The sequence below is a fragment of the Garra rufa genome, chromosome 12, assembly GCF_049309525.1.
Source record: "Garra rufa chromosome 12, GarRuf1.0, whole genome shotgun sequence".
Classification (NCBI taxonomy): Eukaryota; Metazoa; Chordata; class Actinopteri; order Cypriniformes; family Cyprinidae; genus Garra; species Garra rufa.
In genome coordinates this window covers 19,697,502-19,806,812 of record NC_133372.1, presented here as the reverse complement: position 1 = coordinate 19,806,812, position 109,311 = coordinate 19,697,502, and the positions used below count along the sequence as shown (strand labels likewise).

The window sequence follows — 109,311 nt, the reverse complement described above, 5'->3', positions numbered from 1 at the left end:
AATCCATAACTTTTTGTCAGCATGGTCTGAAGATGATCTGAGTCAAATTTGGTGAAAATGGTCTAGGAGGAGTTCGAAAAAGTCATCAAGTCATCAAAATGGTGAACAGGAAGTTTGGCCAATTTTGGCATAATTGGTATCAATGTTCTCGGCCTGACCCAAGGAATATTTTGAGATCACTTTCATTACAATAAGCCATTTTTCACATAAGTTATTAGCATTTTTTTAAATGTCCTTATAACTTTTGACCACAAGTTAACGCTGCCACCAAACTTTTTGAGTACTGTCAGGGCATGGTGCCGAAGATACATACTGAGTTTCGTAATGATATGTCAATGCGTTCGTAAAATATAGCATTTTATAACAAAATTCAAAATGGCCGACGCCCAAAAAGGCTGACATGGGAAAATTGGATATGGTTTGATTCGACATGCTCCTCCGAATCTAACGGGATGAGTTTCGAGATTTTTGGCCAAAGCACTGAGAAGTTAAAAGCAAAAATAGCTAATTTCCATATCTCCTGACCACTAGGTGGCACTGTGATGAAACAGTGCAGGTAGCCTCAGGTCATGCTTGTTATAACACACACCAAGTTTGGTCTCAATACTCCAAAGCGTTGCAGAGATATGGCCTCACATTCATTTTTGCATGCTTTTCGTAGAATTAATTACCACGTTTTTTGAGAATGGTTTGTCCAATCAACTTGAATTCCATAACTTTTTGCCAGCATAGTCTGAAGATGATCTGAGCCAATTTTGGTGAAAATCAGACAAACCATCTAGGACGAGTTCGAAAAAGTAGGTTTTACAAACAATTAATTATAGAAAAAAAACTAAACCTTATGATTTTTGAAGTTTGATGTTCATTCGACTTGGCATGACCCAAGGAGTCAGAGAAAAAAGGAATTTTGATTTTGTTGCTTACGGTTCAAAAGTTATTAGCAAAAAGAAAGTGCAACTTTGGACAAGTGGTGGTGCTAGAGAGTTTGAGTTAGAGACGCCCCTCTATCAGTGTGAAAAATTATACAACTTTCCCGCAAGTGGGTCTATGGGCTGCCATAGACTTCAAGAGCGGAAGAATAATAATAAGAAGAAATCTAACGGACACAATAGGTGCCATCGCACCTTCCTAATAAAATATTTGTACTATTTTTTAAATATATATTTATATTGTTTTTTAAATATGTGACCCTGCACCACAACCAAATGAACCAAAATGTCAATTTTTCTAGTTGAGGTTTATACATCATTTGAAAGCTGGAATCTGAGGGTGCAAAAAAATATAAATATTGAGAAAATCGCCTTTAAAGTTGTCCAAATTAAGTTCTTAGCGATACATATTACTAATCAAATGTCCTAATGATTTTTGGCATAAAAGAAATATTGATCATTTTGACCCATGCGATGTATTTTTGGCTATTGCTACAAATTTACTCGTGCTACTTAAGACTGGTTTTATAGTCCAGTGTCGCGTATGTTCCTTTTTCTTTTAGATATTCTGAAAAGCGGCCTCTTTTGATACGGCAGCTGAGGTCATTATGACCCATTTCTTGTTCTCTCTTCATTCCCACCATTCACACGAGGCTTAATTAGTGGGTTGAGATTAACAAGTGCCGCTACCTCAACGAGAGCCCTGCTGTCTCTTTCCATCTAAGCCCACAGGATGTGACATTAAGACCCTAATACCCTGCTGCTTGGTCACTGACTGACATCTTTCTCTCTCTCGTTCTACAGTGCTAGTGGGGAGCGTTCAAGAAGACACCCTGCTGCTACTTTTTCTGCCACGTCTGGCTTCAGGAAAGCGTTCTCTTCCAGCCATGTGGCTAACGGCACACATACACCCCTCAGCCATCCTGTTTTTGACCCTCAGCAGCTTGGCCTCTGCAGGTAAGCGCTGTTATCCTTGTAACCCATCATCTCTCTCTTGGGATTTTGGAATAACAGGTCAAGAGTGAGTGAATGTGGTATGACGTTGCATGTTTGGTTTATGAAGATGAAGAAAAGACTGGGAATTTATGAGGGGTGTTTTAAACAGGCTTTCAAAAGTGCGGCGATGTCGGCTCACGATGAAGTGAATACCAGTGCTCAAGCACACTTGGGAAACTGTGATGTTTTAAAGTGTGTGTTTTATGTAAAGGGTACATTTCTGGTCACCAAACAGTGCCAAATAGACCCCATCTGCCTTTGTTTAAACAAACAGGTAGTCTCCAAACTCATGCCATTGGGTAAGCCAAAAGCTGACATATTTAAAACCACTTAACTGTGCATACAGTGGCATGCGAAAGTTTAGGAACCCCTTGCAGAATCTGTGAAAATGTGAATAATTTTAACAAAATAAGAGAGATTATACAAGATGCATGTTATTTTTTGTGTAAAAGTAAGATATTTTACATAAAATGTTTACATATAGTCCACAAAACAAAAACAAAATAGCTCAAATGATTAAAATAACCCCCTTCAAAAGTTTGGCAACCCTTGGTTTCCCTGAAAACAAATGAAGTACAATTGACCTTGATCTTCAAATTCAAAAAGTTTTGTCTTCTGGGAAACACGTAACTATCTTCTGTAGCTTCTGAAGGGCAGTACTAAATGGAAAAAAAAAAGATATATATATTTAGGCAAAATAAGAAAAATTTACACATCTCCATTCTGTTCAAAAGTTTTCACCCCCTGGCTCTTAATGCATCGTGTTTCCTTCTGGAGCATCAGTAAATGTTTGAAACTTTTTTAATAGTTGTTTTTGAGTGCCTCAATTATCCTCAGTGTGAAAAGATGGATCTCAAAATCATACAGTCACTGCTGGAAAGGGTTCAAATATGCAAAAGATGCTGGAAACCTGAAGAATCTACAGGACCTGGAGGATTTTTCAGAAGAACACTGCTCAGTTTAACTGTTCAGAACAAACAAGGGACTCGTGAACAAATCACAAAAGAAAAATAAAAAAATCAGATATTTTTGTAAAACATCTTTTATCTGAAATATCTTACTCAGGACAGAAAATAATGTGCATTTTGTATGATGTCTCTTATTTTGTTAAAATTATTCACATTTTCATAGATTCTGCAAGGGTTACTTAAGGGGTGATTGAAGTTACCTTTAAATATTTGTGCAAAATGTTTATATTACAAACAGTGTTCAATTTTACACAGATTTAGTCATTTAAAGAATGACTTTATGAAGAAAATGTCCTTTAGATTTTAGTCAGCTTTACTCACAATGGCATCTAAATTTTGTAAAATAAACTTTTACAAAAAAGTGCAAATAATACTCCAAATATTCAAACACTGTATATATTCAGTTTAATATATCAGTTTTTAACAAAAACGACATGTGAGAACTACTGGATTGCTTGTGAAAACCTTAGCTCCTGAAATGACATTATAATGAGTACACATTATAATACGATTTTGTGAATTCTTTATGCATTAGCTTTTCATTTTTCTCTGGTTTAGAGAGGTTTCAGTGTGTTGGCTTTCATATTGTGACTGTCTGACTACCATATAACTTAGTTGCAAGGTCACTTGGGCATTTGTTTCATTTTGTGTTAATGCATGATAGTTGAAAAATGTTGGGGTTGTCATGTTTTTAATGTTTTTGAAAAGATAATATGCTCAGCAATGCTACATTTATTTGGTTAAAATACTGTAAGAAGACAACTTGTGAAATATTTTTACAATTTAAAACAACTGTTTTCAGGTTAATTTTCAGAAGCCTTCTGTCTTCAGTGTCACATGAATAGAAAGTGCAAAAGAACAGCATTTATTTGAAATTGGATTGATTTTGTAAATATTTTGTGACTTTATTATCACTTTTGATAAGCCTCATTGCAGAATAATAGTATTTATTTCTAAAAAAAACAAAAAAAACAGACCCCAAACAGTTTGTACAGTGATGTATCTGATTAATCTTGTATAAGATGTATTTTCATTGACTGAAACCATTTCAAAGCTTCTCATCAGTGATTTTGAACGAAATTCACCCTAAACAATATTTGACAGGATTTAGTGTTTTAGTGAAAACGGGGCATGTTCTTTGCAGAGACTCTTCGTAGGGCGTGTTGCTTGGCGCTCATTGTCTTGACAGAGTGAGGCAGTGTTGCCTGTTTTGTCAGGCAATCACGATTCGCCCCCTGTGTTCGGAATTTCCCCGGTTCCTCCCAGCATGACTCTTCTAGATCTGGTTGTCAGAGAGCAAAGGCCGGGGGGATTTGCATTAAGAAAGTGCTGACAGCCTCAATCTCTCAGCCCGAAACACCAGTGCCGCACGTCAGCTATGCCTCCTCTAACCCGACTCAGGCAGCTCTATCTGTGTGATTGATCAGGACTTGTTGGCTCAGTCTCTTCAGAAGAGTGATGATTTGTTCCCCTCTGGCACAACAGCCTGACAGATAGTTGCATGCCAAGAGAAAAAGGGAAAGAAAACAATATGGCAGCAACAAAACAAACAGAAGGAACAGGCGAAATTATGACAGTCATCAAGTCGGGGTTGTCGGGATGGAGCGTTATGATTTAAGAGTGTACGTATTTCACACCGTTCTATGATTTTGCTCTCACTTGTTCTGTCGAACGTCTCTTTGTTGGTAACAGATCCCATTGGTCATTCTCAGCGGTTTTGTGATTTCTCTGTCACTCAAATCGAAAGCTTTACTTCTGAAGTTATAGACCAGATCCCATTCCTAAGGCATAGATATTGGAGTAAAATGAATAAAATATAATAAAATGAATCAGGTATTAATGATTAGGCTTGCCAATCAAAACAAGAAGTCGAGTCAAATACATTTTCTATTTTAATATAGTTTAAAATGTAATTTATTCCTGTGATGGCAAATCTGAATTATTCTGTTTATCATTATTATTAAGCTGAATTCATTGTCACGTTATCTTTCTGAAATCATTCTAAAATACTAATTCACTGCTCAAGAAACTAGGGCTGTAATGTTATTCTCAATATCGTGGTCTCAATATCATCATGGTCAAGTCACGATATGAAACGGTCTTCTTGGCAAAAATTGTCTTTTTTAAAATATATTTAAACTTCTTTATACTAACATAAAAGGTCTTTAAAGTTTTTTTCAGTATCTGTCAAACAAACTAAAAGCGAAAGTACAATATGGCGTAATCCCTTCATCAAGTCTGTATTCGATGTGCGTTTCAAAGCGATCAGCTAGTGATCCGGTGTTTTCCGTGCCTCAGAACGGCTCAGTTTACAGTGAATGCAGTGAACTTGTTTATTGCATGTGCTGTGAGTTTAGCATGTGTTTGGGAACGCAACGTCCACCAGTAATGCTTTATTTTTTAAGGCAAATGATTACAGCATTTCACTAGATTTGTAGTCATGTTTTTGTAAGCCTGCTTTCACTGAAGCTGGAGTTTTCTGTCAAAATAAAAGCCTTACTGCTGTTTCCGTCAAAATTGAAATGGGTAACGTTACTGCAGTCCAATTTTAAAATATCTCTTTTAAGTTTAGAAATTAGGAAAGAAGTATTGTAATTTCCCTACTGTAGTGTAAAGCAAAAATAATATACCTATGAAATATTCATTTTTATTTATTTTAGAGTGCAGTTGTTTTACAATATATGGCTGTTACTCATAGGTCATAGGAATAACAATCATATAAAATTGTTGTTATATCTGTTATTATATTCTGATTTGTTTGGCTTTCTAAAACACCAGTATGAATGTAAATTAGACCACAAACAAATACCACAAATAAAAAGAGGATTGAGTCTCCTTTAAAGTTTAGGTACAAGGCAACTTGTAAGAACATGGATTGGAGTTCTTAATTTTGAACTCTCAAAGTGCATTAGATAGAAGAATTTAACTTTAAAATGTACAACATTTTAATTTTTTTCCACGTCTTCATTTGTCTTCTTTCAAAATATTGCAATAAATATCACATAGTGGACTTCATATCGAGATAAGATTTTGATATCGTTACATCCCCACAAAAAACATCTCTTTTTATTATCAATGTTGAAATGGTTGTGCTGCCTAATAATTTTGTGGAAACCTCTGCATTTTTTGTGATTCTGTGATGAATAGAAAGTTCAAAGGAACATTATTTATCTGAAATAGAGATCTTTGTAACATTTTAATTTGTCTTTACTGTCACTATTTATAAATCGAATGTGAAAAGACATTCAGTTATTGTGGCAAGGGGAAGATTAAATCTTTTTTTAACAGATTTTTAATGAAATAATTACACTAAATTGATGTTTTAAATGCACAGCCCTAATAAATGTACAAAACTTGTGAGGAAGTGGATGTTAACCAGCCAGATAATTAACAATTAAAGGATTATAAAAGCTTTCAACTCTCAGCGGTGAGAATAAAGCCATGCTAAGTAGAAGACTTTTTGAAAGAGAGTTCATCCAAAAATAAAAATTCTGTCATTAATTACTCAACCTCATGTCGTTCCAAACCTGTAAGACCTCCATTTTCAGAACACAAATTAAGATATTTTTAATGAAATCCAAGAGCTTTCTGATCCTCCATAGACAGCAATATAGACCATAGACCTCCCTTGAGTTTAGTGTAGTTTGGCTTAAAAAAAACCCACCTACCTCTTCCTTTAGCACCCTTGAGCAATCATTGTTGCTTTGCATTATATATTTGCTTCCTTAAAGTCTTTCTCAGACATTTGGCACATTTACCTGGAGCGCATTTATTGAGGCTCTTCCTTTAAAGTTTATTTTATTTTGTAGTATTGTTGATGAAGCTGTCCCCAAACCCTTGTCTTGGGTGATGTTGATTTTGATAAACCGGAGTCTAAACAATTGTGATCTTGGCATGCTCAATATTTTCCTTCTACTCTTTTTGTTTTAGAGCATAGCGGTCTCTCTCAGAGACTCCCTGAAGTCTCTTGTTTTCTAAAAAAACTAGGACATTATCTAATCTGCAGCATCAAAGTGTCTGCAGCCCTGAGCCCTTTCCGCATGGACTTCAGATCACTGCCAGTCATAACCTGTGTGCAGCTCTAGTCATCTGATTATAGAGATGACAGAAGTGTGATATATGAACATCTCCATGTCTTTGGAGACCTTGTCACCAGAAAGTTTCTTCTTCAATGCTGTACGTCCTGTGTCAGTGGAGAAATGTGTAATCTGTATGACAAAACAGGTAGAAGATCTGTCTCAGTGTGTCCCAGGATGGTTCTCACTTATATGACGAGACTCATACAGCAGGCTAAGACCAGGAATAGTGTTTCACAGTTTGTTATTTTTAGGTTTATGTGTGTAATTAACAATAAGTCAGTGAGACTGATGTGTAATTGCTTTATAATAGGCCATAATTAGCTAATGAAGAACCAAGATGTGAAAAAAGGTGTAAAATGTGTTTTTTCCCCCTTCATCTCACTTTATTCTTCCTGCGCAAACAGTAACACCTGCTGTTTAAATTTTAATTAACGTTTTTTAATCGAAAGGCCTGTTTAAAACAAAGTGAATGTTAGAAAATTTGGTGTGTGAGATTGAAAAGACACATTAAAGACACAAACAATTCACAAGGGGTTCTAATCTCTTTTCTGCAAATAAACCTGGCAACCAATAGGGTTCATGCTGTTTGTCACATGTTCAAAAGTTTACACACACCTTGCAGAATCAACTACAGAAGGTACAAATGCTCACTGATGCTTCAGAAGGAAAAAATGCATTAAAAGCCAGGGGGTGAAAACTTTTGGAATTTAAAGATCAGGGTAAATTGAACTTATTTTGTCTTCTGGGAAACATGCAGGTATCTTCTGTAGCTTCTAAAGGTCAGTACTAACTGATACAAATATGAAATTTAGGCAAAATAAGAAAACTGTACACATCTTCATTCTTTTCAAAAGTTTTCATCCCTGTTCCTTAATGCATCGTGTTTTTTTTCTAGAGCGTCAGTGAGCGTTTGAACCATGCATGTTATAAAAAATAACATGCATTTTGTATGATTCCTCATTTTATTTTTGGTAAAATAGTTAACATTTTGCAGATTCTTCAGGGTGTATGTAAACTTTTGACCTCAACTGTATGAACACAAAGGTTTTATTAAAATTAGAGGATGTCCTCAAACTTTTATGCTTTTTAAACCACTTTTATAGTATGTGTGTTTTCTTTTTTTGAGCTTGACAGGCCTGGTCCCCATCTACTTTAATTGTATGCAAAGAGCAGCTTGAACATTCTGTTAAATATCTCTGTTGGTGTCCCATCAAAGAAAAACTACACTAGATTTAAAATGTTGAATATATGATGCTAGAATTTTCATTTCTGTTTTTAAATAAGCTGTCTGTTCTTAAATACATTTTCTCTATTTCTCCCTCTGTTTTTATCCCTTCATTTGTCAGACAAATTCCTTTCTAAGCACTTTTTGTACGTCTGAGTTGCCTTTTTTTGGTCTCTCATTTTGCCAAGCTGTAGATTCTTAGTATAGTCTGTTATTATGGGATGGCAGGGCTGTAACTTGGAAGCCCCTCAGGTTACATTGGTATAGTGGAGAATGGAGCAGAAATCCTGCCAGAAATTAATTTGCAGCACTTGCCAAAATCAGCTCCTGCAGGATGCTGGTTACGCCGAGGGCCGAGCGTGTGGCCTGTGGGGCGGCTGCAGGAACACGCGTCGGCTCATGTATCTGGGCGAAACGCCTCGCTTTCCCCTCATCGCTCCATCAATTTTATCCTCCCACAGCTCAGAGGGATGAGTGACAGTTTTGTCGTGCCCATAGGCCCCATGCAGATCACTCCGCTCTCTCCTTCCATCCTGTCATGTGACAAAGACATGAATAGAATTAGTGCTGAAAGGTGAGTTTACAGAAATATACCCGCAGTTATATTCAGCTCCATGTCAAGCTTTAAAGGGATCAGTCCTTCATCCTCATTTAAAAGCAATAAAGGCTTGTGGTGTTGTAGAGACCAATGACCCGAAACACTAAATAAACCATATCAAAGCAAGGCTCTACAACAGACATGGCCCCGGGCCAGTGGTATAAAAATGAGAGAAAGTTGATGCAACTGTCAATTGCCCTGTTGGGTGTGTTTCACGTCATTACTACCAGCTTTTATGTCTTAAACATCCATTTTCTAGGATATTTTGAATAATATTTACAGTTTTCGTGGTTTTAAATTTAGAATATTTTCTGTTCCTCCTCAACTGCGGAATTAATTTATAGGAGAAAAATAATTTTAAGTTAACATTTTACATAACAGTTGTATGTGTATATATGTAGAATTTAAAAATTATTATAATAATTTACAAAGAATTTTGGTGTTAAAAGAAGGGTGCTTGTGTGTGTATATACACTACCAGTCAAAAGTTTTTGAACAGTAAGATTTTTCAGCAAGTTTTTTAAATAATTCTCTTCTGGATACCAAGCCTGCTTTCATTTGATCCATAATAGAGCAAAAGCAAAAGCAGTAATACTGTGAAATACTTTTGCTATTTAAAATAACTGCTTTCTGTTTTAATATATTTTAAAATCTACGTTTTTTGTGTGTCAGAGCTACATTTTCAGCATCATTGAAGGACATGATCCTTCAGAAATCATTCTATCATTCTAATATGCTGATTTGCTGTTCAAGAAAAATTTATTACAGCTCAGCTGTTTCCAACGTAATAATAATAATAAAAAATGTTTTTTGAGCTGCAAAACAATACTAGATTGATTTCTAAAGCATCATGTGACAGGAGTAATGATACTAAAAATTCTACTTTGAAATGACAGGAATAAATTACATTTTAAAATATATTCAAATAGAAATCAGCTATTTTAAATAGTAAAGATATTTCAAAATGTTGCTGCTTTTGCTGTACTTTGAAACAAAAAAAATGCAAGCTTGGTGAGCAGAAGAGACTTCTTAAAAAAACAAAAAATCTTACTGTTCAAAAACTTTTGACTGGAAGTGTACATATATCATTACAATTTAATGTAACTGTTTTCTGTTTAAATATAACTGTTTATTCTATTCTATAATATATTTTACTTTATTTTATTGTAATTTACAAAACTAAATTTTACCAGCCAGTACTACAGTCTTTAGTGTCACACAGTCTTTTAGAAATCATTAATACGCTCAATGTTTAATGTTTAAAACATTATTGTTTACTATTGTTGTTGAATCTATGATACTTTTTTCTTCTTCAGGTTTTTTAGATTAATAGAAAAGTTTTTACTATCACTTTTGATCAATTGAATTCATCTTTGTTGAATAATTTAATTATGATTATCTATTAATAATTACTTAAAGGTTGTATCAGCGATTTCTAGCCTAAAACATAAAGTGTCAATTTCAGCTGACCTTTCTTCACGATCCGCTCGCTGCCTGCCCCATAAATTGTCTGTGAAAAAACCGCGTCTCTCTGGTCAGCCTAGGGTCCGAGATATGCCAAAAAAAACTATCGGCGCTATCAACTATTCAACAGATAAACAAACAGTGTTCCAACCAATCAGCGTCAGGGGTTTGGTGTTGTGGACTTTCCTACTGGTGCAGGGATGTGAGGGAGGCGGAGCGAAAGTCCACAACACCAAACCCCTGACGCTGATTGGTTGGAACACTGTTTGTTTATCTGTGGAAAGGTTGGTAGTGCCGATTGTTTTTTTTTGGCATATCTCGGACCCTAGGCTGACCAGAGAGACGCGTTTTTTTCACAGACAATTTATGGGGCAGGCAGCGAGCGGATCGTGAAGAAAGGTCAGCTGAAATTGACACTTTATGTTTTAGGCTAGAAATCGCTGATACAACCTTTAAAATAAAATCACTTTTTGTGGAATCAGTTAACATATTTGCAAGGCAGGTTTAAAAAGGCAGGGTCAGGGGGGATGAGTCCTATTGTCGAGCCGTGTAAAGTAAAAAAGCTTGTTTGTTTAGTCTCTTGCTCTGACAAACGTCACCAAACAACATTTTATTTTCATAATCTCATTTAAAATGACTCGTCTGCTTTCCTTCTCTCACGAACCAGGCACAGAATCAGACAGACTATAATAGTGCCTCTCCAAATGTCTGAGGACAAATGAAGTATGTGCTGTTTTATGGTTTGTGTGACTGACTACGTCTAAATGTGCGTACGTCTGTGTGTGTGTATACGAGGCCTGCCAAATTGCATTGCGCAACCGCTGCAATCTGAGCCGCGGTGCTGTGGAGGCAGAGAGATCCAAACCACCACACTCCGCACGCTGCTCCAAACTGGAAGGAGAGAGAGCGAGAGATCTCCTTCCTAAACCAGATGTTGCTGTGTGATTTAAGTGTTAGTAACCAGACTCCTTCACTGCTCTTGTGTTGGCACGAGGGAGAGGTGTAGGGATGTTTACATAGCAACAGCAACCCGCCATTGGCTTAATTACAGGTTACTGCAATCTACACCGCGGCTCGCAATCTCCCCGAGTCAGTCTGATACTCTCTCTCTATCTCTTTCCCCTCCACCACAACCGTTATGCCAGTAAGTGAGTGTGTAGACGACCTCAGCCAGGAACCTAATGGGGAACAGCTGGGGTGACCCTGCATTTTCCATTGTGTTTCATAGTGTACAGGAAAATAGAAAAGAAAACGAAAAACACAGGCCACAAGATTTGGAGAGGACGAGGGAGCGTGCCGTGAATTCATTGAAAAAGACAAGAAGAATCATAGCTACGGTTAACTCCTTTAATACCGGCTGTGCAAAGTACCAGTAGATAAAACTATTATTTTGAAAAAATTCTTGAGATATCAAGTGACTTTTCTTGTGATTTCTACATGACGAGCTGTTTCCTTGAGATCTTGACTTAAAAGTACTTTTTATTTTTTGTTCTAGTCTAAGTTACCATTTGTGACACTTGCTAAGCAGCTTTTTTTCTGTAAAGCTGCTTTGAAACAATATGTGACCCTGAACCACAAAACCAGTCATAAGTAGTACAGGTATATTTGTAGCAATAGCCAACAATACATTGTATAGCTCAAAATTATCGATTTTTCTTTTATGCCAAAAATCATTTAGATATTAAGTAAAAATCATGTTCCATGAAGATATTTTGTAAATTTCCTACCGTAAATATGTCAAAACTAAATTTTTGAATAGTAATATGTATTGCTAAGAACTTCATTTGGACAACTTCAAATGTGATTTTCTCAATATTTTGATTTTTACACCTAATTCGAGATTTTCAAATACTGACCTATCCTAGAAAAAATCTTGATTTAAAAAAAATTGACCCCTATAAATGGTTTTGTGGTCCAGGGTCACATATGTAGCAATATGTATCATGAAAAGGGCTATACAAGTAAATTTGGTCAACCTTTGACCATAACAATATTCACCCAACATGACTGTTCCATTTTTACTTAGTTTAAAAATTTGCCGTCTTCATTTTCAGGTTTTATAAAATTAATTATTTTATAGTGTAGAATTGCAAATATCTGTTTTTTATCAAACCGCTATATTGATAAACAAATAAGTTACAGTGCCTTGCGAAATTATTCATACCCCTTCATTTTTTTACATTTTGTTATGTTGCTGCCTTATGCCTTACTTTAAATGACTTTTTCTCCCACATCAGTCTACACGCCCTACTCCATAATGGCAAAGCAAAAAATAGGTTTTTAACATTTGTGCAAATTTATTAAAAATAAAAAAAACTGAAAAGATCCCGTTGCATAAGTATTCATACCCTTTTCTGGGACACTCGAAATTTAGCTCAGGAGCATTCATATTGCTTCTTGATGTTACTACACTTCGAGTGGAGTTAAACTGTGGCAAATTCATTTGAATGAGTATGATTTAGAAAGGCACACACCTCTCAGAAAAGGTCTAACAGCTGAAAATGCATATCAGAGCAAAAACCAAGTCCTGAGGTCAAGATAACTGCCTGTAGAGCTCAGTGACAGACTTGCGTTAAGGCAATGATCTAGGGAAGAGTTCAGAAAAAAATCTGCTGCATTGAAGGTTCACAGAAGCATTATCCATAATGGAAGATGATTGGAACAACTAGGACTCTAGAAAATGTCTGCCAGCCCCCATCCAAGCTGACAGAGCTTGAGAGGTGAAAAGGTGAGGCAAAGAATGGCAGATAATTGCCAAATGCAGATGTATAAAGCTTGTCACATCATACCCAAAAAGACTTGAGGCTGTAAAGGTGCTTCAACTATGTACTGAGTTAAGGGTATGAATACTTATGCAATGTACTTATTTCAGTGTTTTATTTTTAATGCATTTGTAAAATTTGCAAATCTGATTTTTGCTTTGTCATTATTATGGCGTATGGAGTGTAAACTGATGTGGGGAAAAACTAATTTAAAGCAGTTTAACATAATGCTGCAACAAAACAAAATGTGAATAAAAATGAAGGGGTATGAATACTGTATATGATCTGCCTTTATTCTGAAAGGATTATGTAAACTTATGAGTGTAACTGTATTTGTAACTATATTGTGCAGCTGTGTGTGATTAATTAACATAATGAAGTTTATTATGACTACAACTTTGCGTGCACATTTTACCACAGACAAACTCAGATTTTTCCATTCGATTCCGTCCAACACACAGTCCTGTCTACTGAGCTTGATTCTCTCTGCACATCAGCATAGGTGATGAGGAGTCTCTCTTTAGACGTTGGAGGGTCCTGAGATATTTACGGTGCTGTGGCTTGCTTTTCCTGGCTGCCTCTTTTACGTTCTCCTGACTTTCCTTCTTTTTATCTTTCTTACCTGTAAGATATGTTTCTAACCGCAAAGATTGATTTTTTGGGGGGGAAATGTCATCACATTTCCAAGAGTCATTAATCTTGGCAGTAAATTCTTAATAAGGGAAGCATTTTAGGGTTACAGATTGGAATACACCTTAATCCGTGTTAACCTTCAGTGCAGGACTTGTTTGATAATGATTTTTGCCTGGCGAACAATAAAGCAAGTGAAACAATTATGTAGACGTACGCTTAAGAGAGACTTAATGTAGTGACTCATAATAACTTTACGATCTAGGTTTATTGGAAAGACATTTTTGCAAAACGGTATTACAATTTTAAAAATATAGGTGCTTCACGATGCCTTAGAAGAACCTTTTATGTCTAAATAGTAGCATAAAGAACCTTTAACATCTGAAGTACCTTTCTGTTTCACAAAAGGTTCTTTGTGGCGAAAGAAGGTTCTTCAGATTATAAAAAGGTAAGAAAGAGATGGTTCTTTAAAGAACCTTTGACGGAATGGTTCTTTGTGGAACCAAAAATGGTTCTTCTATGGCATCGCTGTGAAGAACCTTTTAAAGTGTGTACATTGGTTCTTGTTCCTTTCACAACACTTTTAAGGTGTGTTCACACTTGTAGTTCGGTTTCGTTTGGTTCATCTGGTCTGGACTAAAAAGGAAAATGATACGTTTGATCCTGGTCTGCTTAGCATTCACACTGGCATTTTTAACTGAGAACCTAAATATACCAAACCTAAAGGCATAGTGATACGATCACAACCTGATTGGTTAAGTTGAATGACGTATATGTCGTGACAGAATTCACCGAACACTCCGAACAAAAGGAAAAGGTGTGTCTTAATGTCGAATAAACCTAATGCCATCTGCTGGACTAAGCGAGCACATTGTTGAATGGACTTTTTAAGTTTACCTTGTCAGAAAAGTGACCACTATTAAATTGGATAAGTACACAATCACCATTAACGCCCTAGTAACCACATGTAAATGATATTGCTTGTCACCTTTTTTGTTTTGCCTTCCACTAAAATGCAACAAATGTGACCCTGGAACACAAAATAAGGGTCAATTTTTTTAAAATTGAGATTTATACATCATCTGAAAGCTGATAATAATGATGATAAATATACTTTCCATTGGTGTATGGTTTGTTAGGATATGACAATAGTTGGCCGATGTACAACTATTTGAAAATCTGGAATCTAAGGGTGCAAAAAAAAAAAAATCAAAAATTAAGTTTTGATATATTTATGGTACATGATCTTTACTTAATATCCTAATGATTTTTGGCATAAAAGAAAAATCAATAATTTTGACTAATACAAGGTATTTTGGCTACTGCTACAAATAATCACGTGCTACTTAAGACTGGTTTTGTGGTCCAGGGTCACAGATGTGTCCAGTTTGCAGAATGTCTACTGTAGTCTCAGATGCAATGATTTCAAATTTCAAATTGGTCAGAAATTATCAGTCTTCAGGGGTGTCCTGACTGCCAAAGCAAGCTATGTAATTGCTAGAATTTAGCAATGAAATAAGCACAATGGGAGGCCCATGCCTTTCTTCATTTTGTTTATTGACATGTAGTCAAGAAAGATCTTTTGTTGCTATGCGTGTGGGTTTGTGCGAGAATAAGTTTCAGTATAACTACATTTGAGGAAAATGTGCGCATAAACATGACACAAAACACAAGTTTTTAAATGTGTGGAGTGTGCTTTGTTCCATGGGAAATGCATTTTTCGCTACTGTGAAGTGGCATCACTGTCAAAGTTAATCGATTATACAATTTCGTGCATCCTAATTCTATTTACCAGAACTTCACACTTTATCCAACCTTTTGTATCTCCACCTATCTGCTGAGTCCTAAAGACTTTTATGTGCTTGCAAGGAGGAGGCCTGACTTTTGACTTGTCTTTAATTGACTGCCTGCCCTTTGACTTTAAGAGGGAAGATGGTATGCCCTCTGAGTGTTTTACTGCTTGTGAAACACTGATTCTCATGCTCATGCCCTCAACGTGCCTTTCCTGTAACACTCACACTTGACCTTTATTTCCTATGTGCCCACTCTGACAGGCCTGTCATGGGTGCCATCGATCACTGAGACAGTTGGGCGAAAGAAGTGAACATAACAAATTAGTTGTTCGATTTTATTTTATAATGGATTTAAAACTATGTTGCACTTTTGTGAACTCCCTAATCCATTGCAATTCATTGTGGAAAAAACAGCAGATTCTTTAGAATAATTGTAAATATGCTAAAATGTTTAGAAAGGTAATGAGTGCAAATCTTTTAATAATAGCTAAAATAGTGAAATAGCAAAAATATTAGTGTATTAAAACTAAAAACATCACAGGCAGTCCACATGTGTTCAGTGCATTAGGAAATGCTTCTATTTGAAGTCACCCCCTTAAAGTGGCCTCCGCTCGTTTCAGCTCTTTCGGAAGGTTTGGAGCGTATCTTCAGAGAGAATGTGGCTGCTCTCACTGCTGACTGGAGAAACATGACGTCTTTGTTTATCTGAGGAGAGTCCTAGTAGAGGAGCTGCCGTGGAGGGGAGAAGAATCACTGTCCAAATAGCCGCAGGACTTGGAGTGTTTACTCTGATATTGGACTCTCTCCTTCCCTGTTTATGTGATACAGACAACAGTTGCCTCAAGTTTATTCAGGTGCTATTACAGTGGAGACTCTTCTGCGTGTGCTTCATTAAGAAATGTATTCTTTACAGTAATTTCTTGTATGTTCAAATGAGAACTAGAGTCATTGAGTATATTCAAGAACCTCAGAGAAAGACATTGGTACACTGTTTAGTGATTAAAAGCAACCGACTTATGTATCTGCTAAAAACTAGTGAAATGGCCTTTCCCTTTTTGCACCCCTTTGTTAAAGAGTCAGCAAGCAGTTGTGCTGTTCTCATGCTGACAATGCAGTGAGGTCAGAGGAATGTTTAGCTTGCCATTACGGTAAGAGGCGCTACAGGGAACAAGCTGTACAAGTATCATTGAAAAGCACTCTTTCACTGCCTGACTGAATGGAGGACTATATCAAAACGCCATGTCCCATCAATGTCCTGCTGTTCCATGGTGTTTCTGAATGATAAACTATTGATTTTAAATGGGACATCGGATGTAAAATTCACTTTTACTTGGTGTTTGGATATGTATTTTAGCAGTATGTGGACACAACCACCCTATAATAATAAAAATGCATTCACTTTTTTTATTCCTCCCCCCAAAAAACAAAACAGTCTCAGTTATGAAGCCGTTTTGATTTTCTAAACATGACGTCATGCTGCTCGGGCCCTGCCCACAGCTGCTGACGGACTGTCCCGTTTTAGCGTATTCCTGCCCTCAGCCACTTGTACGCTGTCCACTTCTTTGTGCTCAAACAGCTGTAACGTCAACAATGTCTCGTAAACAATGCAGGTGTTTTGTAGTTAATGTAGGATGTAAAACATAAGTCTTTATTTTCTCCTTACACCAGAGCTACTGAGGATGCAGTGGATTCATTTTGTTTTTGATGGTAACGCGCCACCAAATTAGGGCTGTGCGATTAATTGAAGACGATTGTCATGAGCATTTTTTTCCGTAAAGCCGGTTGTGTAACCAGTAGTAAATCTCCAGCAGGTGCTTTCAGATGGAGCAGCATTTAGTACGCAGAGCTGTAGTTCACTACCCTGGAAATCCAGAGGTCTCGCGAGAGCACAATTTGAATTGTCTCTGCAAGACACTCTGGCATCGAGCAATGATGCAGGTTACTGCAATACGTAAGCAATTGTGGGAACCAATCAAATCGGTGTATCTGATGTAGGCGGGCCAGAGGTGAGCTAAGCTGATGATGACAGCACTGCGACGTCCGAATCATGTAGTAAAGATCGCTGTCGCTACAGATGAACAACAAGTTGTTTGAAACGGCTTTGGCCGCTACAATGAACGAGTTAGACTTGGCTTTCCATATAAAAGAAATACAGAAAACCGAAAACTCGAATCGTTCCTTTGCAAGAAGGACGCTTTTGCTGTTTTGCCGACTGGATACGGCAAGAGTTTAATCTCAGTTCACGCTTACATATAATTAGCCGGAGAATAGTAGTGCATGTTTGGCGTGCTGTCCGGTGAAGGGCTCCGAGCTCGGGAGTGGCCCGAACCCAGAGTACGTTACCCCCCAATAGGAGTAGCGAGAACTCGGAGTGATGAGATGGGGTGGTGGAGGTTTACTGATAAACCATCGAGTGAATTGAGGTGAGTCAGCTGTATTTAAACCTATGGCGCTGATTGACTTGTGATGTTTACGCCAAGCATCTGACGCGCTTCTCCTGAACTTTGTTAACCCTTAAAGACCTAGAACATTTTTGGGGCACCTGAGGCACCTGTATATTTCTTTGTTTTTTCAGACCTATTCTAGCAGTCAGCATCAATTGTCATATATCATTATAAACATAAGAACTTGAACTTTATGTCTAGCTAATTTAAAATTACAAATTTCCTTTTGTTTTCTCTAAAAATTAGTGAATTTCCAGAATTTCCAGGAAAAAACGCTACCAACAATTGGGTGTTTTTTACTGTGTACTCAAACAAAAACTTCTGAAGTTTGGATTTTTTTCTTTAAAAATTTGTATTTAGGTGTTTTACACTTCCAAATAAAATTTTGTCTATATATAACATTCCACAAGCAAGTAATAGCCAATTATTACAATATTATTTAGGCGCTTTTCAGTGAAAAACAGGCTCATTTCGTTTATTGACAATATAGACCTGTCCAAAAACGTTTCAGGAGTAAAGTCATCGCAGAAACAGTGTTAAATAATAGCAAAACACAGTAAAAATAATTTACTTTTTCAGATAAATATATTCTTAATCCAAAAGATGAACAATAAACACAAATAGTGTAGAAAGTAGCACAAGAAAAATTGCACAAATTGTCTTGTGCAACAAAAAAATAAACAATCCAAATTATTCACAAACTACACACAAAATGAGAGAGAAATATACAGAGTGCAACCGAAAAAATAGTACAAATAATCTTTAAAAACTATATAATAATTAGTCACATAATATAACAACCAAATAGATGGATCTGCTGGCTGTAGTCTGCGTCGGAATCTATTTTACCGGGACATCGCCTAGTGACCGAAAACCCACATTCCAGTGCTTTATCGATATCTACTGCTGTTTCATCCTTGTTTTTGGTTTGTTTTACGTCAAAGGGCTCTGTCGTGAGTATTTCTGTAAATTTTCAAAGAATGCTGTCATGCAAATGTGTTATTTTGTGTTTGTTTTCATGCACGCAAGACGCACTTTGCTTTCACTTTGCGTCTGTTCAGATCTGCAAAGAAACATACTAATCGGTGGTTCAAAAGACCAAAACCTATGTTTATTGGTTGAATAGATGACAGTTTGAACCAATCGGGGCACAGAGGTGGGACTAAGCATCAACAATCGTTCCTGTTTGGCTCAGAGGACCAAAACGTATTGATTTCATCTGACGAATCAGTGCTGAGGAAATGTGATGACGTAATCACGCTTACCACGGAGCCTCTGAATATCCAAATGAGACAAATGCGATATCACTGAAAAGAGTAGACTCTGTACTTTACGATACTTTTTAAAGCATTCAAATTGGATTAGCGGTTCAAAAGTTATTAAACATTTAAGAACAATAGTTTTTTTTAGCCGCCGGCGGCTGTCTCGGTCTTTGAGGGTTAATGAAACATCATTTTGCTCTGCTAGTAGCTAAGCGTGTATTGTTGTGATTGGTCGTGGCGTTATCCAATTGCATGCAGTTAAGAGTTTCAAATGCATGCTAGGTGCCGCCCCTCGAGTTAGGCAGTTTTCATTGCTCGATCCCAGACCCTTAATCTTAATAGATTAGGGTCTGGATTTTTCCAGGCTAGTAGTTCACTGAAAAGCTACGCTATATTGCATTCATTATTGCAGACGGTTTAATCGCTCGATTATGAAATCGAAAGAAGTTTGCGTAGTTTCTCAGTGAACTACGGCTCTGTGTGGAAATGCTGCTACATCTGAGAGCACGTGAAAATACCAAATTTAATAACATGTTTTACTCCACACTCACTTCATATCATCAGTCTAGTGTTTGAAATAAATCCTTCTGTGAGATGGTGTGGCTTTTTACACAGAATAAGGCACACATTTCATAGTATTCTAAACAGTGATATAGGCATTGTGTTATTATATACAGTATTTTAGAAAGAAAATTATAATAAGAAGAACTCAGATAAACCATACATTGTTGTAGTCATGTGTTTATTAGTCACATTGAATCAATGAAAGCAGCTACATTTTCTGTTTATTCAGCTGCACCAGTTTCTTCGCGTGAGAATGAGAGCATCCCCTGGCCTTTGGATGGAGATTTGTTGCTGATCGCTGAACCGTGCTTCACTGAAAGATACGCATGACAATCGCAGCTTTTGATTAATCGCAGTTGCAATTTCATTTCGATTTATCGTGCAGCCCTACACCAAATACACAAAAAAGGAAGAGAAGGGTGGAGTGAGTAGTAGCTCATTATCATTTAAAGAGCCATGCACTGAAATATCTCTCTGTGAACAGAGCTGTTTTTGACAAAGTTTAAAGGTGTTGTTTTACGTAACCATTGAGGAATTTTAACCAAAGTATTTTGCAGACGTTTCATGAAGACCCTAAAGAATCCTACCTGATCTAATGACGAAAAATACCTGTGGAAACTTTTTGCAAGTCGCAAAATATGTAGCAATAAGTACATATCACTGCAGTTTAAAACTGAATTTAACACTAGAGGTGGTTAAACCGCGAGCAGTTTTAATTGTTTTCGTACAGTTATAATTACAGCTACGGAATTGGACTTAGGATACAGAATCCTTGGGTACAAATCCTGTGAAAACATAACTCACAATGAAAGAGCTGAAAGATGATAGAAAAACAAGTTAAACGGCATACTTGTGATTGCGTTTTTATGTCACACTCGCTTTTGTTCATACTGTCGGGTAGGTTTAGATGTAGCGCAGATGATACGTAGTTTTAAAACGTCACAAAGCATTAAAGTTATAGCGCCATTCAACGGACATTTTAAGTCAGAACTGTGGTGAAGTACAAAACCAATGTCACATAAAACGTACCATATGTTTGTTCATCTGTTCCAGAAAAAAAAAAACTGAACACTCTTTTAGCACTACTCAGTGGACATTTCACATCAAATATGTTTTGAAACCTACATGGTGGTATGTATTTCGCGTTTTGCACACCCACAGGTACGTTTTGGTCATGAGATCAGGTTGAAAAAAATCATACCAAATTGTAAAAAATGGGCATCTGATGTCCCCTTTAATGAAGTGACTGCAAAAACAATGGCCATTCAATAGAGATTTTGTATCTGGCCTAGTGCAATATTTTGTATTTGGGTGCTTCTTCAACTTTGGGCCACTTTTCAGGGTTGATTTTTTATTCAAATAAAACAGATTTCAAAACAAATCGGTCTCAGAATGTTCAAAATGTCATTTCCACTACATAATGTGATGGAAATGGTAGTGTGATGTTTGTAGTACAAATTAAAATAAATAGTGTATTTTAAGACTGCTGAAGTCCACATGGCCAAATGTGTCCATATGTGGTTGATGAAACTCCCATTTCTGATGTTTTATTGTAAATCAATGCTTCTAACCCAATCCTCAGGAGGAAATTTAACTTGCTATGGTTTGTCGACTTGGTAGAGAATTCATACTATTTGATTCATACAATGTTGCCACCAATTCACCAAAACATAAAATGGTTCTGAATTGCCATGAGAGTGTGTTAGATGCAACCCAGACTCATTGGAAATACGTGCCTCTACATTCATTTCTGCAACACCGTAATTACATACTTTACTGCATTTTTCACGACAGTTTCAAAGCGAAATGTCCAGAAAGTGTCATTTTATTATGCTGCTTGAGATACGTATTGCAGCGTTTCAGAATTCAAATATCCGGGGTATAGGTACATTTTTTCAAGTTTGCAGAAATGTATATAGAGGCACATATTTCCAATAAGCCTGTGTTGGTTAGATGCATGTTGGCTGTACTCTTGCGTTTGTGTGTTGGCTAAGCTGCTCTCTATCTCTCTTGTCATGCGTGCTGATGTATGACTATGCATGCATTCCTATTTCTTTACGTGTGTGTCAGCAGTAAAGGTTGACTGTATGTTTCGGTAGGGCGGACATTAAAGCCTGTCATGCACACACATGTGCAGGTCTGGACGGAGCAGCTGTCGACCTGTTTGTTGAGAGTTTTCCTTTCCTCTCTTCTTTTCTTCTCCTTTCCTTTGGGAAATGGCCATGTCATCCTTGACTTCAAAGAACATTGATTTATACCTACCTTAATAGTACCGGTGAGAGAGAGAGAGAAACAAAATATGAGAGGGACAGAGCTCTTCCCAAATCTTTGTGAGCTTTGCCGTCTCTCTAGACTAGTAACGGCGGTCATGAATTGTGCTCTGACCCCGGAGTTGCCTCTCCTTCAGCCTGGGAAATGAAAGATGTGTCCCCATCGATACAAACCCTGTTCAATGCCACAATTGTCCCTGACCTTTTTTTACTGCTTGCCCACACACTGATTTACAGCCCTTTATCCACATGCAAAAATACACCTGGTAACATATTTGGACATGGAACAAAGGCTTACTTAGTCTGAAGGGTTTAGTTTAGACTTCTGGTCCTGTTGTTTCCATCATGAGCCCGATATCTTGCTTTTTTCAAAGCCTGCAGAGCTAGATAGATTTTTTATGTGACTGTAGGTTGTGACACAATACTAACTCTTAAAGGGATAGTTCAGCTAAAAATAAAAATTGTCATTAATTACTCATCCACATGTCATTTCAAACTTGTACGACAATCGTTCATCTTTCAAACTCAAATTAAGATATTTTTGATGACATACGAGAGCTTTCTGACCTTGCATAGACAACAACGCAACTGACACGTTCAAGGCCCAGAAAGGTAGTAAAGACATTCCAAAAAATATTTATGGGCCTCACAGTACAGGGTTTGAAAACACTGTATTGAAAGTATTTGCTTATTAGCTTAGCCACATGCTAATGTTAGAATTAGAACCATTCCATTGGTGGCCATTTTAGTAACAGGCAGCTAATTTTTAAAACAAGCACAAAATCATTAAAACTGTTTGTTGAATTCAAAACAATGACCTGTGATGCTTTTACCAACAAGCTAATTGGCTCTTTTAACTGAAAGGGAGGACTTCCTGTGACCATTGTATTTAGCATTGTGACTTTTCCTTTTCATTGTTTTATGGGTCTCTACTATTTGTCAAGTCTCAGGTGTGGTTCAAAAGATGTTTGCTATTTTTGTGCCACATAAGTGACTATTAACAAAGTCGCGTGTGAAGTACGTCTTAAATCTGTCACTTATTTTACAGTTGCTAGACGGCTGCCAAAGGAATCCAAAATTAACACTTAAGTGCCAAGCGAGAGTAAAAAGTAGCTTTGCAGAGTAAAATTTTTGCCAGTTGGCTTGGTAACTTTAGACCATGCATGCTTATAGCATGCCCGTAGCCAGGGGGGGTTCGGGTGGTTCGAACGAACCACCCCATATTGCCAAAGGTCCATAATTTAAATATTTTTTTTTTTATATATAAACAAGTGTTCTTTTAAATAACGACATTGAATTAGTGTAAAAGCTTTAATTATTAAATATGTCATAAATTTGGGCAAGGAAAGACAAGAATCGCATTATGGATTAAATGCGATAGTCATTTAAAGCATGCCACACGGACCGTTTATACTGTATCCGCTCAGATCACAGCAACGGAGCGCAAATTCACTAAAGCAGACGCGTTTACTAGCGAGCACTAAACAGCGCTGTAAGATCCACAATGAAGCGCTTGAATTTAATAAAAGACAACAAATGACTTTGCGACTTAAACAGGCGAAACAGCGCTGACAAACAGGAGAAACACTGTGCGCGACGATACAGTCAGAATCATTTACCATGTAGCCTTTTTATTTTACACTAACTGCACCATGCATTGCGGTAGAAATGCGGAATATTATATTAATGTAGACATGTATTAACTGTAAAGAAGTAATGTAATATAAGTATAGTATCTATAGCATTTGTGCATTTATACTAAATTTATTTAGACCACTGTTCTTTATACAAATACATTGAAAATGTGTGGGCTAGTTAATTTTTATACCATGGTGTTAAGGTGCTATTGGCCTGTGTGTGTTTTTACTGGTTATCATGTATGCTACTAGCAAGGGTTCATTTTAATAACTCAAACAGTCAGAATAATTACATTTCACCATAAAAAATGAGCTTTGTTACAATTTTTACAGATGTTATTGTTTTTTATGAACATTATCTGAGCTGTAAATCATGATAGAGGTTTAATATTTTACTAGACATTGCTTTATCCCGCTCATTCAATATTAATTCTATTTCTGCAGGTCTTAAAAAAGGAAACAAAAAGACTTAATTTTGATTTAAAAAATCCTGCAGATACCATGTAGGCCTATATAGTTAAACAAAATTCCTTTCTTGATATTTGTGTTTTGAAAAGGACACTGCATAGGGCCCAGAGGTTGAAAGGGGCCCAGAAAACTCAGTGCAGGGGTGTAGCATGGGTCAAGGAAGAACACGGTACTTTCTGACTAGAGGCAGTTCTGGACCCTTTTTAGATTGTCATCAACTTTTTTATTTTTCTTGTTCAATTTGCACAGTGAACATAGTTGTAGCTCTTATTTTTGAACTCTCAAAATGTACCAAATTAATGGATTTACCTTTAAAATGTATACAATTTTCTCCAGGGGCGCATGCCCCCGGACCCCCCTAGAGGGATGCACATTCACCCACCATTGTTTCTCGAAATCTTACATGACCATGCTGTGGGCCCTCAACCAACACCATTACCCCCTCATGTTTTGGCTCAAGCCAAGTTTTTTATTTAAATCCTTCAAACACAAACTCAATTAGAAGTGTGTCAGTATAAAGGATCTGTGCATTTATTGCATTAACAATGTCAGTTGTGGCTCTTTATTAATTGCTTTAGGTATTTGTGTATATTTACTGAATAAGGTAGTACATGATCTTAGTAAGTTTGACCTCATTGTAGTAAATATTTTTGGTGCATCAAAAATCATGCTTATTGAGATACCAACAGACTGCTACCAACAGACTGCTAATCCAGCACAAACGTGCATCAGAAGTCACCAAAATGAAGTAGGCGATTTGAACCTCATAATTAAATACAAAATGGGTGGGAACTGAAAAAGGTCCACTTTTTGAAAAAAAGAACCCCCCCTTCTGCTAGGCTGGCTACGGGCCTGTATAGGCATTTAACATACAGTTGAGGTCAAAAGTTTACATACACCTTGCAGAATCTGCAAAATGTTAATTATTTTACCAAAATAAGCGGGATTATACAAAATGCATGTTATTTTTTTCAGTACTGATCAAATGGTCACTGATGCTCCACAATGAAAAACTATGCATTTGAAAATCAGGGTAAATTTAACTTATTTTGTCCTCTGGGAAACATGTAAGTATCTTCTGTAGCTTCTGAAGGGCAGTACTAAATGGATTAAATATGATATTTAGGCAAAATAAGAAAAAGCTACACATCTTCATTCAAAAGTTTACACCCCCGGCTCTCAATGCATTGTTTTTCTTTCTGAAGCATCAGTGAGCGTTTGAACCTTCTGTAATAGTTGCATATGACTCCTTCAGTTGTCCTAAGTGTGGAAAGATGGCTCTCAAAATCATACAGTCATGGTTGGAAAAGGGTTCAAATACACAAAAGTGCTGAAAAACCAAAGAATTTGTGGGAACTGAAAAACTTTTCTGAAGAACAGCGGGCAGTTTACCTGTTCAGGACAAACAAGGGACTCATGAACAACTGTCATTAAACAAAATAAAACACAGCTGTGGATCATTCACGTAACAACAAAGTATTAAGAATATGTAAACTTTTGAACAGGGTAATTTTTATAAATTAATCTATTTGCTTTAGTGGACTATATGTAAATGTCTTTTATGTGAAATATCTTATTCAGGTCAGTATTAAATAAAAAAACATGCATTTTGTATGATCCCTCTTATTTTGGTAAATAATTAACATTTTGCAGATTCTGCAAGGTGTATGTAAACTTTTGACTTTTGTATCAAGTAGGCTTTAAGACAAAGCTAGTGTCATACCTTGATCAGCCCACTATACTCTCCTAGTCATGGATGTTTTTCTTACCCTCATGTTTTGTAAAAAAGAACTATAGCCGTGAATTTAGTAGTTGTTTAAAACCAACCACTTTATGTTCTTTTGGCATTTGATACATGCAGGTTTAACATCACACTGATGTTAAAGTTTATTACTTCTACTAACAGCATGCAGAATTACCTCCCACTACCTTTCTCATCTTTCATCCATCCATCCATCTCTCCCCCTCTCTTCACCTACATGTTGCTCATCTGTGGCATTCTGTGAAACCATATTTCATCCACAGACAGATGAACTGAACTCCCTCTATTCCCTGTGAAAGAGTGCATTGGCTTCCTGTATTTGTAGCCTCTGGCTGGATTGGGAGTGAGTTACAGTAGGATAAGCAGCGCAGGGCGATTACGGATAAAAACACAAGTAAAGAGAATATTGTGTTTATTAAAAGTGCTTGATGTAGCTTCACAGAGCCTGGGAATTTCATACAGCAAGGAGGTTTGGAGGATTGGACTTAATCCCATATTCAATATGGGAACACAGATTTGTTTCCTTATGGTTTATGTAGCTTGAGTCCACCATTCTGAATCCGTGACCCCGCGGAGCCAACATCCGCCTCTGTTCCCATTTACTGTCATGAGACCTGACTTGCTGTGGTTTAGTTTAATTAAAAACATATTCTTTAATGCTTTCCTGCACATTATCAGGTTTGAGGTTGTAACATAACTCAGCATGAACATTGTTTTTGTTCAAGGTGTGTCTTGAAAATACTGATGATGTATTTAACGTCAAGATGAATTGGCACTCACAAACTGTTTTACTTCTATAATTTGTTGCGTTTGAAGCAGAGGACGATATTGAATGAGAAAAAAATATAGGGTGGGACTGATTGGATTGAAAAAAATAGTTGCTGCTTTTTCAGGCAGGTTATTACATGTTATTACAGAGTTGTTACATAGTAATAACATGATTATTAATAAAAGATGACAGACAAGCTATGCAGATCAACATTTGTTTTATATAATGTGCTCATAATGATTGATAATAAGTCCAATAACATTTTTTTCATGACTTTTATATAAAGGAACAGCGAGATTCAAAAACATTGTGTTTTGTGTATGGTAAGTAAGAGGGTTTATTTGTCTCTCTTTGCAAGTGTTGTATCAGATTTAGTTTTGTTGGCAGTGAGGGATTGACATCACTTCCCGTGCCCTAATCCAGGCCCTTGGCCTGTTGCCAAAAGTGTGTAGGAATCAAGTATTATTCTTGGAAGTTTCTAGCTTCGTTTTAAGTGGGCGCTTTAGAAGTAATTTGAGTACCCTTAATGCCAGAAATGTTCTTGTTTTGAATTTCTCCAAGAGCATTTCCTGCCACTCCATGTGACCTTCTAACTCTTCGCCATGTTTCACTCACTCTCTAAATTCAATAAAGTCTCTGATATACTACTTCTGCTGTTCTTTCTGAATCAATTACCATGCTCAAACGCTGCTTTGAGTATCTGCGGTTTGAGATAACCCTCTGTTTTTTTACCCTGAAGATTTAATCTGCGTGAAAGCAGAAATAATTCTCAGAAGAGCCGTGGACATAAAAGCAAACTGTGGCATATTAGACGGGAAGTGAAGTGAGAGGGAAGTGCCAGAATCCCTCTCTACTTTCTGCTGTCTGTTAAAGCAATACTTAACCCTAAAATTAAAAGTCTTCATTAATTCCGAACCTACACTCTAGGGCTGTGCAATATGGACAAAATAATCATATTGCAATTTTTTGAACGAATATTGCGATAGCGATTTTATTTGCAATTTTGGCAACTGTTTTTGCTTTTTCAAACAAGCTACATACATACATTCTAAATGTAGTCAGTGCACAAGAAGTGCATAACAAAACATTTCACAATGAAATAACATAGTATTAAGTTTAATAAACAAAACTGTTGTAAAATTGTCTTTAAAACAGACAACATAAAATAAATTAGCCATGTTACTTTTTTCCCGTACTTTAGCCTACTTTGTGTAATAACGAAAACATTCATTTAAGTGGAAAAAAAAAGTCCAAAACTCTCTATTTTAACATTTTGAGGGCTCTACAATCTTTTGCTTTTTTTTTTTTTTAGAAATTCTTATGTGTTTTAATTTTTCAGATAATCAAAAAGCATAAACATTTATTTATTTTTAATCAAATGAAAAATAAACCCTTTTAAATTTTGGCAAACAAACAGAAGTTTACTGTTAAAATCAATACTTGAAAGAAAAATTATATTCAGTTTAAAACGTTTAAATAATAATTGTAGTAGTTTTTCTACAATTAAGTGGTTAATCTTGTTGTAATATTTATTTTTGTATCATATATATTGTTTTATGTATGCTATGTACATGATACTGTACAAAAGTAATACAAGAATAATATTGTTCTGTTTCATGTTAAACCGTACTTTTATTTTGACAGGTTGCCGTGAAGTTTCTGTGTGTACACTGTACAGTATGATATGATGCTAGTTTTCTCAAATGAAACGGTAAAAGTGACACTCGCAGCAGCTTTGGAGATTGAGTTTATCTGTTCATGTTAGATGCAAATGCCAAAAATTAGCAGGAGCTTCACGAGTGCTTCAGTATGCGTGTAGTAAAAAAAAAAAAAAAAAAAAAAACGCGTCTCTGCCATTCATACATAACAGAGGCAAACGGAACATGCAGGATTCATATTAAAACGGTCTTTTTGCATTTCAGTTTTCACAGACAGTAGTCGCAATTTGAATTAAGAGACAGACCAACTTTTGATTTATTCATCCAAAAATCAACGAATTCCATGGCATTTCGCGCTACAGTAAATTCCGTTTTTATGAACGGAGTCCGCGATCCAGTCCGTGTTTTCGCGGAGGAGACATTGTAAACACGCGACCATGTAGAGACAGAAATGACATGCCTTCGTGTAAATAAGATAAATAACATAAGGCAATTTAGTTTGTTTAATAAAAGAACAATGTATAGACCTGTTCTATAGGAAAGATAACCTTAAATGACTTCTATTGTGATCTGGCGCTATATCAAAACTAAAATGAACTTGACGTTCAAGGGGGGCGGGGGGTGCCGTTTGTAGATAAAATCGCAGTCTTATGTGGTTTAGAAATCGCATGTGCTAAAATCGCAATTTTTTTGCGATTGCAATTAATTGCACAGCCCTACTACACTCTTAAAAATAAAGATGCTTCACGATTCCATAGAAGAACCTTTAACATTTGAAGAACCTTTCTGTTTCACAAAAGGTTCTGTGTGGCGAAAGAAGGTTCTTCAGATTATAAAATGGTAAGAAAGAGATGGTTCTTTAAAGAACCTTTGACTGAATGGTTCTTTGTGGAACCAAAAATGGTTCTTCTGTGGCATCGCTGTGAAGAACCTTTTAAAGCACCTTTATTTTTAAGAGTGTATGTGAGTTTTTTTCTTCTGTGGGAAGCAAAAGGAGAAACTCTGAAGACTGTTTTGGTAGCTGTTTTCCACCAAGTTACAGTGAATAGAGACTGAGGCTTGATACAAAAAGCCATTAAATGATCATAAAGTTGACCTGGGCTACTTTGCACTACTTTACCAGTAATACAATAGCTTTGTGTGTGAAACAGCTTAAAAAAAATGTATTTACTGAAAATTTGCACATCTTTTCTTGCGTTCATTGACCTGTTTATGAGTGTGAAGTACAAAGTACAAAGTTTGTGTAGAGTCAGATGTTTTAAAATAACGAGTTAATCAAGTTCATACAACTGGTCTGAATCCTAACATTCTTTAACATATCATTCTTCAATTCATTTTTTGGTGAACTATCCCTTTAAAAGGTAGTTTAATCCTCACTTCAGAGGACGTATATGGTGCACAAGTCATATATACTACTTTTAAGACACTTTATTGGTGCTTTTATTCCTTTGTGTAGCCTGAAATATTAAGTTCCCATTCATTGTAATTGTATGTAAAAGAGCAACCAGTGCAATCTTCAGAATTTCTACTTTTGTATTCCACAGCATAAAGTTTGTGTTGTCTTTTAAAGCTCTCTTAAGCAACAGAAATGTTTTTGAGCGCCATCAGGTGCAGGGGTTCTTCCTTTCACATCTTTCACTTTCTCCCACTCAGTGAACGCTGTGAATAGATTCTGTGTTGTACATTATAGAAGCTCACACACGTGGTCCCACGTAAAGCACTGGAAAGTCATGCTTCGATGCTTCTCACTGCATGAGCTCAACGGGGAGGCACACACGTGCATGTGTGGACGCACATTCTCACACTTTTACTTTTGCACACACACATCATCTCTATTTTCTGCTTTATCGTCTCATTTGGTCAGAACAGTGTGGGAGGTCGGTTTTGCCCACAACCTTCCATTCAGGTCATTAAATTGGCAACTGTGACTTCGGACACGGTTTGTATTTCCCCACCTGAGAATTGTGACAGGATGTGTGTGTGGTTTCTCTGTACAGCGATGCAAATGCAGTATTTTTGCAAGTAAGCAAGATAATGGCGATGGTGGAGATAGAAGTGAATTTACTGTAAATGGCTGGGAGCTGTGTGTGTGCTGTCAGAAATGTGTGCTGTAGACCCAGTTACAGATGTGGTGTGGGTTTGTCACTCAGCATCAATGAAACAGGTGCATGTGGGCGTCAGTAACACATTTGTCTTTGCAAGGCAACACAAGCTCCGGCAGATTGTCACGATCGCTTTTTTTTTCCGGCGCAGTATGTGTTTACATTACACATTTGCTCTGGAGCTATAAAAGGTATTTGTGAGAAATACATATTGTTTATGGTGTTAATGTTTGACTTTCATTGGGTTATTGACAAACAAGTCTCCATTATAAAGAAAAGTTTAATTACTAATAAGGTAATGTTTCTTTCAACATGTGTTTTGATATTATTCATGTTTATTTTGTGCTATAACTAACAGTAAAGTGGGAGAGATGATCAGGTTATGTGCACTCTGCATTACAGCTTGAACTAAAGAAACAATAATCTGTCATGCCACATTAAATGCCACCAAAATGCCATTAATTGATTGAAATTCATTATCAAATTGACAGACTCTAAAAGCAGGGACTTAAAGGAGAAGTCCGGTGTGATATTGACCTAAAGTGTGTTGAATCATTATACCGAGTGTGAACGTACCTTGCATATCTCATCTCGGTTTGTGCCCTGCAGTCCGAAATCTGGGGTTAGTTAGCCGATGCTAACAGCAGGTTGTCAATGAGGGTGAATATGGCATCGGAGTAGCCATGTAAATAAATCACTGTTTTATGCCGTTTACGAGGCACAAAGTAGCTCCACACTTCATTGGTAGACTTCCAAGGGCCCTGACATTTAAAACGAGACATTGAGAACTCAGAAAAAGCACCGGTAGTTTATTTACAAGAAGATTTATACAGACAGTACCTGGAAGAAATTTACCGCCCGCAGCCATCTTGAATTTAGTCACGATAATTCGAGTGACGAGCAGGAAGGAACTTATCAGGTTATCAACTTATCAGGTTGTAGTTTCCTTCCTGCTCGACACTCGACTTATCGTGACAAATTCAAGATGGCGGCGGCCGGTAAATTTCTTGCAGGTACTGTCTGTATAAATCTTCTTGTAGAAACCCTGGTGTGATTGGAACAGTTATAGTGGCATGCGAACGTTTGGGAACCCTTTGCAGAATCTGTGAAAATGTGAATATTTTAACAAGATAAGAGAGATCATACAAAATGCATGCTATTTTTTATTTAGTGCTGCCCTGAGTAAGAGATTTTACATAAAATATGTTTACATATAGTCCACAAACCAAAAAAATAGCTGAAATTATTAAAATAACCTGCTTTAAAAGTTTGGGAACCCTTGGTTCTTAATACTGTGTGTGGTTACCTGAATAATCTTATAATCTAAATAATAAAACTTTTTTTTTGTTTTGTGATGGTTGTTTATGAGTCCTTTGTTTGTTTTGAACAGTTAAACTCAGCAGTGTTCTTCAGAAAAATCATCTAGGTCTTGCAGAGTCTTCAGTTTTCCAGTATCTTTAGCATATTTGAACCCTTTCCAGCAGTGACTGTATGATTTTGAGATCCATCTTTTCACAACTGAGAGACTCAAACACAACTATTAAAAAAGGTTCAAACATTCACTGATGTTCCAGAAGGAAACACAATGCATTAAGAGCCGGGGGTGAAAACATTTGAATTTGAAGATCAAGGTAAATTGTACTTAATTTGTCTTCCGGGACACATGCAAGTATCTTCTGTTGCTTCCGAATGTCAATACTAAATGGAAAAAAAAAGACATTTCAACAAAATAAGAAAAAATTGTTCACTTTCGTCCTGTTCAAAAGTCCCCCCCCCCCTTTAAATAAAAAAATAACATGCATTTTGTATGATCTCTCTTATTTTGTTACAATTTTTCACATTTTTACAGATTCTGCAAGGGGTTCCCAAACTTTTGGATGCCACTGTAGGATCTTTTTATACAAATTCACCTAACCTCCTCAGGGACAACTAGTCCAAATAGACTGTAATTTACTTTCACATTACCGTTTTTCACCCTCTGTCTATCCTACGTCTTAATTACTTTGCACTGTCTTGAACACAGAGTAGGCGTTGTTGATGTGTAATATGTCATATGTTAATGCATTCATCTGTTTGGAATGACCTGGTTTTACATTTTCCCCCACTAAATAGTCTTTTTGGAATAGGGAGCTCCCTCTTGAGTTCTCAGAATTTGAATATATTTTTTTTGTTCAGTGAACTTAGATTTTTGAAGATCAAGGGTAATTCAATTTTTTATGATATGGCATTTTAAATTCGATTTTACTTATTTAGCACTTTTTTTGACACATAGACGTTGTCACAAAGCAGCTTTACAGGGTACCAGACCTAAATCCCCCTGTAGGGGCGACACAAGGCACTGAAACCTCCAAAAGGGTGAAGAAGAAACCTTTGGAGGATCAAAGTGTAGAGCTGGTAGAATACAACATCAGAAACCAGATCAGAGGTGTATCTGAAGTGTTAGGTTTTGAAGCTGAGCTTTTTAAGGTGTGAGAGAGCTAGGCTGTTTTTCAAGCCTTCAGGTCTGCTGAACTGAACAACGGTGTCTCTTATTCCTATATTTCTGTGGGCGTCCAGCCTGGAGCTAGCAGACAGCCACAGACCCTAACAGCTGCCGGAGAGGGCCAGTTTGTCCTCTGCTCACTGAAAGAAGGAACACAGACACACAGGCAAAAGAAAAAACATATGTAGAACACTGATTCTCAACAAGAGGGATTGGAAAGACTTTTTGCTTTCGCAAAGCAATAAAACAAAAATTATGATCAGAGACAGTATAAGAGAGGACGAGATGGACAACTCGTAGGAAAATAAATAAATCGAACAAAAGCTCAAAATCAGTTCTTTAGCAAGATGCCTTTTAGTTGATTTGCTCCACTAGCTTTTACTTTGTTTACTACTTGAGGACATTTTTCAACCAACTGTAAGAAACTTTTACAACCTGCCAAATGCGGGTGGATTTCAGCAGTTAGGGGTAACACGGTCACTCCCACTTGCCACTTTCTAGCTTTTTCGAGCTTTCGACATGAGTGTTGACTGTTTTTGCTCGATTTGGTTAAAATAGTTCAAAACAAAGATCACAGTAGAACAGGCGCACATCCTTGAGCAACATAAAGCAGTGTTTTGTTACAGAATGATTCTGAATTAATCATTTGAGTAAATGATTCTTGAGTGAATCTGCGGTCTGAACAAATTATTTGAAGGCATGACTCAATGACTCACTCATTAAGTCACTTGTTGCCACCTATTGGCGGTTTACTTTCATATTTAAAAGTAGCTTATCTTTGGATTTTTTTTTCCAATATTTCATATATGTATATATATATATATATATATATATATATATATATATATATACATATATATATGCCACTTCAGCTGCTTTGTTTAGCTTTGCTGTTTTTTCTGCAGTGGAAAGATGGGTTTTGTAAATACCAATTTCATTTTATTGGTAACAGCTCTATTAGTGATTATTCATGTAAAGCCTTGTCAGTTATGTCTTAAATGATCATAACAGTATATTGGATCCGAGTGGCACTTAAAGCGGCAGCAAACAGTATTCCTTCTGCCATCTCTGTGCTTAATATGAATAATACGTAAAAATACAAAGAGAAAAATCACTTACTGCTCTTGAATGAAGGACTTTTGTAGTTTTAATAAGAAACAAAGCATGTTTACAGTGAAGACGCTTTTATTGTGATGTTTTATTTTACATTCAAATAATTACATTCAATTTCTGTAGTATTGTTAGACTACTTTAGACTTGCATAAAAGTATTCAGTATATATATATATATATATATGTGACCATGGACCACAAAACCAGTCTTAAGTCGCTGGGGTATATTTGTAGCAATAGCCAAAAATACATTATATGGGTCAAAATTATTGATTTTTCTTTTATGTCAAAAATCATTAGGAAATTAAGTAAAGATCATGTTACATTAAGATTTTTTGTAAAATTCCTACTGTAAACCTATCAAAATGTAAATTTTGATTAGTAATATGCATTGTTAAGAACTTAATTTGGACAACTTTAAAGGTGATTTTCTCAGTATTTTGATTTTTTTTGCACCCTCAGATTCCAGATGTTCAAATAGATTTATCTCTGCCAAATAATGTCCTATCCTAACAAACTATACATCAATAGAAAGCTTATTTATTGAGCTTTCATATGATGTATATATCTCAGTTTTGTAAAATTTAACCTTATGACTGGTTTTGTGGTCCAGGGTCACATATATATATATTGTATTTTTTTTTTAAAACCATTTTTATTTTTTTATTAATCACTAATATAAAGTTTTGGACCCAGTCATAATCGTGTTAAATAATCGTGATTACAATATTGACCAAAATAACTGTGATTATGATTTTTGCCAAAATCGAGCAGCTCTAAGCCCTATAGTGTCTTATTAAATTAAGTGAACTTATTAATAAAATATAAGAATATGATTAGGAAAAAAAGCCCTTTAAATAGGAAAAAAAAATCTATTTAAATACATTTTAGTATGCTGTTATTATAGTCTTATAAAATAAAATTTTCCAACAACAAAGTGTCTAGTAATTTTGGAAAATTGCAACTAAAATTGCTAGTAAAAGTCAGGTGCAAACTGTTTTCCCATGGGTTTGTTTTGTGTTATTACGTTAAAATAATTGTTTGCAATTATAAAATTTATGACACTGCTCCTGTCTTCAGTGTCACATGATCCTGGCATGTTGGGGAGCATCATACAGAAAAAGTGAGAAAAAAAATAAAATAAAATTAAAGCTGCAAGCAGCGTTGACCGGGCCCTCGCCGTCTGGCAGTCGCCATCCCGATAGCATCAGGAAAACGGTGCCCAGTTGGCACATGCATTCACAATAACCCTTTGGACTAACCCTAACTGTCTCTCCTCCTGTCTGACTCTTTCTCTTACCACCCATCCCACCTCCTTACACTCAGCCACTTACCACACAAACACACACATAGAGTGCAGAGCAGAGTGAGATCAGATTTGTTTTTTAATTTTCTTTCATTCGTGGAGTTTTATATAATTATGAAATGAACTGTGTTTAATCAGAATGAATAGTTATTTGTATGAAAAAAGTTTCAAAGAGTTAGGATGCTGCACTTTAAATATATAATAAATCATTGAAAATTGAAAATGGGAAATGAAATTCTAGGCACGCTATCTGCCTCAAAAACACAGGAAACAAATATTTGAATGTATTTTGTATTTTTTTTTTATTTGCCATGGCAACAGCATTTGATGCATCAGTGACGCCTTTACAGACTCTCATCGGCCGTGTTTTTACATCATTCTGATGAAGTTTAAAGAAAATCGAGTACAAATATATTGTTCGTTGTTCGTTCGTGTGTTAGTTCATTAACCAATGTTAACAAAAGAGACCCTATTTTAAATAGTTACCATGTTTTATGATCTACATCCATTTTTTTATATTATTTTAATGATCTATAAGCATCTGTGAAATAATTATAAACAAATATATTAAAAATAAATACATATTTACTTAGTTGATGTATTTGTTTCTCATTCTAATTAAGTGAACTGAGCAGTATAGTGTCATACTTATAAGATTTTTTTATTCTATCAGTGAGATTGTATATATGTATATAAATCATATAATTTTTCCTTAAAAGATTAAAAAAATATTTTAATGCTCTTTAAGCACCTATACAAAATAATTATGTAAAAGTACACTGACAGTACAGTCTATATCAACTGATTCTATGGATTATTTTCATTCTTATACACTGAGAATGAGCTAAATAGCATTAGAGGTCAAACGATTCCTTATCTTATGAGGACCTCTAGTGTTCATCCCTGGTATTAGAGCTTTAATCTGACAAATTTATGTGACACTTTTAATGTTTTTGGGGCCTCTGAGCATGATAACATTTTGAAACTACACGTATTTCCTAAGAATTTCTTGTTCTTTATATGTAAAAAGTTTTGATGAGTTAGAATAATGCAATTTAAAGATATATGAAAATAACTCTTCATCTTTTTTATTGTTACTTTCATAAATCACCACATCAACACCGTTCAAGATGTCCCAAAGCCGTTCACAATTTAACATCTTCAGTATCTTGGCATCATGTTGACAAAGTTTGCTGTGAACTGTCTGATTCTGCTGTGAGTGATATGAATTTATTCACAGCTATATTTAAAAACACAGGAAACAAATGTTAAAGTTTGACATGTTGCCATGGCAACAGCATTTGATGTATCAAGGACCCCTTCACAGATTCTCATCGGCCGTGTTTTGATATTATTCTGATGAAGTTTGAAGCAAATTGAGTAAAATTAAGAGGTTGATTTAAAAGCGTTTTGCAAGCAACACACTTCCTGCTGCCAGTTGGTGGCGCTATAACTTTGACTCATAATAGTCACATCTCTGTGATCGGTATCATACGACGAACAAACTGCTTAAGTTTGGTCAAAATCAGATAAAGTGTGTCAAAATTATTAGACATTTCCTGTTTCTCATTTCTCGCCATAATTTGTCGTCCTGCCACGGCCAAACCGTTCGAGATAGCAAAAATCCCCTGGCAATTTTGCATTCCCAATATCTTGAGATCATGTTGACCGAGTTTGGTGGCCATCGGTGGAAAGGTCTAGGAGGAGTATTTCAAATTCCACAGCTTGATTTTTCCAAAAATCCATATTTAAATAAAAATAGCTGACTTCCTGTTGGTCGTAGCTAATGGGTGTAAATTAGAAAGTTGTCCGGCTTGATGAGTCCAATATATGTACCGAGTTTGGTGACTGTAGGACAAAGTAACCCCCCAACTTTTGTCAAAAGGTGGCGCTATGGAGCGCCTGCTCCACGCCCATTTATGGGCTTTTATCAGTGTTTAACTGTCATTAATACAGATGTGTGTGTTGAGTTTCATGAAATTCTAAGCATTTTAAGTGGCTCAAAAACACAAAAAACTAAAGTTAAAGTTTGACACGTTGCCATGGCAACATGATAACAGTTATGGATAACGCCCTTCACAGATTCTTATCGGCCGTGTTTTGACATTATTGTGATGAAGTTTGAAGCAAATTGAGTAAAATTAAGAGGCTGAGTTTAAAGCGTTTCAAAAACGTCACGCTTCCTGCTGCCAGTTGGTGGCGCTATAACTTTGACTCATAATAGTCACATCTCTGTGATCGGCATCAGACGGTGAACAAACTGCTGAAGTTTGGTCAAAATCAGACAAAGTATGTCAAAGTTATTAGGCACTTCCTGTTTCTCATTTCTCGCCATAAATTTGTCGCCCCGTCACGGTCAAACCGTTCGAGATATCAAAAATCCCCTGGCAATTTTGCGTCCCCAATGTCTTGAGATCATGCTGACCGAGTTTGGTGGCCATCGGTGGAAAGGCCTAGTAGGAGTATTTCAAATTCCATTGCATGCACTTTTTAGACATCCCTGAATAGCCGACTTCCTGTTTGGCGAAGCATGGACTATGAGTGTGAAATTTGTTCGGCCCGATAAGGTCTATATGTGTATGAATTTTGGTGACTGTAGGTCAACCGTTGTGCGCTCCAGAGCCCTTCAAAAGTCGCAATTTTTAACGCTGTGCCATGCCCCCCCCAGGTGACCCCCCCATGTCAAAGTCTGTCCGGCCCTGATGGCCGCAGGTTCCAATGTGTGTGCAAAGTTTCAAGAGTTTTCGTGTATGTTAAGGCCCCCGAAATCCCCCAAAACATTGAAAAAAAAATAATAATAATAATAATAATCCTTAGAAAAACAATAGGGCCTTCGCCCTTTTGGGCTCGGGCCCTAAAGATAGCCTTGAGATGGTGAAGATGGAACAGTGCCACAGTTTTTTTTCATTCTTTGTCCTTTCCCCTGTGGAGTATCAGACAGCTTTGTTTGTCCTTCCAGATAAAGACAGAGCATTGGCCCTTGTAAATGGAATAAAATTAATTTATTTGAAATTCATCTTGAGAATGTGTTTTTTTAATATCTATTATTTGTCTTGGATTGGACTAAACACTTCTTTTTGTCTCCCAGAGCTTAGCAGGAAACCATGAATGACACATATTTCACTCACCAGTTTTTTCTTTAATAAATATTTTATCTTTTATAGTGCTCAAAAAATGTAGTGTTTTTCCAGGTAATTTAAAAGAATAATCCCACCTCATCAATTTAGAATAAAACTCTCTCCCAGAAGACCCATTTTAAAAATAAACATACACTATTGAAAATGGAGGTATTTTAAAAGTATTCAGGTTCATTTTTTTTCTCATGGGACTTGTCGCATGGTTTCAAAACATCCTTCTCCTCAGTATGGGAACACACTTTTGTTTATGCCCCCTGATTTCATTTCCATTTTTGTTGGAAAATCACGCAACAAATGCTCAGCTTCCCTCTATTATTCTCCAAATCATCCGTATTTTCTTCCCCAGAAACACTTTGTCTTGTGGGCCCTTTTCCCTGCAGTTAAATAAAGAAACAACATGGCTGCCCAATAAGAGTTGTAATCTTTTGGCCGTCTTCCAGACTTTGGCTGGCTGGTGCTTGTTATTCCTCTGTTCACTCTGTGAAGGAAAAAGTGAGTTTGAGTGATCTCAGACATCGGTGAGGGACGGAGGCGTGATGCCGTCGGTTAGACAGGCAACAAACTCTGTTCCGCCGGGAGGAAGAGGAGGTAGTGGAGGAGGACGGAGTACTGAAGTCACACTTGTGACTGTTAACCTCTTTATCTGTGATTTTAAAACCTTTCATTCTTGATCTACGGTACGCGTTCTCCTAAAATGGCTGTTAGAGCACATCAAAGTGCAGTTTCCTTGCGCAATGTGTTGACGCCAACAATTTCTTCTCTTCTGTGCTGTCCTCTCATAAAAACACAGCGTTAAAAGGACAGTACATCATGTCAGTCCAAACCAATTTAAGTTTCTTCCATCTGTGGATCGATTAAAGAAAGAAAGTAAGAAAGTGGGAAAATGTTGTGATTATTTATTAATTCATTTGTTTGTTTGTGACAGTGTTAATTTCGTTGTCGAATAATTTTCGTCAACTAAATTTTTCATGGATGAAAACTAGATGAAAACGAAACAAAAACTCGTTTTGAATGACAAAATCTATAACGAAAATCTATTGCCATTTTCGTCAATGAATAAAAATAAGTCGAAAATGTTAGGGAGGGACGATTTGGGAAAAGATTTATTCAGAAGGAATCTGCTGCGTGCTTAGGAGGTTAGATGCGTATAGGCCTACATTTGAACTGTATCATATCCTATTGATCTATTCATAAGCTGGCATACATTTGCTGTACATCTCATAAAACGTTCAAAAATGTCAGTATCTGGGAGTAAGAGAAGAGCAGACATATGGATACATTTGACGACGCAAAAGAGAACTCAATTTGGTCCGGTTTTCTGAGCGCAGACACTGTAGCAGCGCCTCTCACACAGCGCACTAGTACTCTTTCGCATCTCACGAATGGAGAAATACAAACAAATTAATGTTGAATCATTCATTTTGATGAGTATTCTTCGTAATCCCATGTAAACAGTTGGGAGAATATCAGTACATTACATCCGTGAATTCGGTTTTAAAGGGACAGCAGTCTAATTTAATTGCGATTGTCTGTGGCATTGATGTTATTCAAGCAACAAAAGAAAGACAGAAAATCACTCATTGCTCTTGACTGAATCACTTTATTAGCCCTAATATAGATGAATCCAAATGTATTTATAGAAATGAACACATCTGTTTGAAAGCATGAAGAATGTGGTAAACAAGTTGTTATAAAGAATGCATAATTAGCCTTTAACCATTGGTATTTTAGTGAAAAGAAGACCATGTTCTTGTTTCTTTATGAGAAGTGGTTTCATTTAATTTTAATATAAAGGCATGTTGTGTCACAGCAGTTAAATCTGTGACTATCATGATAAAACCTTACAATCAAACCTATACAATGAGTTTGGTAAATGCTTAATAAATGCAATACAATGTAAATAAACCCATTAGATGTTAGCCAACTAAATCTACTGTGGATTTAGTCGACTAAAATTGTATATTTAGTTGACTAAAACTAAAACAATTCAGATGACTAAAATATGACTAAACCTAAATGGCATTTTAGTCAAAAGACTATGACTAAGGCTAAATCAAAATTTCCTGTCAAAATTAACACTCTCTTGTGGTGCATTTAGGTTATTTTGGTTATCCTCGTTTACTTTCGTTCTATAGAAAATGAGTGACCAGGATTTTCTTCAAAGTTGTATCTTTTGTGTTCTATTCAAGAAAGTGAGTCCAATTTAGAATTGACAGCCAAAATCTATAATCTAAATTATATAATGCTTTGTTTACCTCAATACATACATGTGCAAATGTCTGAAGAGAGGAATTTCTCTCTCTGTATCTCTCTTTCGCTCTCTCTCTCTCTCTCTCTCTCTCTCTCTCTCTCTCTCTCTCTCTCTCACACACACACACACACACACACACACACACACACTATGATAGTTTCCAAATGTTGTTCTGATCATTATCGCAGTGTGCTTGTGTGTTTGTCGTATTGGAGCTGAAATGTGAGTGGTGTGTATCCCTGTGGACAGAGAGAGAAAGAAAAACCTGCAGGCCTTCTTACTGGAGATTACATCCTAAGGAGAAGTGTTTGTGCATTTAGATTTGTCATTCAGTGCGGTTGAAGAATGTGAGCATTAAAGTTGCCATTTGTCAAAAAAATCCTTGCATTTCGCAATCGGAGAGACACCTCTAAGTATTCAGGATCAGGGTTTGTGACCTACAGTATGATATCAGATGCACTGCATTTATGGATATGACCACGACTCTCTAGTGGCCTCGTGGCAAGTGTCCATCGGGTTAGTTATGTGTTGGGGCAAGATTAGTTGTTAACAGTTATTTATTTATTACATTTAATGATGTATGCAAATGACCTTTATGACAAGCAGAGCCACAGAGCCACATGTAGAATGCTAATGTGTACGATAATTTTATATTTATAGTGAAATTTAATGTGCAAAATAAACTTTGGTAACACTTTAGTAAAGGGAACAATTCTCACTATTAACTAGTTGCTTATCAGCATGCCTATTCATAACATATTGGCTATTTATTAGTACTTATAAAGCACTGCGTGGCCATATTCTACATCCCTAACCCTACAAAATACCTAAACTCAACACCTACCTTACTAACTACTAATAAGCAGTAAATTAGTAGTTAATGGTTTGTAGGGCTGTGCAATTAATTGCAATCGCAAAAAATTCGCGATTTAAGCACATGCGATTTCTAAACCGCATAAGACTGCGATTTTATCTACTACCCCCCCCCCCCAATGGCATCCCCGCCCCCCTTGAACGTCAAGTTCATTTTAATTTCGATATAGCGCCAGATCACAATAGAAGTCATTTAAGATTATCTTTCCTATAGAACAGGTCTATACATTGTTCTTTTATTAAACTAAATTGCCTTATGTTATTTATCTTATTTACACGAAGGCATGTCATTTCTGTCTCTACATGGTCGCGTGTTTACAATGTCTCCTCCGCGAAAACACGGACTGGATCGCGGACTCCGTTCATAAAAACGGAATTTACTGTAGCGCGAAATGCCACGGAATTCGTTGATTTTTGGATGAATAAATCAAAAGTTGGTCTGTCTCTTAATTCAAATCGCGATATGGACTAGTGTCTGTGAAAACTGGAATGCAAAAAGACCGTTTTAATATGAATCCTGCATGTTCCGTTTGCCTCTGTTATGTATGAATGGGAGAGACGCTTGTTTTTTTTTTTTGTTTTTTTAACTACACGCATACTGAAGCACTCGTGAAGCTCCCGCTAATTTTTGGCATTTGCATCTAACATGAACAGATAAGCTCAATCTCCAAAGCTGCTGCGAGTGTCACTTTTACCGTTTAATTTGAGAGAACATCTGTATCATACTGTACAGTGTACACACAGAAACTTCACGGCAACCTGTCAAAATAAAAGTGCGGTTTAACATGAAACAGAACAATATTAGTCTTGTATTACTTTTGTACAGTATCATGTACAAAACATACATAAAACAATATATATGTTCAATCAGATCAATCAACTTAAAGCATGCACACTACCAGTCAAAAGTTTTTGAACGGTAAGATTTTCAATGTTTTTTTAAAGAATTCTCTTTTGCTCACCAAGCCAGAATTTATTTGATCCAAAGTACAACAAAAACAATAAAATGTAGAAATATTTCTACAGTTTAAAGTAACTGTTTTCTATTTAAATATATTTTAAAGTGTAATTTGCTCACCAAGCCAGAATTTATTTGATCCAAAGTACAACAAAAACAATAAAATGTAGAAATATTTCTACAGTTTAAAGTAACTGTTTTCTATTTAAATATATTTTAAAGTGTAATTTATTCCTGTGATCAAAGCTCAACTTTCAGCATCATTTTTGAGTTTTTTTTTCAGGATTCTTTGATGAATAGAAAGATCCAAAGATTGGCATTTATCTGAAATAAAAAGCTTTTGTAACAATATAAACTACACCATTCAAAAGCTTGGAGTCAGTATATATATATATATATATATATATATAATTTTTTTTTTGGGGGGGGGGGGGAAATATTAAGAATTAAAGCTTTTATTTGGCAAGGATGCGTTGAATTGGTCAGAAGTGATGATAAAGACATTTATAATGTTACAAAAGTGTGCTATTTCAGATAAATGCTGTTATTCTGAGCTTTCTATTATCAAAGTAACCTGAAATAATTCTAATCAGCTGTTTTCAACATAATAATCATAATAATAAATGTTTTTTTGAGCAGCAAATGAGAATATTAGAAAGATTTCTAAAGGATCATGTGACTGGAGTAATGAAATCACAAGAATAAAATACATTTTAAAAAACATTCAAATCGAAAACAGTTGTTTTAAATATTACAAATATTCTGAATTGTACTGTTTTGGATCAAATAAATGCAGGCTTGGTGAGCAGAAGAGACTTAAAAGCATAAAAAATCTTATGACGGGTAGTGTATTTTTACAGTGTAGTTCATTTTTTATTCAATTACTAGAATGTTTTTTATGTGTCAAGTTTTAAATGAAGTTGAATACAACGTTTCCCCACTGTATCTTTTTCCTTTGAGCCTCGTTGGAGACACACTGGCTTTACTGTCTGAGTCTGCTCATCTTTAGCGGCTGATGGGTAAATGCAATCATCCCATGGCCCTTTGGTTTCTCTTGGCAGGAGAGACATAAGCATAGCTGTAGGGACCTCTGTCTGCACGGTCAACACACACACGCACACTCACACTCACCCTCATGAGTCCTTCATCTACTAGATTTGGTTGCTGATTACCTCTGAGCTCGAGAGAAGCATTCTTCATTCATCCTCCCCTGTGATCTTGCTGCCATTTGGCATGTCTGTGTTTAAAGTTGACCTTCAGCTGGAAGGTGCACATCTTATTAAAGCACAACCTAAACATAAATGCGGATCTAACGACCTGCGATGAATTAGGACAGACAAGTCTTGTGACCATTCGAAACTGGAATTGCACCTTGAACCTTTCAGCCATCATTTCAATGTAGGTGCCAAGAGGGTCGTGTTTAACATTCATCACCAATGGCTGAACTGTATCATTAGGTGCTGTTATCTTCACACAGCGCTTGTGTTTTTCTCCTCATTATTCCATGATCTCTTTCTGTGTTGTGTTTCAAGGTCGTGGCTCGGAGCGTGTGCCTGTTCCGATTCCACGGTACAAACATATCACTGCTTGTTTCTGTGGCAACAGCCCCGCTGACCTCCTCGAATGTGGGCCAATTAGAAGAGTCTCTGACATAGGAGGGCACTACCGTGTGAAGCCTTTTTGCTTTCTGAAAGTGATTAAGAGGATAAATCTTTCCATTTACGGAGAGAGAGAAGATTATAGAGACAGTAGAGGCTATTAAACAGGACAGATGGGTAGAAGAACTCTTAGTAATGAGAAAAAAAACTGTATTCTCTGGTACACGGTATACTTTTTGCTCATTACCAAGAAAATAATAAATCTAATAATCCAGAAATTCAATACTATATCTTTAAATTTTATTTAGAAACTTCTACTACTAACGATTGTGTAACATAGCTCTCTTATGCTCATCAAAGGTGCATTTATTTGATTAAAAATCTAATCAAATACAATAATGTTATGAAATATATTACAACTTAAAATATAACTCTTTTCTGTTTTAATATATTTTAAAATGCAATGTATTTCTGTAATTCGGAATGTGATCCAATAAGATATAAATGTCATATATATATACACTACCAGTCAAAAGTTTTTGAACAGTAAGATTTTTAATGTTTCTTCTGCTCACCAAGCCTGCATTTATTTGATCCAAAGTACAGCAAAAACAGTACAATTTTAGAATATTTTTACTATTTAAAATATCTGTCCTTTATTTGAATATAATTTAAAATGTAATTTATTCCTGTGGTTTCAAAGCTGAATTTTTAAGGAACATTACTCCAGTCACATGATCTTTCAGAAATCATTCTAATATTCTGATTTGCTGCTCAAAAAAAAAAAAAAAAAAAAAAAAAAAAATTTTTTTATTATTTTTATGTTGAAAACAGTTGAGTAGATTTTTTTCCCTGGTTTCTTTGATTCATAGAAAGTTCAGAAGAACAGCATTTATCTGAAATAGAAATCTTTTGTAACATTATAAATGTCTTTATCATCGCTTTTAATCAGTTTAAAGCATCCTTGCTAAATAAACATATTAATTTCTAAAATTTATTTACAAAAAAAAATAAATAAATAAAAAAGCTTTTTAATGGTATTGGTATATAGAGTATGTTACAAAAGCTTTTTATTTCAGATAAATGCTGATCTTTGGATCTTTCTATTCATCAAATAATCCTGAAAAAAATTACTTAACTGTTTTAAATATTAATAATAATAATAAAATGTTTGTTGAACAGCAAATCAGCATATTAGAATGATTTCTGAAGGATCATGTGACACTGAAGACTGGAGTAATGATGCTGAAAATTTAGCTTTTATCACAGGAATAAATTACATTTTAAAATATGTAAAGAAAGCAGTTATTTTAAACAGTAAAAATATTTCAGGTTTTTTTTTTTTGCTGTACGTTGGATCAAATAAATGCAGGCTTGGTGAGCAGGAAATACTTCTTTTAAAACAATTAAAAATCGTACTGTTCAAAAAATTTTGACTGGTAGTGTGTATATATTGCAATTATTATTATATTTCAGTATTGTTATGCCACAGTCTATTTTAGGCTCTTTAGTTTCATAATAGCTGACACTTATCATTTATCAATGACAAAACCGCAATACAGAAACACTGGTTTCATTTTCAATTGTGCAGAGTTGTTCATAAAGGTTTTTTTTTTTTACTTTTTTTTTTGCGTATTGTTATATAGGATGCTGTGAACTCTTACATTTGAAATCGCCTTCACAGAGTTCTTTGTAAAAGCCTGTTTACACTGAAACACTATCTTTATGCAGAATAATGAGGCAGAATTTGTGCTGGTTTAGGATGTTCACACTATGTTTTGTATTATTCGCAGGCCCATTGTCTCGGAGCCCTTGTGAACTTTTGCCAGTTGGAGTGGGTCACCCGGTTCAGGCCATGTTAAAGAGTTTTACTGCCCTATCAGGCTGCGCTAGCCGAGGAACCACCAGCTTCCCTCAGGAGGTGCACATCATTAACCTGCGAAGAAGCAATGCGCAAGGAGATGGAGAGAAACCAGCAGAGGTGAGATTCATTCACTACTAGGCCTTGACTAGCACCTCAAATGGAGAAAAGAGTCTTTATGTGTGCTGCAAATCCTTTTTATGTGCATCCAGTAGCTCGTCTCAGTCAAGTCATGTTGTGTCATAATTAGGGGTGTGCCATATATAACATAATTGTTGTTTAAACGATAAGCGATTTGACATTATCGAGTATATTAAAAAACAAAAAACAAAAATGCACCCAGAGAGTGCAGGCATACACGAGATGAAGTTTAGAGTTCATGCTTTTACGTAATTTAGTCTATTAAAATACATACACTACCAGTCAAAAGATTTTTAATGTTTTTTAAAGGTCTCTTCTGCTCACCAAGCTTGCATTTATTTGATCCAACATACAGCAGAAGATGTTTTACTATTTAAAATTGCTTTCTGGTTGAATATATTTAAATAATGTAATTTATTCCTGTGATCAAAGCTAAATTTTCAGCATAATTACTCCAGTCTTTAGTGTCACATGATTCTTCAGAAATCATTCTAATATGCTGATTTGCTGTTCAAGAAACACTTATTATTATTATTATTATTATCAATATTTAAAATAGTTGAGTATATTTTTTTATCATTATTTGATAAATAGAAAGATCCAAAGATCAGCATTTTTCCTAAATAAAAAGCTTTTGTAACATTATACACTATACCATTCAAAAGCTTTGAGTCTGTATAATTTTCTTTTTTTTTGGTTTTGTTATGAAGGAAATTATAGAAATTAATATTTTTATTTACCAAGGATGCTTTAAATTGATCAAAATTTATGATGAAAACATTTATAATCTTACAAAAGATTTATGTTTCAGATAAATGCTGTTATTCTGAACTTTCTATTCATCAAAGAAACCTGAAAAAATTCTACTCAGCTGTTTTCAACATAATAATACAAATAATAAATGTTTTTTGAGCAGCAAATCAAAATATTAGAAGAATTTCTGAAGGATCATGTGACTGGAGTAATGATGTTAAAAATTCAGCATTGAAATCACAGGAATAAATTACATTCAAAAATATATTCAAATCGATATATAGTACAAATATTTCAAAATTTTACTGTTTTTGCTGTACTTTAGATCAAATAAATGCAGGCTTAGTGAGCAGAAGAGACGCCTTCAAAAAAAAAAAAATCTTACTGTTCAAAAACTTTTGACTGGCAGTGTATAGAATTCCCCCAAAATTCAAGATAAGGGGGCAAAATGCCCCCTGGGACTTTAATATGTCTTTTATATTTATATCTTTTGACATAGTTGATATTTCAAGAAGAGTACAGTTTTTTTCTCAAATATCAGCACAATTGCAAATGTGATATTGATTTTATAAAACAGCCAAATAAACAAAAAATTAATATCAATAGACTTTGAGATTGAGATGTTAGACACAGGTTCCTGTTTTTGCTCTATTTCATCAATGAAAATAGTTTCAAACAGAGCCATAGGAGAACTGTTTTATGTCTGAGCAACACACAATGGTTTTTCGTTATGGTTTGAATGAATCAGTTGAATGAATGACTCAGTGACTCACTCATGCAGTGATTTGTCACCAACTGGCAATTTTAGGTTTATATTTAAAGTATGTTTTTCCTTTTTTCCCAAAATCATTTCAAACATCGTTTAAAAAAAAATCTAAACATTGTTTAAGCATTTGTAACCGCAGGTTAACTGCATCTAAATGCAACTTCAGATGCAGATTCTGTTCCACGTCTGCATTGCAAACACACATTTTGTTGATATATATTTCATTTGATTGGTAAATTATACAGATTGATAAATTATATGGTGTCTTGCTATTTCAATTTATTGATTAAATGTAAAAAAAGACGATGCATACATTTAATTAGGTTAGAAACATTGGCCTTACAATAGTAAAAATGCCCGTAAAAGGAAAAAACATCTATTTATACTTATTGGAAAAGCTCATTTCTCAAACTAACAAATGCACAGAATATGAAGAACATCAAAAGCTTTGGAAGTCAGCTGTCCACAGTACACTCTTAAAAATAAAGGTGTTCATGATGCCATAGAAGAACCTTTTTTGTTTAAATGGTTCCATAAAGAACCTTTAACATCTGAAGAACTTTTCTGTTTTCACAAAGGTTTTTTTGTGGTGAAAGAAGGTTCTTAAGTTTATAAAAAGGTAAGAAAGAGATGGTTCTTTGTGGAACCAAAAAAAAAGGTTCTTCTTTGGAATCGCTGTGAATAACCTTTTAAAGCACCTTTATTTTTAAGAGTGCACTGTAAAAAGTTTTCACCAGTTTCAACTTAAAAACTTAAGTTTAGCAGCTGCCTTAAAATTTTAAGTTAAATCAACTTAAGTCATTTCACCTCACAAGTTAAATCAACTTATTCTTATTGTAATAAGTTAAAATGACTTGTAGTTTTAAGCTGATTTAACTTAAAATTTTAAGACAGCTGCTGAACTGAGGTTTTTAAGTTGAATCTGGTGAAAACTTTTTACAGTGTGTAGTCCTAAATACCAGCACAATAACTTGCTCAGCAAAATACTGTTATCGACAAAGTTTCAGAAAATATTGATAATTTTTTGTTATCATCGCACACCCCTAGTCATAATTGAGCATTAGAACATGTGGATGCATAATCGAGAATAGCAGCATGACCTGATGTTCTTATGCTTTCATTCCGCAGTATTTCCAAGGACATTAAAATGTGAATCAGAGACTGTTTCATCTTTAGTTATGCAAGATTTGGTTCCTAGTGTATTTTTACAGTGTAGTTTATATTTGCTTGAAAACTATTTGGAAATTTCTAGGTTGTATTGTGGCTAAACACACACACACACACACACACATATATATATATATATATATATATATATATATATAATGAGTGGCTTGACTAAATTGTCATAAGTTTGTTGCTTCATAAGCTATTTTTTAAAAGTACTGTTACGTTAGCCTTTGTTTCCTTTAGACAGCAAAAACACAGACCAGCTAAAATGTTGTTTGACAAAATGGATGTGGAGTACCCCATGTGAGCACTATTTTAGATTGTTCAAATAGCAATTTCACTGTTGTGAAACATCAAACCACTAAATCCTGGAAATGAAGAGTTGTATAAATGGCTTCTTGGCAGAGCTGTTTCTTGCAGGTTTAACTTGCAATGATGAAGTGGATTTAAACACACTTTGATTTTGATCTTGGCTGAGGTGTGGTGAGTTGGCTAGGATGTTAAGTTGTTAGTTCTCTTGTTAGTTGGTGGGGGTTTTGTAGAAACAGCGTGGGGTGCGTCCACGGGGTTAGCGTATGAATTGATGTTGTAATTGCTGGAGGGACTATTTGGCCTAGAGCACTGCTGACTCTAGATGTTCGCAACGAGACGGTGAAATCTTATGTTTGCGTTATCATTTCCGTAATTAGAGCCTTTTCTTCAAGCACATGCACAAAATCACACTCTGGTTTATAAAATAATACGATAAGATTCTGATATGAACCTTTTCTACCCAATGTGTAAGTTTTTTCTAGTTACATTAGTAACCACTGCATATGGAAAGAAAATATGTACTTGGAGAAAGATTGGCCTTCAACATTTCAGCCCTCACATGTCCCAAGAAAAACACCATTGGGCCTCAGGAAAGTTGGGGTAAGGTTTGGAGGCTCTGTCTGGACTTTTGTGAGCGAAAAGGGAGTAAGAAAAAGGGAGTGAGAAGGGCCAGAGGAGTAGAAAGAAAGACAGAAAGAGTGCAAATGGGCGCAGTTGTCGGGCACTATCAGCCACGCGGATCGAGAAAGGCTCTTTCTCCTTTCTGAACTCTGTGTGGCTTGGACTCACAGCTCTATTGAAATACAATATCGGTCCCTGCCGACACAGACAATGACGGCTTTAAACCGCCTCGCTTTCACTGTCGTGTGTTTTTTGCATCAGGCAGCAAGTATCACTCAGCTGGGTCGGCGCAGACAAAAAGCTCTCTTCTTTGCCCCTGCCAGGGTTCAAAGCCCCCTCGGATTTTACTCTGTGGCGCTCCATTAGACTGCCGCTCATATCCATACCGTGTACTGTGTGCCCTCATGCATTGTAATCAGGATCGCTGCGAATGGTTGTTGTTCCCTCCACCCTGACAGACAGGAAGCAGAAGAAAAGCGCACTGGCCAAAGCACAGGAGCGGAGCGCTGTAAACATCCGTGCCAGAGAGATCAGATTGTTGTTGGTGGCTTCAGTATGTGAAACAAAAGCCTGAGAAATGCTATCTGACATATCTCTGAAGAGTAAGCAACACGGGGGAGAGAAAAGGAGGGAGAGAGAGAGAAAGAGCTTCTTTTGTTTGCTAGTTGTCAATCCCAAAGCCATTTGCAAACAAAAGATTTAAGTGTTTGATAAAAACATAAATGCTTTTATAGGCAAACTTCACTCCATTCATCAGCTAGCTGCTTGAAATTCACTAGCTCACAATCTCATGCTCCATTTGTGTCCCTAAGAAGTCATTCAGTCATTATTTTTTATGTATCCAGTGTTTAAAAGACTCACCAAGAACCAATGGAGAGTAAATAACATGAAGCTACTTGCCAGTAACTTTATTAGTAGCCACTGTAATGTTTATTAAGTTTATCTCAAGAGCTCCATGTGTATGTGGAATATTCATCAATTAAAGAAGTTTACTTCCAGAACAAAAATGTACAGATAATTTACTTACCCCTTTGTTATACAAGATGTTCATGTCTTTCTTTCTTCAGTTGTAAAGAAATTATGTGTTTTGAGGAAAACATTTTAGGATTTCTCTCCATATAGTGGACTTCTATGGTGCCCCAGAGTTTGAACTTCCAAAATGCAGTTTAAATTCAGCTTCAAATGGCTCTAAACGATCCCAACCGAGGAAGAAGCTTGTAGCTTAACAATTATGTAACCCAAAATGAAAAAGAAAAAAGAATGATTACGCTACTGTTCAAAATTTATGGTTCAGTAAGACTGCTTATTAAAAAAAAAAAAAAATCAAGATCAAACGCCCTAATGATTTTGAAGTCCACCCACTATATGGGAAGAAATCCTGAAATGCTTTATCATACATATATATATATATATGTGTGTGACCCTGGACCACAAAACCAGTCTTAAGTCGCTGGGGTATATTTGTAGAAATAGCCAAAAATACATTGTATGGGTCAAAATTATTGATTTTTCTATTATGTCAAAAATTATTAGGAAATTAAGTAAAGATCATGTTCCATGAAGATTTTTTGTAAAATTCCTACTGTAAACCTATCAAAATGTAATTTTTGATTAGTAATATGCATTGCTAAGAACTTAATTTGGACAACTTTAAAGGTGATTTTCTCAGTGTTTAGATTTTTTTGCACCCTTAGATTTCAGATTTTCAAATAGATGTATCTCGGCCAAATATTGTCCTATCCTAACAAACCATACATCAATAGAAAGCTTATTTATTGATCTTTCATATGATGTATATATCTCAGTTTTGTAAAATTTAACCTTATGACTGGTTTTGTGGTCCAGGGTCACATATATATGATAAAGCATTTCAGGATTTCTTTCCATATAGTGGACTTCAAAATCATCAGGGCGTTTGATCTTCTTTGCATGTTCACTTTGTAAACACTGAGTCGGTACTTCTGTAGCACTGTAGGATAATTTTGAAGTTGGAGAAGAAAATTAAATTGGAATTTGTTGACATACCCTAACTGTCTTGAACCAGAATACACAGAGTTTACGCAGAGCTAGACAAAACGAGCATTTGAGGTTAAAAAGTATAGAAATTGTCAACTTTTTTAGAAAATAACCCATCGTTTCGCTAGATAAGACACTTCTTCCTCGGCTGGGATTGTTTAGAGCCCTTTGAAGCTGCATTTAAACTGCATTTTAGAAGTTCAAACTTGGGGGCACCATAGAAGTCCACTATATGGGGAGAAATCTTGAAATGATTTCCTCAAAAAACATAATTTCTTTACGACTAAAGAAAGAAAGACATGAACATCTTGGATAACAAAGGGGTAAGTAAATCATCTGTAAATTTTTGTTCTGGAAGTGAACTTCTCCTTTAATATAATTAAAAAGCCAGTATTGGTTGATCTCTGGTCTGTAATATTGCGGTTTAAATGTTTGGGTAGAGTACAGTGCTCAAAACCACTCTAAAACGAGCAAACTAGGACTAACTAGGCTGGGAGACCAGCTTTTTTTCAGCTGGATTTCTGTAAAAGTCTTGAGGCGATTGATCCTCTCATGGATAAACACAACCACAAAGATAGTATGACTCCTCTGTGCACAAGTACCATGAGTCATTGACCATGCTTTTGGATCCCGTCCTCTTAATGTGCTTCATCAGGACTTTGCAATGGCCTGAAACCATGAGCTGGAGATGTGTGAAAATCAACATGTCTAAACTAGCCATCAGGATTTCAGCAGCCTACGGCAGAAAGCGAATCGGAGCTCTGCCGATGATGAATGAGACATGTCATTTTCTGCTATGCTATAATGCCATTAGCCTTCGTTTTTGTTGGCAAATAGCTAAAGAGCTCAATTCCCTATGATGCCATTGTTGTGGGTTTGTATCAGTATCTTGGTAACAGATTTGCCATTTTTTGAACAATTTGCACATAACCGGCTAACAGTTGAATGCAGGCCAAGACTGTGTTTGCTCAGCACATTCAGGCCCTTATTGGAATTCTGACTGCAATATGTCTTGGTTAGTTTTTGTTATGCAGATATATTATGCAAATTGTTCTTCATTTAGTGGAAGAAGAAAGAACAGAATATGTATAACACGAATAATACAAAAGCTATAGCTGTTAGCTTGCCAAGTACAAATGCACATTACAAGTTTCCATGTAGTTCTCTAAAATAGGTTAAAAGCTGGTGGAAATGTACTTTTGGCGCCACTGTTGGCACCAAACGGAATTGCAAAAATAAAGACAAAGTCAACCTACTGCACATGACTTGTATGAAGTTATTTCTCTACATTAAACTGAAGCAAGTATTTTGACATTCCAAAAAGACACGTTTTGCCTTTGCAGCTACCTTAAGTTGCACACGCTTCATGCATTGTGCATATGAGAGGATTTAAAGCTTCCCCTTAAGCCTTATATGAGGTTTTGTCTACACAAAGGAAGATAAGACCGTTTCTTTCACCGCATTCCAAGCCGCAGATATTTCAAAGACCGGTCCAGATATTGTGCTCAGCGATTGGAAAGGAAGATTAAGGATGCACTGAACAAAAGAATCATGACAGCTGTTGATGTACACACATCCGCACTAGGGATCTTTACTATCTAAGGAACTAAGGATTAGAATATAATCACACATGCACATTTGGAAACGGCAGGACCAGGATGTTAACGCACTTGCACAGATTCTGATGTTTAGCTTTAAAGAGATACATTATATTGCCAAAAGTATTGGGACACCCCCTTCTAATGAACAGGTTTGACTACTGTAGTAATTTCCATGGGTACAAATCCTAATGTTTAAGCATGTAATGATATTTTAAGGCGTTGTGTTCTTCTAATTAATAGCAACAGCTTTGACAAGACCCTTTTCTATTCTAACATGACAATGCGTTTGTGTATAAGGCAAGGTTCAAAAAGAAATGATTGATTCAGTCAGTGTGGAAAAACTTGACTGGTCTGCAGAAAGCAAAGTCCTAATCTCAGCTGAACATCTCTGGAGTGACTTTAAATGCAGACTTTGAGCCAAAAACTTATCACCAAACACCACTTGTAACTATGGGTACAGTCGATTTTGACACTTCCAAAACGGTTGCAACAGAGATGGAAATACAATTTATAAATACATAAATGTTTCAATCTTTGTTGCCACAGTTTTGGAAGTGCCTTTTTCTGTTGTAAAGAAGGGTGTTTCAATACTTTTGTCCATAGTGTATGTACAAGTCATTGGTGTTTGGTGATGAGTTTTTGCCTCATAGTCTGCATTTAAAGTCAAACCAGAGATGTTCAGCTAAGATTAGGACTTTGCTTTCTGTAGACCAGTCAAGTTCTTCCACACTGACTGAATCAATCATTTCTTTTTGAACCTTGCCTTATACACAGAGGCATTGTCATGTTAGAATTGAAGAGAGTCCTGTAAAATTAGAAGCACACAATCCCCTAGAATATCATTATATGCTTAAACATTAAGATTTGTACTCATGGAAATTACTAAATTAGTCAAACCTGTTCATTAGAAGGGGGTGTTCCAATACTTTTGTCAATATAGTGTAGTTCACCCAAAAATGAAAATTCTATAATTAATTACTCACCCTCATGTCGTTCCAAACCTGTAAGACCTTCGTTCATCTTCGGAACACAAATTAAGATATTTTTGATGAAATCTGAGAGCTTTCTGACCCTGCATAGACAGCAATGGAACTTCAATGTTCCCAGGCCCAGAAACGTAGTGTGGACATCGAAAAAATATGCCGTGAGTGGTTCAACTGTAATTTTATGAAGCTGCGAGAACACTTTTTGTGCGCAAAGAAAACAACAATAACGACTTTATTCAACATCAGTGACTTGGAAGAGAATTGTTGAATAAAGTCTTTTTTTTGTGAGCAAAAATTATTCTTGTAGCTTTGCAAAATTATGGTTAAAGCACTGATGTCACATGGACTATTTTAACAATGTCCTTACGTTTCTGGGCTTGGAAACATTTCAGTTATGTTGCTGTCTATGGAAGGTCAAAAAGCTCTTGGATTTCATCAAGCATATCATAATTTGTGTTGAAGATGAATGAAGGACTGGGTAAATTGATGGATAAATTGACTTATAACATTCAACATGGTTGTTTTTAGTGTTTTAGTATATCAGTTAGAGCTGTGCAATTAATCAAAATACAGTTGAAATTTTTATTTCGGCCTCATCCAAATATGAAAATACAATAATCAAGATTAAATGATTATTCCACCTCATTCCACCCCCTTTCTAGTGGTGCGCTTTCTCTCTTCCATAAAAGCCCAATTTCACGTTCAAATCAGTAAAATCATCTAACGTGACTTTTGCTAAATAGGACGTGCTTGGTTTATTCAAGTTGATTAGATTTAAACATATTTTTAAAAGCACGAAAGAAAACTTGCACTGTACCTCAGGAGGATTTCTGTGCATGCGCTCAGAGATGGAACAGAACACGGAGGTGCGTGCCTAAATGGTCAAATACAAGTATGTGTCAAAATCCAATGCTTGGTGATTATTCATGTAAACCCTTGTTGGTTAAGTTTTAATTGAATGTAAACAGTTGAGAATGAAAATATGTGCATAAATTGCGTAAAAACGGTAAATTAGATCCATGCAGCTTTTAAAGTGACAACAGGCTATTCCTGCTGTCGACTGTGTACTTAATATTAATCAGTCAACAGAAGACAAAGAGAAAATTACTCACTGCTCTCGACAGAAGGATGTATTTAGCTTTAATAAGAAATAAAGTTGATGCTTACAGTGAATACAATGCAGTTTTGCTTTACATTAGATTATTCAATTTCTGTAGTAGGCTGTTTTAGCTGAATACTTTATACTTGCATAAATAACATTGATTAACAGTGATTATGATTTTTGCCATAATTGAGCAGCCATAATATAAATAGTATAATTGCTGTTATATTAATAAATACTGTTATATTAATGTTTTAAATTGGCTTTTATTTTTATATTTTTAGTTCTCGGTGTAATTTTTGTTTTATTAATTTTATGTGCTTTTGTTATGCTTAATATATATGTACACTAGCAGTCAAAAGTTTTGGGACAGTACGATTTTTAATAATATTTAATGAAGTCTCTTCTGCTCACCAAGCCTGCATTTATTTGCTACAAAGTACAGCAAAAACAGTCAAATTTGTTTTTAACAGTTGTTTTAAAACAGTATTTTTTTTTTCAAGATTCTTTGATGAATAGAAAGATCCAAAGATCAGCATTTATCTGAAATAAAAAGGTTTTGACGCTTTATAGACTGTACCATTCAAAAGCTTGGAATCTGTATTAATTATTTATTTATTTTTATTATAGAAATTAAGACTTTTATTTAGCAAGGTTGCTTTAGATTGATCAAAAGTGATGATAAAGGCATTTATAATGTTACAAAAGATTTCTGTTTTAGACAAAAGCAGTTCTTTTAAACCTTCTATTCATCAAAGAAACCTAAAAAAATATACTCAGCTGTTTTCAACATAATAATAATAATTGTTTTTTGAGCATCAAATCAGAATATTAGAATGATTTCTGAAGGATAATGTGACTGTCACTGGAGTAATGATGCTAAAAATTCAGCATTGAAGTCACAGGAATAAATAAAATTTTAAAATATAAAACAGTCATTTTAATAAATTTGTAAAATAAATAAATTGGACTGTTTTAGCTGTACTTTGGATGAAATACATTTTGCTGTTCCAAAACTTTTGACTGGTAGTGTATATCATTTATTTTATTTTATTTTATTTCCGCATAAACTATAGTGTGTTAGATTTATGCTATTACTAAAAGAAGAGGACTACATCTTAGCCAGTTTTACTTATCTTGTTTTTGGATTATGATGAAAGACAAACGTATTATGAAAACATTTTATTTTTTTTGACACACTGTAGCCGTGTGTCCAAAGTGACCTTTGTGGTCGGATGTTTTTTTTAAAAACCACGACTCCAGTTACTGTTCTCGAATTCAGCTTGTGTGGCTCGGAAACCAGTAAACAATAATGTCCCAGAGGGAAACCGTAGGGTCACTCTAACGGTGCAATTCTAAGAAGACCCTCATTTACTTAATATATGCTTTTCGCCCTGGTCGAAGTTCATGTTTTTGTCCATTGTGGTCCACTGCAAGATAAAAAAAAAACAAAAAAACGCATTGTCTTGCTAATCACACAGAATGCTGAGTCCAAGAAATTTCTTCCTTCCTTTGGGACTTCAGACTTTAGAAGTGTTCTAATGTCATGCAAGACTATTTGTCCTTGACACGTTTTTGCGGCCGAGAGCGCTGCATTTCTTATGGTTTACATATGAACCCCTCTGGACTATTTGTTTTGGACCGCTTCCAGATGTTCTCCATTTCTCTGCGGGGCCGTGAGCTTGGAGTGTACAGTATTCGTTGGCGTACTTCACTGTGCTAATGAAGGAGTGCTGGGTTACCCGGCACGCCAAAACTTTCCTCACCAGTTATATTTAAGAGATTTTATGTATTGGCGAAACTCGACTCTGTCATGACACCTAGCTCAGTGTCTCTCAGGCCTTGTTCACCTGTGTGGTCCCTGGCTGGATGGTAGGAGGATAGATAAATCTGTCTGTCCGTGACTCCTTGGCGTCACAGAGGAGGTTTGGAAAGGGCTGAGGCCGGATTGTGGGGTCACGGCTGTGGGAGAGAGACTTTGGCCCTGCTTTTTTTTCTTAAATAAAGAAAGATAAGCACCCAAGGACATCTGGCTGAATCACATTGAGCCTTGACATTAACAACCACCTACCTGGGGCACTGGCACAGATGTGGCCTTCTGGATTCACACACCCACACTTAAATCACATTTAAACGCACAAACAAAACTGGCTTCTCTCTTTTTTCACAGATAAACACACGTACGCACTCACACACACACACACACACACACACACACACACACACACTGTCCTTCAGTTCTAATCCAGCATGGAGACTGTGGCAGGGTCGTGTTTCATGTGCCCAGGCGCCACCGGCCTTCAACGACAGATGGATCAGATCCTCCAAGACATAAACAATTCAGCGAAGCCCTGATTTACTGCTCCCAAACACAATGTTGAAAACCTAGAGGGGCGATAGGGTTACTGGGCATTGCGGTTTTGCCAACTAGCGGGACTTGTCCATAAATGCGCTATGAGCCATTATTGGATGTGCTCTGCCTGCAAAGATAATTAAATGAATTGATAAATGATGAAGGATAAAACACATGGTAAGAGTCATACTTTTTGGTTTATTTGTTTAATGATCAGGAATATTTCTACATATCCAGTGTGATTTAATTAGGGAGATGTTACAGGCCAGATTTAACTCCAAAACTTATACTCCCGGTTTCACAGACAAGGCTTAAGCCTAGTCCCAGACTAAACTGCAAGTCTGAGCTGTTTCAACTGAAAGAAACTTGCACTAACTGATCCTAAAATATATCAGTGCCTTTGTTTTGTCCCGAGATGCACACCAATAATGTTTTATTCTAACTCACATTTATAAAAATGACTTAAATGTCTTAATTGAACTATGACTTAATCCTGGCTTAGTCTAAACCCTGTCTGTGAAACCAGGCCATTGAGTTTATAGTGACCAAAAAATAAAATAAAATTCAGTCAATCAATAAAGAGATATTTTTAATAATTTTCTGTATTTATTCTGTTTACTATTTATAAACAGCATTTCTGAATTTATTAAAAAATAAATATACTTAATTTATTCAAGTATTTATTTATTTCGATTAATTATTATATATACAGTTAAGGTCAAAAGTTTACATACACCTTGCAGAATCTGCAAAATGTTTATTATTTTACCAAAATAAGAGGGATCATAAAAAATGCATGTTATTTTTTATTTAATTCTAACTTAAATAAGATATTTCACATAAAAGATGTTTACATATAGTCCACAAGAGAAAATAATAACTGAATTTATAAAAATGACCCTCGATTCTTAATACTGTGTTGTTACCTTAATTTATCTGTTTTTTTTTGTTTTTTTTTTTTGTTTAGTGATAGTTGTTCACAAGTCTCTTGTTTGTCCTGAACAGTTAAACTGCAAGCTTTTGGTTTTTCAGCATGTTTGTGTATTTGAACCCTTTCCAACAATGACTGTATGGTTTTGAGATCCATCTTTTCACACTGAGGACAACTGAGGGACTCATATGCAACTATTACTGAAGGTTCAAACACTCACTGATGCTTCAGAAAGAAACACAATGCATTAAGGGCAGGGGGTGAAAACTTTTGAAAAGGATGAAGATGTGTACATTTTTCTTATTTTGCCTAAATATCATTTTTTTTTTCATTTAGTACTGCCCTTCAGAAGTTACAGAAGATACTTACATTTTTCCCAGAAAACAAACAAGTTACCCTGATCTTTTGTAATAGTAGAGAACCTTCTGTAATAGTTGCATATGAGTCCCTCAGTGTGAAAAGATGGATCTCAAAATCATACAGTCATTGTTGGAAAACGTTCAAATACACAAAAATGTTGAAAAAACAAAGACTTTGGGACCTGAAGGATTTTTTTTGTTTGAACAACAGCGGGCAGTTTAACTGTTTAGGACAAACAAGAGACTCATGAACAACTATCATTACAAAAAAAAAAAAAAAAAAATTATTGTGTTGTGGATTATTCAGGTAAAAAAACAGTATTAAGAATTAAGTGTATGTAAACTTTTGAACGGGGTCATTTTTATAAATTCAACTATTATTTTCACATCTTTTATGTGAAATATCTTATTCAGGTAAGTACTAAATAAAAAAATAACATGCATTTTATATGATCCCTTTTATTTTGATAATACAATTAACATTTTGCAGATTCTGCAAGGTGTATGTAAACTTTTGATTTCAACTGAGCTTGTTGTTGTGCCTTCTCTAATACCAGAATCATTCGCCTTCGAATTTAGATTTATTTTTAGCTAAATAAATATCTTCATAGGCAGCTTAATTAAGCTGACTTCGCACATCCTTTCATGTCATCAACATACCTAGTATTTTAAGGCATCATATCTCTGTGGGCAGCTCATTAGCTTTTGGAACAGAGCTTTGGCATGTCTACCTCTATTAGAAGGTACACAAAGAATTTACACCAAGTGATACTGATAAACAATGACTTACTGCTATAATCATGGATCCTATGTCTATTTTAATATTTGTGCCACTGAGTTCATAGACTGAGCAAACACGCATCCTGTCTTTCTCGCATCCTCCTGTTAGAAATAGCAGTTATCATATTGTGTGAAATTTGCAAGCTGTTTGTCACGCAGCCTCTTGGAATGCAAGTCAGGGCGTAGAGTTCATAAATTCATCTCATTTTGTTTGAAGTGGCCATTCTCCTGTTTGCTTTGGACTAGGTTTTGGATGCTTGTTTACAGAGTCAGCATGAATGCGGCTGGTCAGTCAGCAATTACGGCAAGGTTAGTCTCCAAATGCTCCAAATCCTCCACGTCCCCTCAAAGGCTTAACCCTGTCAGATAGAGGTGAAAACATTGGGTCTGAATTGTGAGGAAGAGTCTTTTAGGGTCATGATCATAACTCAAGTACAAAGTAATAGTACTTTATTGCTGTGCTCAAGTATTATATGAGGAGTTTGTACTTAATCCAAGTACTGTTGTAACTGAAGTCTTAATTACACTGTAAAAAAAAATAACTCTACAATAAAACCAGGCAGCTGCGGTTGCCAGAACTTCATGTTAAAAATATGGTTTTAGGGGCTGAACTTAAAGGGATAGTTCACCCAAAAGTAAAAATTATCTCATTAATTACTCACCCTCATGTTGTTCCAAACCAGTTAGACCTTCATTCATCTTCGAAACACAAATTAAGATATTTTTGATGAAATTCAAGAGCTCTGTTACCCTCCAAAGACATTTGGGTGAACTATCCCTTTAAATTTGCAATAAATAAATTAAACAACATAAGATGTAACATAAAAACCCAAATGAACATAAATAATAGCAATAACTAAAAACAAACATAACCGCTTATGCAAGTTTCATGCAAGGAATTCAGTTTACATTTTTTTACATTAATTTTTTACCAGTTTCAACTTAAAAACGTAAGTTCAGCAGCTGCCTTAAAAATGTAAGTTAAATCAACTTAAAACTACTATTCATTTCAACTCACAACAATAAAATGAGTTAAAATGACTTGTACTTTTAAGTTGATTTAACTTATGAGTTAAAATTACTCATACTTTAAAGTTGATTTAACTTAAAATTTTAATGCAACTGCTAAACTTAACTTTTTATGTTGAAACTGGTAAAAACTTTTCACAGTGTATATTATACATTTTACTATTATCGTATAATTTAATTTCAGTCCAAATGTAAACGTTTGTGCAGCACAGTTTTTCACAGTGTAATAGTGAAAAGTGCAAAGTGTTTTTCAAGGGGTTAGCACTTGCGCTTTAGATATGTTGAGCCTTGGTTCTCACATGGGTGATTTAGGTTTGAGTCCTGCCTGCGACATGTCCAATTCCATTTCTTCTCACTCCCCAGTATTTTTCTGTGGCTTTGTGGTTTGTATATGTAAAAAGAGGTAGGAGTTTCTCTATATCTTATAGAAAACCTGAAGTTTAAGGAGGACAAATTACTAATTATTAAGTTTCTACAAAAAATGTGCAGCCTGTGTGTAAGTGCTGTTCATTTCAGATGCAAAGAGGTTGCTTCATCCTAAAGGTTAAATCTCTTCCTGTTTTCTCTGGAGAACAGTTATGTAAAATTAAATAATGTCTGTTTTGGCACAAAAACGGTGACTAAAATTGAAAATTGACCTTAGGGAAAAAATCAAATGATGAAAAAGTATGGTATGACTAATTGTTTATAGCACTAACTCATAAAAATACATTAACACTCAGACGGCAGCTGCAAGGTGTCAGTGCTGCCCTCTTATTCACATTGAACTAACATCCTTGTGTAAAAACCTTCCCAAGCACAGCCTCCCTCTTTCTGCTCCCCTCACACATACACACATTTCCATTTTACTGCGCAAAGCAGAAGGAACGGTTTCCTGTCCCTTTCTTTTTTCCCAGTGCCAGTGTGTTGTACAGTGTTACAGCAGACGGCCCAGGCTGTGTTATCCTCTCAATAACAGAGAGAAATGGACAGCTGCGTTTTGCTCCGTAACGGCCGTGGCACTGGTCCAGACTGCGCCGCAGCACTGGCTAATTAAGTGAAACTGAACACCTAGCAGTGACTGTGCATAATGCTTTTACTTTCTCATCACTCTCTCTGAAAATATAACAGTACTTCCTTTTGCTTCTGTGACTTGTGTATATAATTTGTCAGAGCTGTGGTGGATGATGGTGCTCATATGCAGGTATGCAGGGATATTTTGAATCCTGTCCAAGTATTTTTTGTGCCTCCATGCTAGATACCGGTCGAAAGAGGCTAAAGTGCAAAAATAACTCTATAGAGACCCCAAGAATGGGTTTGACTAAGTCAGTTCTTTCCTGTGTTGAAGTATTTCCTATTGACACAGGAAGTTGTCAGGACATATCAAAGGTCTTGTTCTTTTTTAACCAGCCAATAGCTTTCAGTTTACTTCACTTCAGCAAGATTCAGCAGTGATCAGCCAATATTTGGAAGCTCAATTAGTGTCTTTTTTTACAGATGTGTTTTTTTTTTAAATAATTTTATTGTTGATTTATATGGAAGCCCTCTTCCGCCACTGAATAAAAAAAAGTTACTGCGATTGCGATTTCTTTTATTTCACAATTCTTCTTTTTCTCAGAATTGCATGATACAAACTCGCAATTCTGACTTTTTTTCTCAGAATTGTATGATATAAACTCACAATTGCAAGTTATAAAGCAAGATATACTGTAAACTCAGAATTCTGACTTTTTTGCTCAGAATTGCGTGATATAAACTCACAATTGTGAGTTATAATCATAACTGTGAGATATAAACTCACAATTCTGACTTTCTTGCTCAGAATTGCATGATATAAACATACTATTGTGAGTTATACAGTCAGAATTGCAAGATATAAACTCACAATTCTGACTTTTTTGCTCAGAATTGCATTATATAAAAATATAATTGTGAGTTATAAAGTCAGAATTGCAAGATATAGACTCAGAATTCTGACTTTTTTGCGCAGAATTGTGTGATATAAACTCACAAATGCAAGTTATAAAGCCAGAATTGCGTGATATAAACTATATAAACAATTACAAGTTATAAAGCAAGATATACTGTAAACTCATAATTCTGACTTTTTTGCTCAGAATTTCATGATATAAACATACAATTGCGAGTTATGAAGTTGTAATTGCAAGATATAAACTCAGAATTCAGCTTTTTTTGCTAAGAATTGCATTATATAAACACAATTACGAGTTATAGTCAGAATTGTGAGATATAAACTCAGATTTCTGACCTTTTTGCTCAGTATTGCATTATATAAACACAATTGTGAGTTATAAAGTCAGAATTGCAAGATATAAACTCGCAATTCTGATTTCATTTCTCAGTGATATAAATTCAGTGATATAAACAATTGCGAGTCAGAATTGCAAGATATAGACTCAGAATCCTGACTTTTTTGCTCAGAAGCGTGTGATATAAATGTAAAATTGCGAGTTATAAAGTCAGAATTGCAAGATATAAACTCAGAATTCTGACTTTTTTGCTCAGAATTGCATTTTATAAAACATACAATTAGAATTGCAAGATATAAACTCGCAATTCTGACTTTTTTGCCCAGAATTGCGTGACATAAACTTACAATTGTGAGTTATAAAGTCAGAATTGCAAGATATAAACTCGAAATTCTGACTTAATTTCTCAGAATTGCTTGATATCAACATACAATTGCGAGTTATAAAGTCAGAATTGCAAGATATAGACTCAGAATTATGACTTTTTTTGCTCAGAAGTGTGTGATATAAATGTAAAATTACGAGTTATAAAGTCACAATCGCAAGATATAAACTCAGAATTCTGACTAGTGAGTATAAACTCACAATTGCGAGTTGTAAAGTCAAAATTGCAAGATATAAACTCGCAATTCTGACTTAATTTCTCGGAATTGCTTGATATAAACATACAATTGCGAGTTATAAAGTCAGAATTGCAAGCAATAAACTCACAATTGCCAAAAAATGTAGTTTATATTAGTTAAAATAAGTTTATATCTTGCACTCTCTTGTGAACGCATGTATGGCAGTTAGTGGAAACTAGAGATTATGGTTTATAAAGTTTTAAATAGGGATATTTTTCTTATACAAATGCATCGGTTCTCTTTAGAAGGCCTTTATTACCCCCCCCCCCCCCCCCAGAGGGAGGAGTACTTTTTATGATAGATAGATGGACTTCTCAACAACATTTACTGTCATTATAATGAGCCAGGATATTTTTAATATAACTCTAATTGTATTTGTCTGAAAGAAGAAAGTCATATACACCTAGGATGGCTTGAGGGTGAGAAAATCGTGAGGTAATTTTCATTTTTGGATGAACTATCTCTTTAACTAGCATATAGCTGGCTTTAATATAACAGACATAGACTGAAATTTCATGGGGACTTAATAGTGGAATGCATTAGTTACAACACATTGGCTTTTCTCAGAATATAGGATGGGATGACGTTAGACGATGCAGTGGAATGTTCTTTTGGCAGAGCAGTAAGATCCTGACTCATTAAGGAGTCTTCCTTCTGCGCTTTTGATAAAGAGCCGTGTCTGTGGCCATCCCTGCAGTCCTGTACATCAAGACCGCTTTTCCTTCGCTGTGAGAGCTGAGAAATAAGAGATATTTCCCTGGATCTCGGTGCCCTTATCTAAAGAGTTCAGAAAGACGGATTCTCTGCACTTCAAACACACTTGCACTGAAAGCCTTGCTACAGACAGCAAACCAGCCCAGTCAGAGAGGCCCTTTCAAGCTTTCAATCTGCTCCTTCCATCACTGCCACCTCCACAGAGGCCTGGCTGGTAGTCTGATACTCCTGCGGCAGGCGGCAGAGAATGGCTTTGTTTTGACACAGGCCGCTTGGGCGGTAATCCTTTAGTTCCAGGTTAACTCTCTCTCCTTCATCTCAATGAACAAAACTGCAATGATCTCATCAGTCTCCGCAAGTGACCTAAGGATCAAAGTGCCAGAACCCTTCTCTCTGGCTGCAAGGCTGTATGTGTGTGCGTGTGGACGGTTGGAGCGCCTCAAAGAGAGGGGAAACAAAGCGTTCATTCTGTGGCAGTAGATGTGATAAGGCCAGTAAGTAGTGGGGACAAGAGCGTGTGTTCTGGAGAGGAACTCTGCAGTCCGATAAGAGAAGAATTACTGTATGGCACATTTACACTAGATTAGATGCACTACTCAGAATGTGAATAAATATACCAGCTGGAGGAGATTGGAGCAGTGGTTCTCAGCTGGTTTTGCTTTAGGACGCAGCTTTTGCTGCAGGTTTAACCCGTACACTACTGTTCAGATAAGTGTTTTGGAAGGAACTCTCTTATGCTCACAGAGGCTGCATTTTTATGATCAAAAATACATTCAAACCAGTTAAATGCTATTAGAGTTTAAAGTAACTTTTAATGTACACTGCCATTCAAAAGTTTGGGATCAGTAAGATTTTTACCCCTGGTTTAACAGACAAGGCTTAAGCCTGTCTAAAATGTAAGTCTGAACTGTTTCAACTGAAAAAAAAAACTGAAAGAAACTTGCCTTTGTTTTGTCTAAGATCGACACCCGTTTATAAAAATCACTTAAATGTCTGAATTGAACTATGGCCTAATCCTGGCTTAGTTTAAGCCCTGTCTTTATTGTTGTTAAAGAAGTCTTTTCTGCTCATCAAGGCTGTGTTTATTTGATTAAAAATACAGAAAAAAATGTAATATTGTGAAATATTATTACAATTTAAAATAGTGGTTTTCTAATTGAATATACTTTAAAACTGAATTTATTCCTGTGATGCAAAGCTGAATTTTCAGAATGATTTTTCCAGTCTTTAGCCTCAAATGATAACATTCTAATATTCTGATTTATTATCAATTTATAAAACAGTTGTGCTGCTTAATATATATATATTTTTTAACACCTGTGATAGTTTTTCAGGATTCTTTGATGAATAAAACGTTAAATATAACAGCGTTTATTCAAAATAGAAATCTTTTCTAACAATCTCAGTCTTTACTCTCACTTTTTATCACAATAGTGTATATATACAGTATACACAAGATTTCTATTTTAAATAAATGGTGTTCATTTTAACATTTTATTCATCAAAGAATCCTGAAAAAAAGTATCACAGGTTCCAAAAATCTTATTATTTTATAATAATTAAAAAATATTAGAATGATTTCTGAGCATTTATATGATACTGAAGACTGGAGTAATGGCTGATGAAAATTCAGCTTTGCATCACAGAAATAAATTATATTTTAAAGTATATTAAAACAGAATCTGTTATTACAAATTGCAATAATATTTCTGTTTTTCTGTATTTTTGATCAAATAAATGGAACTTTGATGAGCATAAGAGAATAAAAAAAAAAACATTAAAAAACATACTTATCCCAATCTTTTGAACGGCAGTGTATTTTAAATTGTAATTTAATCCTGTGATGGCAAAACATTATTTTACGCTCCTTTTGTTTACGAACAAATGAAAACAGAACTATTTTTCGATCCACCAAGCAGACATGATTATCAGTCAGAAGTCAGAATATTATATATGGTCTAATTAATCAGTCTGTCCAATAAAGTTTAGTTGTTTGATTAGCATTTTTGGTTCTTGACCCACCAGTTTAGAACTTAGATTATTATTCGAAAATCGCCCCCCTCCCGTGTATGCACGCACATACATAAACAGAGAGAGGACACGAGACCATTCACGCTTTCAGTGTGTATGATAACAAACTGTTTAATTCATTTGAGAATCTGTCTTAACAAATCTGTCTTAAAATAAGCCATTAAATGGTTGTAATGTATGATTGCTGAAATATTAATATAATAAATAAACATAAACGAATTATGGCACTTATTAACGTAACACTCCATCGATTAGCATTCAGCTGCTCATAAGCCAAGACATTTCTGTTTTAAAAATGAGCATGAACATTCATAGCATTAAAAAAAATGCTGGGGATAGTTCGTTAGAGTTTTCCCTCGTTCCCACGCTTTCCTTTGATTTAAAATGGCTTTAAATAGACCGTGAGCATTTTACTTTCGATTTAGCGTCAATTCGGTGTCAATTAATTGAATGGACATCAACAAAACATTACGACAAAATTATTTAGTCTATATCAAACATAGAATTATTCATTTATTAACAAAAATAAAATAACTGTTACATAAGCAAACACGGTGGAACCAAATAAATAAACGAATGTTCTTCCAATGAGCTTCCAAAATCACCTTTTAGATAAACGGCAGCAGTCAAATTATTTTGCATTTCGTTTAAAAACTAAATCTTTTGCCAACATATTGCCTTTCTCACCTCACTCGACTTGCACTCCTCATGTGATGAAATCAGACTCCTGCCCCAGATGCGACTAGACTGCATTGAGCAGCCGCGTTCAGTTCTCAATTGTACTGTTTGTTCTCTAACTGAACTAAATGATTTTTATTACTAAAAATAAAATAATCAAAACGACGGCGGGGCTGGTGCCGTGGTGAGCAAGTGACAGCAGGAAGCATTTCAGAATCACTAAAACAACATTGCTGTGCAACAAGATGGTCAAGTTATCCCGTTCCGTCGTGCAAAATCACATGACTTTTTTAAAGCGCATTTATTCTGTTAAAGTTTTCTTATTGTAGTTTATGCACATTTTTTTCTTATCGGACAAAAAGTCTATCCTACTTAATTTTGCACATACGTTTTATGCGCATTTTTTCAATTCATGCGCATCTTCACGTTTCCATTCAGAGTTTTGTTTGAGATATTCCGGCCGCAGAGAACAGCCTTTGCATTGCAGTGTTTCAACTATGATAAACAAGCTTCGCACGGCAGAGTTTGCACTGCACTTCATTCTCATTCATTTTATTAGAATTAGAAATCTTGTTCTTCTGTTGTCCTTGACAGCTTTGAAGTGCGTTATTGGCGGCGCCACCCTCCCCCGCGCATCATCACTGAACACTTTGGGAAATTAATAATCGCACAACCTATTCGATATTCGGTAATTAAATCAACTAATCGAATATTCGAAAATCGTGACCCATCCCTATTGTGTTCTACTCTATGCAAACCAGAATATGAATACTTTTGGTGTTTTGCCATCCGGTATAGTGCAGAGCCATGGGAGTTATCAGACATTTACAGGGTGTGGCATTTCCCTTGTCAAAACTGGCTGTGTCATAAAAATAACCACGCTCTATCTTTTGACAAACAAGTGTAATTTTCTCTTAGCAACATGAGAGCAAACAGCGGATAGCCTGTGTCTCTTATCCCTCTCCGAGAGTGTGATTCCACAGCGCGGCTGAAAATAAACAAAGCCAAGCCAGTTTAATCTAACTCGCAGGCCATCTTTGTCTAATCAATTTAGCGAAAGTTAAACATCAAACGCCAGCTCTTGGCCGCAGCTCAGCGTGAGGCAGAGCGGATGATTGTTTTATCAGGTGGAATTCTTAGATAGAGAGACTGGAGCCGCGCAAACCCAAACATGAAATTTTGACGAGGTGAAGGGGACGGTGACAACACCGCCACCTCTAGCCTGCAGAATCACTTTTAGCAATTGACATCGAATCTAATGCTATTCTCCATCATTTGAGCATTATTTTAGCATTTTATCATCTGCATTCTGCGGTAATAGCACTGCAAAAAATTACTTCTTAATGAATTTTCAATTAGTCTTTCTGTTAACATTTTTTAAAGATATACAATGTTTTACATTAAAAGTATGTAAAATACTTAAGAGGAAACATTTACTTCAGGAGCACGACTGCATGGAATATTGAAGTATTAAAGACTTATAGGTTGTATCTTAAATCAAAGTGTATTTTGTATATTTTGTCACATCTTTAAACTTGTTTATACTTAAATCAAGTGAGGAAACCAGTGCAGACAAATGCAATCAAAATATGCTCACTATAGGCTATACATACACTATTTAGAGAAATATGTTCTCTAAAAACAATCCTATGTAAATTTACATTGTCAAGGATGAAGTATTTTTGGAGGACAAATAAACAAAATACTTGTTCATTGTCTGATCTGACAAATTAGAAAATAAGCACAAAGCACAAATCTTTTGACTAAAATTATATATTTTTACATTTTATTGTCTGCATTCTATAGCACTTCAGAGTTTTGTGACCAAACAATTTCTCTTGGTTCATTTTAACAATATTTTATGTTAGAATTCTAAAAAAAAATCTTAAAAGAAGATATATACAGTAGGGGTCAAAAGTTTGCACCCCCCTTTCAGAATCTTCAAAATGTTAATTATTTTACCAAAATAAGAGGGATCATACAAAATGCATGTTATTGTTTATTTAGTACTGACCTAAATAAGATATAGAAAATTAAGAATAGTTAAATTTATAAAAATGACACCATTCAAAGGTTTTCTTACCCTTCTGTGTTCTTACCTGATCCACATCTGTGTTTTTTTCTTTAGTGATAGTTGTTCATGAGTCCCTTGTTTGTCCTGAATGGTTAAACTGCCTGCTGTTCTTCAGAAAAATCCTTCAGGTCCCACAAATTTATTGGTTTTCCAGCATTTTTGAACCCTTTCCAACAATGACTGTATGCTTTTGAGATCCATCTTTTGACACTGAGGATAACCAAAGGACTATTACAGAAGAACATGCTCACTGATGCTCCAGGAAAAAAAAACAAAAAAAAAAAAACATGCATTAAGAGCTGGGGGTGAAAACTTTTTGAATTCTCTAGGTAACATGTAACTATCTTCTGTAGCTTCTGAAGGACAGTACTAAACAAAATAAATATGATATGTAGGCAAAATAAAAAAAATGTACACAAATCCATTCTGTTCAAAAGTTTTCACCCCCTGGCTCTTAATGCATAGTTTTTCCTTTTGGAGCATCAGTGAGCATTTGAACCTACTGTAATAGTTGCATAGTCCCTCAGTTGTCCTCAGTGTGAAAATATGAATCTCAAAATGGAATATAATCAGTCATTGTTGGAATGGTTTCAAATACACTGAAATGCTGAAACACCAAAGAATTTGTGGGACATGATGGACCTATGTCTGTGTTCTTCTTTAATGAGGTCAAGCTTGTGTTAGTGCACATTTTCTGATAACACACATCAGGAGGCTTAGGGCAATCAGATTTATCATCCAAACTTGCCCCCAAATTCATAAAAGTACACACAAACACGGTGTGATGGCTATCGGTTGCCCATGTGCTTTGATATGTCTGCACAGAGAGCTGATGAGGTAGATATATGTGTGTTTACGCGCTCAGACACTGGCAGATAGACATCACAGTGTGCTAAAGGGGCTTCAGGTTGAGAGGTCACAGATCACTGAGCAGTGCTGATAACAGAGCTCAACAGATTGATCTGACCCTCAATCTTTACCTCATTTATTTTCTTTCAGCCATCCAGAAAGAACCAAGATGTAGTTGAAAACACACACAGATTTGCATTTAGAACAGTGCCAAACATTCACATAGCTCTACATTGTTTCAAACAGAGTGCAGTCACAGGAAAGATCATGCACAGACACATGGCAGTGATTTTATCAAATTGAAAAGAAAATCTCTTGACAGCACAAATCTCTGCTTTGCTAAGCAGAGTTAACATGTGCAACGTGCAAACACTGCATTATTTCCAGAAAACAAACAATTTAAATAACTGAAGGAGTTGTTTTTAAAGGGATAGCTCACTCAAAAATGAAGATTCTGTCAAAATGGTTTTCAAACCTGTAGGACCTTCATTCATCTTTGGAACACATATTAAGATATTTTTGAAATAGGACAGCTTTCTGACCCTGCGTAGACAGCAGCGCAACTGCTACGTTCAAGGCTCAGAAAGGTAGTAAGGGCATTGTTAAAATAGTCCATAGTCTTCAACATGCATTCACGAGAGTACCACAGCACATGCGTTTTGATGTAAAACATCCATATCTCTTAGTTTACTGTCTGTATATTCTTGTTGAAATAAGTAAGGCTGGTCAAAACACAATGAGATGTAGTTTAAAATATAAAAATAAAGTTGCTATTGTATTGCAATCGCAATAGGAGTAGATAAGGTACAAAGTTGTATTTTTAAGGGTACTACCAAAGTGACTAAGTTGTACTCCTAGAGTACAGTTTTTAACGTTTTCAGACAGTGTCACATCACATTTTTGAGAAAGATGAGAAAGTTTGAAATATAAAGTGTGATTTAAAGTCAGAATTTGCTATATATAATGTCACAACTGTAACAAATACAGTTGCAAATATACAGTTATTGGAAACGTAGCCAAAATTACCAGAAAAAGCTGCAATTTTAAGATATAAAGTTACATTTTGAGACAGTCGCAGGTAAAGAAAATAAAATCTGTTGTGAAAGAGAGTTTCAATTGCGAGAAATAAAATAACTTTTTTTTTTTTTAAATATGAGTCGCCAAATGCCTTTTGTAGTTCAAAATGCAATTTTAAACGCCACTTTCGACTACTTTTGGACTTTGATTTTCAAAATGTCAGTAGTCAATGGCAGTGAAATTTCTATCCTCAAGAGCAACTTTGAAAACAAATATGCTAAAATGTCTTTTAAGTAGTTAAAGGGATAGTTCACAGAAAAATGAAAATTCTGTCATTAACTACTCACCCTCATGTTGTTCCAAACCCATAAGACCTTTGAGCAACTTTAGAACAAAAATGAAGATATTATTGATATTTTTTTTCATAGCTTTGTAAAATTACGGTGGCATACTATTGCGAAAAGGATGAACTGTCCCTTTAAGTAATTCTAAGATCTACTATTTTTCAATTAACTGTTAAATTATTTTTGTTAATTTTTATTATTTTTTTTGTACCAAATTGGTACAAATACTACCCATAAAGGTTTAAAGGTGGGTTTTTACTTTAGAAAGACTCTTTATTATTTTAGTGTCAAATTTGTAGCCAAGTGCCAATACTTTTGACATCCTTAAAATGGACAGGCCAACCACCAACCACCATCTTTGTCCGCTTCCTCATTTTCCCGTGTATGATTCCATATCATCTGCCTATCGTTCTCCTAAACAAACTCCCTGTTTCCCACCCATCTGCTCCCATTCCCTAAATCTTCACATGGCCCAAGGGAACACTGTGACTGTTATGTTTTGCTTATCTTGTATTATTTGGCATTTAATTAGAGGATGTTTTAGTGTACTGAAATTTTGGGAGGACTATCAGTCCCATAATGAGCTCTATCAAAAGAGTCAACACCCTTTCCTTTTAATTGGGAATTGCTGTCAGCAGTGAAAGAGAGAGATATACAGTATATAGAGAGTTGACAGAGTTGATTTATTAGTGCTTTACATAAGAATGCAGGAATTATGAAAGTTTCACATAGACACATAGACAGGAACAGCACAGTATCCACACAGGAACTGCGGTGTCTTGCTGACATTGTTTGTTCTCACTAAGGGTGATTTGTTGATTTGAATCATAGGTTGCTGGTGTGTTAAATGACATGGTATGATCGCTTTCCCATCACCCCTGCAGTAATGCTAGCCTCTGTGCTGGGATTGTACGGGGAGGTGCAGCTGTCTCCTATCAGAGCCTGTAGTTTCTTTGTAACTCAATCAGGCCGGATGGGCCCCGCAACACCACCAGACAGCGGTTAGTGCAGCGGCCTGTGAAATCAGGTCCAGACTCACACTCTGGGCTTCACACTGGCCATGCCTTTCTTTTTATCTCTCAAAACATGATCATCTCAACCACTTCGCTCTTCTTAGGCCTGGCTTTGGTCAGTTTAACAACTCTGTTTGCAATTCAGCAGCAGTTCCAGTGGTGACATTGAGATTGAAGGAGGCTCCAGCTGCAGTGTGTTTCCACTACAGTGGCGCTTTTGCTGATGTCGTTGATAGTTTAATTGGATTTTGAATGTGAATGTGGCTGATGAATGTGGTAGCAGACTAAATGAGAGAAGTTCCATTTCAAAAGAAGATCTAATAGAAGATTTAATAGCATGCATTAGGATGCAGATAGGGTGAATTTTCATGCTGGAGTAAGTAATTTATTCCAGCAGCTTTATGCCATCAAATTCTGGCTTTATTGAGCCAGAAGTCATATTAAAATAAAATTAATTAATTATTAAAATTAAAATAATAATACAATACATTTAAATAAAGTAGATTAAAAGTGATTAAATACTAACAAATGAGTAAATAAATAAATACATAAAATAGATTAAAATGGGTCAAATACTAACAAAAAAAGGTAAAATACTAATAAACAAACGTTATGAACAGGTCTATCACTTCAATTTTAGCAAAAATCTGTGTGGGTGTAAGCTGTAACATGCACACAAAATTAATCAGCACTTCTTTGGGTTGGTTGAGGTGCTATATAACACTTCTACAGTATAAAGAACCTGTTAAGCCCATTATGGCACTTCAGAGGTTTTTTTGGGGTGGTTAAGGTGCTTTATAGCACCGCTACTGTATAAAGAACCTGTTAATCCCAATATGATTCTTTAGCATTTCTTCAGCAGTTCTTTGGGGTGGTTGAGGTACTATATAGCACTGTTACCGTATAAAGAACCTGCTGAGCCCAGTATGGATCTTCTGCTGTTCCTCAGCAGTTCTTTGGGGTGGTTGAGGTAGTATATAGCACTGTTACCGTATAAAGAACCTGCTGAGCCCAGTATGGATCTTCTGCTGTTCCTCAGCAGTTCTTTGGGGTGATTGAGGTACTATATAGCACTGTTACCGTATAAAGAACCTGCTGAGCCCAGTATGGATCTTCTGCTGTTCCTCAGCAGTTCTTTGGGGTTGTTGAGGTACTATATAGCATTGTTACCGTATAAAGAACCTGCTGAGCCCAGTATGGATCTTCTGCTGTTCCTCAGCAGTTCTTTGGGGTGGTTGAGGTAGTATATAGCACTGTTACCGTATAAAGAACCTGCTGAGCCCAGTTTGGATCTTCTGCTGTTCCTCAGCAGTTCTTTGGGGTGGTTGAGGTAGTATATAGCACTGTTACCGTATAAAGAACCTGCTGAGCCCAGTATGGATCTTCTGCTGTTCCTCAGCAGTTCTTTGGGGTGGTTGAGGTACTATATAGCACTGTTACCGTATAAAGAACCTGCTGAGCCCAGTATGGATCTTCTGCTGTTCCTCAGCAGTTCTTTGGGGTGGTTGAGGTACTATATAGCACTGTTACCGTATAAAGAACCTGCTGAGCCCAGTATGGATCTTCTGCTGTTCCTCAGCAGTTCTTTGGGGTGGTTGAGGTACTATATAGCACTGTTACCATATAAAGAACCTGCTGAGCCCAGTATGGATCTTCTGCTGTTCCTCAGCAGTTCTTTGGGGTGGTTGAGGTACTATATAGCACTGTTACCGTATAAAGAACCTGCTGAGCCCAGTATGGATCTTCTGCTGTTCCTCAGCAGTTCTTTGGGGTGGTTGAGGTACTATATAGCACTGTTACCGTATAAAGAACCTGCTGAGCCCAGTATGGATCTTCTGCTGTTCCTCAGCAGTTCTTTGGGGTGGTTGAGGTACTATATAGCACTGTTACCGTATAAAGAACCTGCTGAGCCCAGTATGGATCTTCTGCTGTTCCTCAGCAGTTCTTTGGGGTGGTTGAGGTACTATATAGCACTGTTACCGTATAAAGAACCTGCTGAGCCCAGTTTGGATCTTCTGCTGTTCCTCAGCAGTTCTTTGGGGTGGTTGAGGTACTATATAGCACTGTTACCGTATAAAGAACCTGCTGAGCCCAGTTTGGATCTTCTGCTGTTCCTCAGCAGTTCTTTGGGGTGGTTGAGGTACTATATAGCACTGTTACCGTATAAAGAACCTGCTGAGCCCAGTATGGATCTTCTGCTGTTCCTCAGCAGTTCTTTGGGGTGGTTGAGGTACTATACAGCACTGTTACCGTATAAAGAACCTGCTGAGCCCAGTTTGGATCTTCTGCTGTTCCTCAGCAGTTCTTTGGGGTGGTTGAGGTAGTATAAAGCACTGTTACCGTATAAAGAACCTGCTGAGCCCAGTATGGATCTTCTGCTGTTCCTCAGCAGTTCTTTGGGGTGGTTGAGGTAGTATATAGCACTGTTACCGTATAAAGAACCTGCTGAGCCCAGTATGGATCTTCTGCTGTTCCTCAGCAGTTCTTTGGGGTGGTTGAGGTAGTATATAGCACCGCAATCACAAAAAGAACCTGTTAATCACAGTATGGTTCTTTAGAGGTTTTTCAGCGGTTCTTTGGGGTGATTGAGGTACTATATAGCACCACTGTTGTTTAAAGAACCTGTTGAGCCAAGTATGGATCTTCTGCAGTTCTTCAGTGGTTCTTTGGTGTGGTTAAGCTTCTATATAGCACCGCTACCGTATAGAGAACCTGTTGAGCCCAGTATGGATCTTTTGCAGTTCTTCAGTGGTTCTTTGGGGAGGTTGAGGTAGCACTGCTACTATATAAAGAACCTGTTTAGCCTAGTATGGATTTTTTACAGTTCTTCACCGGCTCTTTGGGGTGGTTGAGGTGCTATATAGCACTGCTACCATATAAAGAACCTGTTGAGCCCAGTATGGATCTTCTGCGGTTCGTAGGGATGGTTAAGGAGCTATATAGCACCACTGCCATACAAATAACCCTTTAAGCTCCTGTACAGTTCTTTAAAGGTTCTCTAACCCTCTTAGTTTAGTTGGGAAAAGGATTAAAAAAAAAAAACATTAAAATAAAGTGTATTTCCTGAAGATAACGTGGTTCTCAACTATTTTGCCCCCAAGGCCCCTGTGTAAGGAAATATTCCAGAGCCCCATGGGACTTTTTGACCTCAGAAAAGCATAAAAGTGATTCAAAACAGCTTTTGCCATTGTAGTAAATTCCCATTCATAGCAAACATTATGAGAGTGGAGTAACGTATCTAAAATCTAAGGACCACCATTAGAGACCTGCGCGGGACGGATTTTTCAGTCCCGCTCCCGCCCACTCCCGCAAGAATGTGTCCCTCGCCCGCCTGCTCCCGCGGAAATATATGTTATCTCGTCCCGCTCCCGCCCGCAACATTCATGTTTTGTCCCGCTCCCGCCGGCAAAAAAACCTGCATAAAATTAACCTATATGGATTTTTTCAGTACATCGATTGAATTTACATTAAACAGTTCTGTAACAGCTTGTAAGTTCCACTAGACCCCAGCATAAATGCTCTGGATAAAATATTTGTTATTTAGGCTAAACATCAACATTCACAAACCACTGTTATTCTTAACAAAAAAGCAAACAAAGCTCCTTTAAAGCTGACATCTCAGTACATAAGCGATCTCACAAAGCTCTTATAACACAATTGATATTATGCACAATTAACCTTCAGAAATGTCTACACTTTGTGTGTTGTAATTCGTAAGCACGCAATATTCAGCACAGTGCAAAACTTTTGAGGAGTGAGTGGATTTTAACTTGAACACCACTGATTGGCGATGCGTTCCAGAAATCAGCAGATGACTTCATTGCTCACGCTGCAACCAAGTTTTAAATCGAAACTGCCTATTCTTGCGCTTACTAATCATATTTATGTTGTTCTTGCTGCTTTTGTGCAATAGGTGAATAACAATTTTTTGTTTTTAGATATTTTATGTTTAGATATTTATATTTTGCGGGAGTCCCGCGAATCATTTTACTCTCGCACATCCCGCACACACACGAGTCTCTAACCGCCCGTACCCGCACTCGCCCATCAAGTTTCGTCCCGCGCCGCACTCTGTTGCGTTGGGTCCCGCGGGTCCGGATTGCAGGTCTCTACCACCATTTCAGTTGACAAGAGATAGGTGTGTTTGCAGTAAACCTAATCATCTGTATGCCTTATCTTCATGCCGTATAGAAGGATGAACTAATTTGTCTATAAGAGTGTATGATGTTGAATCTCTATAGACATCTTATGTAAACCATGTTGTTTTGTTCAGCTTAAAGCATGCATTACAGATGCATTACAGCATCGCAGATGGTGTTTCACAGAACCTGTGCGGTGTGGGATTAATCAACACTCCCAATTCCCAGCACTGCCAATGTGTGATGCGGAGTATGTGAGCTCACCCTGGAGAGCTGGGTTTTTAGCTCATGCCTAGCCAAGGTAATTTGCTTCTCACCTTGGAGCAGTTTTGGAACGGCAGAGCGACTGTTTGTGCCTTCTCTAAATGACTCACTTTTTTGGAATTGTTTCTGTCTGATTCTGAAATTCCATGATTTTTACAACCAGGAGAGTTCGTGCTTGAGCCCCTCTCCTTAAAACTCTCTACATCCCTTTCTTTAGACAAAACATTCATCCAGTTTCTTTCTCTGGTTCTTGGTGAAAGGCATAGTTCATCCATAAATATAATTTTACTCACCCTTATGTGGTTCTAAAACTGTAAGACTTTCATTCATTTTAAACGCACAAGTAAAAATATTGTAATGGAGGCTCAACTGTACTTATTTGAACCTCACTGGTTCTTGTGGAAACTCAAATGTGGTTGCATGACACATGAGAACAAACTTCATTGTATTATGCAAGAGTCAAACATGTTTGAGTTTCCACTTACTATATTTAAAGTACTCATTGTTTTCTATGTGAATAACAGCCTAAATTAAACCCGGTCATGATATTACGTATCACGTTTCTTAAGAAGACCTGTATTACCAATCACTTACAATCTCTTAATGATTAATGATTGTGTTCCGAAGATAATTGAAAGTCTTAGGGGTTTAAATTGACTATGATAAATTGACTTTGATAAAAAAAATTGTAGGTGAACCAAACCTTTAATTATCAAAATGTATTGATTTATCAGTTTTTTTTGTTCCACTCAAAACCGTTCCATGCAGATAGATTTGTTTGTGAATGTCTGCTCAGATTGATCCAAGGGGGAGGTTTGGATATTAGATGCTTATTGAAAATTTTCCACCGAGTACAGACAAGCAAGTAAATGGAAAAAAAAAAAAAAAATCTAGTGGAACAGAAAGCAAGAGTCTCTTACTTGTGCGTGAGTCCACTCTGTGTCTGCCAGACCCTATGTGATAATATCGACTCTGTAATATCTTCCATTCTCTGCTCTCCAAAGGCCCAGCTGTTATGATTATTGCCACACTTTTATTGCACTCATTGCTAAACACTCTTATTTGCTCCAGCGTCCTCCCACATCTGCGGGGGAGCCGCTCATTACGCAGCTCCGAGCCTCGGTCGGAGCTCACTTGAGATGTAGCTCAACTACCTGTCATTTAGGGCAGCACATAAACAAAGCTCTATCCACAAACACATCTGCTTCCTCTAAAACGGACAGCTTGAAATGGCAAAGTTTATGGCTGTTTTATCTGTGTTTTGTTGGACTAGGTACAAACTGATCCTGTCCCAAATGGCACCCCCAGCCCTAACAAAGAGGTTTATTGAGGGTGCATTGCAGCTGAATAGGGGGTGCTACTGAGCACGTTTTAACCCTTAGATAAAAATGTGACAGCCTGTGATCTTGTGGAAAGAAATACACAAGTGAAGACCACAAGCCTGAAAGTCCACATTAAGTGTCCCATTTAAGACATCTTTAAAGATGTATTGAAGTTGCATTGATACTGCATAGGGGGCTCTGTTGATTACCTGATTACTTTTGAACCATAAGAAAAATGTGACAGCCTGTGATTTGTGGACAGATATATACAAGTGAAGGCTACAAGATCGCATGTCCACATCAAGTGTCCCATTTGAGACATGTCCATTTTTACCATGCAAATGAGGTTTCTGTTTTTGGTAACATAGTTTTCAAAAGAGCTTATCAAGTTTGCATTGTAGCTACATAGAGGGCACTTTTTAAGTCATAAGTTGAAAATGTGACAGCCTTTGATCTTATGTATAGATGCGCACAAAAGAAAGTCGAAAGACCACATGTCCACATCAGGTGTCCCATTTGGGACATTTCCATTTTAACCATGGAGATGCGGTCTCGATTACCCTCAGTTATACTTAATAATGTACAGTAAATTATTGGAGTCATAAAGATAAAGTTTGCAAAAAATGGTTTGGTTGGACATGGCCTTCTGGACCTGAATGCAGCGAGTTGTCTCAAAAGTTTTTGAACAGTAAGGTTTTAATGTTTTTTTTTTTAAATCTCTTCTGCTTACCATGCCTGCATTTAGTATGGCAAAAACAGTAAAATTTGGAAATATTTTTACTATTTAAAAAAACTGTTTTCCATTTGAATATATATTAAAGTTTGATTTATTCCTGTGATTTCAAAGCTGAATTTTTTAGTTTTCTTTGATGAGTAGAAGGTTCAGAAGAACAGCATTTATCTGAAATAGAATTCTTTTGTAACATTATAAATGGCTTTATCAACACGTTTGATCAGTTTAAAGCATCCTTGCTAAATAAAAGTATTAATTTCTATAATTTCTTTCCACACACACACAAAAAAAGCATTTGATTGGTATAGTGTATAATGTTACAAAAGCTTTTTATTTCAAATAAATGCTGGTCTTTGGATCTTTCTATTAATCAAATCCTGAAAAAAATTACTCAACTGTATTGATAATAATAATAATAAATGTTTCTTAAACAGCAAATCAGCATATTAGAATAATTTCTGAAGAATCGTGTGACACTGAAGACTGGAGTAATGATGCTGAAAATGTGGCTTTGATCACAGGAATAAATTACATATTAAAATATATGCTAATACAAAGCAGTTATTTTAAATAGTAAAAATATTTCACAATATTACTGCTTTTACTGTATTTTGGATAAAATAAATGCAGTCTTATTGAGCAGAAGAGAATTCCTCAAACATGCAAATCTTACTGTTCAAAAACTTTTGACTGCTAGTGTAATAATACAAAAAAGTTTTCATATGCAGCTCATTTGAAATGTTTCCTTACATATTAAATAACTGCATCAAAGCGAGCAAGTCTTTGTAGCTGGGTTTTGACTTGATTTAAGATAATGTCATTGCAAGATTAAGTTTTCACCGTCTGATTGTTTAATTGTTTAATTTGTTAAGTGAATAATTCAATACCGGCTGTTCTGATGAAGTCGTGAGAATATGTTCTCAAGTGTGTAACAGTATTAGCCTGAGAATCAAGTTTAGATCAGTAAGATAAAGTTCTAACTGTGCAAGGAAAGATATAAAATATCTTGTGTGACCTCTCAGTGTTTAAAAGAAAATTCTGTTATCATTTACTCACCATTGTTTTGTTCCAAAACTTTTTATTCAGTGGGACATAGGATGAGAAATTTTGAAAAACGTACTGGTAAGCTTTCAAAGAACACAAAAACGTTATAAAAGCATCACTGTGATCTTTTGACGCAGTGTTAAAGCTTCATATGAGGGAAAAACAGAAATTGAAGTCATTTTTATTTGAATGATTGCGAATTGAAGTGTGGGTGATCGGTCAGTGCCTGACAGATGAAGAGGGTCAGTAATAAAGCTCTAAAGGTGATGAGGCAGTGCTTGTTTGTCAGGTCAGTGTTGAGAGGTAGTTAATCAAACCATGTCTGGAGTGGAGTTTGGTTTCGACCCCACTGCAGGCCCTAAATCAGCAGGTTATATTTGGCCCACTGGGCCCCGTCAGAGACTGCAGGCCCGGGTATAAAGCAACAAAACACCAGCTAAACGCCTCCTCAGAATCTGGAAGAGATTTTGGAACATTTGAGGTGACAGAACCCAAATCCACAGCCTTTTGTCTCTAGAGTAGAGAAGTGTGAAAGTATATGTTTTTAAATTTTCGGTTTCACTGAGTAGTCTTTATTAGATTTGATAAATCTTCTTAAAATCACTGGAAAATCCAAGAAGGATTCTGCTGGGTAACTGGCAGACATTCAAAATATAAATAAGCTGAATATCTACTAAACATCTGTGCGTGCTATAAATTAATATTAAAGCTCAAACTAAATAGAAACAATCTGTATAAACTATTCATCCATCCATGTTGAGCAGCTCTTTATTTCTCGATCCTCTCTCTCAATTCACTATCACCATCTTTTTCGAACAAAAGAGCCTTTGTGTGAAAGTTCAAATACCAGTGAGGCCACATATTGTGGCCATCCAAAGAAAAACACGGCTTTCTCAGTCACTGTGTGATTATCAGTGGGGTGGAGACATAAATAGCACAAACTCTGATAAGGAGTAACAGGCGTCCACAGTGCTGCTGTAGTCATGTTTTTGGCACTAACATTACTAAAAAAGTACTACAGAATGCAGACGAGGAGAGAATGGAATGGAAAGTTCGGACATTTGGATTAGAGGAATGAGAGGTTTTTATGGCACTGAGGTTCTCCACATTGGGGTCAAAACCACACTTGTGGTCACCATAAATGCAAATGGAGTCGTGGGGGGATTTCAGTGAACTGTATTTTATTTATAATATAAATAAAAGCTTTGTCTAGCATGATTTTTATAGTCGTTGGCTAATCCCAAATATGAAATATGCAGCCTTTCTTGTGCTTAAAATATTATGTGAGATGTAGGCCCGAGCAAATGTGAACTTAGTGTTTGCGTGTCAGTGACAAAAAAAAAAACAGATATAGAAAATAAATAAATGAAATAAAATAAAATAAAATAAATAATTTTAGCATCATTACTCTAGTCACATGTTCTGATTTGCTGCTCAAAAACAATTATTGTTTTTTCAGTATAATTATTATTGAAAACAGCTGAGTATAATTTTTTTCAGGTTCTTTTGTAACATTATAAATGTCTTTATCATCACATTAATTTAAATTACCCTTGCTAAATAAAATTATTAATTAATTTCTATAATTTCTTTCCAAAAAAAAACAAACAAAAAAAAAAAATACTGATTCCAAGCTTTTAAATGGTATAGTCTATAATGTTACAAAAGCTATTTACTTTTAGATAAATGCTGATCTTTGGATCTAATCAGCATATTAGAATGATTTCAATGAATAAAGCATCATGTGACAGTAACGACTGAAGTAATGATGCTGAAAATGTATCTTTGATCACAGGAATAAATGACATTTTAAACCCTATTCAAATGAAAACAGATCTTTTAAATAGTAAAAAGATTTCTAAATTTGTTGCTATACTTTGGATCAAATAAATGCAGGCATGTTGAGCAGAAGAGTCGTCTTTAAAAAACACGAAATATCACACTATTCAAAAACTTTTGACTGGTAGTGTATATTATAATAGAATGAATTATGCTTTTACAGTTGAATATTAGGCTTGTGTAAAGTGTCTTTGAATTCCCTAAAAAACAAATTGAGTCTTTTTTTCTCAAATTTTGTCATTTAAAAGGCTAAAAATGGTCTGAGAAGTCTTCCGAGCAGCTGGAGCTCTGAGGACTTTATACAGTTCAGAGCCCCATGTGTCCTATCTGTATTTAGTGAATGTCCTCATTGTCTTCAGCACTCACTTCCCTTCTTTCTTTGCCGTTCTCATTTGACCCCTTTCTTTGCTGTGTTCAGGTGGCGTTACATCTGCGGCCCATCCAGTCCCTGCCTGTGCACCAGAAACCCCTGGTCTTCGTCCTGAACTCCCCTCAGCCCGTCCTCTGGAAGCTTCGGACAGAGAAACTGGCCTCAGGAGTCAAACGCATCTTCCATGTGAGTTATGACTCTCAAATCGTCTCTCTATCACGTCCCTGTCTGTCTCCCTATCCTCCCCAGCACCGCTTCTGAGCCAACTCCATCCACGTTTTCTCAGTAATGAATATTCAGATTCTCATTCATTCCAAATCAACAAGCATCTTTAAACACACAATTCATTTACACTCTCGTTGGCTCGTCTTACCTTCCTCAAACAAACTTCTCCACTCCCCTGTCAGCAGAGGTCTTACTCGCTCAAAGATGCATTCAGGTGTGTGTACCCAAAGGAAATACAAACATGCTCACACACACACATCCATACACACGTAAACACATCTCATGCCAACACAACCATCTTTTAGACAGAGGCTTGTGTAATTGCCTCTGGCACAGGCTCACAGGTTTATATTGACTGCTGTAGTCTGTGGATGTTCACCACGCTGCCTGACGGATGTTTGGTGGCGAGACGGTGCCGAGGTTTATACTCTAGTTGTGGCTTCGCTCTGTTCCCCACTGCTTTACCCATCGCTTTCACCACAGGAGCACTTACTGCTCAGTGGGTGCTCTTTCGTAGTTTAGTTCTCTGTTGTTTCGTTTTCAGTTATGCATCAACTTTGTATCAGAAGTTTATTCTAAGATGGAAAATGGACACAAATGGAACAATTGTTGATATAAAGTAAAAGTGTTAATAATGAGTTATTTATTTTATTAAGAGTTATTAATGTGAATAGTATGGCTTCATGTTGAGATCTCCAGTTTTGGATTGCGGAATTTTGTATCTTGGGAAATGTACAAAGTCTCCTGAGATCTCTATTGAAACTTTAGAGGAGATGAGTGAAATGACTCTACACTGTTACAAGACAGCCTCATTTATGAAACACAAGCAGAGCAGATTTTTGTAAATTGTTTGTAAAACCATCAATGTAGTTTTGGGGATGGATGTGTATCCTCAATAGCCATGTTTACATGTACACAAATAATCTGTTTACCATTGGATTTATGGTTCAGTCGGATCAAAAAGGCTTCATGTAAACACCACAGTCATTCTGTTTGAGCTTGATCAGAAAGAAGTCTGCTGGTAGACCTGGAAGTAATCAGATTAACAGAAAAATATTTAACTTGTAAATGCTTGAATCTGACAGTATTCAGATTCAGAAGGACCTTGTTCACATGCCATTCCACACTCTTAAAACCAATGCATTTACACACACACACACACACACACACACACACACACACACACACACACACACACACACACACACACACACACACACACACACACACACACACACACACACACACACTCTTTTTTTTTCTTTGTATCGCTCCTCTTCTCTACAGTACAGTAGATTGCTTACTATCCTAGTCGTTAAATAAACTTTGCATTGCATGTTATGAAGGTTAGCTATGTTTCCATCACCCTGTTTTTATGCGCGTTTGGAAGTATAGCATCAGAAACGAGTGATGGAAGCACAGAAATTCTGAAAAAAATCCCTTAATTCACAATAAAGTTTTAACACTCGCTTGAGGTAGTTTTTGGATTCTGTCAAAAAGGGATAATGCGAATAATAGGGGATCGAAATGCATTTTGCGGATAAATTTGTTCATGCACACCAAAGAAGGCATGTGACTTGGCGCTATGGGACGGGATAACTTGACTAATCAGAGGCATCCGATCTCATTGCACAGAATCTGAAATGTTATGGCCATTCTGAAAGTCTCAAAGTCTGTAGTCAAATTATTTCTGTATAATTGCCTCCCAGAACTGTCTCACAAAACTGCTTTCACAAACAGCTGGCAGCCACCTCTGAAAGCAGTGACTGCATTTATTGTGTTTCGTCTGATCTCTCTGAGGTGCAAGTAAATTATTATATATGAAAATTATTATATTCAGTAGGTTCTCCTACTTTTCATTTTAATGATATTTAGTGGCAGTTTATCAATAGTTTGCAATAAAGTTTTAACGCTTGCTTGAGCTGGTTTTTGAATTGTGCGAAAAAGGGTTCATGTAAATAATAGGAGATGGAAACACATTTTGCAAATAAATTCCCTCACATGCACCATAACTTGACCAATCAGAGAACCGATCTCATTGCACAGAATTTATTATATTCAGTGGCTTCTCCTACTTTTCTTAGTGATATTTAGTGCCAGTTTATCAGGAAGTGACGATTTTGTTCTCTTTGACTCGTTGGATGGAAAAAGTGCTTATTCGCAAATGTTTTATGCAGTATCCCAATTTTGTGTTAAATTCACAATTTTGGATGGAAACCCAGCTGTTGTTAGCTTGTTGGCAAATTGCACCTGCTTTTGCATTAACAGTGTTGGAAAGGTTACTTTGAAAATGTAATAGGTTACAGATTACAAGTCACCCTATTTAAAATGTAATAAGTAGTGTAACTATTTAAGTACTTTATTAAAGTAATGTAACTGATTACATTTCATTACTCAATTTTTTTTAAACTGTTAATCTTTTTCAAACATTTAAAGCAGGCCATATTAACCTTATACAGTAGTTCTCAACACTGATTAATGTCAGACTTTAAAAATACTTCATTATTGTAATAATTTAATTTTAAAGCACAGCCCCCACAAAATCAGACTATTGCACCTCTTTTTACTTTGAGATCATTCTGAAGTTCAGTACAGATTTTAAATCAATAACACGTTATAGTTTAATAGCAATGACCTTAGTGTAGCTACAACAGGAAACACTGGCGTCTAACAATGCCTTGGGGGAAAAAAGCGTATACATAAACCCAAATAATCAAATAAACGTGTCCTATTTGGTGTCCTATTCTTCTGAAACATTGGTGTCTCATATTTTAGAGCAGTCAATGCGATTTTGGAAAGAAATCATTCAAAACTGTATTTGTGTGAAAATATTCAGATGTAACCCCCTTTTAACTGCAATTTAATTACACATTTTGTTCTCAGTAACTGCAACAGATTACAGTTACATTGATTTTGTAATTAAATTACATAATTCCATTACATGTAACTACTTACTTACTCCCCGACACTGTGCATTAATGTAAATGTTTTTTATGTGTTTTATGTCATATGAATATGCGTATGATTATTTACATCTAATGTCAGTGGATAAGACTAAGGCTACATGTACATTAATCTGGATACAAATTTATACATTAATACATTTTCATTTTAAAACGCTCTCTGTCCACACTAGTGTTTTCAAGCATTTTCCAAGTTACTTATACACACTGAAATGTCAGAAAACGTTAAATTTGCTTTACTGTGTATGCGTAAAGCCTCAAAAAAGGTGGAACAGATATGATATGTTTTCATTCAATTCTTCTGGCAGGATCATTTTATTTAGGAAAATATCTCACCATTCACTCACGCCTCCAGGTCGTACTCACTCACAATTGTTTTTCTTTGCAGGACTTTGATATGAAGAGTGTACAAAGTAAGACATCTGTAGCAATAGTGTGAAAGTGAATGACACATAGCAGGCACAATACCTGTATAAACATAGATATCTGGTACAAAATGCGTCACATGACTAAATATGCGTCATAGTTTTCAAAGGCCTCTGTTTTCACAGTCCACACTACAACACGAAATGCCATTTTTGAATTTATCCACTTTGGAGAGTCTTGTCAAAAACACCACCTCAGTGTAAATAATGGAAGACCAAAATGGAGAGAAAAATATGTGTTTTCAAAACATATTAGTGTGGAAAAGGGCTAAATATTTGCTAAATATTAGCTAAAAAAGCTTTGTTAGCTTTTTGTTAGCTTTCTTTTCAGATGTCCTCAAGACAAAAAAGACAAACATGCGGTAGCTCTGGTAACATCATGGTTGCTTTCTTAGTTATCTATCACTACTTCTTACATAATTTTTACCGCTCATTGTATCACAGCAACAAAATTGTGTGAATCTAACTTTTCCAAATTCATTAATGTGTTTTATGAATGAGCCCATTGTTATCTAGAAGAAACAACTGAGATATTAAGAGCTCTCCTCCTGAGATTTTTCTTTTCTACAAGTGTGCTTTCAAAACATCTAACCTGGAACATAATCAGAATCTGTGTCTAACTACACACCTTTTGAAAATCCAAACTCCTTAGTATTCACTAAACTGCAGAGGGCATTCACATCCAGAAAAAAAAGAAAGATTCTTTTATTTGTTTGTCATGGAGTTTAGGGAGTTGTATAATCATGGAAACAATTTGGACACCGTTTTGATTGAAGCAGTGTTACTCACGAATATATAATAGGACAATGAGATCAGCGACTAAGACTCCCTGACAACATTATGGTTTTCCAGCCATCCTGTGAAACAGCGCAGAGTTACTTCACTCTTCTTCACCCCAAAATAACAAGATGACAAGATCCAGGGCGTATCTTACTGTGCCGAGGGAGCTCAGAGGAGAGCTGGAAGGGGGTTTAAGTAAAGAGAGCTTCCCCCCTGAACAGCCCACCATATTTAGTCAGGAGAGCACTAGGCTTAATGAGAAAATAAAAGTAGGCTGGACAGGATCTCTGATCATAAGCATCGCTATCCAGGACGGGAAATGAATTTTTTACCAACCAGCCAAATGAAAAAGGAACAGATTTTTTGCAATACTGCATAACTCACTGTGAAATTGAAGAAAAATCTTTCAATTTTTGTAGATGTCATCGCTCTTGTCTTTTTCTCCAGAGTCCTCTATAAAACAAATAAACTTAAAAAAAAAAAGGCGAACAGAAGAAAAAAGAACCAAGTTCTTTTTGCGTTCACACTGCCTTGTAAGTAGAGTCACACCTCTTTTTTGTTTTTCAGAAACGTCATAGTCCTTTATGAAATAAATAAACTTGAAAAAAAAAGCGAACGGAAGTATAAAGAACCAAGTTCTTTTTGCGTTCACATTGCCTTGTAAGTGGAGTCACACCTTTTTTTGTTTTTCAACAACCTCATAGTCCTCTATGAAATAAATAAACTTAAAAGAAGCAAACAGAAGTATAAAGAACCAAGTTCTTTTTTGCGTTCACATTGCCTTGTAAGTGGAGTCACACCTCTTTTTTGTTTTTCAACAACCTCATAGTCCTCTATGAAATATATAAATTAAAAAAAAGCGAACGGAAGTATAAAGAACAAAGTTCTTTTTGCATTCACATTGCCTTGTAAGTGGAGTCACACCTCTTTTTTTTGTTTTTCAACAACCTCATAGTCCTCTATGAAATAAATAAACTTAAAAGAAGCAAACAGAAGTATAGAGAACCAAGTTCTTTTTGCGTTCACATTGCCTTGTAAGTGGAGTCACACCTCTTTTTTGTTTTTCAACAACCTCATAGTCCTCTATGAAATATATAAATTAAAAAAAAGCGAACGGAAGTATAAAGAACAAAGTTCTTTTTGCGTTCACATTGCCTTGTAAGTGGAGTCACACCTCTTTTTTGTTTTTCAACAACCTCATAGTCCTCTATGAAATATATAAATTAAAAAAAAAGCGAACGGAAGTATAAAGAACCAAGTTCTTTTTGCGTTCACATTGCCTTGTAAGTGGAGTCACACCTCTTTTTTGTTTTTCAACAACCTCATAGTCCTCTATGAAATATATAAATTAAAAAAAAGCGAACGGAAGTATAAAGAACCAAGTTCTTTTTGCGTTCACATTGCCTTGTAAGTGGAGTCACACCTCTTTTTTGTTTTTCAACAACCTCATAGTCCTCTATGAAATATATAAATTAAAAAAAGCGAACGGAAGTATAAAGAACCAAGTTCTTTTTGCGTTCACATTGCCTTGTAAGTGGAGTCACACCTCTTTTTTGTCTTTCAACAACCTCATAGTTTTTGTTTATTCTGCCTCTTTTAGAAAAAAGTAAACAAAACAAAAATAAATAAATAAATAAATAAATAATACCAAAAGAAAGTTAGGTAATTACTGAAAACATAGCTTACATTTCTCAGTAAATATAAAGGATTTTTATAGGTTTTTTCTCTCCCACTACAGCATTTTCTTCTCTTATCAAAGGTTATGTTAATATTATTTATATACTACTGTGCTACTGTATTCATATGCTATTTGTTTATATTTTAAATTAGCTTTTATTTTTATATTTTTATATTTATATTTAGCATTAATTGATTAATATTTTTAGTACTGCAACCTATTTTCAGTTAGTTGCTGAGGCAAGTTGCACATCATTGTTACTAAATGGGAACTTCTTGTAAAGGCCAGTCTGAGCCAGGTTGTCCGCCGCCATGCCTGTTAAATAAGTTATGCACCAAAATACCCACATTTGGCTGGTAGCGGGTGTTAATTTCCCACCCAATCCCTATCACATGAGAAAATCACAATGCAATGAGAGCAAGAGGCCTCACTAGTAACTCTGTCACACTCTTCCTGTCTTGTGTATACTGTAAATACCTTTATTCAGCTAGCGGTTCTATGCAATAATCATTTTCAAATGTGTTTTAAAACCGTAGCATTCCAGAGGAATGTAGTGCTGAGAGCCACTATTATTTCCATGTGTGTAGATAAGTTCTGCTCTCTTGCTTATGTTGTGAATGCGGATGTAAAGTGACTCCGCATACGCAGATGAAATACATGCTGTCTTTGTTTATCCAAGAAACTCTCCTAAACATATTAAAGCATATTAACAAAAAAATGAATGTCATCATAACCCCTTCAGCGACCACAGAGAGATGTCTGACTGTACTACACCCTACATTCTCTCTGTGTTAGTCAGTCCACTTTGACCATGTTAGATTCGATCTCTCTTCCAAAATTCAAAACTCTTGTCATTCATCACCTGGGTTTGGAAAAGGACTATTTATTCTGTAAAAACTGGCCGTCAACATATTTCAGTCTTGCTGCATGGCAGAATGAAACCAAACCACAGTAAACCACGTTTTTTTGGGTTGTGACCAAGACTCGGGTTTCAGAAACTGTTGAGATTATGGATGAGAAAAATGTAATTTCACGCAAGGCCGCAAATTGAGTTATTTCCTGTAGAGACAGGATATATTCTCCTGTCGGCTTCATGTAAGTTCAAGCAGACGAATATGGGCAAAATATATTTCAGAGGAGAACATGCTGAGGTCATCCTTGGACGTTTATTAGCAAGGTGATGCTCTTGTAAATGTCTAGCTTTGTATGTAGTGCTATTAAAGATCATATTTATGTTTTTGGCAGAGCTCAGGGCAACTTACGAGAGAAGATGAAGATTGTGTTTGCGACAGCAGGTAGCTGCAAATAGGCCAAGATGAATTCTCAAAGTGCTCATAACAAGTATGTCTGACTTGTTAAATGCAAGATAGATAAGTGACTAAAATGTTGCAAATATGTCTGCTTTCTTTGATACCTCATTTTGGCTGTCTAGGGCAGCCCATATGTTCAACATCTCATTGAAAATATGTGCCTTTATATATTGTTGCATAAATGAATATAGAGGCACATATTTTCATGAGCTTGGGTTGCATATGTTTCATTTGTAGGTAAGGCAATCTAAAGAAACAAAAGGATATATCAGTGATAAATGTCAACCCTCTAAATAGCAAGTAAATAACTTATATGTGAAACACTTTTGCAGATGACTAGATGACTACATGCCTCTCATATCAATTGACTAACAATTTTTTTAAGATTTTACTTGCCAATGATTGAGGTTAAGAATAAGTTTACCCCAGATATATTTTCATTTGCCTACACTTGAACACTTGACTCAGAGTTTTAGAATTTTTTGCTTTTATAGTGAGCAGACTAATATGAATGATATTTTTCAGACTGTAAACTCCAGTTTGTAGGCACCTGACTCACTTAGAGCACTCTGTGTTTCTCTCAAACATACACAAAAAGAGAGAAAGCAAGTCTTACATACAACATTAAATTCAATATAGAATATTCTCACTGTGAAATTGAAGAAAAATAAATCATTCTGTGTTTTTGTCTATTTTTTCAGAGTCCTCTCTGAAATAACTAAACTTAATCAAAAAAGCAAACAGAAGTAAAAAGAGCCAAGTTCTTTTTGCATTCACACTGTCCATGGCCTTGTAAGTGGAGTCACACCACTTTTTGATCGATTTTTTTTAACACTTTCAACTTCAACTTCATAGTTATTTATTTTTTTTAGCTATAGCATTTTCTTCTCTTATTTAGGGTTATATTTATATTTTGAATTAACTTTTTTTTGTTATTTATTTATATTTAGCTTTAATGTATATTTTATTCTAGGTTTTTTTTATTTTGATGATTTTTGTACCGCAACCTATTTTCCATTTCTAATTTGATCTAATATTTTTAACACAAATTTCCAGCTTTATTTTAAATACAAAATCAGTCTTTAGTAGCACGGGTATATTTGTGGCAATAGCCAAAAATACATTGTCAAAATTATTGATTTTTCTTTTATACCAAAAAAAATTAGGATATTAAGTAAAGATTATGTTCGATGAGAATATTTTACACATTTCCTACTGTAAATATATCAAAATGTAATTTTTGATTAGTAATATGCACTGATAAGAACTTAATTTGGACAACTTCAAAGGTGATTTTCTCAGTATTTAGATTTTTTGGCACTCTCAGATTTCATATTTTCAAATAGTTGTATTTCAGCCAAATATTGTCCTATCCTAACAAACCATACATCAATAGAAAGCTTATTTATTCTTAATTATTCAAGTTCAATATTTGACCCTTATGACTGGTTTTGTAGTCCAGGTTCTCATTTGTAATATATTTGGTTTTAGTTAACAAGAACAACACTGCTCTTATTTACATACATTCTACCCATAGAATATTCTATATTCAATTCATTTATTGTTTTTTTTTTCTGTTTATAATTATTTTGCAATAAAAAACAAGCAGAAGTATGGTTTCTACGGTAGTGGGCATATACGATGCATATTTTGCCAAGCAACAGCAAATGTGACCTTACCTTGAGTGCAAATAGCATTTATTGCTATTTGTATTTGGCGTAAATGATGCACTTCTTGCCAAGCAACCATAAATATGACATTACTTTTAGTCTCAATAGCATTTATTGCTATTTGTACTTGGTATAAGTAGCATGTACTGCTATTTGTACTTAGCGAAAACAGCCTCTGCCTAAAAATGGCATACAAAATTTAGTAACATGCGAATATTATTGGTGTTAACTGTAAACATTAGTAAGTGAGAGAATATTATTACTTTGCGTGTTATTTTGGTGATTCTCTCTCTCTCTCTCACACACACACACACACACACACACACACACACACATTAGCCACCCTGCTCTTGAAAAGTGAACTGACCATTAGTTTCGATTGATAGCAGAGATGCTAGTGTGTTATGTTGAGCGGATGATGTGATCTGTTGGCTCTTTTGCTGCAAATGGGAACCTTACTCAAACCCCATGTCTCCTGGAACAGCTTAATAATGAGTCAGGACTGCAAAAAAGACATTGTTGAGCTGTCGGCACGTACCTTTATCCCTTACTTCATGTCTTCCTTTTGCTCTTGGCTTTGATTTTATTAGTCCAAGTCTCATGATGACATCATCTGAATACACACATGCACACACAACCCTCACAGTGAGTGTGAGATCAGCCAGGGCAATGAGCTCACACTTTTTCTTTCTTTTCTTTTTTTACTAGAAGAACCTCCTTACCAGGCTTCTTGACACACTAACAGAATTCATCCTTTCGTAAAGCAACTCAAACACACACACCCTGTTCCAGTGCCGGAACTATTTCCGGCCCGCCGCTCTGTGAAGTGAACTCAGTTCCAGCACATAGCTGCAGCAGATGGCTCAAGAGTGTGTAGCATCAGAGCCAAGTCTTGTTTGATTTTGTTTAAAACTTACAAACATGGCTGGAGAAGAAGCAGAGGGTTTACATCTGCTTACGTCTAGGCACAAATCAAACCAACTAGTTCAGCTCGGCTACTTCACAGTCAATGACATGAGCTCATGTTCTGTTTGAATCTGAGATAAAAAAAAAAATTATTCATACAATGACATCAGTAAATCTGCTTTTAATTTGTAAATTTGAAGTCCAAAAAAGTGCGGATGTTACAACTGTCTTAAAATCATAATAGCAAAAAACTCATTCACAGAAAGAAATTGAATGGCTTAGCAAAGTGTTGAAGTGAAAAATATATTTAAAAACTAAAATAAAAAACTTGGGATGAAAATAAAATATATAACTGCACTTGATGGCTACCCTACATGTCATTTAGACTTAGTAGAAATAGTAGAAAAGTTTTTCAAAACTCACATGAATCCAAAGAGTGCATTTTCTAAGATCTTGGCACTTTTTAAACTGGATTTTGAAAAGATTTTTCCATCTCTTTATTTTTCATTGACCCTTTCTACCTCTTAGGCCCTCAAAGTTGGCTCTACATTTTTATAGTTGAATAATGGCTTTATAAGGCTGGTTGTCTGTGGATAAGCCCTGCCAACCCTTGTTTTCGGGTTCCAGCACTTGGAGGTCCAAAGAGGCAGATGGGAGTCCTGGAGTCGGAGCAGAAAGCTGGTTTTGGCTGCTTTGTATACATCACCCGGCCCTAAAACAAAAGCCCTGAAATCCAAACATCTCAGTGTAAAACACAATCCCTGTGACGCCATTGCCAATTTATCGCCAGTCGTGAAAGAGCCTGAAGGGAAACATGGGTGGATGCTTTGTATATCAGAATCATCTTGAAACATATATTGTTCTTGTTTAAAGAAAAACAGAATAGTTGACGTATGTTGTACTTTCTTTGCTGGTGTTCAGCATGGGATATTGGTATCTTCATCACACTTTGGTCAAGATCTTGGTTTTAAAGAATTAGTTCACTTCCAGAATAAAAATTTCCTGATCATTTACTCAACCCTATGTCATCCAAGATGTTCATGTCTTTCTTTCTTCGCTCGAAAAGAAATGTAGGTTTTTGAAGAAAACAATCCAGGATTTTTCTCCATATAGTGGACTTCAATGGGACTCAACAGGTTGAAGGTCCAAACTGCAGTTTCAATGCATCTTCAAAGGGTCCTAGACGAGGAATAAGGGTCTTATCTAGCGAAACAATGGGTCATTTTCTAAAAAAATAAAAAATAAATAATAATTTATATACTTTCAATAGCTCTTCAATGCGCATGACGTAATTGTCACGATGTAGGCAGGAACACACGAACAACGACGTAGTAAAAAACGAATATTTAATAAATCCAACGGAATACAAGCAGACACAGGAACAGCAGGGTAAGACATCCATATAACATCAAAGACCGACAAGAATACAGGGGAAAGCACACACCTTATATACACAGACTGATTAAACATCCAGGTGGAGACAATGAAGGAGGAACCAAACACACACTGAACTGCGGGGGAGAATGGGAGAAACCAATATGAAAGTCCGGGGATGTGACAGTAATCACGTCTGAAAACCTCATCTCTGTTACATGTTGTGTGATGTTTCATGTCTTTTACCTTGGTTTTGCACTTTTCATCATTTGGTTTCTTCCATTGTCTCCCCCTGTCATTTTGTATCATTGGTTTAGTCCTCGTGTTGTGTAATCACCTTCACCTGTGTTTAATGATTAGTTACTCCTTATAAGTCTGTCTTTGAGTTCAGTCTATTGTCGGTCATTTATGAAGTTTACCTGTGTGTGTGGATGTCTCCTGTTCAGTACAAGAAGTAATTAAAAGTATATATTATTCATGTCTGTCTCCCGCCTCGTCGAACCAGCACTGTCACGTAACAGAATGACCGACCAAAACCGTAGTGCTGAGGAACGGCTGTGGAGCTTGAGGCAGAGCGGTCGGGAGTTGGAGCGGTATGTAGAGGATTTCCTTGAGCTTTACCATCAGGTGAGCTGGTCCGACGCTTCCTTCGGCTTTGTGTTTCTGTTGGGGTTGGACGAAGAAACAATTCGTTGCGATCTCTCTGGTTATGATGTCCCGTTTGTCGAATTGGTCAATACCATTCTCTATTATAACTGCTCCAATTTTGAGATAGAACTAATAAAGAATGACAGTCCGATACAACGTCCAACCCCCTCAGAAACACATCCCATCGCACCAGCTCACCCAATGCCAAGAGCCTCTGCATACCGATCCAACAGTTCAGACCGCCTGCCTCACCCTGAACACCCAGCGACCCTCCAGAGCTCCATAGCCTTCCTCAGCCCAATACCGCTGGCCACAGTTCCTGATCTCCCGGCCGAGATGGCCGATGTTCCTGATTTCCCGGCCGAGAGGGCCGAAGTTCCTGATTTCCCGGCCGAGAGGGCCGTAGTTCCTGATTTCCCGACCAAGATGGTCGACGTTCCTGATTTCCCGGCCAAGATGGTCGACGGTTCTGAGTTCCCGGCCGAAAGGGATGTAAGGGACCTTATGGATATGGCACTGCCCATGGAGTTCACGGCCCCAATCCTCTCGCCAGAATCTCCACTGGTCCTGTCCTGCCGTCCAGAGTCTCAGCTGGTCCCGTCCAGTCTTCCAGAGCATCAACTGGTCCCGTCCGGCCGTCCAGAGTCTCAGCTGGTCCCGTCCAGTCTTCCAGAGCCTCAGCTGGTCCCGTCCAGCCGCCCAGAGCCTCCGCTGGTCCAGTCCAGCCGTCCAGAGCCTCCTCTGGTTACGACCAGCCTTCCAGAACCTCCGCTGGTTACGCCCAGCCTTCCTGAGCCTCCGCTGGCCCAGTCCAGCCTTCCAGAGCCTTCGCTGGTTACGCCCAGCCTTCCTGAGCCTCCGCTGGTTACGTCCAGTCTTCCAGAGCCTCCGCTGGTCCAGTCCAGCCTTCCAGAGCCTCTGCTGGCCCAGTCCAGCCTGCCAGAGTGTCCTCCAGTGACGGGTCTTCCAGAGCTCCCGCCAGAGCCGACTCTTCCAGAGCTTCCTCTAGAACCCCCGTATGAACCAGCAAATTTCCCCAAGAAAATTTTGGGGGGGGGGCTACAGGCCCTTAGCCAACGTGGCCTGGCCGAAGGTTGAGGCCAAGGCCACGAGGGCTGTCCTGCCATGGCCGCTTGAACTGTCTACACGGCCATGGTTTCCTGACCCACCATGGCTGCCTGAACTGTCTACATGGCCATGGTCTCCTGACCCACCATGGCCACCCGAACTGTCTGTCCGGCCATGGCCTCCTGACCCACCATGGCCACCCGAACTGTCTGTCCGGCCATGGCCTCCTGACCCACCATGGCCACCCGAACTGTTTGTCCGGCCATGGCCTCCTGACCCACCATGGCTGCCTGAACTGTCTACATGGCCATGGTCTCCTGACCCACCATGGCCACCCGAACTGTCTGTCCGGCCATGGCCTCCTGACCCACCATGGCCACCCGAACTGTCTGTCCGGCCATGGCCTCCTGACCCACCATGGCCACCCGAACTGTCTGTCCGGCCATGGCCTCCTGACCCACCATGGCCACCCGAACTGTCTGTCCGGCCATGGCCTCTTGACCCACCATGGCCACCCGAACTGTCTGTCCGGCCATGGCTTCCTGACCCACCATGGCCACCTGAACTAACTGTCCGGCCATGGCCTCCTGATCCCCCTGACCCGCCATGGCTCCCTGATCCGCCCTGGAGGCCTTCCCAAACCAGCAAGGTCCTGTCTTGTAACGGCCTCCAGGGCGCCCGCCCTCCCTCCCCGGTGTTTCTGTCACGGCGCGAGACGCGCCTACCGGGAGGGGGGGGTAATGTTACATGTTGTGTGATGTTTCATGTCTTTTACCTTGGTTTTGCACTTTTCATCATTTGGTTTCTTCCATTGTCTCCCCCTGTCATTTTGTATCATTGGTTTAGTCCTCGTGTTGTGTAATCACCTTCACCTGTGTTTAATGATTAGTTACTCCTTATAAGTCTGTCTTTGAGTTCAGTCTATTGTCGGTCATTTATGAAGTTTACCTGTGTGTGTGGATGTCTCCTGTTCAGTACAAGAAGTAATTAAAAGTATATATTATTCATGTCTGTCTCCCGCCTCGTCGAACCAGCACTGTCACGTAACAATCTCATTTTCTTCTCCAGTGTTAATTTTGACAGCAAATTTTGATTTAGTCTTAGTCATAGTCTTGTAACTAAACTGCCATTTAGTTTTAGTCATATTTTAGTCATCTGAATTGTTTTAGTCGACTAAATCTACAGTAGATTTCGTTGGCTAAAATCTAATGGGTTTAGTTACAGTGTAATGCATTTATTAAGCGTTTCTGTGAAATTACCAAAATCATTGTATAGATTTGATATTAAGGTTTTATCATGATAGACACAAATTTAACTGCTGTGACATGCAACATGCCTTCATATTAAAATAAAATGAAACTACTTCTCATGAAGAAACAAGAACATGGTCTTCTTTTCAATTAAATACCAATGGTTACATAGGCTAATTATGCATTCTTTATAACAACTTGTTTACCACATTCATTCAAGCACTCACATTTATTTCTATAAATAATTTTAGATGAATCTTTATGGAAATCTTTAAGGGATTCAGTCAAGAGCAGTGAGTGATTTTCTCTTTCTTTTGTTGCTTGAATTAACATCAATGCCACAGACAATCACAACTAAATTTGGCTGCTGTCCCTTTGAAAACCTAATGCACGAATGCAATGTACTGATACACGTCAAATTCTCCCAACTGTTTACATTCACCTAAGATGTAACCGAGTGTGTTTATGCAAATACCCCTCAAAACTGACTATTCAACATAATTTTGTGTGTATTTCTTCATTTATAAGATGCGAAAGAGTACTCATGTGGTGCTGCGTGAGCGGCACTGCTTGGGTGTCTTTGCTCAGAAAACCAGACCGAATTGAGTTCTCTTTGCGTCATCAAATTTATCCATATGTCTGCTCTTTTCTTACTCCAAGATACTGACATTTTTTAACATTTTATTAGATGTACAGCAAATGTATGCCTGCTTATATACCTCAGGATAGATCAATAGGCTATGATACAGTTCAAATGTACGCATCTAACCTCCTAAGAACATGGTCTTCGCTACGCAGCAGATTCTTTCTGAAAGAATCTCTTCCCAAACTGTCCCTGCCTAACATTTTCATCTCGTTTTTATTAGTCGAAGAAAATGTAAATAGATTTTCGTCATAGTTTTTATCTTAAAATTTTTGTTTCTTCATCTCGTTTTCATCTGTGAAAAAATGTTGTTGACGAAAATTATGATGTTGAGAATTGACCGATTGTTTCGCTAGATTAGACACTAATTCCTCGATTGGGATTGTGTAGAGCCCTTTGAAGCCGCATTGAAACTTCAACTTCAACCTTTTGGCTCCCATTGAAGACCACTATATGAGAAAAATCTATATGAGAATGTTTTCCTCAGAAACCTAATTACAAACTAGCATACGGACGGCTGATACAAACCCACCCTAGTTAACGAGAAGGCTACTGTGATCCACAAACTAGACCAGCATCAAACCAGAACTAATCAGTCTGGAAATTCTTTCTGGTCTAAACTGGGTCTCATTAAATTGGGGACTGTGTTCGATCTGGCAGATGTTTATGAAATAAATGATGGCGCAACATTTTAAAAAGTTTGGCTGTTGTAAATATGTTGCTCTTTCTGTATTTGCCAAGTGGCTGTTTTCCTGATTTTTATTGCCTTGGGAGGTTAGCAAAAACAGTCTCCCTCTCTCTCTGATTTTTAATTGAAACCATTACGGGACCAATATTGGTTTTGCGACGAAGGTTGATCTGCAGGAACGCTCTTCTATGGCGCTTGCAGACAGATGGTGTTGTTTGTTCCACGGCAGTCTCTCTCTCTCCAGTTCACAGGAACACGACCGTGGAATTTTGCCAGGAACTTGATTAGCTTTCTGGAGTGAGCGGAACAAATCACCCACAAATTTATTTACTGCCTTCATCTCTTTAGCACGTCATGGCACCTTTTCCCCCCCCATCTCTGAAGCTCACGTCGCATCTCTTTCCTCTACTCTCACGTCTGTTTCAAACACTTCATCAACTATTTGCGCTTTCTCAAGGAGAGGGCGTTTCATAGTGAGCGTTTTGGAGATTAGTGTGCGCTTATAATTGATATAAACCATTTGGCACGCCATCTTCCACATATGGTTGTAATATGTAGATGTTGATAGGCAGAAGGTGCAGGAAGTCCAGTGAAATATGCTTTAGGAAGCATGTAAGGCACTGGGCGGAGGACAGATGTTAATCGGAGACATTAGGAGGACACAGGTGTGATGGAAACTGTGCAAGTGTTGCCTTCTTAGGCTAAGGCGTAAATGTAGGTACCAGTGCGAAAACCATGACAGCAGTGGGGTGTAAAATTTCATAACCCAATTTTTCAAATCCTTGGATCAGCAAATGCCAGATGTCAGGCTGCTCTTGCTTTCTCAGCAGAAGCAGATAAAACATTTTGGTTTGGCTGGATGATGTGATATTTAGTTGGGCTGTGTAAGACTCAGCAGGTTACCTCACAGGGTCTTGCAGAGTTCCCGTGAACTTGAACACAGACTCAGACAGAGTCAGACTCCTGAGAGCAGAGCACGGACATTAGGTCATATCGCTGAGCTAACCTAGGGCTAAGCTCCAGTCTGGACCTGTTTACCGACAGATAAGGCATAAACAGGAAGATTTACGCAGGGCTAAGACTGCTAAAATATTCCAGACGGGTTCTTGTGAGAGTGAGAAGAGCAGGACTGAGAAGCGATGACACTCAAGACACTGGGGGAAACGTCATTCTTCTCAAACCAGACACTGCTCCAATTTATTTATGACTTTTTTTTGTCTTTTTGCATCTGTATTGGATAGATACAGTGTAAAGCTGAGCAGTGTCACTCAACAGGTCATATTCACTACTAATTGCCTACAAATGTTCTTACTTGAACTAACAGAAAAGTTTCTCACGCTAAAATGTTATTCAAAACAAGTGCTTATACACATAAATTGGTCCTTACCCTTTAATTTTGATGTTTTTGATTTAGATTTTTGATTTTCCTTTTGATTTCTAAATAAGGGACTGTGTTAACACAGTTTGTATCCATCCTAACCATCTCCATTTAAGGACTTTCTGCATAATCACTCCTGAGAGCATTTAATGTATTATAATATTTTTTAAATATTTAAATAAATATATTTTTGTGCTGTCTTTTATACAAGAATACAATGTTTTATTTTTTATAATTTTTTTTAAAGGATTAGTTCACTTTTAGAATACAAATATCCTGATAATTTACTCACCCCTTTGTCATCCAAGATGTTCAAAGATTTATAAGATTAGAATACGATTAAAATAATAAGTGTAATATTGCTTTAAATTGCCAAAAAAAATAATTGAAAAGTTTTCTGTTTCATTTAATTGCATTTTGTTTTTCTGAGCAAAAAAATAAATGTCATACATTTTTCCCTAATTTACAGAAGACATTCATTCAGTGTAACAATTTTGTCAGGCATTTGTTTACAGCAAAAATCAACATATTAAAAGACAAATTGCTTTCACCCCAAATACTAATGAAAATTTTTAATTTGCCACTATTCTAGGTTTTGCCCTGTTTGTCAGTAAGAATTTTAGAATTTTTTACTCATTTAAAACAGTAAAATTAAATATGCTTCCTTATTCTTTTATATATTTCAGTATGTACAAGTCAGAATAAACATGTTGTTTGAATTTTTACATAAATATTGTGTTACACTGAATGACAGTGTAACGTTATTTCAACCAAATTTTGACATTTTATTCTCCAAAAAACGTATTTGAAACCTTTAAAGTAGACACTTTACTGACAATTAATGTGTTTTCCATGGACATAAAATCACTTTTTTGTCAGTAAGAATTTTAGAATTTTTTACTCATTTAAAACAATAAAATTGAATATGCTTCCTTATTCTTTTATATATTTCAGTATGTACAAGTCAGAAAAAAACATGTTTGAATTTTTACATAAATATTGTGTTACACTGAATGACAGTGTAACGTTATTTCAACCAAATTTTGACATTTTATTCTCCAAAAAACGTATTTGAAACCTTAAAAGTAGACACTTTACTGACATTTAATGTGCTTTCTATGGACATAAAACCACTTTTGTAAGTTTTGAAAAGAAATAAGTAAGGGATAATCAACGGTTTGCCGCGCGTTAAAGGATTTTAAATGCACGACGTGGAGGCTAATAACCGCCCGACGCGAAGCGAAATATAGAACGGTGATTAAACTGACTTGGAACTACCTGTGCATTAAACGGTTTTACTGCACACCTGCCAGCCAATCAGAATCCAGTATCCAGACATTCCATGGAATAAGGGTTTTTAAGGACAACATTCCAAGATTTTTCTCCATATGGTGGACTTAAATGGTGCCCAATGGGTTGAAAGGTCCAAAATGCAGTTTCAATACAGCTGAGAAATAAGGGTCTTATCTAGCAAAATGATTTGTCATTTTCTAAAAAAAAAAAAATTAAATACTTTTTAACCACAAATGCTTGTCTTGCACTAGCTTGACCTCATGCATTACAATAATACACGTGACATAGGCAGAAGTACTGACCCAGTGTTTACAAAGTTAACATGCAAAGAAAGTAAAAAAACAAGGTAAAACAACAATTTTGGACGATTTTGAAGTTGGATGAGAAATGAGATGGAGTTTTTGACCCTACCCTACATTTTTGAACCCAAAGTGCAGAGATGAAGAACTAACTGCACATGACTTTTCCAGTGTGATTATGTAATGCATGAAGACGCACATGTGAATCGCAGAGCTAGTGCAAAATGAGCAGCTGTGGTTAAAAAGTAGCCTATATAAATTTTACTTTTTTTTTTTTTTTTTTTTTTTTAGAAAAAGGCAGATTTTTTTATTAGATAAGACCCTTATTCCTTGGCTGGGATCGTGTAGAGCCCTTTGAAGCTGCATTGAAACTGTAGTTTGGACCTCACTGGTTCCCATTGAAGTCTACTTATATGGAGAAAAATCCTGGAATGTTGTCCTTAAAAACTAATTTATTTTCGACAAAGAAAGAAAGAAAGACAGGAACATCTTGAATGACATAGGGGTTAGTAAATCATCAAGAAATTTTTATTCTGGAAGTGAACTAACTTAATAATTTTATTATTTAAATTAATAGCACAAGTTACCTTTATGATGCTCTGATAAAAAAAAAAAAGTCTTATAGGAATAACAAATATAACCATAATCTAATAGAATTGGGAATTCAGATTATTTTTTTCTTATTTACCTCCTGTATCTTATTTTATAAAGATACAGGAATAAGAGCTGACTTTTGGGATTGGGATGAAGGTTTATAGCCTGAGGTAACTGCCTCCCACTGAGAGATTCTGCTGTTAACACACACCGCTAATTATGCTCAATAAAGGTGAGCTGCAGCTTTCAGCACACACTAACCTCACTTTACTAACACTTACCACATCACTCACGAGACGCACTGTTGAAAATAAACCTGCCTTTTAATTGCTCTCTCTGTTTTATTTTTGTTTACTGAAGTCTATGTACATTAGCCTACTCACAGTTACCTGTGTTTTATTTTACCTCTCACTCTCACCCTCAAGTCATTATTACTACAAGATATATATTTCTTAATGTACACTGCGTGTCTTCTTAGGTACAGGGTTTAAACTAATCACCCCCCCCCCTAAATGAAAACTTTGATGATAGTCATTTATCTTGTACTTTTGATGTCCATACTAAAAGTTAGACTAATGTTGTGTTGTATGCCATAATGTTTTAAAAACTTGTCTGTCCATTTGTATGTTGGAATTGAGTTTGATGGCTTTGGAAGGGATGAGGATGGTTTGGGGTTGGGGGGTTGGTGGATAAGGGGTTTGGCTGAACTCCAGAGTGGGTTTATTGCTTTCATATTTCCTTTTGGAATTCTTGAGGTTTGAATCTCTTCCCAAAGCCTGGAGCTAATTTAGTTTTAGGCTTTTCCTTCTAATTCCTCGAGACTAATTACAGCCCTATTCCCGCAATTAAATCGATAAACTCCTATGTGCTCATTCAGGCTTGCCAGCAGAAACCCCAACCCCTCTCTCCTCTCCTTTCCTCTCCTCTCCTCTCCTCTCCTCTCCTCTCCTCTCCTCTCCTCTCCTCTCCTCTCCTCTCCTCTCCTCTCCTCTCCTCTCCTCTCTTGTGATCTATAAAAAGGAATATTCTGAGTAAACTCAATTGACAGCACTTGTAGCTATTGTCTATTGTCTAAATAACAGTTGTGTGTTTATTGTAAAAAATGAATTTTCAATTGTCCCTTTGTATAAAAACAAAGACAAAAAAAGCATAGTGTAGCCACAGAATGTATACAATATGTATGAAATAAGTAGGAAAAAATTACCTAATATTTTTTTGTGTACAGTTACACTACCTGTGTAAAGTTACACAAAAGTTTAGGATTTTTTATTTATTAAAAATTAATTATTTAATCATTTTATTTTATTTTATTTTATTTTACAGTCAAAACAAAGATTATTCAGATACCAGATATAATTTTTGATTTTTGTTTTTAACTAGTGGGTGCAGGACTCTATAGATCATTTATGTAAGTGAGGATAGCAAACTAAAGTAAACTGTGACATATTATACCCAAATATTATTCATACAGTGGACTATCAGTAAAATTGATAACAATTTGGGACCAAAAATTGGATTTAACACTTTGACCTGACCATTTTTGTTACATACCTTTCTATCAAAGTTATCTGAAATTATCAAGATGAATTTGTCCTAACACAGTTTAATTCTTGAGTTCTTGTCATATTTTATTATAGCAAATGAACTGATAATATGTGAAATTTTGAAGGTGTCTGAATAAATTTTGGTTTAACTCTCATTCATTTGTGATTATCAAGAGGAATTTATTCTGTCACAGTTTAACTCTGAGTTCTTGTCGTATTTTATTACCATTTTCTAAACTACCATTTACGAATAAACTGTGATAATGTGAGAAATGTTGAAGGTGTCTGAATAAATTTTGATTTGACTGTAAATAAAATTAATAATTCCATCAGCAAGAATGAATTTAATTGATCAATAGACACAAAGTATTTTATAAAATATTTCAAATTTACATTTTTTTTTAAATAAATGCTTCAAACTTTATATCAATTATAGAACCCTGAGAATTCAAATGTATTACATTTATAAACTTTATAAAATTTATAAACTGTGAAATGTTAAAGGTGTCTAAATAAATTTTGGTTTAACTGTAATTCATTTGTGATTATCAAGATGAGTTTATTCTGTCACAGTTTAACTCTGAGTTCTTGTCATATTTTATCACCATTTTCTAAACTGATAATGTGAGAAATGTTGGTGTCTGAATAAATTTTGGTTTGACTGTAAATTAAATTAGTAATTCAATCAGCAAATTTCAAATAAATGCTGTTCTTCGAACTTTCTATTAATTAAAGAACCCTGAAAATTGAAATATATTACATTTATAAAGTATACATTTGATAAAAGAAAAAAAAAATTGTAATCAACATTAGGAACATACTGAACCCTAAATATTCCTTTAAAAGGAAAGCAGCACAGTTCTACACACTCTCTACAGTACGCAGGAACCCTAAAAATAACCTTCAACCGAGTCCTAAATTCTTCGACGGCCTCTACGCCTTTCTCATGCTTTTTTCTTTCTCTTTTTGAAATTTATCACTTCTGGCAAGGATGGGGTGTTTGCCTGGGGAGCCGTCCAGAGGTCGAGCAGATGTTCCTCCTGGTACTGGGTCGTGCACCGGGACAGATCTCAGCTCCTTCAGCACGTCATATACCTCTCTTTATCTCTCCCTCTCATTTACTACACCTCTTCTATCTGTCACCGCACAATAGTACACAGGACTCTGGCTGTAGTTCAGATTGGCTGTCTGGATCTCGACGCAGCTCGTATGGGGTCCATCAAAGCTGTGGTGTGATATAATGGTTTAATTGGGTTTGCCAGCACGGGGCCGGCTGAGCGCAGAAAGAACACCTTTGGGAGAATGAGAGAGAGAAAGAAATGAGTGGAAAAAAACCTCACTAGCATGGAAATGTAATGAGTCTGGGCTGTCTAGACCGTGTGCTTGGCTGTGTGGAGCTGTACGGCGAGTTTTTCAACATATGTGAATGTTTATCTCTCTGAAATGGAGCATGTGGACCCAAGGTCCATTTGGAGCCAAAAGGGAGGACTTTCAGAGCAAAGCCCGCCCTAGTCAAGCAAGTCGACATGCACGGAAACTCACAACGCAAAGCTATTAAATTAAACTTAAACACACACATTTTCTTATCGCTCATATTTACTCTTTCTTACCTACCTCTTCGCTTTTTACCTGCTTTGATCTTTTGCTCACATTTAGGCTTGCTTAAACTCTCTGTAATTGCTATAATTAGCATCTCATGCTTTAAACATAGCATTTGAAGGAAATCAAGCACGTAACACATAGTTAGAGTATCCTGGATGAAAGGTTAGCTGGAAGAAGTACACAGCAGTGCTTATGCTGACAGGACTCCTCAGTCGTGAGTTGCTATGACAGCTGTGAAGTGTACATACTGTGTTATTCTTCCTGTCCACTACTGCACTAACACTACTCTCGCTTTCTCTCTGTCTAACTATGTTTACATGTAAAATAATACTCCTTTTAGAATCCAAATGATAGCTTAGTTGCAAGAAAATACTAAAATGAAAACGCAGTTGAAAAAGTGAACTGATCTCCATCTGAAATGAAACATTTTAATGTAATGCATTGGAAGATGCATGCTTGGAAGGTGCATATTTGAAATGATTTGATACGCTGTAGGATAATTGGCATGCAAACATTTAAATTCAACTGTTTTCACTTAGTATACAATACCAGTCAAACGTTTTTGAGTAAGATTTTTAATGTTTTTAGAGAAGGCTTTTCTGCTCACCAAGCCTGTATTTATTTGATCCAAAGCACAGCAAAATTAGTAAAATTTTGAAATATTTGTACTATTTAAAATATCTGTTTTCTATTTGAATAAATTTTAAAATGTAATTTATTCCTGTGATTTCAAAACTGAATTTTTAGTATCTTTATTCTAGTCACATGATCCTTCAGAAATCATTCTGATATTCTTATTTGCTGCTCAAAAAACATTTGTTATTATTATTATTATTATTATTATTATTATTATTATTATTATTATTATTATGTTGAAAACAGCTGCCCTTTAAATTCAACTGTTTTTACTTAGTGTAAACTAATGGTCAGTAAGATTTGTAATGTTTTTTTAAGAAATCTTTTCTGCTCACCAAGCCTGCATTTATTTGACCCAAAGCACAGCAAAATAGTACAATTTTGAAATATTTTTACTATTTGAAATATCTGTTCTCTATTTGAATAGATTTTAAAATGTAATTTATTCCTGTGATTTCAAAGCTGATTTATTTGATCATCATTACTCTAGTCATATGATCCTTCAGAAATCATTTTAATATTCTGATTTGCTGCTCAAAAATATTTATTATTATTATTATGTTAAAAACAGCTGAGTAGAATTGTTTCAGGTTTCTTTGATGAATAGAAGGTTCAGAAGAACAGCATTTATCCGAAATAGAAATCTTTTGTACTTCTGATCACCTCTGATCGATTTAAAGCATCCTTGCAAACTAAAAGTATTCATTTCTATAATTTCTGCAATGAATCCTGGAACAAACTGTACTCAACTGTTTTAAATATTGCTAATAATAATAAAAAATGTTTTTTTGAACAGCAAGTCATATATTAGAATGATTTCTAAAGGATCATGTAACACTGGAGTAATGATGCTGAAAATTTAGCTGTAATCACAGGAATAAAACAAATATGAAAATATATTAAAATAGAAAGCAGCAGCTATTTTAAATAAAATAAATAAAATATTTCACAATATTACTTCTTTTGCAGTCTTTTGGATCAAATAAGTGCAGGCTTGTTGAGCAGAAGAGAATTCTTTAAAAACATTACAAATCTTACTGTTCAAAAACTTTTGACTGGTTATGTAAATACATAGTGCAGTGTTTCAATAAATATCAAAATTCAGTTTATATATTTATATAAGCAACACACATTATTGCATTTTCTGCAGGCACTGTGTGTTCTTTAATAAAGTCACATAGCACAAAAACGAATTCCATTTCATCCTATATTTTCCAAACTGTCGATTACAGCAGGACATCTCTCTTCCACAAATCTTTGCTACATTGTTGGAGGAAAAACAGAATTCTGAGCTTTTAAGTTACTCTTGTTTTTCTCGTGACTAACTTCTTTAGTCAGCTGGTTGCATTTCCCAGCATAAATGCTGCTCTTTGCATGCACAAGAATTGTTTTTGAAATACATGTGATGCGCATCTGCAGAAATACACAATATGTTTGCAGTCTGCAATCAGATTGAATTTATTCACATGGATAAAAGGTCTGCATGCAAACAATCACTGTCTGCTAAACATTAGGATTCTATTTGTAATGTTATACCAGCATACACTAATGAATAAAACTGAATAAGTACAGTATAAAAAATGCAAATGAAACAGTGTTACGAGTTAAGAGTGTTTTGTGTACACTGCATATTTCGCAGAGTCTAAATGCTGCGTACCTCTTGACATGAATTATTTGATCCCTTTAAGTCTGACTTTGAAGGTCTGCATTGCTTTTGCATGTGTGAAAGTGTGTACATATGTTGTCTATAAGGCTAATCTCAGCCGTGTGCTGTCCATCCTAAGAACCTCCTCTGATGCACAGCGGTGTGTTATATAAACAGTGGAAAGCAGACACCTTATTGTGTAAGAAGACCATGTGTTAAAATATGGAGCACACATTCAAAGAGGGTTTCAAAAAACCATCAGGGCAGAGTGTTAAAGATGTGTTTTGGCAAAGATCGCGAAGAAGGTTTCATTTTGGAAAGGTCTATTGTGATCCTCTTTTTCCTTTCCTCTCGTAATCTTTAGTTTTGCCCTTAAATTTTATTACTTCAGACCTTCTCGCTGTAAAATGGGATGTGCATATCAATGCAGCTTGGAGTTTTATGAGCCTGTCTTCATCAACAGAGAGATCTTTGTCTCTGGAACTGTCAGGGGGGAAAAACACTCCACTAGTTAACAAAAAAGGGTTTGTGTTGTACATTTGGAGTGGCTCAGACTGCAGAAACCTGACAATTTCTCTTTGTAATACAATTGTTAAAAAGTTCCATTACTATTTCAGATGCTTCAGTGTCAAAATGATATGGAACTGTGGTTATGGAGCATGGAACTACTACATAGCTGTTTAGTTATTTGATCTGCCTCCTTAGGATGAATCGCTTGTTGTATTCCCCAGTTGTAAGTCGCTTTGGATAAAAGCATCTGCTAAATGAATAAAATGTATAATGTAAATGTAAGTTATTGAAAATCAATCAATCAGCCAAACAGAATCAAGCTGTTGTAGAAACTATGATAACAGTTTTATTTTGTTGGTTTTATAGGTTGCAGAGGGATCTGAAGTGCACTTTGAGGCAGGGAATTTCTCTGAGTCGTGTGAGGTGAAGGTGGAAGATCTTCCTTACGGCAATGAGCACCTGCTTTCTTGGGCCCATCAACGCTACCGTGCAGTTACCTCTTTCAGCGAGCTCAAGATGGCCCATGATGTCTTCATCAAGGTTGGAGAGGGTATGTATATCTGAGCAGACACAATGTTTTATAATTCATTTTTGTGGGTACTTGTTACTTAAAACCTTTTTTATTATTATTATTAAGTTGGACTTAGACTTACATTGACAGAATGTTCAAATGAAACTCCAACTGTCAAAACTCCCAGAATCTTTTAAGACTAGAGATCTATCTATCTATCTATCTATCTATCTATCTATCTATCTATCTATCTATCTATCTATCTATCTATCTATCTATCTATCTATCTATCTATCTATCTATCTATCTATCTATCTATCTATCTATCTGTCTATCTGTCTGTCTGTCTGTCTGTCTGTCTGTCTAACTTGCTAATCATACTAGAAACATGTGTGATGCTAGAAACATACTAGCAACATACAGCAACTTGTTAATCATGCTAGAAACAAGCTTGTAACATGCTAATAACTTGCCAATGATGCTAGAATCATGTTAACAGCATGCTAGCAACATGTTAATCATGTTAGAAACATGTTAACAATTTGCTAATCATGCTAGAAACATGCTTGCATCCACTTGTTAATCATGCTAGAAACATCCTAACATACTAATTACTTGTTAATCATGCTAGAAACAGGTTAACAACATGATAGCAACATGTTAATCATGCAAGAAACATGCTAGCAATTTGCTAATCATGCTAGAAACATGCTTGCAACATGCAGCGACTTGTTAATCATGCTAGAAACATCATAACAACATTCTAATAACTTGTTAATCATGCCAGAAACATGTTTACAACCAGTGTTGTTTTTGACAACCATCTTAGATTTAGTCTTAGTCTTAGTCTTTTGGACTAAAATTCTTATTAGTTTTAGTCAAATTTTAGTCACTTCTATATGTGATAGTTTTAGTCCAATTTTAGTCGACGAAAACTCATAAAGGGTTTAGTCTAGTTTTTGTCAAAAAAAAGGGGGGAAAGCAGTCTTTTAACAAATTAATGTAGGTCAGTAAGTATTTTGCTGTTGGGTAGTGTCACTTATAAGTTGTGAAAATAGCAGATCTATAGTTCAACTCAATGTGAGCTTCCGGATCGACTATTTTCACCAATAATTACAATAATGAAGGAATGGTTTTAGACATAAAAGACATATATTTGAAATAATGTGCAAACTGCCGCCATCATGGTTAATCGTCTGTCTGTCTGAGTGACAACAATGTGACATGTTGAGCACGTTTTCCGCTGCACGCCAGGTGGTGAGCGTAACCAAACAAGGATAGAATGCTAAAACGGCTTGCCATAGCAGCAGATACTTTTTAGGTTTTAATTGGCATGCACAATAAGCAGAAATGTCGTGCATTTTAAACGTCTGACGGACCACCCACTAACATTTTCGTCTATTCTCGTCTCGTCAACGAAACTTCACACACGTCTCGTCATGTTTTAGTCATCAACGAGCCATTTTTATCTCGTCATCGTCTCGTTATCG

The 109,311-nt window shown here is 36.2% G+C and overlaps 1 protein-coding gene across 1 annotated transcript; it reads left to right on the top strand.

Annotated features, from left to right (window-relative positions):
- The first annotated feature begins 1,738 nt into the window (after positions 1-1,738).
- On the top strand, positions 1,739-82,442 carry LOC141347516 (transforming growth factor beta receptor type 3-like). The gene is made up of 3 exons (XM_073852526.1): positions 1,739-1,886; positions 45,891-46,078; positions 82,230-82,442. The coding sequence occupies exons 1-3, from the start codon at positions 1,817-1,819 to the stop codon at positions 82,440-82,442; spliced, it is 471 nt and encodes a 156-aa protein (XP_073708627.1). The 5' UTR covers positions 1,739-1,816.
- The last annotated feature ends 26,869 nt before the right edge of the window (positions 82,443-109,311 follow it).

Excerpts from the sequence above, each read along its gene's own strand:
- LOC141347516 (XM_073852526.1), top strand. The coding sequence starts at position 1,817 with ATGTGGCTAACGGCACACATACACCCCTCAGCCATCCTGTTTTTGACC. Across the intron at positions 1,887-45,890 it reads CAGCAGCTTGGCCTCTGCAG|GCCCATTGTCTCGGAGCCCT; the intron begins GTAAGCGCTGTT and ends TATTATTCGCAG. Across the intron at positions 46,079-82,229 it reads ATGGAGAGAAACCAGCAGAG|GTGGCGTTACATCTGCGGCC; the intron begins GTGAGATTCATT and ends TGCTGTGTTCAG.